We start from the raw sequence: 144179 nt of genomic DNA, 5'->3' as shown, positions 1-144179 counted from the left end.
AAATAGAAAATCCTAATGCACGTGTATTGGCATGAGTATTGATTTTACTAATTTGTTGTGGTTTATTAGTATTTAAGGAATGACTGATTATCTCTAATATTGTGCAGTGGTAAGAATGTGCTTGAATGTGTTTTCTTAAGGGATAAAATGTAGTTACTGGTTTAAATGTGTTGAGTATATGTAATTACATTTCTGATGTGTTGCATCTTGTATACAGCACTCTTCGAGTGAATGGATTAGTCTCTAAACTCTGTTAGTCTCTAAAGTGGCGCTGGACTCCTGTTTTATTATACTCTTTGAAAAAACTACTTTTGTTCTGTTCTTCAGTGTGTTTAATGGTGGCCCATTATGTTGTATTGAAAAATACTGCTGCCAAACAGATAGCAAAACTTTTATCATTATTTGCTATTTACACATTGTCATTCATCTCTCTAATGTGGAATATTACTTTAATTTACAGACCTGGCCATTTGTGGTTTCAGGAAGACCAGAATGTGACACCAAAGAGGTTTCTACAGCCAACAGATTATGTGGAACTACAGCATAGTTAAAGAGAAAGCAGTACTTGTTGGGTATGGCTACAAACCACCTTGGTTTTTAATGGACCAAATCAAACTGGTACAGACTATACAGTAAATGTCTGGTAAAATCCACTACTTTTGTTCAGTTGGAAGAAAAGGTGCACTTAACTATACTAAAGAAAAGAAGATGGTTTACTGAACTTTCGGCTTTAGCAGAAGTAGTAAGTCTGGAAGGCCTTCATTTGCGTTGCCTGAACAGTGAACAGTGCCTGAAGAACTCATTCTGAAGTTTTTTGACTAACTAAAGAGGATATACAAGAGAAAGATAATGATATAATTAACAGCATGGACCAAAAATATAGATTGTACAAGCTAATCCTGAACAGTGTTATTTGTATGCCAAAGAAAAGTAGTAATCTAGAATAGCGTTTAAACTCAAATTTATAATATATTTGATTTTTGTGTTCTTGGCAGCTATGCAATAGTAAGACTACTGTTGTTTTAGCCGCATTCTCTTAAAAGCGGAAGATGAAAAGGTAGCTTCCACTTGCTCCTTCAAGGTCCTCTCCATAAATGCATTAAATCAAATTACTTGAATGCAAGCAGAGCACATGCATTCTCACAAAAGTGGGTGGAGCCACATTTGCTTGAATGGTTGCTGACTGGGCCCTAAATGGGTCATGGATGGCAACCATAGAAAACATCTGGTTGGAAATAGGTTAACTGACCATAGTCATAGGGTGTATTCAGGCAAATTGGAGCAATTGTCTAAACCATTGGAAGTCTATGAACTTGAGATGAAGGAGGTATGCTATAAGAGGTGAGAACTTTATTTTTTAACATAATGGTTTGGAAAAGATCAGGACATTTAAAAAAATTCAGACCTGTTGGCCCTATGAAATGTTATCTTTCATAGTGTTATTTTTGCAAACGGTATAATCAGTATTTCAAATGTAAGTAATTTTATTTTTATACATGATATTAAAAGCTTTGTTAAGGATCTTACTGTGATAGTGTGATTGAAACTGAGAAGTGTTCCTAGAATGGAACTTGATGCATTCCTTAGTAGAGCAGATCTTTCTTATACTGATGCAACAAGAGTCATAGTAGCTTGCGGATACAGAATGCTTATTCTTATATAAGCACAAAATGTAAGGTATCCATAAACACATTTACACATTAAGCCTGAATACATGATGCTGCATTATAATGAATCAGACCCTTGGTCTATCAAAGTCAGTGTTGTCTACTCTGTCTACTCTGATTGGCAGTGGCTGTCCAGGATGTCAAGTAGAGGTCTTTCACATCACTGCTTCTCTGATCCTTTTAACTGGAGACTTTGAGGATTGAGCTTGGAACCTTCTCTGTGCCAAACAGATGCTCTACCACTGAGCAACAACCCCTGTTCATATTTTAAGACCATAAATCTTGGGCTTGTATCTACAGATTTGTCCATGCATAGAATTTTTTTTCAGCTTCTCCCTTATGGTAGCAACCACTCCCTCAAAACCCTGCCCCAAAGTTTGGAGGGAGGGGGGGCTTTTGGAAAATCACCTAATGCAGCAAGAGAGGTTGCAACCACATGAAACGTGTGCATCCAGTTACACACAGGGTGGTGCTTCACATGATGCACAGACTTCACTGGATTTAACCCTAAAATGTTTTTATTTCTTTTTTTATATGCTGTTTCCTGTAAAAAGAAAGCTAATACAACAAGATCAGAAATTCTTTCTAGTAGTTGCTAAGTAACACACAGAAAGCTAAAGATCAAGGGAGTATACACTGAATTATATAGATTTGCCACCACCTTTGGTGCGTGTGGTTTTTTTCTTTTAAGATAATAAAAAATTGGGCACATGTTTACAATTTTAGCCAGAGAGAAGATTGTTCATCAGTTCCTTTTCAGTGTGATAAGCTTGTTTCTTGGTCCTGCTGTTTGCGGGACCTGAATTCAACTGTAACTTAGAGGTTTGAAAAAAAGAAAGAAAAGTTGAATAGCCTAAAATGTCTGCAGCTGAGTAACTGAGGTTTGAAGCACTTAATAACAGAGGGAGAAAGATATCCAGTGATGCAGTTTTCACTCTTAAATAGCATTCTTTGTGTGGAGAAATTGTTTGGCTGTTCATGTTTAATATAGTACTTTCGGTAAAACAATTTTTATAGTGCAAGATCAGTGTTACTCTTTTAGAGTCTTTGACTCTTTCTTGCTGTAGATGTGATTGGATTGCAAGATCTGTGAAAAAATCAGGGTGCCTTTGCACTTTCACCACGCCAAATGGAAGGCGTCTTCTCCAATTAACACCTGCATGTTTTTGGCAGCATGCACACAAATCTTATGCTGCTACAAAGAAGCTGTACTTTTAGTTGTCAGGGTATCCTTACACACATTATAGGATCTGGCCCGCTGAATGTGGTGGGAGTAAATAGGTTTAAGAGGAATCTAACCAGAGTTTGTATTAGGACATAAAAGTGAATCTTTATGCAAGCGCCTGTACCTTTTATAAAGTACAAAGTTGAGACTGATAGTGGGAGATTTTAGAGGGGTTGCATGAAGGGAATGCAGTACCATGTACAGCAGTAGAAATTTTTCAAAGCTTTGCTGTGGAGCAGAAAAATGTTTTTCGCACCTTCCTTTAAAAAAAAAAAGAAAAAACTTGTTGCTTTTAGCCCAGATATCTCTCAGCTCTTCACCCCCAAGGATCACAATACCTAGATTGTTGAATTAACCTTTATCTTCGGTTTTGAGTAACAAAAGTAATAACAGTTCTTTTGGTTTAGCTATGAAATTAAATTTTTAGCTTATTGCTCTTCCTTGCTTTCCCAATTAAAATTTTTCTTTGACTTGCAAGCCTGGGAGGTTTGTGTGGTTAAGGAGTGAGAAGCTGAAATGACCTCATTGGATTTGGGAGTGTTAGTGTAGCCTAGATACTGCATTTCATAATAATGATATGAGAAGGGCCAGGTTTGGTTGTATACTTTATGTGGCACAAGTTCCTCCAGACTAAATGGCTTAAGAGACATTAATTTCACTTTTTCTCTCTATATGAGATTTAAATTAATATTGAGTAAACTTAACTATAGGTGAAAATGAATTACATAATTTAAAGTTAATGTAGCACTACATATGGACAATTTTAAAAGTTCTGGAAGTAGAGATACCTATCATATTGGTGGATTTTATTAAATTGGTTTAGATGTTGGGTGCTGAAGGGAAAAAAATGAACTGACTGTAGAGATAAGAAAATTGCTTGGGGTTATTGTAATCCACAAAAGGAACCATATATGATGTCCGTCTCCCTGTTTTTGTTTTTTTAAGGAAACAGTGGAGAAAATATATTTTTTAGAAAACATTGCTGCTTCTGCTTTTTTCTCCTCAGCCATCTGTGTTGCTCTCTGAGAAAAAACAATCAATCCCTGAACTTCAGTCAGTTTCTGAATGTCATTGCACCTCCCCATTACAGTTCAAAACCAGCAATGCCATATGTGAGTATTCCTGTCTCATTTCTTCCCATATACCTTGAAGGGTTCCTGGATTGGAACTTGACTGTTTTCCGATACCCAGAAAAAGGTGAATGGAAGTTCACATGTGTTGGTTTGTGGGTCAGGGGCACCCCTTAGGCTGTCAAATAGTGTTTGGCAGCTTGCATTTTGAAAGGGCCAATGACGCAACCTTGAACCTCAGCTTAGACTCGGTATCTCAGTATTCATGAGACACTTATTAATTAGCTGACTGTTGAGGCTCCCACCCCCTTTGAAATTATACCAGTCCCTGTATTTGTGTTTCATGGGTACCTTCCATTTTTGATTGGAGAAATATGGGGGTGGAGGAGATAAACTCACCACTTCTACATCTGCTTTTTAAATCACAAAATTGAAGCATTACATGTAGTTTGGCTCTTTATTTCATCCTCCTGTTGTTAGTACAGTGTCCCAGGCCTCGTGAGACTGAACACATATGCAGAATTCACCAGACAGGAAAACCCCTTTACTACTGAATGATCTCAGCTGCTTCCCATACATCAAGGGTTGGGAAGATTTTTGAACAGGAAGATACTCCTTTTGGACTGGGTTGAGTGCCAAAAATATTTTGTACAGAATTGAAAGAGGAAGCTGAATCCTGGCATGTAGGAAAATGCATGATTAATCCCAAGAATAGATCTTGTGTTACATTCCCATTTTCCAGCAACCACTTACCTTCTTTTCTTATCCGTCCGCTTCTCTTGCCATGTTGGAAATATCCTCCTTCTCCTTATGTACATTGTGATAAAAATAAATCTCAATTGAACACACCTAGTTCTTTAATGTAATTGAAACTTGCATGAACTGGAAATTAACTATGTACCAGTACATGGAGGGAATGTATTCTCCTGAAATCTCTGTACTCTTGCTGACAATATTTTGGTTATACAAGGCAGGGTAGAGAGAGAAAAAGTTGACAGAAAATGGAAGTGACAGGTGCACTGACCAAACAGCTTCAATCTCGCCATCGACAAGGTTTGTGCCTTTCCCCCCTTTGCTCATAGTGCTTCTGCCAGTTATTACTTTGTCAGGGAGTACTTTTTGGATCCCATGCAAGCATGAGTGCCAGCATTTCACTGCCCTTATCTTCTCACTTGAAAGACAGGGCTAATGGGTTTTCTGTTGCACTGTTTGCATTACTATTGCTTTGCAATTGCTAAACTATATGAGAGATTTTTAGATTGGAGTAATCCTGCATAGCAGTACACACAGTTAGTGCTGCTTAACTTGAGGTGCCAAATGCTTTCCTGTGCCTGCTTGGTATGAGTTAATTGCCCCATTTCTTAAGCAATGTTACAATCCCTAAGAATTTTACCTCAATTGGGAAGAAAACAAATTTATAGCCAGAAGTGTTTCCTGTTAAAACAAATGGAATAGAGAAAACAAAGCAAAATGTATTCAAATAAAATAGGATCACATATTACTATAACCTTGTCAATGTAAAGGGCCTGCCATTATAATTCATTTATTTTATATCTAATTTATCAAGTATGATTTGCATTTGCATCAAAACATGAACTGTCTAGTCCTTAAATCTTATGGTTGGTGTTGCTCTGTTTTGAATATTGATCAATGGTCACCTATAAGTGTTGAGCGCAGCTCTGCAAACAGCATGAAGTTGAAAAGGTTTGTTAAAATATATGATGGTATCCAGTAAGGTGGCACCAAAAATGGATATGAACATCACTGCATAATATGGATAGAATATTTTTTGACTGTATCAAGATAATCACAGGCAATTAGTGAACATCTAGCGGCTTGCATCCTCAGTTTGGGGTTGCCTCAAGTCGCCTGCCTTGATGGAAGTCAGCTCAACTCTGGTAAGCCCATGGTCAATGGGACTGGGCTACATTGTCTATACTTGCACAGACACCAGGCTTGGGATATTTTCCTGCAAACTTGGGTGTCCTTTCCCAGTTTGTAGAAAGTCCCCCTTCTCTGTCTAAGGTTCTAATCTGTGGAACTATCAGTCCACCTCTAGGGCCATGTTCATAATTAGATACAAGATTTCAGGATTTGTCTGCAAAGTACATACAACAGCTTCAAATGGTTAGGTGGCAATGCGGACAGAGATCTTTAGTGACTTGAAAAAGTGCTGCCACCACAGAAAAGGTGCATACATATCTACCACCCACATGGAAGAGCTGGTTTGCACTGGATCTTCACATGAATTCAGGCTGGCTACAAGGCAGTAGCTTGGCTTGCTTCAAGATCATTTTATTGTGGCTGTTGGAATGCACTTGGGTTTTGACAGGATCTCCTTTTTCCAGTCTAAATTACACAGTTCAGCATACTGCACTCCCAGCATCCAGTTCTCACCAAAGTTTAGCATTTTCTCTCTTAGAAAGCTGGATGATATTATGAGGCAGATTTCATGCCCAGAATGCTGAGAGAGAACAGCAAGAGTTTTCAGACTTCTAATGTTTAATTATAAGCATGCAAGGCTGTTTTGGACATAGTGTTAACAACTGATTCTGCAGCAACGATTGAGCTAGAATACATGTATCTTAATGATTTCTGTCTTCAAAAGTGGTGATGAAAAATTTCAGCACAAATCGAGCCTAGAGCATGTAGACTTTTTTTTGCAATGTGAAGCAAGATTGCCCTCTGGTGTATAAAGCTCATAGTGTTGATGTTGCTTTTATATGTTGAAGAGATGACAAAAGTTTTATGGGCTACCTAACTTCAGTTTTAGTTAATTTTTTTTTCAATCAAGTACTGCTCAGCTGCATACACTGAATAATGAAAAGTTAGTGCCATCCTTTACAGTGGTAGTTGCTCCCTTCTAAGACCACTGACTTTAGTGGACTTAGGTGTAACTCTGCCTTGAATGGCATTGTTAATGGGATACATTTGGGGGTGGGGAGGGATAACCAGCCTGAGTTTGATCATTAATCCTGTTCAAAATCTTTCCAGCACTTCTAAACTGTGTTTTACACTAACATAAAATGTGAAGAAGAATGTATATTGTAAACACAGACTCTTAGCTAGATAATATTCCCCACTTCCTTCTAAACCAGTTTAGTCCATTTAATATCAGTGGAATTAAATCAGTTTATTCAACTGTGGATCACAGCTAGAAAGTGGAAACAAGTACTATTAGCAACGTCTCAGACTTCATGAAATTCTACTGTTCTAAATTTGCACTACTTTCTGAACCTCACCCCCACGTTTCCCTGAATGAGCTGTTCCACAGGTGAATGTACAAAAATGGTTGCACACAGTCATGCACGTACATCCTTCTTGTTTGGAAGGGTTTGCAGATTGGAGTAATAATCCCACAGTGGCACAGAAGTATACAACAGGATTCTTCTGACATCCTCCAAAGACAGGCAAAGAGAAATATTATATCATATTGGAATAATGGAACATAAAAGTTGGGTTACTATAACACATTCAATTCTACTCATTGGTTTGGAGCATTGTCCAATGGGATGACCCATTGGTTGTGTGGCTGGTGGGAGAAGCAGCACATGTTGACAATTTTTTAACAAGGTTAAGACTGAATTTGTTTTGGGGAAAAAAAGGTAAGACCAAAATTGTCTTTCAAAGTGCCCAAACCAGGTTACTTGTGTGCTACATTTTGGGCTAAATTTTTTATGACCATCTTTGGCCTGTGACATTCTCCACTTGAAGTTAGCATACTGTTCTTAGCAGGTCAGTACAGGCAGAATACAGGAACCAGATAGTGGGATGCTAAAACAAGAGCTAAAACATAATAAAATCACATTTTAAAAAACATGAAAACCAACAAAATCATCATTAAAACAAAACCTGAGCTACTTTGGAGAAGTGGTTAAGAGCGCGGGACTCTAATCTGGAGAACTGGGTTTGATTCCTCACCTCTCTTTGTAGCCAGTTGGGTGACCTTGGGTCAGTCACAGCTTCTAGGAGCTCTCTCAACCCCACCCACTCACACGGTGATTGTTGTTGTGGGGATAATGATAACATACTTTGTAAACCACTCTGAGTGGGTGTTAATTCATCCTGAAGGGCAGTATATAAATAGAATGTTGTTCTGGTTGTTGTTTGTTGTGGTGGTTGTTATTAAAATACAACATATAAAACCAACAAAACATTGGGTAGGAAGGAGGGATCATTGAAAGAGCATCAAATGAAACAAAAAAGTCTTTGCCCACTGGTGGAAGGATTGCAAGGGAAGGGGACAGGCAAATCTCCTTGGGGACGGAGTTCCAGAGTTTTGGTACCACAACCAAGAAGGCCCTCTCCTGGTTTGCCAACTGTAATTTCAGAATATGGGCACCTGAAGCTGGACCTTGTATTACCTGAATGTCTACCTGTGTCTGCACACATTCCCTTAACAACAGTACTTTGAGCATGTCTAGGGTGCAGGATGGCAATCAAAGGATTATGTCAAGCAGGGCTCTCCTCCTATATATATATATATATATATATATATATATATATATATATATATATATATATATATATATATATGTGTGTGTGTGTGTGTGTGTGTGTGTGTGTGTGTGTGTGTGTGTGTGTGTGTGTGTGTGTGTGTGTGTGTGTGTGTGTGTGTGTGTGTGTGTGTGTGTGTGTGTGTGTGTGTGTAAAAAAACAGGGTCCCTTGGAGGGCAGTATTCTCACTACTGGAAAATGACAGTGGGGTGCGCTGGAAGGAAATTAACCAAACTAAAGTTTTATGATAAGGAACTAACCTGACAGGACACTTAAAGATCATAAAGAGGCTTCACTACTGTCAAATAGATGTCCAGAGGTAGAGCAATAAAAAAACATGCCAGAAAATACACTACAAATGTTATAGAACACCACCCTACTTAGCTAGCCTTCCCATATCCCATACCCTAAGCGCCAACAAAACAAAAAGGAACTGGGCTGTGGTTTTACTACAGGCAAGTCTCTGAACAGCAGAATGGAAATGAGAGCACAAGCCATGAAGAAAACAACAAAAAACACATAGGCAAACAGTGGAATTCACTTGCACACAGTCCATAACAGAAGCACAGGTAAATATAAGCCTGTTATACAAAGTATGAAGGAGGCTGTGATGTGTGAACTCCGTAATACATGTTAAAGTGAGAGTGTGGTAAGGAAAAACCATACAAACTGTCCTGAAGAGGATTGCAGCTGAGATTATCTCCATTGGACCTTCAAAGGAACAGATAGGATTTCTCCCAGGAAAAAAACAAAAGAGATCCTGGGGAAGAGTAAAGAGTAGTGGTCACAGAAAGAGCCAGCAGTCATAGTGGCTGCAGCTACAGTTAGATGAAATGGAGCCCATGAAGGAGAAAGGAAAGGGGGAGGGTGGAGAAGATTGACCCAACAGATAGCAAATAAAACCTGTTCTTGAGGTTTCCTATATAATAGAATTACCTATACAAAATAGAAATAAGGGTAAAGCAGATGCTTGGTTCAAGCAAATCTTCAGATTGGTTCATGGCCTTAAATTCTACCCATGATTGTGGGGGTTTGGTACTTGGCTGTGCAGCAATGAATGTGATTGATTACTTCCTGCTGTGCAAATGAAAATGGGACTCTTTATTACTGGGGTTCAAGAGTTCCTTGCAAATTACTTTACCTGCTCTTATTGTGGTTAATATATCCAGGATCAGGTAAGAATGGTAAGGCAGCCTGTCCACCCAGATGGCGACAATAAGATATATAAACACAAGAATGGTGACCTTCCTGAGCAATAGCAGAGTTTACTGGTTTATTCATGGTCTGGCATAGGGAAATATCTCAAGACTTAAAATTATTATTCTTCCTATTACTAAAAGGCTCAGTCCTAGCTCCCATAACTGGAAAGGGGACAGAGATGCTGTTGAGTGGGGGAGGAAGCGGCCTGTTGTCCTTCACATATGCAAAGAGTCTTTCCCTTGCACATATGCAAGGGGAGGTGTAGACCCTTGATCTTTCCTCTAAAACATTGAATTCCCCCATGGATGCCCTGGATCCATTCTTGGAGTTTACCAAACTGGAGTTTGTGAGCCAGTGGGTAGAGAGGACACCATTTGTATATGCTATAAACCTATATCCTTGTGGCTTCATGGTGGACAGAACTATCCTGGGAATATCTGCTTCCTATGTCCCAACCAGGTGGCTTCAGGTTAGGCTTTAGCAAATATGGATGCCTTGCCATCACACTCGGACAATGACCACAGTGGTCAAGTAGGCAGTCCTTCAGGTATCTTGGTCCCAAACCATGTAGGGCTTTAAAGGTCAACACTAGCACAAATTGTGCCCAGAAACAGATCAAGAGCCAGTGTAGATGGGCCAAGACTGGGGCTGTATGATCCCTACAACCCACACTAGTCGACATTATTGCTGCAGCATTCTGCACCAACTGAAGTTTTCAAACACTTTTCAGTGGCAGCCCCAAGTAGAGCAAATTGTTGTAATCTAATCTAGATGTAATGAAACCGTGCAGTGGCCAGATCATTTCTGCACAGGTAAGGCTTTAGGTGGCTAACCAGAAAGCTAGTAAAAGGCTCTCCTGGCCACAGCTGCCACCTGTTTATGCAGCACTAGACCTGGGTCGAAGAGCACCCCCAGACTATGCAACCTGTTCCTTCAAGAAGGGAGTACATCCCCATCCAGAATGAGTGACACCTTGAATCGCCACACCTCAAATGTGTGACCTTATGTGCTCGTCAACATACATGGCTGTCTTAATTCACATACAATCCCCAGCACTCCTGAATCTCACCAGCAAGAAGTAACTCCCACACTGCCAGAGCTTTGTGTGAATGGGCCCTAAATGCCTACTAAATCAGGATCTGATTGCAGAGCTTTTGTGCATGCTTATTTTTAATTTATCAAAATGTTATGTATCCTCTGTTGTCAATGCAACAGAAGGTAATAGGATGTTTTTTTTCAAAATTGAATCAGTTGGGAGATGAAATCCATTCCACAGCTCCATCCCGAAACAGTTGTTAGGAACGATTACAACTTTTGTAAAAAGGGCTGTTTGCAACCCTAGCTGTTGGATCGAAGAAAGGAAATGTGCACACAGCAACACAGTTCTGTAGGTGGCAAGGGTTGAGGCGAAAGAGTTAATGGGCATCCATCACGTTTCAACACAACTCTTTCCAAATCACATTTGCTACTACAGCCTTGTAGGTAAAACTAGCAGAATATTTTTACTTGCACCTGTGTTAAAGCAGGTAATTATTATTTACTGTGTAGTTTTTGGCAAACAGATTCAGGGCAACAGTTCAAATCAAACAAGAAATTTCCTGCTGTAGGTGAAAAAATCATAAACCCTTCAGGCCCTGATCTTTACTAGCCAAACCGTTCTACTTCTCAAATGCTTGATACTAAGAGAACCTGTTGATTGCAAGCAGTGCTGTGGTAGAGAAAACCCAGTCTGTAAATGGAAAATGAGGATCAACAGCAAGTGATACGCAAACACTCTCAATCAGACCACTTTATGTACAATTTTATCCTTTTGTACAATTAAGTGAACCTCTTCCTGGGTCTTATTTTAGTTCCTGAGTTCTTTAAAGTCAATAAACTCTGTGTTTGTGCTTTGTACAATAAGGGGAAATGATTCATTTTTTTAAAAAGCTACCTGGGGCACTGGGCAGGAAAGAGCAACAGTGATGTGTCTTTGTAATATTTAGAGAGGCAAGTCATGGGCTCCATTTACACATTAGGATTACAAAGTCCTCGTATTTGTTGGGGAACAGCGTAAGTACTTTGTATCGAATGTTTAAACGTTATTGTGCTGTTCCCTGACAAAGATGAAGACGTTTGAATGTGTAGATGGAGCCTGGAACATTTGAATATTGCAATGCCAAATCATTTCCTCAGATTCATACCTCAGTTGGGAAAAGCGTATTTGGAAGCGTCATGGGGCTGTTTTAAGAAAGCTACATTCAGTCACGTCCAAGGCTAGAGAAACAACAATTATTTTTCCCTTTCTTGTCTTCAGTCCCGTCCTCCCTTGAGAATACCAGACGCAAGAGGGATGGTGGAGGCGCATTCTCCTTGGACTCTCTGTAGGTAGTTGACCCCTCTAGTGTAAATGGCTTCCAATAGAAATTGTCTGCATAGTTTATGGAATGTCATAGTAAACTGTTGTCTTCTATTTTTGTAATTCTAGTTCCACTGCATTGTTCATTCGATGTCTCATGCTGCCTGACTGCATTGTCTTTGTATTTTGTAATCCGTCTTGAGTGTCAGCAAACAAGGTGGGCTATACTTGAAGTAAGTAAATAAATAAATATGGTATCTTTTTTGTCCCAGGTATTGATTAAAAAGTGTGTTTAAATGTACACTTTCACCAAGTTTCCCTCCTGCCCTGACAATTACAGCATCCTCTTGTATCTCTGTACTTGTAACTAGAATCATAGAATCATAGAGTTGGAAGGGGCCATACAGACCATCTAGTTCAACCCCCCTGCCCAGTGCAGGATCAGCCTAAAGCATCTCTGACAAGTATTCATCCAGCCTCTTCTTGAAAACTGCCAGTGAGGGGGAGCTCACCACTTCCCTAGGCAGCTGATTCCACTTTTGAACTACTCTGACCGTGAAAAAGTTTTTCCTAATATCCAGTCGGTACCTTTGTGCATGTAGTTTTAGCCCACTGCTTCGCGTCCTACCCTCTGCTGCCAACTGGAACAGCTCCCAGCCCTCCTCCAAATGACAGCCTTTCAGATATTTAAAGAGAGCAATCATGTCCCCCCTCAACCTCCTCTTCTCCAAACTATACATTCCCAAGGCCCTCAGCCTTTCCTCGTAGGGCTCAGTCTCCAGACCCCTGATCATCCTCGTCGCTCTCCTCTGCACCCTCTCGATTTTGTCCACATCCTTTTGGAAGTGAGGCCTCCAGAACTGCACACAATACTCCAGGTGTGGCCTGACCAAGGCAGTATAGAGAGGGGCTATGACCTCCTGCGATTTTAATGCTATGGCCCCTTTGATACAACCCAAGATTGAATTAGCCTTTCTTGCCACCGCATCACACTGACTGCTCATATTCAGTTTACAGTCCACTCTTACTCCAAGATCCCTTTCACATATACTACTGCCCAGAAGTGTATCCCCCATCCAGTATTTGTGCTTCTCATTTTTGTGGCCCAGGTGTAATACTGTGCACTTGTCTTTGTTGAATTGCATCCTATTCACAGCTGCCCACTTCTCCAGAGTATTCAGGTCTTGTTGAATTTTAATTCTATCTTCTTGGGTGTTTGCTACTCCTCCCAATTTGGTATCATCAGCAAATTTAATGAGCAGCCCTTCCACTCCTTCATCCAGATCATTGATAAAAATATTGAAAAGTACCGGGCCCAAAACCGAGCCCTGCGGCACCCCACTGGACACCTCCCTCCAATCTGATGAAACGCCGTTGACCACCACTCTTTGAGTGCGGTCCTCTAACCAACCAGTTCCCTATCCACCGAACTGTCCTATAGTCTACTTCACAGTCTTCCAGTTTGCCCATCAGAATGTCATGGGGGACCTTATCAAAAGCTTTACTGAAATCCAGATAAATCACGTCAACAGAGTTCCCCCGATCCAGTAAGCTGGTCACTCGATCAAAGAAGGAAACCAGGTTGGTCTGGCAGGATCTGTTAGGAACAAAACCATACTGACTTCCCCGGATCACTGAGCGGTCCTTCAGATGCTTACAGATTGATCCCTTTAAAATCTGTTCTAATATCTTCCCAGCAACAGAAGTCAGACTGACCGGCCTGTAGTTTCCCGGGTCATCCTTCCTCCCTTTCTTAAAGATTGGGATAACATTCGCTCTTCTCCAATCTTGTGGTACATCCCCAGTCCTCCAGGAGGCCTTGAAGATGATGGACAGGGGTTCTGCAAGTTCTCTGGAAAGTTCTTTCAGCACTCTTGGGTGCACCCCATCCGGCCCAGGGGATTTGTATTCATCCAGTGCAGCCAGATGCCTCTCCACAACCTCTCTGTCAATGTCAACTAGCCACCCAGGTGTCCTGCCAAAGTGAACATATCTGTAACCAGATGAAATAATTAAAGTCCACAGACACTGACCCTATCAGAGAAAGACAATGAAATTGTACATAGTTGTGAGCTGGTTAAAAGAATGATGTTGAACCATATGAAATAATGAATTATAGGCTTAATTTGACCTTCATAACGTTTTACTCATTGTCTGCTTGTTGCGCTAAATCTTTATCCCATTACAGATATTTGGACTTTTAAGTTAAAACAGGAAGAGCTGTAAGGTGTACTATTAGTTAATAAGCTTAATTTTAAAGTGAGCAGAACAATAGTTTGTGACTAGTTATAGAAATGGCTGGAGAAAAGAACAATATTAAAATGGGTAAATGAAATTCAGCATCTGTTGTCACGAACTTTCCTGCACACTGTTTGTTGGCATTTTGGTTGGTCCTGATAAAAAGTATATAGCTTGTTCTTATAGATGGATAGTTCTATTTTGCAGTTTTTATTTATTTATATCCTGCTTTTAACTCCAATAGGAACCCAGAACTGCTTATAACATTTTCTCCTCCTGCATTTTGTCCTCACAAAAACCCAGATGAAGGAGGTTAGGCTCAAGGCCACCCGGCATGCTTCCGTGGCACAGTGGCGATCTGATTCTGGGTCTCCCACATCCTACACTACTCTACGCCACAGTGGCTATATATGTTTTGGTTGAGTGGTGGTGAGGGCAAGTGCTGTCAAGTCATAGCTGACTTATGATGACCCTTGCTCGGGTTTTCAAGGCAAGACACTAACAGAGGTGATTTACCATTGCCTGCCTCTGTATAGTGACCCTAGTTGTTTTTGAAGGTCTCCCGTCCAATTACTAATCAAGGCGCCTGAATCTTTTTATCAGGATTAAGTGGTTTTAATTTATTGAAATATTCTTGGAAGCCTCCCTGAGCCCTCTTGCAGGAAGAGCAGGGTATAAGTCAAATAAATAAATAAAATAAATAAATAAAGCTGACCCTGCTTGGTGTCTAAAAGCTTATGAGATCAGGCTTGTCTGGGCTATCTAGATCAGGGCTGTTGGTTGAATGGAGTAGTTATTTTTTATCTACCTTTAAAGGATCTTACAAAATAAAATATCAGAATAATTTTTCTTGACCTAAGTTTTATGATCTGGTAATTTTTGCTGGGGAATTTCGTGTATAAAAAGACTATGAGCCCAAAGGAGGATAGATGTATAATGACCAACACTTCATTTCTGACTCCCTGGGACAGCATTAACCAGCAGGTAGTAAGATTCTGGAATAAGATGTGCTGTTCTTTGTTATTGAGCATAGATCAACCTTTTGCATGAGTGCATGCTATGCAATGTCTGCTCTATGCTTGGAAGAATACTAATATTAAGAATGTTGTCTCTTTGTATAAATTAAATATCAATACAATACCAGTTGCATATATGGTGTGGCAGATTCTTCTGATAGACACCCACCTAAGTGTCCAAAGCAGTCTACGACTGATACAACTATGACAATGTGTTAAGCCACTATAAGGGGCAACCATGCCAATGCAGCTGCTAAAATCAGTAGTGGAGTAGAACATGGTCCCTTCCCTTCCTGGCAATTAGATTTTGCTTCAGCTACAAAAGTCTATGTCAAAGCTGGCTCTGTTTCTCTTGGAGCTGATCCATATAAACAGGCTGTTACTAAATCAGACATCCATCACTTTCTGGCTAGTTAGAAGTGCCCAGACTTACACCGCTATCCTAAACTGCATTACAGTTTAATCCATTGAAGTCAACGTACTTAGATTGGTATCATTCTGTAGAAATGACAGGTGTGCAAATCCATCCTGAAAGAATCCCAGCCCCTCCCAGTGGTTATATGCATGGCTTTGTTGTGGCCCTTAATGTGGTACTTACTAAAGTTCCATAGCCACAGGTTCCCAGGGATTCTTAAGGCAGATAAGATTATAGGTTGAAAATCACTTGAGTCTTACGGAGAAAAATGTACTATAGAAGCTGTAAATAATAAACCAGAAAATGTTCATCATCATCAACAATTTTTCTCAATGGTCCTTAGCAGGCTCCCTAAGGACCTACTTAAAGAAGTCCCCTTATTGTGAATTTATCCACTTCCATACAATGTTTTGAGGTCCCTACATATGATCCCTGTTTGTGTTTACTGAATACACAGGAAAAGACTGTGGGCACGAGTGCACTGGCCCCCACTTCTGTGTGATTGCTGGACAAATGTGCAGAGGAAACGTCCATGAGTATGCTGCCTCCCTATGATTGGGGACAATGTTTTCCAAACACAGCTGTTCATGGGGAAGGAGCACACATACAGACACTTCTTCTGTGCAGAGACACTGTGTCTCACAATCCAGTGACCACGCAGAGGTGAGACTAGCTTGCTCATGCTTGCTTTCCCTCTCCATTCAGTTAACACATGGAAGGGACTGTGTTTATGGAGAGACCAGTCAAGATGTACATAATTGGCATCCTGAAGCTATAGCATGTTACAAATGAAAACAGGGATTCTCTGGTACATTTGTATAATCCTAAGAATGCTTACTTGCAAGTAAGCACTGTTGAATAAGACAGAACTTACTTCTGAGTAAATATGCACAGGATTCTTACACTAAGTATCACTATTGAAATGCCTCTCCTACCACTATTATTATAAATTACTGATGGCATTTATTTTGCTGGCTGTATGGCATATTGGTATAGTCTGCACTACCTTGCTATGCACCAGTTTAAAAGTGATTGTTTCTTATTTTGGTGAAAAATATACTAGTAAAGGTGCCCTAGGTGAGGTTCCCCAGAATAGCCATGAAACAGCATCTTGTGTACCACATGCATATGTAGTAGAAGTACATAGAATCACTTAACTCCTAAAGAGGCGTCTGAAACCAACTCCCACTGGTTCCTAGCAACTTCTCAACATGTGATTGAGGGACAGAATAGGGAGAATCCTTTATACATAGGTATCTATGGTGGCATTGTGCATGGAAGTGACCGTTGACTAGTTAGCTGATCGCACTAGAAGATTATGCATGTCATACGATTTACAAAATACAACTTTTTATCAATGTTTTGGTCAAAATTTCCAATTCAAGATTTTATCAAATCTTCAAGAACAGAAGGTGCCATCTATGGGAAACACTATATGATAATTTACACAGACTGTTTCTAAATGTAAGAGCTTGGAAAAGATGTACTTCAAATGTTAGCCCAAATTGCGCATTTCAAAATGAAACCTGGATTGGCTAGAGAAATAATTTAATTATTAGTATTAAGAAAAGCATCTCATTTCTTGTTTAAGCAAGAATTTTTTAGTACTAGAGATTTTCCTCATTAACACTGTCTTGTTACTTATCTTCATCTAAAGCATCTAAAGCATGAGGATGCAGTTCCTCTTTTGTGCAGGAGGGGGCAGTATTTATCCACGTAATGTATAATTTGACAATGCACATAAGGAAAAAATGTTAAATTATCTTGTTATGCCTGCCTGTAAAAATTATGGCATACATTGAAAATTGACCTTATTCTTTTTATAAGAAAAGAGGGAATACTCTGAAATTTCTAATGTTAGAAGAAATGTGTTTTTAATAAAAATATTAGAAAAACATTTTCATGGGAAAACAATTCCAATTGTGGGGTTTTAGAATGGAAAAAATACGTTACACAGACCCCTGTTTGGTTTCCAAACTGAGGACTTCTCCATAAACAAATTTTAGTACCTTTGATACAGGTATTCTTATGAATGGAAATTATACAGGATCTCATATAAATTGGCCTGATATGGAAACCGGCCATGGGTCCATTTAGCTGATCTCTGCTCTGAATGGTGGCACCTCTCCAGGGTCTCAGGCAGAGAGGGGTCATTAACAACGTGGCTACCAGAGGTCCTGAAAGATGGAAAGCAAAGAAAAGTTACCCCCACAATGAGGGTGCTTTTGAAGGCTGTATCCATACTTAGTTGAATGCTGTGCTAATGATGCAATACAGCGGTCACTCACAACTGGATTTTCTTGCGAGGACAAGACAATCTAGGAGAGGAGTGCTAGACTGCAAGGACAGCAGAGTGTTCAATAATGTGTGGATGCAACCAAAGAATCAGGGAAATCTGTCTTTGAAAGCAGATTCATACAACCTATATTGCACGTATTCCATCCATGCCCAGTTTTCTGAGCTGTGTCCATCAAATCCAAACATACTTGGAGAGGGGGCAAACCATTGCACACACCATCTAATTAAATCTGGTTAATTAATTAATCTGGTCTCTACCTATGGCCATCTGCTTTAAAGTACATTTTTTGGAGAAGCCAAGGACAGTATATGTAGGCTCTTAGTGACATGGTTATCAGACTTGCACCCCAAAGGATTTAACTCTGCTTAGGATTGCACTGTTAAGTTAAAGATGGGAATAGATTTCCACTGCTGTGCTACCAAAGTCTGAGTTTTGCTATGCCCTATGACACAGGGCATAGCAAAACTTAATGTACCACTCCAATTCTTAACACTATCTTCAATGCTCATAAAACTAAATCAGCAAAACGTATTGAAGATTAAAAGTACATGCAATAACTATAGGCTCATTTTCTCTCTGCTGTTTCACTTGATTATCAGTTTTTAAAAAGAGCCTATTAAATGAGCACTATTAAATGAACGTCTTTGCAATTCCTTTTTTTAAATTCACAGTGCTCTTTATCTTAAAGGACCGAGTCTTTGTGTTCTGTGCTGCTGACACTCTCACAAGGAGAAAAACATTTGCTCGATCATGTAATAAGAAAATAGATCGCATCTACATTTTCCTGCATAGAATGTTGACAGCTTGGACACTTTCTAATAAGTTCATGACAGTATTTATATGATTTACGTTGTCACAGGGGAGTCTAAATTACAGCTTTGGATGCACTCCTAAACTTCAAGGGGGATGCACTGATGGAAAGCAAAGATCTGGTTTTGGTGCATTCATTTCAAACCCGCAGAGTTCAATGGGTTCAAAACCAACTTGCACACATTCTCACATTCCTTGTATTTTACAGACAAGGGGTAATGACCCTAACAGTTACTGCCCTGCAGCTTCAGTGAAGTGAAAAATTGAAGAGTTGTTTTCCCAAGAAATTTGACTCTGTGCAGCTGGATCAATAGTCAATATTGCCAGGATTTCACGGCAAGACAAACATCACCTCCACTTTATTTTAATTGCTGGCGGTTTCATTGAGATTCTGGTACAGAAAGGAAAAGTGCTACAATGAAGTTGCTTCTTCCTTATGGAGCTTTTAGAAAACATGATCACAGTTCAAGCACTGCAGCAACCTATACCGCATAAATGGACCAATGGCCATCACAATCTCACTGAGCTGGTACCTTAATCGCTACATTATCGTGCCACACCTTGTTCAGGCAGCAAGGATGTATGGAGAAGCATTTTTAGTGGATGCCCCCACAATGGTAGGATTTCCCCCTCCCTGGAAACTCTAAACTTCCAGCCTAAATATCTTTCAGAAGCTTTGCAAGACTTTTATTTAATGGATAACTTATGGAGTTGATTTAAAAAAACTCTTGGGTTATGCTTTTAGCTGTTCTAGTTGAATTCAAGCATGATTATATATTTTTTAAAAAATCTGCTGTTATCTACCTTGAATCCAACACTGATGTTTTCAGATTAAATAGATGGGAATAAATTTGACAGGTTTCAGTCTGTGAGCACCGACGTTGTAGCACTTTTGCTCCATTTTCTCCGTTTCCTGTTGGCTGAATAGCTATAACTAGTGGGGGGGGGGAGTGTTCTTGAGTCCAATGTAAAGGGGGATTTTGATTGCCTCAGTAGCTGAGCAAAGGCCAGATGGGGTGGCGAGACAGGCGTTTGCAAAGCCAGTGAGTTTCTTCCCTTGAATAACAGAAAGATTGTGATCAGCTGCATATTAATATTAAAGTAGCTCCTGACTACTCAAACAATCTAACATATTGGGCTTTTGAGCATTATAGATAAACAGTTGGGAGTTTAGGAACTTGTCTTAGCACTCTGCTCTACTGCCACATGGCATTTGTTCTTTGGAACATTACTTTTACAATATCAGAACTGGCAGCAGTTTGTTTTTCTATTGTTACTTGAGATAAGTGGTGTGTGGGAGGATTTCTAGCTCAGGGCATGGCTCTGGCAACCTATATTAAAAGCAGGAATGCAGAGAGCTTTGATGAGAACACCAGTTGAAATTAGTATGATCAAACTCCTCCTGAGCTGAGCCCCTTCGCTGGCTCACCTCAATAGTTTTGCTTAAAAGTTGAATGGAATGCCATGCCAGCCAGCTTTGCACCAGCACGACAGTTTCTTGCGCTACAGGGTCCTGCCTTCATGAATAATCTCTGCTGGCCGTTGCCTATGCAGTTGCAGCTTCACACTAAACCTTAATCACCAGCACATATTCCTCCGGGGTCATAGTGGGGTCAATAAAGTGACCTACTTGTTGAATACAGAATTACTCAGAGTTACCCTTTTTGCACCTGCACCATCAGATGCATGTTTTCAATGTTCTACAGTGAATATATTGTCTGTATTTTGCTCCCCTGAAGCCATATGAGAACATGCATGAATGAAATTTTTCTTGGTCAGAACGAAGGGTGTGCATAATATAAAAAAAGAGCCAAAATTACACACACAACTCGCTGGTTCAGCTCGTTAAAGCAGATTCTGGAACTCTGAACCAAATCTGGGAAACGAGGCCATAATGAGTCTTTCCCTCCAAAAAGTTTGTGTGTTTCATTTTGGTTCATACCTTCCAGCAGCAGGGAGGCACTGGCTCACTTGTTTTTCTGAACAGCACCAATCAGATCTCAAAGGGAGAGAGACCTTACATTATTAATTAACTCTATTGGCTGGAAGGGGGAATGAGACAAATGCATGCAGTATGAGTGCATCTTTCCACCCCTACCCCGTAGCTACCCAGGAAATGGGTTCCCCTCCTTGCCAATCCAGTTCTTACAAGGGGAGACCTCGCCACTCCTATTAGTTTCGGAAACATTTGGAAGGAAGACTTCAATCATAGGCTGCAATTTTAAAGACACTTCTCTGGGAGTAAGCACTATGGAATAATATGGGACTTACATCTGAGTAGACCTGCTGAGTTTCATTTTGGTTTGCATAGATACCCAGGCACTGGTCTCCCCTCTCCCAGTCAGGGCAGTTGGAATCACTGTGAGGAAAAGTGCCATGGGGGAGTCATGGTCCAGCCAATCAATCCATAAAAGCCCTGGAAGAATTCAATCATCTGCTGCAATTCGAAAGAGACTTCCCTGGGAGTAAGCACTATTGAATAACATGGGACTTACATCTGAGAAGACCCAAGGTCACTCAGCTGGCTTCAAGCAGAGGAGTGGGGAATCAAACCTGGTTCTCCAGATTAGAATCCTACTGCTCTTGATTCTACACCCAACTGCTGAGCATCAAAAGGAGGGATTTGGATTCATCCCTCGTTGTGGGGGCAAAGCACAAGGAAACATGAAACCAGCAGGTAATAATGAAGATGAAGTTGGTTCCCAGTTCCTTATTTGCAGTTTATTTTTTTAATTTTATGTATGTCATTTATAGTCCACATTTCTCACTGAGACTCAAGGTGGATTACAGAGTGTGAGATTAGTATAGTCAATATCAGGAACATTTCAATAAACAATGCCGTAGGGTAAATAGATACAAGTTCACAAAGATACAGCATTGGTAGGAATCCAATACAACATAGTTTTGAAGTCTATGGTTCCTAACTCATTAATAGATCATCTGAGATCCCCTCCCTACAATACATCCCTCCTATCAGTGTAAAAAGCCTTTTTGAATAATTCGGTCTTGCATCATTTGTGGAAAGCCAGGAGAGTCAGGGCTCTCCTGACCTCCTCAGGCAGGCCATTCCACAAGGTGGGGGCCACCACAGAGAAAGCCCATGTATGGGTTGCTGTTGATTTCGCCAATGTGCAGGGTGGCACCTGCAGGAGACCCTGTTTGGAAGAGCAAAGCTGCCATGGAGGAACATAGGGAGAGATGTGGTCCTGTAAATATGCTGGACCAAGGCCGTGAAGAGCTTTGTAAGTGATAACCAATACTTTGAACTGAGCAAAGTAACTAATGGGTAGCCAATGAAGTGACTGCAGGATGGGAGTGATGTTCATGCTCCTGCTCGCTCCTGATAATAACCAAGCCATAGTGTTTTGCACGTAGTCAGTCTCCTAGTTAGTTTAGATGGGAGATTTTGATGTATAGTGCATTACAATAGTCAAGTCCTGATGTTACCATAGCATGGATCCAGGTGGCCAAGTTGGCCATGTCCCTAGTTCCTTATTTGCAAATCCAAGCACAAATATAGGGGATAATTGAAAAGCTCTGCACCCCAAAATAAAGTTTGGAGGAGCATATATCATACATTTCCATGTTTATGCGACTCTACCCTCCATGTGGACCTATGCTGGGTCCTGCTACTAAGCCCAGTTCTTGAGTTAACTGCTTCAAAGTAGGGTGCCTCCAGAACAAAAGAACAAGCAGAAAGGGGGGAAAGCTGCATCCCAAAATATTCTCTGGATCATGCTAAATCACACAACCCTGTACTCCAGAGACTGTCTCCTAACAGAAGAATCTGATTCAAAGACTGGTTCTGGAATGAAGAGCTCCTATTTGGGCTGCCTCCCAGAAGCTTGCATTGGGAAGAGATGTGAACAGGGAACTGAAACAGGTAAATGCCATTTGCACCCCAAAATGAGGCCAAAGTCAAGGGGATGTGCCTTCCAGATGAACTTATGATACTTTTGGTACCAAAGCCCAGTTACTGTGCTAGCTGATTCAAACTATGCTGCCCCCAGGAGTAATTCAGGTGGAAAGGGGGGAAGCTGCACCCCTCAAAATATTTGGATCTCCCTTGCAACTCCAGGGACTGTTTCCTACAAGAAGACATGGACTGTTCCCCTATACAAACATTGGTTTTGTCACCCCAAAATAACTTTTGAGGCACCCACATTCAGACATCCTACTGCTCTGTATCTAAACTGGATCTAAACACCATCTCACTAAGCAGAATACTAACATTATTTATTGCTCTCTTCAAAACTCTTATCTTGAATTCTCTATTTCAAACTCTTGAACGTTGTAAAGTTTATTTCATTTTCTAAAACCTTTAATATTATGTTGTCATTACTACTGTACTTATATAGGTTTTTTAAATATGGAAGTATCTGGTTCTTGGTGTAGTGCTCTTCTACCTCAGAATGCCCCATAAAATGTTTTATTGTGCTTGAGTTAAAACTCAATGGTTTTAAATCAATGATCAATGGTTTAGACTAGGAGGAGGACTAATGGCTGATGCTGGTTTTGGTTAAGCATAAAAACAGCTACCCCAGAGCATTGTTTCCTAACCTGTAAGGATGTTGCCAGTTAAAGTCAGGTTTTCACCCAGAATGGCTGGACTTCAGTTCAGTGGTAGAAATTTTTGCAGGCCTTGTTCTGACCTAGCTCAAAAATCTTCTGACTTGGCTGACTCTCACACCTGCAGGCCAGGCTCAATTCCCTAGCGATTCAACCTTGGGAGACTGGCTCTTACAGCTGCTATTTTCACACCCTCCCCTCCCTTTTCACATAGCTGGAAATGCTAATTAGACAGTTGGGCTCTGATTGGCTATGGGTTGATAGGGTAATGGTTGAAGTCCTGAAAAGATGGCTCCTTCCTTCCCTTCCCTAACTACTATTCCTTCACCATCATGTGAAAGAGAAACTACAAGTTCCTCAGCACTTCAGCAGGCCCCATACAACATGGCCTGGGAGAAGGCACGCCTGCTAAAGAAACCCATGAGAAACAACCAGCTAAGAAGCTAAGCAGAGATGCATAGCTTTATAACTTTTAGATAGACAGACTTTAGCTAGTCACAGAGAGGTTGTTTTTGTTGTAAGAACGGACTGGTGATGTCTCTAGCTCAGGCCTTTAGGACTGCCAGCAGAGAAGAAGGAAGGCAACAACCATAGAGTCAGTTAGATAGATAGGCTGCAATCAGTCTCCTTCCTGCCTGAGGAACTTCCTTCCTTCCCTTCTTTCCTCCTCCTTTCCCCTCTCTTCTTCCCTGCATGCACCAGGAGAGGCAGCATGGTGTCTCCTCCTGAGAGAGATGGCCTACTTTCAATCTAAAGCCATCCTAGCTAGTTAAATCAGTGACTAGTTCTTTCTCTCCACTAAACTTATGTAAATATATTTCTCTAGATAAATACAGTGATTGGCTCTCTAACTTGGATGAGAGCTTTCTGCATGCCATTTGTTTAGTTAACGTGCCTTAACTAAAACCCAATAGTTTTGTTTCTATTGCCTGAATTTGAGTGCTTTATGCTCAGCAGCATTCTGTTAATCCATAAATGGATGTTTCATTTAAGCCTCTGTCTGGATTCCTGAGTTGCAAGTGGGTTCAACCTCAGAGAGAACCCAGAGACTGAAAAGTCTCACAAAACAAAAGAACAGGAACCTTCTTTTTGCCTAAGGTTTGGAGTGGCTGTGATCAGGGCCCAAAATAGGAGTTGGGGTCCCTGGTTCATACAGATACGTGCATACATACAAGCTTGTAATTTTCTTTCTCTGCCTTGGGACACTGAGTTGAATTGAAAGGTAGCTTTAAAATATTTTAAATAAAAATAAATACAGAAATTTGTGTTGCTATTTCCATTTACTTATTACAGAAATATATTAAACAAGTTGCTGTTATGCCCTTGTTTAAACTCTTGATTTCCTCTGTTACCTACAGCTTTGTGACATGTTGACCATGAGTCACAGCATTTTACTTTTGCTGTTCAAAGAGTTATAGGAGCCCATTCGGGAGACTGAAGGCTTTTGTTCTTTATGCCTATTCCATTGTGGCTTGGTATTTCTAGGAACCAAAAAGATTTTAAATGACATTACTGTTTAATATATAAAAATTATGAATAAATTCAACCTAACTATTCTAAGTCTGGAATGTTGTCAGAAACAATTGTATAACATAACATATAGAAACAACAGTATAATATAATACATATGTATAGAAAAAAGTTATATTTAGATCAGTGATTCCCAACCTGGGAAATTTTATTTCTCAGTTCATTAGAAAGCTATTTATGAAGCCACCATGGCTTCTTTAAGCTCCTCCCATTTTTCCTTCTCATAGGAATCGTTTGTGATTGTGCTTTCAATATTTCGCTTTTAAGAAACTCCCACCCCTCTTGAACTTCCTTCTCCTTAAGTATTTCTGGTCATGGGATTTTACCCAACATAACTTTCAGTTTGTTAAAATTTGATTTCCTGAAGTCCAACCTATATGTCTAACTACATCGAGCTTTTCCCTTCCCCAAGACTGTAAATTCCAGAATTACATGGTCACTGCTAACCAGTAGGGTGCAAGCTACTTTCACCTCGTCAACCAGTTCTTCCCTGTTGGTGAGTATCAAGTTCAAGATAGCAGAACCCCTTGTTTCCCTCTCTACTTTCTGAAAAATGAAGTTGTCAGCAAGACAAGTCAGGAATTTATTTGACCTTTCATTTTTGGCAGAGTTTGACTTCCAACAGATATCCAGGTAATTGAACTCTCCCATTACTACTGTGTCCTGTCTCTTTGTGAATTGTGTAATTTGTTCTAGGAGTTTCTTATCCAAGTCCTCTGCTTGGCTTGGTGGTCTATAGCAGATCCCCACAATAATATCACTATTATTTCTTACTCCTTTTATTTTCACCCAGAGACTCTCAACTGAACTTCCATGCTCAGATACATGTATTTCCTCACAAGTATATATCTCCTTTACATATAAAGATACTCCTTCCTATTCCATATTTGTCTATCCTTTTTGAACAAGTTGTACCCCTCAATCCTAGTTTTCCAATCGTGTCATTCCACCAAGTTTCAATAATGCCTATTTTGTCACAGTCCCCATCCTGTATTAGGACGTCAAGTTCCTCCTGCTTGTTTCCCATACTCTGTGCATTTGGGTAGAGAGATCAGAATCCATGAGTTATATGCCCTGCAGTTTTTCTTTCTGTGCTTACCTGTGAGTTAATGTTTCCTAGCATGTGTTTCTCTCCCTGCACATCTTCAGTATTCTCATCTCCAGTTATAGGCTTTGAATGTTTGTCTCTCCTCCCCATAGGATTTAATGTAAAGCTCTCCTTATCAGGTTTGCAAGGCTCTTACCAAACACATTTTTTATGCTAAAAGGGTCTTTCATACTCAGAAAGGTTAGTAACCTCTAAGTTAGATGAGTAATGTTTGAGTCCAGTGGGACCTTAAAGTGGACTCAGACCTTGCTCATCTCTACTGCAGACCAACACAGCTACCCATCTGAAACTGACGTTATTAACATCCAAAAAGAGAAGAAAAGGAAAGTTCATGATAATTCCAATTCAGTCTGAAGTTAATACAGGTTAAGATATATTTCTTCTAGCTTCTTCGATTTCAGAGGTCTAAGTGGAAGAATATGTCACAAGCACATCACAAGGGACAGGAAGACTGAAATTCAGACATAAATGCCTGCATGGCCACCTATCAAACTCTTGGCTAGCTTAGGTCTTCTGACCTGAGAAGAGGTCTTAATTTTTGTGGAAATAAAGAGTGTGTCTGGCCCAAACTAGATGTTACTTGAAGTAGCCTGGCAGTCAGTTTACGTGAGGAAAACTTGGCTGTTTCTGTACAGCCTGTTGTTCCTGCCTTTTTCCCGCTTTAGGTCTGTGTTTTGCTGAGTCACCCTGACAATTCATCCTCTGCATGCAATACCCACAAACGCTTACTTTTAGTTGTGAGGTTGCAGGAAAACCGCCAAATGGTACCCAAAAAAGCGGTTTGGGAGGGGGGGGGCACTTCCATCATCATAGCTAAAATAACCTACACTCCTTTTAATATTTTTTTTTTACTTTGCATATGCGCGATTGCCTGCAGCTACTCTTGCAAGCAGGCTTCCACAGCTGAATTGAAATATGAAGAAGGGAAAGAGCTTCAGGGAAAGAACTGGGCGGAGACTGAGAGAAGTAGAAGGTTTCTTCAGAAGCACTTTAAATATTCATATGCCAGAAAATGGGAAAAAAAACCCTGCACCATAAACACACAACAAAACATTGGAGCAAATGTGGTCCTGGTAAGTTTGCAGAAGACCTGGTAAACAAATAATATGCACACAGATTGCCATTAACATGTGCAAGCTTGGGAAAAAGCTGCCACAGTTCCAAGGGTGAACCATACCTCTAAGGAGTCAAGGGCATGCGGAAACGGCCCTTGTTTCTAGTGAGGGCAATAAGAAGCAGGAACCCAAGTACCTTGTTTTTCAGTGCCTGTTTTCACTACATCACCTATTCCATCTTCTTGCCATCTGGACATTTTTCAGATTTCAGCTGGGTGTATAATCCAGTACATATGCTGATTTAAGAGATGCTGCATTCAGGAAGGAGTAACTAATTGTATGTGCTTTGAAGTAAGCAGGTATGTCTCAGGAAGATCCAGACAGAAGATCTGGCATTGCAGAATTCTGTCTGGTTTTCTCGCCCATTTTTATGTGGGGTTGCTCAATCACCCACCTGTTCAGTTATCAGCCTGCTCACACAAGTTGCAGTCACTGGAGTCCAAACAGTACCAACATATCCAGTTTGTTTTAAAGATTACACCTACGTGATTACATACTGCTTTGTTGCTGTTGCCACCTCCTCAGCTTTCCCAGCATTGCATCCACTGGTTCCATTGCATTCAATAGTACTGTAAAATCTAAACGAAATTACATTTTAAAATGAGACTTACTAGTTTTGTGTCTCTTATGGAGGCTTCACCCAGTGTTTGTTAATGGCTGCCAAGATGCCTGACCCAAAAATACCTTTGCGTATACATTCTTGTACTGTTTCATAACAGCTGTATTTCTTTACCACTCCTACCTAATCTGAAAAAGTCATTTTTCAAACTTTCAACCTACAAAAACCAAAGTCCAGCCATTCTGGGTAAAAACCTGGCTTTAACTGGAAACTTCCTTACAATATCACAATATAAAACAATTAACCAAAACACACTGACAGTGAAAGCACATTTGTGAAATTAAACATTGTGATAGTACTTTGGGAGACACAGAGTGGAAAGAAGGTTAAAATCTTTCACATCATTTTGTAAAGCCTGTTTAGCTAAAGCCAGTGGTTTAAATCTGCTTACTCCAGTCAAAATGTGGAGGCATTGGTAATGTGACTGAATATAAAGTTTCTTTGTGTGCTTTTGCCTTTCCCTAATAGGTTTCCATTCCAAGAGATCCTAAGCATAGCAAATGAAACAGGTTATGCGGAGGATGGATTAGCTGTGCTACACACACACACAGCTGTGCATCTGCCAACATGCACCCCCAAATGGAATTTACCTTGAGTTATTACAGGTGAAATATATTAGATCCACCAGCCCAGGAATCATGTGGAACAGAACATTTTGTTAATTCAATTCACCTGGAAGGGCTCCCTCTAATGCCTACCCAGGGGGTTCATTCATTACTGCTATTATTACCAGACACACTAAAGTATTGCAGGAATGATAGTTTGCCAGCCCTGTGCAGCTAAAGCTTGATTTAGATTATATATAATGCTTGACTGAACGGTAACTCCACAGCCAAAGGTACGTGGTGCCTTTTTGACAGAACCAAAGCAGTCCACTGGTTAATACTGTAGGTTATATGGTAGTTTTGACAGTCGAAGGGCACATCCAAATACACACTGTGTCATGGAATCACTCAGTGGCCTGGAAAAGCTCACAATCTCTCAGCCTCTATTCCATTGGTAAAATGGGAATAATAAGGGCAAACTTCCTAGGGTTTCAGTGAGCAACTATTTCAAGTAATTTCATTTTATGAAATGTATATAACTCAAAATATCAATGAGCCCACTTGTTCCTTTGTAACTTGTGGGTATTTTTTATTTTGTTGGCTTCATTTATACTCCGCTTTTCTCCCCAATGAGTCCCCAAAGCAGCTTATATCATTCTCCAATCTCCTCTTTTCCATTTTATATTAGGATGAGTGTGTGTGAGTGGCCCAAGTTCACCCAGTGAGCTTCCAGGACGACATTCTAACCCCTGCACCATGTTGGGTGGGTGTTTAAGGGGAGGAAAAAGGCAAAACGTTCATTTGTACCCACCCTCCCAGTACAACACAGCTGTAGGATACGTAGTGCTGGCTCAGTCTAGCCCTCTTTCTCACTACCACAGTCACAAACCATGAAAGGAAGACACTTTCACTTTTTGTTGTCCAGGACTCAGGAGAGGTCTCTGGTGAGGTGGGAAAGTATTACTAAGCTGTTTGAGTCTTCTGTGCTGTATCTGTCTTCAGGAAACCCCACCTAAGAAGGTCTGATGAGCTTTCCTTTGAGTAGATACAATTCACTGCTAACTCCCACCAGTCATCCAGGATTCCAGCTGCTGTTACCATGAGATAACTGAAATGGATATTTTTGTTTGCCTTGATAGATTGAATAGAAATCTGAGTAAAGAGTTCATGATCTAGTAATGACCTAAACCAAACTACTGTTCACTGTGCTCAGCCTTGAACTCACCTGGAGGGCTTTCCTCACTTGGAATTAGTTGCCCTTTAACAACTTGGTCAAACTCACAATAGGTATGCTGGGGGAAAACGCGATATTTCGCGTTTTCCACACGACGACACGCAATGTTTCGGGATGGGGAGGGCCGTCTGGAATCGGCCTTGGTAAGATTACATTTCTGAAATATTCCAAGGTAAAAGTGAATGAAAGTGGGGAGAAGCAAATAAAATATCAGGTCAGAGAACAATTTTTAAATCTCTGTGTTGCATACAAGACAAAATGAAGGTACCAACCTACTTATGGAATGTTACCATTCTACTGGTTTAGATAAACTGCATATGCTTCGCAGACCTTAACCATCTTCATACATTTTCCTACATTATCTGTATTATTAAATAAACTTCATGCATAAGGGTAATAACAATAAAAACAACAATAACAACATTTAATTTATATACCATCCTTCAGGACAACTTAACACCCACTCAGAGAGGTTTATAAGGTATGTTATTATTATCCCCACAACAAACACCTTGTGAGGTGGGTGGGGCTGAGATAGCTCCAGAGAGCTGTGACTAGCCCAAGGTCACCTAGCTGGCTTCAAGTGGAGGAGTGGGGAATCAAGCCCAGCTCTCCAGATTAGAGTCCTGTGCTCTTAACTCCTCCTCCTAATAATAATTTCGATTTATATACCACACTTCAGGATGACTTAACACCCATTCCAGAGCGGTATACAAAATATGTCATTATTATCCCTACAACAAAACACCCTGTGAGGTGGGTGGGGCTGAGAGAGCTCCTAGAAGCTATGACTGACCCAAGGTCACCCAGCAGGCTTCAAGAGGAGGAATGGGGAATCAAACCCCGCTCTCCAGATTAGAGTCCTGCACTCTTAACCACTACACCAAACTTGCTCTCTGTTACCCACAGTCACAATCTCCCTGTCCAAAGGAAAATGTTTCAATGCCCCCCTTTTTAAACTCAGACTCACACCGCCTCCAAACCAGGGAAGCTCCGGGGGCTCTGACTCCCTAATCAGTCTCTAGGCCTTGCAGAATCCCCAGGGTAGGATCAGAGCTCTGGATGGTGGAACTGGGGTATTTTCACGTGTTTCATTATGACAAGTTCCTTATTAGCTGGTTCTAGAAACTTTAGAATCTCTAGGTAACATGGTATGGGCACCTGATGCAATTATTTTTCCATGCCAGCATTAACTTTGCATCCCAGAAGGGAGATGGAAAGAAATCATATTGACAGTTTCTCCTATGGGTCCTTGAGCATCCAACATTTCCCCAGGGACATGCGGGAAAAAAATTCTATACTGTGACTTTCCAGGTTGCTAAGAGCACTAGAAGAGGTCCAAGTATATACTTGTCAGGAAGCTACTGCTAATCACAATCTCCTGAGTTTGTCTAACATCCATATCTTACATTTTACATTGTAAAACATTTTTAAATGTACACCTCTAAAATGCAATGTGTGAAGAAATGCAAATTATTGAGGCTAGGACCAGATTTTCTCCATTTGCCGCATTTTTGGAATCAAGGAAAAAATTAAAAAGAGAACTTTCCTTTGCCCAAGATTAGTTCTTTTAATCTATTGGGAAAAAGAATTGGGTGAACCGATTGAAAACCCTTTCTCAGTTGGCTTAGGTTTTGTTTTCTCTGGCAGAAAGGAATAAACTTTCATGTGTGAAGAATTACAGTTTCATATCTCTGTACACAATTAATTTTTCCCAAACCTTGGCTTCTGTCCAAAGCTTTCAAAAAGGCTATTTTCTCCACTTCACTCTTCATTCCTTTGCTGAATTTCATATTAAAAGATCTCTGGAAGTGTTTTTAAAATTTCTTTATTATAAAATTCAATACATTGAACTATGCGACCAAGTCACAAAATATCATTTTTCATTAATTTTTGTTTTTTGAAGGATGTTTTTTTCTTTTTTTCATACTTGTTTTTCTTCCTGGGCTGTAAACAGAATTCATGTTTGACTTTACTTTTCAGGAACTTTCTGTTTACATTTTAGTATCTGGCACATAGTTGTCCTTTATAATAGCCTTTGAATTAGGCTAGTATTTTGAACACCACTTGGGGCATTAGTAAAGTAGTTAAAGAGTTGGAACTTTGTAACTACTGATCCTTGATTTACCTGAGATCTTGTTTTATCTATGCAACCCAACATCTGGCTTTACTTTGAGATGTTACAAATGGTGCTTGTGTACTTGCCCAATGCATAATACCATGGAACATGACAGAAAGGAAATTCAAGGAAGTTCTGTTGCCAGGAAGACGCCTTTAGTGGAGTCTCTACCTTTTTCACATTTAAAATACCACAGAATTCTATGTCTATACTGCCTTATTCTGGAGCAAATCCACTGAACTGAATGTACTTGGAAGCAAGGATTTGATCCTTAGCAAGCTGTAGTTGTGAAAGATTTGATAGTATACATTTTGCTTTCATGTGGTGGGTGCAGTTACTAGGGAAACTCACTCTTATATGCGGCATTCAGCCTCTCTGACTCACGTACCTGGCCCTTCTTAAAATAATATCACATTATAGTATGGTTTGAAGTAGAGAAAAAAAAAACATGGAAAGTAAATAGCATAGGATATGCATAACCACTTCCAAGCAGAATGAGCAAAACGCCCAACATTCAAAAAGGGATTGCTTTATGGCAACTTAATTTGGTTAGTAGTCCCAAAGCCTTGTGTGCATTTGGAATATATTTCTGAATGGAATATTAAATCCTCACAGCTTCTTGGGGACACACCAAAGCATCAAATTAAATTTCATGGCAAGTTAACCATGCATGGGGAACTAGCAGAGCAGCATTTAAAGCGCTGTCGAATGTCAAAGGGCCCACCATGGGGAATAGTGCCATTATAGGGTTTTTTTAAGGGCATGATTGAATGCATTTATTTCAATCTGTATTCCTTCCCAAGCCAATTTTAAAATTACACATAAGACATGTCCAAATAAAAGCACCCTATAAATATGGGGCCCTTACAGGAGAGTCTTAAAAACTTACTCCTTGTTAGGGTTAATGTTTTATGTTTCCTTGATTTTTGGCACCGTATGCAACATTTACAAAATGCTTCAAATGCTGAGATACAGACTTCAGTTTCCTCAATTGATGATCGTCGGTAGCACATTCATTTTCTGGGGACTTCTCAGTACGTATATCCTTCCCAGTTTGACACACACAATGATCATGTTATTCTTGATAAACTTGAGAAATCAAATTCATTGACACAGGGAATGTTATTATGACTTACAGTATCTTGGACATCATTAGACACAAGATATTTGAGCACCACTGGAGCAGAAGTATAGGACTTTAGTGTCAACAGGCCTGGAGGGGGGAAAATGTTCTACTGAGGTTGAACCAGCATGGTGTAGTACTTAAGAGTGTTGGACTAGGATCTGGGGAACTCAGGCTTGAATCTCTGTTGTGCCATAAAAGCTTGGATCAGTTATTCTCTTTCTCAGCGTAACCCGCTTCATAGTGTTGTTATTGTGACGATTAAACAGAGAAGTGTAGAATGCAAGCTGTTTCAGGGGAGAAAAGCAGTGTATAACTTTCTAAATAAGTTAATAAATACAGGTCCTGCCTCCAGCCAAGAACATGAACAATATGTAGACTTACAGCTGCTCATCAAAATGATGGGCATTTCACCAATATATGATAGACAGCAGCAGCAGCAGACCATTTATAAGTCCCTGTTTCCAATTGGTTTGAAAGGGCGTTCCATCTCTGTAATTTATGAACATGTATTCACGTCAGAGGTACGGGAAAAACAAAATCCTTGCTTGTCCTGCTCTTGTATCGGAAACACGGATCAGCCACCAGCATACAACGGCTACTAAGCCTGTCAAGTAGAGAAAATCCTTACTTTCAAGACTGGTCTCAGCATGTCTTGGGATAAGAAATATTCCACAGTTTCTAACTGACAATGTTTGATCCGTTCCTCAAGGTCAGCATGGAAATGTTGCTGTGTTTTGATCAGGTGAGTTTTAAAGACTTCCTGATATGCCTCAAATGTGACAGAGACGTCATTCATGAAGATGATATAGTTACCTGCTCCAAGGAGCAGAGGCAAAGCTGACAATCTGCCCTTTGTTACAGCTGACGTTAAGAGAAGATCAGGCTGAGGGATTGCCAACAGGCATGTCAACTTTCAGCCTGGGGGTGGGGTGGGGGCAGTGTTTGCCAAAGATGCTTCCTTTCATTCAAACTGGAATCCAACAAGTTGTAAATGTGCTGATATTTTCTCTCCTACTACTGGCTGTTTGCTCAGATTGGTAAAAGAGCTGCCTTTGTTTGAACATTGAGCGTGGTGAGAAGATGTCTAATTGTTTATATGCAATCATTCAAGTTCCAGTTTTTATCATAAAAGCTGTTAATAAAGAGCCTGGGGACTATGCCGAGTGAATGCTTCAGAAAACACACCCATCACAAAGAAGTTAGGAGAGCAGCTAATGTTATGAAAACGAAACTAAAATCCAGCAGCACCTTAACAACATTCATTTGAATATTGAGCTTTCATGAGACACAGCTCACTTCTTCAGATACAGTAAGAAGAAAAATTCATCTACCTCTTTGTATAGAAAATTACAGAAGGGGAAAGAGGGAGGAGTTGACCAGAGAGAGGCCTAGCATAATAAATCTGGTGAGAATCTTAATGTGGGGACTTGGGTAATTTAATGCATGATGGTAGAGGTCAGAGGTTCTGGACTCTCTCACATGTGATGAACAAAAGTGCAATAAAGTAGGGTAAATAATTAAGGAGAGGCAATTTGAAGCAGGAGAAAATTGAATAACATCACTAAAATACAACAAGTTGAGAAGAGTCTATTTAAGTTATTAAAGAGGGTCCTCTTGGGTTGTTAGAAATTAATTCTAATGAGTGAAGAATCTCAAGTCTCAGTTTAAATCAAGTTGACAGAAGGTGTTTAGTTTCTTCTTGATTTAGCACATTCATATTCCATGTTAAAATGTTTTCCCACTGGTTTTAGAGTATTGCAGTTCATATATCGGATCTGTGATCATTTATTCTATCATGTAGGGACTGACATGATTGTCCAATGTAGATAGTAGAAGGCCACTTTTGGCATATGTTGGCAAATATTACATTGGATGATGTGCCAGTAGATACACCTGAGCTGATGCTATTATTTGGTGCCATTAGCTGATGCCATTAGGTCCTGTAATGGTATTACCTGACTGTATGTGGGGACAAAGTTGGCATCCATTCATCCGTCCGTCCAGCCACTCTGTCTGTCTCCCACCTTTCCTTGAAGTTCAAGGCAGTTTACAATAGTAAATTAAAAACATTTACAGCATCTAGGTTTGGTGCAGGATTTGATTCCTGGGTTTGTCTCTCTGTTGGGTGGTCCATGGTTATTGGTAAGAAGCTGTTTTAAGTTGGAGGGCTGTCTGTAAGCGAGGAAAGATCTGCCCTCCAAAGCCCACGAAGGAGAAATATCCTTATCCAGGAGAGACTGTATGTCACTGATGATGTGTTGGAGCAGTTTAAGTAGTAAGCTGTGACAGCCAATAGTGTTCTGGTTCTGACTCCCTTGGGTCTGTTTTGCAGGAAGCTGTGTCTGGGTACCACTGGTTGTTTCTTACCACTCACAACTTAACCAACCTCTGACCTCTCCCATCATCCATTAAACTACTCAAGTGATTCAAGTCCCTGCATAGAGAATCACCACTCTGCTGGTTCAAATCCCACCACTGCTACTAACATGGCTACCTTACTGTAATCTAATGTCATCCAGTCTCATGAATGAGCTTTGCATTTTCAAAACCGTGGGTGGAAGAAAGTGGTACCAAAATAGTAACAACAACAACAACAGTGTGCTTATATACCACCCTTCTGGACAGATTAGTGCCACACTCAAAGCAGTGAACAAAGTCAGTGTTACTATCCCCACAATACAGCTGGGGAGCTAGGTTGAGGAGTGGCTTACCCAAAGCCACCTACTGAGCTCATGGCAGTAGTGGGAGTCAGACTAGCAGGGTGCTGATTCCTGGCAATTTAACTATGCTACAGCAGATTGGTACTACAGAGTGTTATAAATCAGGAAAGGATTTCCTTTGTGACTCTGAGCCATTTATGTTAGGGGTTGAATTTCCACAGTGAAACTGCCAGCTGCCAACACAAAAAGAAAAGAAACATTCTTTGTCGATGCAGCTAATTAAGTTGGCATTGTATTGATTGATGCTATGCAGCGTGGGTATGCTTTACATGTATGAATGACAGTACGCATTTTAAAAGCCAAAGCATCATTTATATGTTATTGGGATTCATAAAAGGTATGGATGTGTGGATTTATAAATGATGTTGTTTTACACTTAGACTGGTCAGACTTTCTCTACCATGATCCCAATAACACATCTACTGCCTCTTGCAGCTTAATTTACCACATTTATTTATAATAGGATTCACAGCATCACTTAAAAACTTGATCTTAATTTTTCCAATACAAATTTGTAGATTAAAAAAATGTTACTATGCTGGCCAATGGTTTCTTTTTCAGCATCTTGGTGGTAAATAGGCCTATCAGCAGATATTCCATAAAAGGGAACTAATGAGAATGTGTTTCAAAATTTAAGAGGATCTCTCTATATTTTTGAAGGTGGTACACATTAGAACTATGTGAGGTGGCAACCATCAACTGAAGTGAGAGGTCAGATGTGCATATTTATAAGGTTCAAACTAGATGTAACAAGAAGATACATGCATATGTGCTGATGTGTACTCCTTTTGGGTGCAAACCAGGGGCTCAGTGCAGAGTTCCTGAAACCTTTCCCAGTCTCTGCCCCACCTAATTGTTATCAGTTGTGTTAAGCATTTTTTCCAAGCCTTCGTTATCTCCAGTATATGAGCCATAATCAAAGAGGGGAAAGTTATAATATTAGGAAAAGGGTCACAATTTAGCTCCTCTTAACCAAAGTTGCATTTTCCTTAGAGAATGTATTAATAAACATGTAGAATCTCTTGTCACATCTCTTGTCACCCTCAGAAAAAGACAGTTTGAACTGGCACAGAGGCAAAGAGAGACAGCGTGCTGCAACTTCTAGCTGGACTTTGCTGAAACAAGGCATGTAGCTGAGTGGGGTTGCCCAAGTTACTCTCTAAGGAACATACTGCCTCTTTGCCTCTGTTTATGCTCTGCTTCTAATATTGGTAACTCATATATTACAAAGACTCATATATTACAAAGTCTCCAGTGATCTGTCAGCCAAATGAGATGAACTCTTTTCTAGTTGTTCAGGAAATTAGTGAACACTATGCAAAGCAAATGCAAACTCTGAAATGTCAGATTTCTAATTTGAGTAGCAGTTTATTACATCTCCGTTATAAAGCTGCCTTGCAGTAGTCCTCACCAAGGCTATAATACATATGCTTTATATTCAATATTTTTAACCTGTTTAAGGCTTACCTCAATCTCTTCCCCTGTCTCAATACCTTGCCCCTCCACCAAAATCTTTGCCCCTCCACCAAAATACTTCTGTTGGCTCAGTGTGTCCAATGACCATTTGCACAGAATAAATAGCTCAGGATTTGGCCCACAGAAGCTAAGCTTCATTGGTAAAATCTTTTTTTTCTCACAAGGAAAAATAGCAAGAACTATATACATTTGGCTTTGTGACAACTTCTAATTCCAAGTAGGTCTGTTTTCTTGATGTAATTCAAGATTATATAACTGTCAACCAAAGAGGCACTGTTAGAATACATTGTAAACATTTGATAATCTTACAAAATTGCCATCTATGTATACCTAACTAGAACATATGCTTATCAATGTCCTGGTTCTCATATAGGGACCTTTGTAGACTCAGACATGGGGCAGGGTGTGGGGGGATGTCATCATGTCTGCTCCTACATCTCTTTTCAAGAAAACCTGGAAGTGATGTAGTGTAGCTCTAGGAATCCCCAGAAATTCTATAGTAAAAGCATAACATCTTGGGCAATTCATAGAACTGTCCTACTTCACTTCCAGATTTTGCCCCCCCCCCCATTCGGAATGAAGAGACAGAAACAAGGCTTGGGTATAAATTTGGGCCATTTATTGACCAACATTAAACTTAATAACGGCAAGGGTATAACTAGCGGTACTACAGGTCAAGACAAGGGGTCAACTGGACCAACTCCTTGACCTGCTTGGGCGAGCACCCCCTGCCCCAGGTGCGAGCCATCCATGTGAATGGCTGTAACCCGGCCGGCCAGGCGAATGGTTCCCCCCTTAAAGCTCCATACACCCCACCCGTGAAGCCCGAGGGAAGGACTTGTACAGGGGGTCCCACAGGCAGTCTGCCCTCTCAGTACAGCCCGCCAGCCAATCCCTGACAGATCCCTATTCCCCACCAATGGGGAGGTGCCACTGGGTGCTCACCGGCCCGCTCTGTCTACCCAAATCTAACCTGCCACAGCTAGGGCCAAGCCTCTGCTTAGGCCCTTGCGCCCCACAGTTAGCCTAGTGCCAACCTTCACCCTTGCCGTCAGTTACCACAGAATATTGTGTTGCCCTTCACCAATAGGTGAACACCGACACCTCTGTAGAGGTTGACAACTTCGGCCCTAATGCCAGGAAAGGGCAAATAAATACCCCTCCTGCTCCCAAAGCCTTTTAAAGGGCCATTTTGGCCTTATGCCATGACCCCGGATAACCTCTGTAGAGGTCAGCAAATTCAGCCTTTATGCAGGGGCTTGGCAAATAGATGCTCAGTCCCTCCCGACAGCTTTCTCTTGGGCTCTGTTGGCCATATGCCTAGCCCCAACCTAGTGGGTCTCAATCTTCCCGCCACAATGACGCGGAAGCATTGCAGACCAAGGTCATCACCACCCAGGTGAATGACCCTTTCCGCCACCATGACGGGGAAGCACAGTAGACCAAGGTCACTACCATCCAGGTAATAACCAGAACGTAAGGCGGAGGCACACCTCCCCTCCAGCCATCAGGCCACTACTTGCCTGGGCGCGCAAGCCTGTGTGAGCCTGTAAGGAAAGGGCCATGCCCTGCGAGACAAGGTCAACACCACGCGGCGAATGACCAACATGTGAGGCGGAGGTCCGCACCTCCCCTCCAGCCATCAGGCCACTACTTGCCTGGGCGCTGCAAGCCTGTGTGAGCCTGTAAGGAAAGGGCCATGCCCTGCGAGACAAGGTCAACACCACGCGGCGAATGACCAACATGTGAGGCGGAGGTCCGCACCTCCCCTCCAGCCATCAGGCCACTACTTGCCTGGGCGCTGCAAGCCTGTGTGAGCCTGTAAGGGAAGGGCCATGCCCGGCGAGACAAGGTCAACACCACGCGGCGAATGACCAACATGTGAGGGGGAGGTCCGCACCTCCCCTCCAGCCATCAGGCCACTACTTGCCTGGGCGCTGCAAGCCTGTGTGAGCCTGTAAGGAAAGGGGCATGCCCTGGAGAGACTAGGTCAACACCATGCGGCGAATGATCAGAACGTGAGGTGGAGGTCCGCACCTCCCCTCTACAATCAGGCCACTACTTGCCTGGGTGCTGCAAGCCTGTGTGAGCCTGAAACGAAGAGGCCATGACCTGTATGCCAAGGTCAACACCACGCGGCGAATGACCAAAATGTGAGGCAGAGGATTGCACGCAGAGGCCCTGTCACTACCCGATTGGCATCCTCTTGGCCTGATGAGCCACCCAGAAAATCATGCTGTGTCCACATATGAGGCTTCAACACCTCCTGCAGTGAATCACAGCACCTAAAAAGAAAAAGAAACAATTAGACACAACTCTTTAAAGCGTCAGCGGGGGTGCACGTATGCCCAATACACTGCCTACTATCACCGACCTACTCTTTGGTCCCAGATAGCCCAGTGCAGTTGCACTGCTCAGACTCATCACAAGGGCCCACCTGAACAATTGTGCCCCCGCTGTCACTGATCCATCTTGGACCACCTAATATGAAGGGTCACTGAATCAGTCTCAAACTTCAGGTCCTGTGCCCTCAGTGCACACCCAGACAGATCTGTGAGGGGTTGGGCCACCAGCTCACTCCTCTCAGAGTTCCGCAGAAGGCCATCAGTGACGTTACATGAAATAGTGCAGACTCAAATCCTGATAGGCACACCTTTTTCCAAACAGAGCCTAAACCCAGGCTGCAAGTCTGTGTGAGCATGTAAGGAAAGGTCCAGACCCTATGAACCAAGGTCATACCACCCAGGTGAACAAACTTGAATGTGAAATGGAGGCCGCTCCACCCTCCAGCTCACAAGGCCACCCAGCCTATGCATGCAAGGGCCATGCCCCACAGCCCAGGTTATTACTGCACGTGAATAACAATATGTGAGGCAGAGGACAGCTCCTCCCCTCAAGCACACTGGGCCACCCAGCCTATACATGCACGTCTGTGGGGCCTGTAATAGAAGGGCTGTGCCCTTGGAAATTTCAACTCATTACCCCCTGGTGAATGACCAGGAGTGAGGGAAAGATCCTCATGTCCCATCAAACGGAAATAACAGCTGGCCATCATGTTCCTTGTGGCTAAGTGCAGTGTCAACCAGACCCTTCCTTAAGGGCTTGGGTCATCACTGTGCAAATTCTCAAGAATGTAACTTTCACACCAACCATTAACATCATGTAGCCCCAGAAAATGCCCAGGCCAACATCAAACGGGGAGGTTTACTGGTGAACCTAAAGGTGCATAAGCTGCCTGATGGCTGCTACTGGATGCAAGGCGAGCCCCTTAATTTCACACACACACCCCCCATAACTGTGGGATATATCCACTAGCCATAACTCCTACAGACCAACCTATGCCCCAGCCTAGAGACCGCCATCTGCTTAGACATAGGTGCACCGTGTGCTGGGGCTATATCATCTGGTTGCCAAACAACCACAGCCATCCCTGAAGGCCTAGCTCAGAGGAAATCTGAGGGACAAGCTGCCCTGTTGCATCTGCAGTTGAGACTGGGTGTTGCTTTGAAACATAAATGCCAGGACCAGTCTCCGGAACCCATCTCAAAATCCTATATGATTTGGATGAAAGGGTTAGGTATGGGCATCACTGCCTAATTGTCCACGTGAAGTGTGCTGAGGGGTTATCTAGTTCCCTCCCCCACACCAACTGCCAGGAGGATTGGAAAATTCCAAGCATATACGGTGTGTAGTAAGACCCCCATTCTGACTGGTCAATGGGCCACTGCTCAGCCCACCAGCGCCCCTGAACTAAACCCAGAGCTGTTAAGCCCCAAGGCAGCAGAAACTCCAAGGAAACTCCACCTCTAGGTATCAACACCCTGGAGACAAGGCTCAAAGCCCAGCCAGCTGTTGAAGCTCCCATAAAGGAGGCCGGCTGGCAGCTGCCTGGTCCATGTACAGTAAACCACCTTAAATCTAATTCACTGTCTCCCTCCTCAGGTCTACCTCATCCTTCTCCTCCACTTCCTGAAGAGGAGGGTTAACCCCCAAACTGCTGCTCCCTTTATGACTGTCCCTTTAGAACTGAATGAAGAAATAACTCAAGACGCCAGACTATAAAACTCAAAGGCAATACCCAAGAGGATACAACCCAGGAGTCTAAACATGGGTGCCTGGAGACTGTTGCCTGACCCCAGGAGCCCCCACAGTCATGCACTAGGAGCCAGTGGACTTACCTATCTGCCAGTCAGGTTCACTGTCACCCTCACATGACTAGGTTGCAGCAGCCTAGGCCAGTTCTGCTACCAACGTCAATTGTGCTAAGGCTGCAAAATTGAGCAGGGGTAGGGGTTTACAAGCTACCACCCTGAGCATATAAACCCTTGCTAAGCCAATAGCAGTAATATGTGAAGCAATCTGCCTTTCAGATGACTACAAGCCACCCCCTACCCAGCCTCAGCCAGGCCTTCACAGCTGTAGCTGTAAGTGCTTTCTCCAATAGAGTGAAAACGTTGGGGAGGAGGGGGGCTAGATAAACTAGAGGCCTGCAGGGACTGAGCCTAACCATGTTTCAGCCCTCCTGACTGATGGACACTGATAGCCCAGTATTTCCTTACTCCCTGTGGCCACTTCATCATCCTCAAAGGTTAACTGTGCAGGTAGGGCTGCTTTGCAGGATACATATTCAGTGGCTGTTTGCCCTTAGCAGGGCTGCTAGCCTTTTTATTTTTTAAATTTATAGTGGCATGATGAAATGTACAGTAACGCAATGTACTGCAGTAACACATACCCCCAAAATGGAAGCCCAAACACTGTGTAAACTGCAGAGGCCTCTATAAAATGGCTGCCAGTGCTAGGCTAAGCAGGCCACAGGATGACACACTCAAAATGGCCACCCCAGCACAGCAGAAGCTGTAAAAGCCTCACCAAAATGGCCTCCACTGCCAGTAAGCAGGAGGCAAATCAGACCATATAAAACCCACACTCAAAATGGCCACTGCTGGAGCTGTGCATATTGTAGATGCCTTCACAATAAGGCTGTACTGCCAGGAGGCCAATGTTACTGAGCAGCCCCCCTCCCTCCAGAGGCCAGCCATGAACTGGGTCTGAGCTCTACACCAAAAGACTGCCGTGCCTGTGTTCCTCTAATACACGTGTCAGTTTCATATCTGATGCTGCAACAGACTGACAGTTCCTGGACAATTGCTCTCAGAACTCTTACATGGCACTGCCCTGCTCAAGCTTATATCTGGACTCTCCTGTGTGATGCTGCCCTCTTGCCAACCATGGACTGTGTCTTAAACGCTGCTCCCTTGCCTGCCATGAGAGCTTGCCTCACTCTGGGCTCCAGCTACGCTGCCAGCAGCCAGATGCCAGCCAGGGGAAACCTTCTGCGAGGGTGGCCAGGCGCTCCCTGGCCAGCTCCTGCCGGGAGCCTCCCGTGGGCTGATTGTCCTCACTGCCAGACAATCTGCTGGTAAGTCCTAGCCAACAGCCAAGAAGCCGAGGGGAACAGCCTGCTTTGGGAAGCCATTTCGAAGAAGCGAGCGGACCACGTACGCTGCAAGAGAATCCCACTCTCCTCCGCATTTCTTAACACCTATCCAGAATGGAGATTGATCATCAGTCAGCCAGGGCAATCAACAAGCGCACATCAAAGCAACCTTTGCACTCCGGACTTGAAGGCACTGGGATGAGCCTGGGAACGAGCAAACGGCCCGGTTCCCCTTCCTCCTCCCCTCCCCTCTCCCCAAAAGTGTCATTTATAAATTAATCAGACTTCAAACATGGTCCAATCAAGGCTGTCCCGATGGGCTCAAACCCTTTGATTTAAGTCCTGAGAACCACGGACAGGGGCGCCAGCCCCTGGGTGCTTTGAAAGTATATAAACTAGCCCCTCAAACCTGAGGGTGCGCGCGCGCCAGCCCCATCCCACTTCCTTGCTGTCTCTCCGTGATTCCAGTGCGGGCGCTGGATCATGTCATGTCCATATCTCTGACATGCCTACTGCTCGTGAGTATGCCCTTTGTCATCGTGGGGTTCCTGCTCAGGTCTCTAATTTTCATACTCTGTATTTCTTAGATCTTGTATGTAACCTTGGATGTGTGTGTAATTTCAGGCATACATCACACTATTAGAAAATACACTTATTGATTGAACATCTGTAGTCTGCCTCTTTGTCACGGGGATTTCTGAAAATGGACCTTGGTATAGCTGGCTAGATCCGCGCTGTTTTAGTTCTGGACTGCTAAGCTAACTCCCCATCCTATTAATAGAGCAGTTCCAGTAACAGATTAATGGTGGAGAATGCGTGGGCAGCCCGGTTTGTCTGAATCCAGATGAGTCGACACATTTGTTTTCGGCAAACTGACGTAGAGGAAAACTTTTCGGAACTCCGTGCAAAGAGAGCAACCTAGCTTAGGGAATTAAATGTGTGAATGCGTTTGGCTCTAGCGAGCATCTATATGCGTGGGTTGGCTTGTCCCCTTTTCCTCCTTCAGCCAGTTACGGACAGATTGCCTTATTTTAACTGTGGGCAAGAAACTCTGTGCTGGTGAAGTTCCCTGGCCACTTCCCGGGCCACCTAAACGCGTCTATGTGGGTGGGATTACAGAAGTAGGCTCCAGTTTTCATAAGCAACACATATAAAACTCTCTCCCGTCCCCCTTCCCTCCTCAGCCCGTCCAAATCCCCGCTCCCCCCCAGCACTTAGACTTCAACCTCCTCTCCGGAGGAAACGTGAAGAGGTTGATAGTTCGTTTGTTTAACTTGCTTTGGGAATCTGCAGCTAGGTTCCTGAAGCACTGTGCCTGAGTTTTAAGTAAGACTCTCGGGCGTTTGTTGCTTGGGAGTAAAGCAGTTTTGCTCCTGAGCGCTCCGGTCTTTTGGTCTTGGCTTGGAGACAGCTTTAACAGTCTGTCTCTGGGCAGTAGGCCTGGGGATCTTTTGAGTTCTTGGGTTTAGAGAACCTGGGAGCGCCTTTTTCCTGGTCTCGTGGCTTGTAACCGAGCCTACACGAGAATAGGAGTTGAAAGCAAGGAAACCCTCACCCCCTTTGGAAACCCTTTTAAAAGTCCTTGAGGACTAAGAGGAGAGGAGCTCCGAAAAAAAATAAGTCCCTGGAGAGGACGGTGTAATCCTGTGTATGCCCCTTTAAGAATCCTTGAGGACTTGTAAAAGCCCCTGGAGAGGACTGGCTTAAAGGACCCCCCCCCCCCCATGGACATTGCATCAGTGTGCAAAATAAAAATAAAAATAAAATAATAATAATAAAAATGTACCATACTAACACCAGAGTACCCCACTTGGAGAAGTGGGTGGTAAAGAAAGGAAAACACCCTTGGGAATCCTGTCCAAATAGCTAGAGATGCTTTCCAGGATTTTTGTGGAAAGGAGAAACCCAATTCGGATGATGAGGAGGACAGGCTCTTCAAAGCCGGGAGAAATGCTAACCTCCCCAGATCAGCCCTCAAAGTAAGCATCCCTTGCCAGCCAGCAGACACCCCCCCCCCACTCCGCTGCTGAGCTTGGACAGAAAACAGTTTCCCCTCTAGAGCTGAACATCTAATGGATTGTAGAATTCCTTGAAGAAACTCAGACACCCTAGATTTTATAATATCTAGTGCAAAAGGTAAAAGAAAGGAAGAATTTTGTGTAAGGAAGCTTGTATTTGTGTGCATGAGGAATGGTAGGAAGTGACTTCTTGCCATCCGGCAGGGATAGCAGCTGCAATCTGTTCCCCCTGTTTATGTGTGGGTGTGCAAATTGTGTGTAAGAAGGGCCCCTTGCTTCTCAAGGGACCCTGAGCATCTTCAGGAGGATTGTATTTTGTGGGCATTTCCAGGCTGGGTGGTGGTCTGGCAGACAGCCCAGGACAGTCTGTAACCTGGTGTTAACCCTTGGTACCGGGGAGACAGCAGGAGCAGATATGGCTGGGTTCTGTGTGCGAGACATACACCATATTTGATTTATGGTCCAATTTACTCCCTCCACTCTCAACTTCTGACTAGTTCAGGGGCCGGGGAAGTTGCTCGGTGTGTTAGTGGTTGAATTTGTAGGTTGAATTTGATTGCGGATAGGTGAAACAGTCCTTCTGCTAAGAATTCATCCTGGCCCCCTCTTTCGCTAGGTCCCCCAGCAAGGGAACTCAGACCTAGTGGATGCAGGCAAAAGGCTTATTTGTTGTGTTGTCTAGGACTGATTTTTCTGGTAAAACTCTGATTTGGAATGTTAAAATGACACCTGAGATAGGATAAATGTGTTGTGGATATTGAGTAAAAAGGATGATAGTTTAAGTTAGAGAAAAGTGATTTAGTTTTGGAGAAAGGAAATCTAGCCTCCAAACGAGAAATGGCCCGTGCTACCACGAAGGCCGTCCATGATAGAGTATCTTCCCTAAAACAACAATTAAGGGAAGACAGGTAGCTGAATTTCTGGCTGCTCAGATTAAGGCCAACCACCAGGCTTGTTGTGTTAGGATGAGAGCTCTGGGGAGTCAACTTGGTTTGCTTAGAGAGTTGATCGCCTCTACTCATTCCAGTGACTTGCCGAGACGCTCCCTCCTGACCTGCTTGCCTCTTGATGCCTTGGCCAAATACTGCCAAAAGAGAGCCAGAAACTCAGCAGAAGTAGAACAGAGTCTTTTGACCAGGACCCTAAGAGATTTTTATGGGCAGAACTTAGGAGACGTGGCTCACTTCTGTCCTCCTCAAGACCTCCTTAAGAGAGGCATAATCTGTCATCCGCAGACCTCCTTAAGAGAGTCAAAATCTGCCATCCCACCTTAAAGCGGGAGGCCTGTGTTAACCCTCTCTGCGCCTATTTGTCTCAACCACCCGACCTGGGTCTCCATGGTCCGGGAAGCTAAATTTACCCAAACCTGAAAGGAGAAGAGATAGAAATTCTTAATAAGGGAAGAAGGAACTGACAGAAAACTTAGAAAATCCCTCAAGAAATAGAAAGCTTTGTAAATGGCCAGTTTGAAGAAAAAAAAACACTCACTGGCATGATGTGTAATAAAACTCCTGGTGTATAGTACTATGTGTAATAATACTCCAGAGGATAGGATAGGACTTTTGAAGCCCCTCCAGTCTAATGCTGAGAGCAGCAGAAGAGACTGTGCTTCCCCACCATGGAACTAGAAATTTGGCCCAGCCTCTGAGCATGTGCAGAGCTTAAAAAAAAAAGCCATTCCCCAAGCAATTGCCTTGGCTCCCATAGAACGCACCCAGCCAAGCTATGCAGAACCCACCGTGACTGGGCCCTGCAAACCAGTCAAATGGGAGCGCAAATGCAGCCCCCTTAGGAGACCCAAAACGGCGTTAAAAATCACTGAGGTCAGCTAGCTTGGTCTCAGCTTTCCCGAACCAGCAACTCTGAAGAAAAGATTGTGTGGTGCATCTGTGGTTTAATAGTATTTGTACTGATTCAGAGACATTTGTGCATCGGTCTCCCCATTTTAAAATACTTAAGCCCAAAGTTTAGTGAAAAGGTGGAACCTCCAGTGCCAGGAGCAGTCATGAATGTAGTAATGCTCCCAGGCTGAGATCAGTCTAAATAAAAGTGTTCATTGGTTTCCTCTTAGAACTTGGAATAGAAAGGACCCAAGAGTAGTAGAACGTCTCCAGGATGGAATGTAAATTCGGGTCCCCACAACCCCATCCTTTTTTTAATTGTAAGGCTCTCTCTCTCTCTCTCTCTCTCTCTCTCTCTCTCTCTAAATATGTTTATGAACCTCTGCTTTCAGAGGCACTTTGTGGAAGTCACTGGCCTTCTGAAAACAAGGGGGGGAGAAATAGCCTCTCCCACAACCCAATCCATTGTTTTCAGAAGCCCAGACAATCTTGGTTAAAGGCATAAACCCAAAATTATTACATCATCATTGCATTATTGTTGATTACATGCTGCAAGACAAAAATTTTCCTGTAGGACGGATCTTTCTTTAATAAACTGCCATATGCCCGGTTGAATTAACCAATAGCCTACCTTGCAGGAAGGGTGGTGCCTTTGAATAGCTGACAGCTGCACCCACCCCATTCTTTTGTTTGCTTAAGCCAACTCAGTACTGGCATATATATATATATGTATCCCCTTTTGTTATATGTCTAATAAATGGACTGGATTGTTGGGTGAAATGTTAATATTGGATGTTAAGTAGGAGCTAGATGGTGTGTGTAAAGAATAATTATTAAGACAGAAGGAAAGATGAAGGCAAGCTGTATATTTCAGTTGGTCTAATAGGAAGTAATATGTAGAGGTAGGATCATTTGGTATGTGCAAAGAGGTTTAGAGATATTTCTGAGAACTGTTTGGAATAAAGATATAGAGAATTAACGCTTTGAAACACCCGGCAGCCAGTGTCCTCTTTACTACTGTACAATTTACCTTGATGCTGACCTGCTCAGCAGCAAGAAGTTCTTCCCCTCCCCCTTCCCCCTTTTTTTGCTATGTTTTCCTTTTCCAAATGCTGTTAGTGTTCTTGTGATTCTTGAGGAAGCAGACATGAGACCCTCCAGCAACCCCTTTTGGAAACCTACCTACGGAGCAGCCAAAGGAGCAGAATTTGAGACTCCTTTGCTGGCCAGAGGCTGCCTCCGTTTTTCTGGCTGATTTGATTCAAAGGCCAGCACCAGCTCCATGGAAGGGCAGCCCTCTCTTCCAAGGGGACCCCTCATTTTTTTTCTCTTTTTGCTAAAGGACATGCGTGTCATTCCATTTTTGTTTTTGGGGACATTGCCGCTTATTCTGTCCAATGCCCTTTCTGATACAAGGGGGGGTGTAAACACTTTCCTTCCTACCTTGTGTACCTAGTTGCATTTCTTTTGCCCCTCATTCGGTTACTTATTTGATTGAATGTATTCCTGAACTGAGTTCATCGATCTATGCTTACTGTTCAAATTGATTTTGATCTGCTTTTTACATTAAGTTCATTGGGTGTTAAGCTAATTTTTATCTTTGGTTTTTCCTTACATTATTGAATTGTTATTTGCCTTCTTAATTTTGACCTGCTTTTTGCAGTAAGTTCATGAAGTGTTAAGCTAATTTTATCTTTGGTTTTCCCTTACATTATTGAATTGGTGTTATTTACCTTTTCATTTGTTCTATTCTGACTCACTAGTTATGATGATGCTTGTATGTTTACATAGGGCACTGCCATTTGATTGGATTCCTTGCCCTTCACCAACCATATCTGGTTCCTATGCCTTTAATGCCTAGGGTTAATTCATAGTATCCCATTCACTTAGTGCTTTTGGTTTTTGTGCATCATATTGTTGCATTTTCTTTGCTTTAACTATTTGCATCCATGCTCATGGTCAATGCTTTGCTGTTACATTGCTTTAAGGGTTGCCTAGAAATCTTTGTGTATTTCTCTGTCACCTTCATTGCTATGCCTCTCACCTGTCAACTCTCAGGCAGGGGAAGCCACTATACTGGTTGAATTAATTTTGATATGCTTTATTTTTATCAGTTGCTTTTTATGTGCTATTTTGACATAATGCCCTCATTTATTCTATGCTTGTATGTTTTTGTGGAGCACTGCCATTCATTCTGATTGTTTGCTTTTCACTGACACTATTGGATTTCCATTGGACTCTCGCATTGATTATGCTGCCTTAATGCCTGTGTTACCTCACTGCATTTCACCCTGTATGTGTATACATATTGTTATGGCTTACTAGTACTATGTGTATAAAAGCATGCATGATTTACATGAATGTAAGATGCCTGTGATGATGCTCAATGAGGCTGTCTGCCCACCCAACAGCTCCTACCTTAAGCCGCTCTGATGTATAGCCCCCTTGGGCACTAGGGGTGGTGGTCTCTTTTGTTAGGGCATCTCACCCCTACCAGCCTAGCTACTGCATGCTCAGACCACAGGGAATGGAAATGACTCCATCCACCTCCAAGCTCCACCAAGTGAAGACCCAGCCAATTGACCAGAAGCTGTGTGCCTAGAACTCCTCCTTGATCCCCACCGACCCTGCACTGCGAAGTGACAGCGGAGTGGAAGTGTGTTCTTGTTTCACCTATTCATAGGCTGAATGAGCTTGTTTCTGTATGTGTAACCCCGTTTGACAGCTATACTGTAAACTGTGCCTCTGTGAATACTGTATGCTTGCATCTACCCGTTATTATTGATTGCATGTTGACTATGGCCTACTGATGGTGTATACTATGCCTGCTGATTCCTACTGGTCGCTCATTGCTTATTGACCCGCTATAATTGATTACTGCTTATTGGTTACTACCTTTAATTATTAATGTAATACTGAATATTACGGTTTAGCCCTCCTCTGCTGGAGCCCCACCGCTATGGGAATATCCAATCTGACCATGCACCCAATTGTTGTTATGTTGGTCTTCCAGGTCTTGGTGCTCTCCGTCCATCCCTTGCTTGTTTTATTACCCTTGTTGTTATGAACCATGATAGTTGTGTGTACATTTATGCGTACGGACTGAACCGGTCCCATGGACACTTTGCCTGCCGGACACCGCTCTGAGGCCCTCTTGTGGACTAGGGGGGGGAGCGTTCCTCTCTACCTCTCGACCCACGATCTGCCTCCAGACGGCCACCTGTGGCTCCACCTCCATGAGGACTAGAAACTGTGTGCCTGACGCCTTATCTACCAGCCCACGCTCCAGCGCTGCAGTTCAACGCAGATGTCTAGGGGAGTGCACAGACACATGGACTAAGTTTGCTTGTCTCTTGTATATATGCAACCCAGTCTCATAGCTGTGCTGTGGACTGCGCCATCTGTGATCTTTTTCCTCCCCCGGTCCCTATGGACTTATTCCAATGACTTGCCTTCTAGGAAGTGTAGTCCTATGAATTTAGTTCCCCAAGTTGTATGCCTTATGAACTGTTCCCTCAATTCTGTTTTCCTCAACTATAGTGCTTTTAAGGTATTATGGTCATTATCCTTGTGTTTGTTTGTACTGTGAACCACATTATGTTTTGAGTCTATGCATATTTTATCTCGGTATAAAATGTCCTCAGCTCAGCCTATGGCCATACCACCAGTACTCATGTCTCTACTTTGCTTTTGATTTTGGCCATATATGAAATAACCATGGTTCTTATGTATGCATCTGTACCACCGTAAGCCACCTCTGAGTCTAGCCACATGGGAATGATGTCTGTTCATGAATTGTGATGCGATGTCTAGCCTTGTATAATTACTTCCACCCTCTATGAGTGGATAGGTCTATGAATGAATTGTTTTGTGTTTATGAATTGCTCTTTTATGAATTGCTCTGTACCCATGAATTACTATGCATTCATGAATTGCTTTACACCTGTGTCTGGGCTTATGAGTTGCTATGTACCCCTCACCCGGAAATGAGAGATGAATTGTTTCAAACCATGTATGTGCTGCTTCCCGCTTTTACCTGAATGAATTACCTTGTGGTTGTACAGTCACTGATCATTCTGTGAAGTATCTCTGCCCTTAAGTATGTGCATATGAGTTATCTTGCATATTATGAAATTGTGTATTCCTGCTTGTGCTAACGGGTGCATCTTGGAAATATGTGTGTATGTGTTTATGTACATGTGTTTATGCATACCTATATGGGTAGTTTTCCTGAGGTGGACACAGAGATGTGCAGCCCATTGGCTGATCTAAATTTTGTAATCTGGCTGTGTGGTTCTCCATACCAAATTTGCAAATGACACCTCCCCTTCCTCCCCCTTCCCTCTCCCACCCCCTGGATGCTCGACCACCAGACGTGCCACTCTTGTTCAACAGTGAAGACATGTTCGGGGACCGACCCTCCTGAGTCGGCTGGTCCCCGAGGGGGGGAATTGTTACTGAGCAGCCCCCCTCCCTCCAGAGGCCAGCCATGAACTGGGTCTGAGCTCTACACCAAAAGACTGCCGTGCCTGTGTTCCTCTAATACACGTGTCAGTTTCATATCTGATGCTGCAACAGACTGACAGTTCCTGGACAATTGCTCTCAGAACTCTTACATGGCACTGCCCTGCTCAAGCTTATATCTGGACTCTCCTGTGTGATGCTGCCCTCTTGCCAACCATGGACTGTGTCTTAAACGCTGCTCCCTTGCCTGCCATGAGAGCTTGCCTCACTCTGGGCTCCAGCTACGCTGCCAGCAGCCAGATGCCAGCCAGGGGAAACCTTCTGCGAGGGTGGCCAGGCGCTCCCTGGCCAGCTCCTGCCGGGAGCCTCCCGTGGGCTGATTGTCCTCACTGCCAGACAATCTGCTGGTAAGTCCTAGCCAACAGCCAAGAAGCCGAGGGGAACAGCCTGCTTTGGGAAGCCATTTCGAAGAAGCGAGCGGACCACGTACGCTGCAAGAGAATCCCACTCTCCTCCGCATTTCTTAACACCTATCCAGAATGGAGATTGATAATCAGTCAGCCAGGGCAATCAACAAGCGCACATCAAAGCAACCTTTGCACTCCGGACTTGAAGGCACTGGGATGAGCCTGGGAACGAGCAAACGGCCCGGTTCCCCTTCCTCCTCCCCTCCCCTCTCCCCAAAAGTGTCATTTATAAATTAATCAGACTTCAAACATGGTCCAATCAAGGCTGTCCCGATGGGCTCAAACCCTTTGATTTAAGTCCTGAGAACCACGGACAGGGGCGCCAGCCCCTGGGTGCTTTGAAAGTATATAAGCTAGCCCCTCAAACCTGAGGGTGCGCGCGCGCCAGCCCCATCCCACTTCCTTGCTGTCTCTCCGTGATTCCAGTGCGGGCGCTGGATCATGTCACGTCCATATCTCTGACATGCCTACTGCTCGTGAGTATGCCCTTTGTCATCGTGGGGTTCCTGCTCAGGTCTCTAATTTTCATACTCTGTATTTCTTAGATCTTGTATGTAACCTTGGATGTGTGTGTAATTTCAGGCATACATCACACTATTAGAAAATACACTTATTGATTGAACATCTGTAGTCTGCCTCTTTGTCACGGGGATTTCTGAAAATGGACCTTGGTATAGCTGGCTAGATCCGCGCTGTTTTAGTTCTGGACTGCTAAGCTAACTCCCCATCCTATTAATAGAGCAGTTCCAGTAACACCAAGGCCACTGATGCCACACTCAAAATGGCTGCATCCAACTGAATAAACTGCCAAGCCTTTCACAAAATGCACCCCCTGCTGCCTGAAGGCCATAAGCCAAGCTATTGCTGCTAGAAATACTCCCTCCCAAGTAAGTATAAACGGGGGGGGGGGGGGGAAAGCCTAGACAGAGAGGAGGCCTACCAGCATCCACCCTGCTAAGCCAGGAGCAGTAATGTAATCCACCCCTCAGATGGCTGCAATTCACTCCTGCGGCCTACAGAAAATCCTATTGCTGTTTCTGCTGAAAGTACACCCTCCCAACAAAATAAGGGGAAGCAGAGCCTAATTAGGCTAGAGGCCTGCAAGAACTGGATATAACCCTGCTTTAGCCCTGACTGATAACCAACAGTCCCCAAGTGTAAATAAGAAGAGGATAATAATCCTCATCATCATCATAAAAAACTCTGCCAAACCACTGAGCCTGACGCTGGGCCCTGGCTCTCCTCCTGTTGTTTGAAGATATCAAGCAGGGGACCATCACAGCTTTCCCCAAGAAGGTAGCTATAGCCACCTAGCCCTGAGGGCCTGCAGTAAAACTGGCCTCAGAGGAGCTCAGCTGAGAGAGCTTGATATATGCTCTGCGCAGGCCAAGCTTTCAAAACTGACTGAGCCCTACGGAGGCGGAGCCGCCCTTTACAGGGCCAGGCCCCACCTCCCAAAGCCTGGATGCCCAGGAATGTAAGGCTGGTCTCTCCATCCGTGCAGTGAGGCAAAAGTGGCACGCAGCCTAAGCATGTTTCACATGCAGCTGGGTGTGCCATCTTCCCAGAAGTGATGTAATGGCAGACACAACACCAACTCCGCCCCCCCGCCCCCTGCCATCACGCAGAGTGGTGATGAGCAATGAGGGCTTGCAGCAAGAGCTATATTCTCATAATTCTGAATGCGGGCTCTCTTATGGTGGAGTGTGCCTAAGTGAGGGAGCATGGAGTCCCCTGATCTAAGCTGAAGTACATTTTGAGAGGATTGGAAGCAGAAAAAGCCTCTCTCTTCACATGTCACAGGGACACAGAACAGAACCTTAGGAGCAGGTTACATCTTGTGTTTCACTTCAGTCTTCTATGACAAAATATATATATTTGCTTTCTTCTATGCTTTTTTCCTTCCCAAGTGGACATGGCACATTAAAGTGGGTTGGATCAAAATTTTCCATTTTATTTACAGTGAAGCCATCCCTGATACAAGGCTTCTTGCATAAGTAGAGGAAATCTAACAAGTAACTCTTCACCATTAGCGGAACAGAAATTTGGTTCCAATCCACTGAGTTTTTTGAGATCTGAAGTGGAGTTAGGGAGAGCTATAGCTGGTGTTTGTGCCTTGTGACTATGTTGCTTCTGGGTCACTTGATGGTATAATCTGCACCAACTTTTATTTATAATATCTATATCCTGTCTTACCATTGGAAAACAAGTCCAGGGTATCTAATAAAGTATAAAAGAGTATGAGAATACAAAATATCAAAATGCCACACTAACTGAAACGAAAATCAACAGGCAAGCAGCAATTAGGCAGGAGGACATTCTAAAGCTGTGGCACCACAACTAAAAAGGCCCTGCCATATTCCAAGCTATCACACCTCAGATATTGAGCAGGTGTCAGATGTGACATGAGAGTCCAGGTAGGTACATTTGTAAGGGGGGGGGGTTACACTGACTTTGGGCCAGTGTAATTCTCTCTCACTTTCATACACACACACAGAGAGCCTAGCCTACTTCACAGGGTTGTCATGAGGATTAATCAGAGGAGAGAAGAACTGGGTAAACCACTTTGGGTTCTTCCTGGAGAAAAAAGTAGAATATAAATGAAATAAAATTAAAATGAAATTAAAATGGTCCCAAGTAAAATTGGTACCATATAAAATTTACTAACTCTGTTTGACAGACTCCATTTATGTGTGGGATATATCCTAAAATATACAACAAATACCTGATACCATCAGTTCTTCATTTAAAGAACTATCCTTTCTGCAATTTCTCCATATAATCCAGCAGGCATGATAGAAAACCTTCCACCCCAGCCTTGTCCCACCACTACCACATGATAAGAGTATTTTTTATATTTTCTCAGCCCCGTTTGTGCACATTGTGGACAGAAGAACATTGATGCAGAAAAGACATGAAGAATAAATGCCAATAAACGTAGGGAGCATTGATGGGAATAGACACTAACGAGCTTTAAAAAGCACAAAGTAATTATTCAAATATAAGCAGAAATGTCAACCTAATCAATTAAAAATAAGTATATTAGAGATTAATTATGCCTCATAATAACTAGCTAACAGGTCTAGTCTATATAAAGTCCCCAGTCTCAGTACTTAGTTTTAGTCAGGGAAGAATCTCTCCCATTGATCATTCATTGTATGTCCCTGATACAAGGAGTCCACTTAAAATTATTAATACGATCTTCATGAAAAGGCTGATTAATGTTCTCTGAAGAAACACCGTCTTCATTAGAGGTTAACAAAAGATTTCCTTTCTGCACACTGTCAGGGTCAAAGCTGTGATGAAGATGTGCCCAGAAGGGTTGCTCAAGGTGCCAGCTGTCAAACAGACCTTGGAGATTATGTGTGTAGGTAATAGCAGCAACATTGTTTCCCCAGGCCCTAATAAATCAGGAAGTCGTCCTCTGTTTTGGACTTTGGTGTGAACCTTCATGATCTGAAACACCTGCAAACCCTCCATGTTAGAGGAGAGGAAGCTTTTAGCATTTGGGTTGTGCTAACGACTACCAATAGATCATTTAGCATTGTGGTTGAGAGCTCCAGTTTCCCTTGACATTGATCATTACTCCTTGGAATGAATTGTAGCCATTCATAAAGAAGTATGCTGCTTCTCTGTTATGTGCTAAGCATAGCAAAATGTCTAACACATTTTACTAAAAAAAAATGTAGTACCTACCACTGAAATGCATGGAAATGATAGTTTCAGTTTTAAATACAGTTCTTTATAACATCCAAGCATATAAGTAGGATAAACAATGATTTCCTTCTAGGTTTTAGTGCCAAAGGGTGTTGTGAAAATTGCAGCTTTCATATTGTGGCTTGCAACTTCAACAACAGACACATGATATTGGAAAAAGTGTGATGCAGGATAGGGTAAAGGACACAGACTGGTGTTCTGTGTTGATTTTCACTTTCCTATTCAGCTACAAGATCCTCTGGATGGCTTTGGACAAGCGATCATCTCTCAGCCTAACCCGTCTTAAAGGATTGTTAAAAAGATAACCCAGGATAACCCAATGCATGCTGCTGCACATCATAGGAACCAGGGTAAAAATGGTTTGCTGCCTTTCCAAATTCAGTTTCCTTTGAACTTAAGGGTGCGTTCACATTTACCCTGATTTATTCATTGTTTTTAAAAGGTTTTTTTTCTTTGCATCCATATTGGCTAATTGTGAGGCTGGTACCCAGGCAAAGAATACAAAACACACCATCTTTGATGAAAGCAGGCCACAGGCCTACATGTCACCCATCAACAAAGAAGCAGTTCACAGCAGCACAAGGCCCATCCCATGCTCCCCACCCCTGGAAGGTGCAGTGGTGAGCGCTGGGCCAGTGTCACAGCAGCACAAGGCCCATCCCATGCTCCCCACCCCTGGAAGGTGCAGTGGTGAGCGCTGGGCCAGTGTCACAGCAGCACAAGGCCCATCCCATGCTCCCCATCCCTGGAAGGTGCAGTGGTAAGCGCTGGGCCAGTGTCACAGCAGCACAAGGCCCATCCCATACTCCCCACCCCTGGAAGGTGCAGTGGTGAGCGCTGGGCCAGTGTCACAGCAGCACAAGGCCCATCCCATGCTCCTCACCCCTGGAAGGTGAAGTGGTGAGCGCTGGGCCAGTGTCCAAGCTATTGGGTCAGGAAGCATTGGTGACCATGAAGTAGACCACATGGCCCACATCGCCTCCACTCTGACTGAGTGGGGGAAGGGGGAGACAATGCTGGGCAAACAAGCCCCAGGAGAATTGCAGGCTTGTCCCCACTATCTCTGGAGCAATGACATCCTCGCCATCCTGGAACAAAGGCAGGGCAGTGAGAAGTGGGAGGAGGCTGGAAAAATCCCCCACCCAGCATTTGTCCCTTGTGTTCGGGCAGCAAATGTTCCCCTAATCTGTTTTCTCTGTAGTTTTGGGCTGCCAGGAACACTTACCAGACTGTCAGTTTCCCACTGCCCAAACTTGAATGGTGGCACAGATCATGAGGGGCTGTTGGAGAGGAGCCAAGCCCCTCATTCCTTCTCCTGTCGTTCCAGTGTAGGGCTGTCAATCCCCCGCCTGGGATGAGGGATCCTCTGTTCCCATCTCCCCCCTGACCCCACTTACCTGGCCAGTGGGGGGGCATACCCCCGGGGCACAGCACACCCCTGGGTGGCATGGCACACCCCCAGGCCTGCAGGGGGACAATTCAGCCCTTTGGCGAGCATGGGAGTGCACACCGGGCCACCCTTTGACCCATATGATAATGTCACTTCCTGGAAGTGATGTCATCATGCACGTCGGGAGCACATGCATGAGAAGGGACGCCGATCACCATGGAGGGTGAGTGCCAGGTTCCCAGTCTCCCACCGGGGGACTAAAGGGACCTTGCAATTCTGTTCCAGCGTGTCCACCATGCTGTAGGCCAGGAGCTTGCCCTCTGCCCCAGACTCGCCTCCTGGCTGCAGTGTTGCCCGCTGTTGAGTCTGAGAGTCTTAAAAAACCTCTTAACACAGGTTAAGAAAAAAACACGAGATTCAAAGCACTATTTAAAAATCCTTACCAAAAAAATTCCTTTATTTTAGCTAAAACAAAACACAAGAAATACCTGGATTTGATCGAGTGGCACCTTGGAGATGGTTGTAAGCTTTTGAGAGTCAGAACTCCCTTCTTCAGATACAAGGAGGAGTGGAGGAGCCAAAGCTGATTCCCAGTCTCCAGTTCCTTATTCAAAGTTCCTAGTTCCTTATTTGCAAATCCAAATCCAAATATTAGGAAAAATCGCTAAGCTCAGCATTCCAAAATAAAGTTTGGAGGAACAAAGATCACACACTTCTATGTTCATGCTACTCTGCCCTCCAAGTGGACCTATTGTGGATCCAAAGATAATTTTGGGGTGCAGTTTCCCCCCTTTCTGCCTGTGTATTTCTCCTGGGGGCACCCTACTTGGAATCAGTTAACAGAAGAACTGGACTTTAGGGAAATACCCAGCATAGATCCACTTGTAGATAGCAAAGAACACTTTCCATTCCTTTCCTTTCCTTTCTGCCTTAGAAGCTCCTTGATACATAGATCGTAAGCATCACAATTGTTTAAATTATTGCTAAAGGGACATACGGACTGAAATAAATTTTGCAACTGCCAGTGTGACTTTAGAATCCCTATTGCTTAATTACTTCAGACAAAGATAACTGAGGCCAATCAATTAAAAGAGAAATAATATAATGCAACAAAGAGTCTCATAAAAAGGGGTATCATTGTAATATAAAGATGTTTGTAACATAAAGGATCAGGGATTTCCACTCCACCCATCCCTGCATTTGACTCTTGAAAGCTTATACCCTGAAAATCTTGTTGGTTTCTAAGATAGGACTGCCAATCCCCTGGTGGGGGCAGGGGACCCCCATTCCCAGTCTCTGCCCTCCACCACCACTCACCTGGCCAATGGGAGGCAAACAACCTCCCAGACCAGTGTGACGTGATCACAGTCCTGCCGGGCATGATGATATCACTTATGGAAGTGCACACACTCAGAAAGATCACCCAACGTAAGTGGAAGGTTGCCCCCTCCCACCTACTCTAAGGTGCCACTGGACTCATACCCTGCTGTTCTACTGCAGCCCAACACAACCTGAAAGAAATATCTGGCATACTTCACACCTTATATTCCAGTCCTTCAGTTCAGCAGAAGGAGAGGGCGCCAGAGTGAGGTTCCTCCCATCGCCTCTCCCCTCTGTTATCCATTCTCACATCTGTGGCAAGACACAGGCCATTTCCTCATGTCCTTAGAAGTTTGGTTCACCCTCGGAACTGTGGCTGCTTTTCCCCAAGAACGCACACGTGATCATTTGCCAGTTGTGTGCATATTGGTTTTTTACTAGGTTTTCTGCATATTTACTGAGACCGCACTTGCTCCAATGTTTTCTTTTGTTGTGGTAGGTTTCCAGGTTGTTGGGTTTTTTTTTTTTTGCATTTTCTGGTGTTTGAATGTGAAGCATTTCTGAAGGAACTGACTCCTCTCAATCTTTGCCTAGTTCTTCCCCCAAAGCTCCTGTTCTTCCTTCTTTACATTTCTGTTCAGCTGCAGAAGGCTGCTTGCAACAGCAGCTGCATGCAATCGTGCATGTGCAAAAAAATAAAATAAAAGGTGGACGGGTGTTTTTAGTCTATGATGGCGAAAATGCCCAACCATTTTTTAGGGGGACCGTATGGAGGTTTTCCTGTGATCTCACAACCAAAGGTTGTGTTTACTACATGTGGAGGATGCATTACTGGGGTGACTTAGCAAAACACAGACCTAAAGCGGGATAAAAGGTGGGAACAATGAGCTGTGTGGAAATGGCCCTTGTGCAAGTGCAGGGGGGAGAAGCAAAAAGGCCTCTTTCATTTGCCTTCTTTCAGGTATCTGTATTTCACATTTCTTTCGTTAGTTACATTGAGTTTTGCTTTTGAAAAAAATGTTTACTATAAATATAATAAATACTATTTTGAATCCCACCCCCTTCCCCAGCAGCACTATTGACATCAGTAGTCAGGGAAAACTTTAAAAAGATCTTCACTAGTTGCTGGAAGAAAAACTGGGACATAGCAAAGCAGATCTCTCTAGTAAAGGCATTCCTAAGGACTGGGTGAAATTTCTCCTCAGGAACACTGAGATACTTTTTTTGGTCTTTCAGTCAGATTTGGACGCACCTGTTAATATCCACTTTCTACACAAATATAACTACCACAATATCTGAAAAACGCATCTATGCCATATGTGGAGTTTTTAAGAAGCCTCAGTGTGCAAGCTACTGTGCTTGGTTCACCCAAATAGGGCTATTGTTTTTTCTAAAAAAAAAAATCCCATCAGTTTTAAAAGACTCTCCTTGCAATCTACAGTTGTCTCGCTGAAAAGAAATTGGCTGTAAAAAAGCATCTGCTATATTGTCCTGTAAGGGCCATGAGTCTGCACTAGCAAAATGTATCAGGTTATCCACTCATTTGATAGACAATCAGTATACCTGAGAGCTGGCCTTTTCTGACAAGGCTATTTCATCTGATAGAGTATCAAATGGCTTGTTGATTATTCTGACTTCAAAGGCCACTGGTGCTGATATCTTCAAGGTGGTCTGTAATGCTCGGAGTGATGAGGCCACCTGTCAATGTGGCTGCAAAATTAAAGAGAATCTTTTGGGAAATGAAGGGTAAACTTCCTCTCTTTCAGATTAGCTTGATTAGCCTTAAACAATTTAACTTTTACAATTCGGATTTGCTATTATGGGAAAAGTAGTCGGACCATCTTTCGGTCCAAAAAAATGGCCCATAGAAATGCACAATACAATTTTTATTTGAAAGAAAGAACCCAACATATGCATAGTGTTGTGTGGAAATCTCTTGACAAATTATGACTTCAAATTTTAAACAATATATGGAATGATTTCAAATGAGAAGAGGTACAATTCAATATTGTTGCGAAACTGAGAAGCATACATTTAAATTTGCTAATTCTTTATGTACTGCATTTGATTTATGTTCTAGAAAAAAGGCAATGAACACAAATGTTTACTGTGCAAATCTTGCTGAAATCATAGGTATTTTCATAACACATAGAGGCACAATTTGATGAATCATGTTAACAAGTCTCTATTTATAATTTCTCTCTTCTTGGAAGCCCAAGGATACCTTGTAGCTCTAGGACGGCAACGACAGTGATGCAAGCAACACTGATGCGTATATATTAATGTACAAGGTGTGTGCATTTTATTATTCTATATGCCCTGTACCAACAACAGATGGTAACAGATGTCATTGTTTATTTGACATCGCTTCCCTATTCTTTTCTTTCAGCACCTGTGTGTAGATGAACAGCCTACTAGGTCCAGAAGATGCATCTGGCAGGGAAGAGTGAGAGTTTGAAGGTAGCATGCCAGAAATGCCTATGTCTGGGATCCAACCATGTGCCAAAAGCACCACTGGTACCCTAGGTCCTTCAGAGTTCTAAGAGCAGAAGGACCCCATGGTGATAAGATCCACCCTCAAGCTATTAATAGGGAAAAGATCACAAGAATATCATGACCAACTACAGCTGACAATACTTGCTATTACAAGCTTAGCACACACAATGGAAAAAATAGTGGGGATCATGGAACTATGAATCTCTGCTGGCCAGGGTCTGGCAGCATGTAGCCCATGAGAGTCTTACCCAGCCAGGGGACAGTTGGGAAAGCAGCTCACAGCCAGCATGAGAAGCAGCTCACAGCCAGCGTGAGTCTTACCCAGGATTGGGATGGGAGCTCCTGGGTAGGACAAGAGAGGCACAGTGCCAGCACAGCTGTGGAGCTTGCTGGCTCCTTTTCCTTCCCCCTTTTTTTATGGGGAGGGCTCTTTTCCAGGACCAATTTTTTCCCTTCTAGTTTGCATGCCTGCAAGTAAGATGGCTGAGGGCACTTTGTTCAGGGGATTGTAGAATCAGACCCCTTGATCTAATTCATTTGAAACTTGGTGGTCTATAGTGGACAGGCAGCACTAGCTCCCTGGAACAGGAAATTGAGCTACTATGCTGTAAGAAATTGAGCTGTAGAAATATGTTTGACTTCATGGAAGAATTAAATTAATGTGGCAGTGAACAAGAGTTCTCGAAACGAGCATTAACACATGCTAGCGGGCTTGTTGCCAACGAACAGGAGCATCTGATGATTGTGGACACAGCACTCTGCGCGCACTCTCCTGAAATGAAAAAAGAATAAAGTTTTGACAGTATGAACTGTACTTTGGACCTCTTTGGGCTTTGAGTTAATACAGACTCTTGGATATAAATAGAAAAACTTGTGTATAAAGATATAACTTTGGTGTAATGACACGTGAATTTGGCTTTTGAATATTCGGTTGCTCACAAAGAATATTATTGCTTGTAAGGAATTTATTGCACACTGTGTAGTGTATCTGGCCTCCCTGCAGTCCTTGGTTGACTGCTCATATCTTGCAATTTCATTGGAGACCTCCCTTTTGTGTTTACCACTAGTTCCCCTACAATTTTGGTGACATTTGGTTAAAAAACAGCCACTTCAGGACCCCCCCCATCCCCATAGGGAATAATGAAACCCAAATAATCCCCCAGTCCCAGAAATACCCCATACCCAATCCCAGCATAGAACTGAGGAACCTGAATACCATCAAATTCCAGTATTTAAGATCTTCCCAAAATATCGATGTGAAAATACCTGTTGTTTTCAGGTGCACATCTCTAACAACCAGTGATATTGTTGCATTAGATAAAATAGTAGAGTCTCCAAGCACACCTCCACCAGTTATGGGAAGGGGATGGTGCAATACTCAACCATGAGAAAGAATTACACAAACACCATTATACTGTGCAGGGGAAGACACCTTCCTTTTGGACAGTTCTGTAGGTAGATGTAAACCAGTACTCAAGATAAACATAAGTGTTTTTTGCATGGCGATTGTTATTTCATTCTGCTTCTCTTGATCTCCAGAGTTCCTCATGAGTTCCTCCCCGCAAAATATGAAATAAGTTTGCTTTCAGAGATCTTCAATATATTCCAGTAGGAATCCTATAAACATTAACATATATTTTGTGATAATATATCACTGGAACATGATCTTAAAATTTTTTTTAGATAGCCATCATAATAATTTTGCAGAATTCTCTATGTATTCCAGGAGAGGTCTATAGAAAATAAAGCTGTTAAAACATCTCCTGTTCAGCTATTGTCTGTTTGCCAGTCATGAGCAGGGAGCCAATTCTTTGTTGATCAAGTTGGCTGCTTGTGAAGAGTTTGGCCATTTTCTTTCAGTTACTTTTCATGTATTCAGACAGTATGGTGCAGTACAACACAATCAGCGGTGTTTCATACATGTTTATTTGCAGAATGCTCAGTGGGAAGTTCAATTAAGCAGTATAATAGAAAGAAAAAAAGAAGTAAAATAAAAAAGAAATAGTAATGAGAAATGTAGTAATGATGTTTTGAGATTCTGTCATGTTGGTTTCTACAAGTTTACACAGATCCTTACCTGGATCTAGACATTTTGATGTGTTTTGGAACAGTTTGCTTAAATTCTATTGACTTCTTTACATAGGATTCCATCTAAATAATTTACCAAAATTCCTTCTTCCACCAGAAGATATTCCCTCATGCATATTTGCATTTGAAGAACTGTAGCTAACTAATCATAACCAGAGTACACTGTAAGAGTAATTATTCGAGATAATACATGACTAAATTATATACTCTGAGGAAGACAGAGGGCACAAAATAGTAGAAGAAAACATGAGAGAGAAGCAAATTAGGTGCTGCTGCAACGGTGCAATAACATCACTGCCAGGAAGTGACGTCATTGCTCAGGGCGCGGCCACCTTCCTGGGAGCGCTCCCATGATTTAGGCCACTCACCTCCCTGGCAGCCGTCCTTGGCAGCTGCCCGCGCCACCACTGCCAGCTTGGTGCACTCCTTGGCCAGCAGCTGCTGCCCCTAAAAATTATGCACCTGTGGTGACCGCCCCTCTGTCCCCTTCATGCTATGCCACTGTAAAGAAGGTGTCAGGAGAGCAGCAATTAAGAACAGTCTTAAAGTAATCTGTAGAAACTTAAATAGGAACTAATGAATAGTTTTAATATGAGTGCAAGCACAGATTTCTTGAGGAGAAAAAAGTTTTTGTCAGCAGAGAAAATATTCCACAGAATATGCAACCAACAATTTAGAAAGCTAATGGAATACTTTTTCAATGAAAGAATAATATAGTGAAAATGGGAGTAATGCATATAAGTCAACAACATTTTGTGCATAATTAAAAGCTGGCAGTAATGCCAGTTTTCAGAAAATTAACAGCAATTTAGAAAGTTAATAAAATAAAATACTATTCAGTGATTCTCTCTCTGACCGTAATTACGTGGTGGAGTCCAGCTTGGACTGTATGCACCTTGTGTTGGGTACTAGGGACAGTTTAGGCATCCTGCTAGTTTACTATCTGCCTAGCTTGCAAGTGGGTTCTCTAGCTGAGCTGATAGGTCTCAGATTTGGAGATAAAGATCCCAAGGATGATTGTCCTTGGCCACCATGACAACTAGGGGTGGGCACTGGAAAAACAATTGATTCAATTCTATATCATAATTTAAGAAAGGGAAGATGTATTGGTTGTAAGGATTCTTAGACATGTTGTTGTTGTATCAGACTCATTGGGTTCCACTCATTAAAATAGTATCAGATGAAAATCATGTGCACATGAAAATCTGCCATTTTCATGTGCAGAAAATGGCAGATTTTCCTGAGCAGACATTTTTTGCCAAATGATATCAAAATAACTGGGAACATAGTTCACTGTCTTTCCTTAAAAATCCCCAAGTTTCAAGTGAATTGGAGGAAAAAAGGCCACGTTTTACAGCCCCTTGAATAAGGTGCCTCCAGCCATCCTCTCTGTATAGTGGATACAGATGCAAAAAATGGTTGCCAGTTTTCTGGGCATTTATATATTTTAAAACCAAACTTAGTAACTGCAAGTAAAAGTAGTTCTGTGAGACTAGGGTTGCCAGCCCCCTGGTCAGGGATCCCCTGCCCCAGCTCCTCTTTCCTGCCACTGTTCTGAATGGTCTAGTGAAAAAAAGAGAAACACACTGTAACAATCTAACTGCTTGCACTTTTTACTCTCAGTTCAACTTTTTAAACAACCAATAGACTATAGAACCACTTGTCAATGCCTGTTCATATGCAAGTCAGGTAACAACACTTTTCCAGACACATAGTCATAAGAGGATCACCTGTATTATAATCCTCAAGTACATATAATTCTATTAATCCAGTAATTTATTTTTTACAGGAGAAATGCATCATTCCAGACACCGTCTGATGAGGAACCTGGCTTCTTGTTGCCTCATTTCCCACTGCTTTCTCAAGAATGTGTCTGCAATTCCTTTCATATGCTGTAAACATAACCACAAAAAATCACCTAAATTGAGAAAATGAGTATCTTGGGCTAGATATTTAGGCAATCTGATTTTGAGACCACAGAACCTGAAGACACGGAAACTTCAAGAGAGGAAGGCTCCTCCAGTAGAAGCTTGGGAACAAAAAATATCCCCTTTAAGAGCCATGGACAGCATTTGTTGATGGAGGGGCTCACAGAGGAGAGGTAGGAAGAAAGTTTAATCTTTAATCTCTCCAGAGATTGGTTAATAGAATTATATGTATTTAGGATTATAGTACGAGTGATCTTCTTATGACTATGGCCAAATCCACACGCACTCACCATCCGCTTATCTTGCGCAGTCATGGCAGTTGGGTTCATTCCGCTACCATGCTGTGCATCATCTCATTCACCCTCACAGTGCATCTTTGTGGCACAATCAGTTCTCCACATGCCACTGAGTAAAGCATTATAGTGGGCGGTTCCCTCCTCCTTCATCAGCATTGATGGCGCACATCACTTCCCTTTTTTTTTAAAAAAAGTTAGTTTTGCGTTATACGGGTATTCTGACTTTTAAGAAATGGCAAGGTTCCCTCCCCCTCAACTTTGATTGGCCCATTGTTTGCTCGTCACAGACCACTTTCTAACAATTGGCTGGTGACATGCGCATTCTCCAGGGACCGTTTCTTTTCCCACGCAAACTGCTGCTCACTAAAGTAGGTTTTGCGGTATACTGACCTTTCTTTATTGTGCAAATGTGCTATGAAAGCCCTTTTAAAAAAAAAAAGGCCGGGCAAAAACAGATTTCCGCCATTATCACGTGGTACGGAAAGGAGGCGCAATTGTGGCGCAGTGATGGCGGGGACCACGTGGAATGGGAAAGCGTGTGAGTATCTGCTTGAACAGCGCCACGGTTGTGAAAAAGGCATGGAAACAAAAAGGAAGTGTCGATTCGGCCTATGTATCTGGAAGAGTGTTGTTACCTGACTTGCATGTGAACAGGCATTAACAAGTGGGTATATATTCTATTGGTCGTTTAAAAAGTTGAACTGAGTAAAGAGTGCAAGCAGATTGTTACAGTGGTGTTTTTCTTTTTTTCGCTGGAGCATTTTGGCCGTAACTCTCCCTCTTTGTTGTGATTGTTCTGAATGGAGGCAGGAGAACAATAAAATTTAAAAATGGCCATTGCTCTGACAGCATATCACTTCTGGGGAAACCGGAAGTGATATCACACTTCTCTAGGAATTACTGGAAATTCTATGGTCAAACTGTAGAGTTTCCAGCAATTCCTATAGAGGCATGATGTCACTTCTGATTGTCCCTGTAAGTGACATCATGCTGTCCCTGATGGCCACCTCAGTATCTGAGGTATCAGAAGCACCTCTTCATTCTTTTTCTATGAATAAATTCAGATTGATCTTGCTGATGAGTGCTGACATTGTCCTTGGGGGTGCCAGAGTCACCACTTGTGCTCTTAATCCATGCTCATTCTAGTTTGTAAAATCACAAGGAGGGAACCTCTGGTTAAAATTATTGAGTTGTTTTATTGCCTCTTGTTTTTATGGTCCCTGGCCTGCAGCAACCTGAAACCTGATTCTTCTTTGCCTGTCAGCAAATCCACCATACATCAGACTGAGATCTTCTTAACACAATGATCTAAAATTTGCTTAAGATCTACTTTTTCATCTGACATACTGAAGAATTCTGGGGAACTTGAAAGCTTGCATGCTGTTATGTGTTATTGGGTTGACCCAATGACTTTTGAAAATTATTGATGACATGTTAACCAAGGAGTTTTCTCTAGTTCTTTGAAAGAAGTAGGTGTTAAAGCTCTGCTTAAAAATCTTTGTCTAGGAAGTGACTTAGGTTTTTATCTTCACTTTAATATGTATTGTAAAATGCCACAGGGAATTGTAGAATAAAAAAATCAGTTCTCCTAAAAGAAATGGAAGCTGTGGATACTCTGTGGCGTTTTACCCCTGCTGACTTCTTTTCTTTTCCCAAGCTCCACCTTCCAGGTACCACCTCTAAATCTTCAGGAATTTCTCATGCCAGAGTAGGCAATCCTACACAAGAGCCAATTACTGTTAGGCTTTTGGACAGTCAGGTTTCTCCCCTGCTGTGCCTGACTAGTTTCCTGAAATGCTCACTGATCCATAATAGCATTGCTTCTATGATGACAGGAAACTGGTTCAATGGTGTCACATTTCTATGCTTGGTGTGGCTGATGGTGCTGCAGAGATGTGGCATTGAAGTGGCTACTACCCATAATTTTCAAGATGGTGTCTGTGCCACATGACTAATCAGTACCAGAACAACTAGACAGAACATGCAAATCAGCTACTGTGCTATTTGGTGGTTGCTGTGATGGATGTGGCCTTCAGCATAAATTAGGTCAATGGGGCCATCAACATGCTGCTGGGAGTGGTGTGGACTTACCAGCTTCCTGGGCCCAAAGGGAATTCCCTGCCCTCAAACCCAAACTCCTACCCTCAAGAAACTGAGAAGCATGGATGAGTAGGTAAGTGGGTAGGGAGCCTCTATAGCAGCGGTTTAGGAATTTCCCCTAATCTCTGTGGTCTACCATAAGGATTAGAGGAAATTCCTAAGGAATCATCTGGAAGTGACATTGCAATGATTGCATCCTCCTCAAATCCCACCTTTCCCACGCACCAACCCTGCCCCCCAAATATCCTGGCATTTGCCTAGGCAGTATTGGGCACCCTAGAATGGTTGGCAAATATAGAATACAAAATAATCCTCACTGAATCCATTTAAGGCAACTCACTTTTATTATTACCCTGATTTGCTTCTTTATTTACAAAATTTATATGCTGCGTCTCCAAATCTACCCCAGTAAAATATGATAAAAATATAAAAAAAACATTAAAAACATTAGAAATTAACAAACTATTAAAAACCCAGCATTATTGATCTTGCTGAGACAAGGAAGGATTGAGAAAATAATAAGTATCAAAAATCTTGATGACATTCAATGTCATGGGTTAGAAGTGTTATAAGATGGAGTTCGGAGAATAAGCACCGGCTATCTTTGCTGAAGCTCCACAAAGGATAAAGTATTACTGTACCACTTTCCTATAGCTAATCTAATCTATTCCCCTCCCTCATTTAATGTAGACTTCATTGACTTTTAGCTCTTAGTTAATCTGTTGGTGGGCACAGAGAAATTTGATACACTCCCCCCCCCCCCGTGTTTATAGATGATATGTATGTATATGAATATTAAGTTCTGAACAGATATAAAGCAATAAACTCCCTTAGGCAAATATGTAATACATCTTAAAACAGATGGACACATTAATTACTGTTAAATCCAGGCCTTTATTTTCCTGCTTTTGTCCTTTGGCTTCATAGTAAATTAAAAAGGCCATTTGAAGTGAGAGGGAGCAGAGAAAGAGCAGGTAGGCCTCTGACCCTTAGACAGACCACAGAGATCAAAGACAGTTCCCATGTGTGTTAGATATTATCTTTTTGAAGCAAGTGGCCATGATGTTTTGTGATGCAGCAGTGTGGAAACACACAAATAACCAGGTTAGTGAGTGCTGAGAGAAGAATGATTGACACTGTGGCTCAGAAGCAACAAGAAATGGGCCAGAAGAAAAGATTTGGTTTTAGTTTACATGAGAGTAATCTACTGTCTGGAGTGATCAGGCATTTTTTTAAAAGCAAGCAAATTAGCAGGATCAAGTAAACATTATGAATGCAATCCAGAGAAAGTTGATTGTGCTGGGTCCTGGACACCAAGTAATTTGTCACAGCAACTTTCCATATTTTAAGTCAACAGTGCCTAATCCATACTGTAAACATGGTCTCTGCACTTAGTCAAGGGTGCATTTAGTTTTTATCAACACGTTATTACAAGAGATTTAAGACTTTGGCTCAAATTAAGTCCAGTTGTGTGGGACAGAAGAATGTGTATGCATGGTTGTGTATGTGTATGCATGGTTGAACATAGACTTTGCACTTGACTCCATCAGACGTCTTTCTGCATAAATTTAACAGCGCTCTTACGGAACAGGGCAGAGCTGTATTAATAACCTTCCCGCTTGTATTGCCATTTATGAAAAAACAGAGGTGGCTTTTAGGGTACCTCTGCCTGCTTTCTTTCCATCTTACCCAAAAGCTTCATCAAATGGAAAAATCAAAGCCAGCAACACCTGAAAGTAACTAGGCAATGAAAGAACTATAATACTTTTCCTCCTACCATGTTATGTGTCCCATCATTTTCAGAAGTGAGAGCTATGGCAACATAGGATAGGATTTCCACAATAAGCAGGCAACCCCATTACAGAATTCCTTACACAGATTCCTCAACAGGCTATAACTGTGCAACTACTGATAAAATTTCAAATGCTTTCCTTCAGAATGCAGGGACCCAAAATCTCGGCTGTAGTTTTTAAAATATATAGTTTTATAATATTTTACAGTTTTAAATTTTAGTTTTTAATAGCTTCTAAAAATTTAGTTTTTAATAGCTGCTCATGTATTTGGGAAATAGAAAAGCAATTGATGGATTTAAGTTCAACAATATGCATTTCTCTTCAGGACTAAATAGGATACAGACATACACCAAAATATCACTGATTCACTGAGCTTTGGGCTCGTCCACAGGTACCTGGTCTATTTAACCTGGAGAAAGGAAAGAGGCTGTTGGAGAGCTACCTGCTCTTTACCACCTGGCCCTCTAAGGTGGCAGAACTTGCTGACTCATTGCAGCTCTGGGCTCTTCCACAGCTATCTAGCCTATTTAAATTCGCACCAGGGCTGAGGTGGGAGTCTCTGGTGAGAGCTAAGAGGCTCTTGGCTTCTGGATCACAGCCTGGGGACTGGATGAGCTACAAAACCCTGGATGCAGCAGTCTTTGCGTTGTCCAGTACCAGATGACAGTTGGTTTCCAGAATTGTTTGTCTCACCCAGATGCCAGTGAGAGCTGGAATCTGGATTGTGGTATTTGTTTGATTGTCTCTGTGTCATCTGCTGGCTGGGGGTGTGTTTGGGAAGCAAGGGGGGAGGGGGGGTGCCATAATCAGTAGAGAGATATGGTGGTGGGAGAAGAACAGGCAAGGTGAGGGAAAGGGACAGCAGATGTCTGTGTGCTCTTGCCTCTTCTGGTTCTTCATCCAACCAGGGTGATGCTGTTGACCATGACAACATCCTGCTGAGCTATAATATCTTGCTTTTAAATACCAGGTCAGTTACAAGCAAAACAGCAGCCAGCCAGGATCTAATTCTGGATGTGAGTGCTGATCTAGCATATTTCACTGAGATCTGGCTGGAGGAGGGGGGTATTAACCTTTCCCAACTATGCCACCGGGGTTACTCAGAGCTGCGTTGTTGGGCAAGGAGGTGCTGCTGCTGCTGTCTATTGGGATTTTATCCCCTGGCTTGATTACCTGTCCAGGGCTGTGGCAGTTTTGAGAGTGTGTATCTAGTGTTGGGAGGGCAAGACTGGGATTCTGTTGATGTATTGCCCACCTCTCTGCCCAACAGTCTCCCTGCCTGGGCTGTGGCGGTGAATCCTAGGCTAGTTGTTTCAGCATCCATGCTAAGGCTACCTTGTCTGGAATGGCTCAGGATTTCATGGTCTCCATGACAACGGCTTGTCTCTGGTAATACCCCCCCACACACACACACACTGTACACTCTTGATCTGGTATACTTCTCTGGCAAGAAGAAAATTATCTGAAGCTGGAGGGGATTAAGATGGTCCCCTTGTCATAGACAGATCACGACTTGCTGTCAGATCATGGCATTCCAGACACGAGAGTCTGTCTTACTCCCTTCTGCAAGAAGACAAGGTCTTTTGATTTCAAAAGGTTTTATTTTGAAAAACAGCATTGAGGCTCAGACGTCCATATTCCAGGATTAGAGATCCTGGCTGAACAAAGCATTGTTAGGAATGAGACACAGAACAAAAGTTGTTACATTTCACACTCTCAGAGCCCAGCCTCCCCCCAGAGTTCACAAAGCAGGAGAGTTCTCTGTGGGAACACCAGCCAAGGTTGAATCAGCTCGAAGAATAGATAAGACAGTATCCTCTCCCATGGAATCGGCTCCTCGCAGGTGGTGGGGCCTAGAGGGAAAAGAAGACTAAACAACTACAGAATTAAACACGGCGTTACTCAGGTTGCTTCCTTTCAGGTACTATACAAACAGACTCTGACATTCTGCCTCCCTTAAGACCCCTCTCCCCCCGGCTTGTTGGGATATTGATGATGGAATCGTTTGAGTAGACGGGGGGCTCTGACGTGAACTGACTCCACCCACTCTCTATACCCCTCCTCAAAGTCTTTCCAACGGACTAAATAGTAAAGTTTATGGCATCTGATTTTAGAGTCCAGAATTTCGTCAATTTCATAATGTACTTGGTCATCAATCATGGTGGGAATAGGGGTTGCTGGTGATGGATGCCATTTGTCTGGTGCAGGAGCTTTTTTTAACAAACTGATATGAAATGTAGGGTGGACATGGCATAGGTTCTTTGGAAGAGTAATTTCTGCCATCACTCGGTTTATTACTTTCTTGACAGGAAATGGACCTAAATATTTTAAAGCCAGCTTTTTGCTGGTTTGCTCCACTTTGAGTTTTTTTTGTAGAGATATATACAGGCTGGCTGGTACATACAAACGATCGTCTTTAACCCAGTCTCCATCCGCCGTTTGAGACATTTTGGCTTTGGGTGCTCCCTCCCCTTCTTTTTCCACCTCGCTTTTCAATTTTGCTCTCCACCCCTTTTCCTCTGCTTGGGTTTGTGCAGTTTGGCTACGAGTGGTAACCACACCTCCTAGTTGACGGGGGGTGAATACTGTGTCAATGGTCTCCTCCCTCTTGCTCTGATGTTGGGGCATGCGCAAGAGAGCGTTGGCCAAGAAGTTAGTTTTCCCTGGTAAAAAGTTGAGGGTGAAGTTAAATTTAGAGAAGAATTCCGCCCACCTGAGTCGTTTGGCATTAAGACGTCTAGGGCTTTTTAGGGCTTCTAAGTTTTTGTGATCTGTCCAAACTTCGAACGGGTGCCGTGCCCCTTCAAGCCAATGGCGCCATACTGTGAGAGCTACTTTAATGGCAAAGGCTTCCTTCTCCCAGACGTTCCAATGTCGTTCTGTTTCAGAAAACTTTCTAGATAGATATGCACATGGTTTGGCTTTCCCGTCTCCCCCCTTCTGCAGGAGCACTCCCCCTATGGCCGTATCGCTGGCATCGACTTGTACTATGAAAGGGCAATTTTCATCGGGGTGTTGTAAAACAGGTTCAGACGTACATTTAGTTTTGAGTTCATCGAAAACCAGTTGGCATTCTCAGTTCCACTCCAATTTGGATGTGGGTCTCTTTGCCTGCTCCCCATTCCCTTTCGTTTTTAGAAGCTCAGTCAGAGGTAGGGCGATTTGGGCAAATCCCTCTATGAAATCTCTGTAGAAGTTGGCAAATCCCAGAAAGGATTGCAATTGTTTACGAGTGGAGGGAGTTTGCCAGTCCTGTACCGCTTTGACTTTGGCAGGATCCATTTTTAGCCCTTGCCCAGGTATGCGATAGCCTAAGTAATCCAGTTCCTTTTTATGGAATTCACATTTGGAGAGTTTAATAGGGAGTTTGTGGCACATTAACGTGGTTAATACTTCCCGTACTAGCTTTATGTGTTCCGCTTTTGTTTTTGAATAAATTAACACGTCATCTAGGTAAACAACCACTCCCTTATATAAGTATTTATGCAGTACTTCATTGATCATAGACATATATACTGATGGAGCTCCAGATAAGCCAAAAGGCATAACAAGGTATTCATATTGACCTAATGGCGTATTGAACGCGGTTTTCTATTCATCTCCTTCCCTGATTCTGACATGGAAGTAGGCATCTTTTAAATCCAATTTGGAAAAGATCTTACCTTGAGCCACGACGTTGAGATCTTGGATGAGTGGGATGGGGTAGGCATTGGTTGTTGACACTGCATTGATTCCTCTGAAATCTGTGCATAATCTCAAGCCGCCATCCTTTTTTTTGACGAAAAGTACTGGAGCTGCTTGAGGACTGTTAGCAGGGCGTATGAATTCTCTTTCTAAATTTTTATCAATGAACTTTCGTAGTTCTTCCCTTTCCAAGGGGCTCATGGAATATAACTTGCCCTTGGGTAGACTTTCCCCTGGAATTATTTCGATTGCGCAATCTGTGGCACGATTGGGGGGAAGACTGTCAGCTTCCTCTTCACTGAAAGCTTGTTTCAGGCTTCTATATTCTTTAGGAGTGCGATTGATTTCTTCTTGGGTTAGAAGAGCTACATCCAACTGGGGCGGTTTGGCTCTCCCCCATTCTGTCAGCCAGCAATGATGATTACAATAGTCTTTGTTGAACATAACTATTCCCTTAGTCCAGTCTATGTAAGGGTTATGATCCCATAACCAACGGCTACCTAGGATAAGGGGGTATTTTGCTGCTTGGCTGACGACAAAGCATCTGCTCTCCCAGTGCTTCCCCATACCTGTGGGTATCGGTTTGGTTTCCAAAGTCACTGGGTTCAAGTTGGAGCCATCCATTTGCTCAAAGATGATAGGATTTTCTAATTCTTTGGTTTCCAATCCCAAGCCGTTTACTAAGGCTGGGGCTATAATGTCTCTGGAACATCCAGAATCAATCAAGGCTTCTACACATATATGAGTTCCTCTTTTCGGATTTAGTAGTATCACAGGAAGAAATAATACAGCCCCTTTTTCTCTCACCTCCTTTTGGGTGATTCTTTTCTCGATCTGCCATTCGAGTCCCTTTACGACAGATCCATCTCGTTTCCCGACTGGGGGCTGGGAGCTTCTTCTTCACTCTCTGCGGGTTGTATGTCCAACTCCATTAAAACTTCTTCCGCTTCTAAGCCTTTTTCTGGTTGGCTGCGTTTCGGTATTCCCCGCCCCCGGCTGGCCCTTGGGGCTGGGATGGGACGAGCAGGAGTAGGGGCAGCGGTCGCCGGTATGCGTGATGAGCATTGAGCCACAAAGTGTCCACTCCTGCCGCATTGGAGACATAGTCCTTGTCACCAACAAGAGTCTCTTGCTGCACGACTTGGGGGACCTGCTCGCCCCCCTTTGGGTATTACAGGTGTTCTCCTCACCCCTAAGGCTTGTTGTTATTCCACTAATTTTACTTGTTGTATGCGGTTTTCGACTTCGCAGGCTAGTTGTATCCAACCCAACAGCGTTGGTGGGTCATCTTGCATTAGGGCTCTATCTAGCAGCCTGGGATTCATACCTCCTTTAAACATTACAATCTTGGTCCCTTCTTCGCAATGGGGACATTTGGCCGCTAGTTGCCGAAATTTGGCCGCATAATCTCTAATTGGTTGCGTACCTTGCCGTAAAGTTTGTAGTTCTGTGCGGGAACGATCTTCTTCCAGTGGATCCTCATATTGGGCTCGCAATGCTGACACAAAACTTTGTAGTGTGTCTAATTCAGGAGTGCCAGAATCATATAAAGTCACATACCATTTGGCTTTCTTGCCTTCCAGTCTAGACCCCAGGTAATCGATTCTACTTTCCTCATCCGGGAAAAGGTGTCCCCAACGGTTGAAGAACTGAAGCGCTTGTACTACGAAGAATCCCAACTTTTGCGTATCACCATCAAATGTAGCTTCTAGTTTAATCCACCCCCACGGTAGCTCAGGCTCCCTTCGTCTGTCCGGCTGCATCGGCCATGGGGCTGGCGGGGGTCCGGGTGGCACCAGCCCCTACATTAGTCCTCTGGGCCGGTCTTGCGGGCCTCGGGGAAGTGGTATATGCCCTACAATCCCTTGTGGCCGGGGTCTGGGTGTGCTTCCGGGTGGTGGGGCTCATGGTACTTGCCCCGAGGGGCCCGGCGGGAGAGTTCCTGGACGTGGCTGAGGTGCCGGTGGGAATTGCACAGGATGCGGCGGCCTCAGCGGTGTTGGTTGCTGAGGTACCACCTGTCTAGGAGGTACTTGAGGAGGAGGTGGCGGAGGCACCTGTCTGGGAGGAGGAGGCGGCAGCCGCGGGTACTGGCTGTGGAAGAGGTAATGGTTGCTGTATGGTCTGAAGAGGAGGTGGTGGGACCTGCTGTGGGGCCGTTTGATCTGGTGAGCTGGGAGCTGTAGCAGTTGCGGAGGGGTTGGTATTATTTGTGGGACTAATGGTGGTGGAGCGGGCGCCACCGGCGTAGCTTGAGTCGGTGGTGGCGGCGGTTGAACTGGTGACGGACCTGCACTCGACCCCGGAGTGGATTGGGTACCCACCGATATTGGGCCCCTCTGTGGTACTTGTCCCTGCGCCATGGGTGGCACAAGCGGGGCTATTGTTTGGCTAGCTGCCACTCTCGCCTCCCTCTGCTCTCTCACCAACATGCCAATGAAGTAGATGGCTTGGGCTAGGTCCTCCTCCATCGCTCCCATTCTGTCTTCCATCCGGCAGTAATGTTCTTGAATTTTGCGGTTCACTTCATCCTCCCCTCGTTCACTGAATTCGGAGGGTTCCCATGACCTCAGAGGAACATAGTCTGTGGGCCAAGGCCTTATCGGTCCTTCTGCATCCCCGACCGACCCCCAATCATGGGCAGTGTCATAAGGCCGTATCGGACCTTCTTCTCCACCGCCTTGCAACAGTTCCTCGTCCTCCATAGTCATGCTGGCTAAAATCCCTTTTGTTAAGCCGGTAATGGCCGAGATTCCAGTATCCACTACCTGGGCTTGATATTCCAATTGATGTGTGCACCCTCACTCCCATGCTCTGGCCGAGTTCACGTCCGTATAATCCCAGCTCATGAGCTCATGTCGGGTAGTTTCCCAATCCTGGATATCTTCGGTCCCTCCTCGGGAGTCCCACTCTTCCAGGCGGCCCGCGTCTGCATCCCACCTATACCATGGTCGGGTGCTCGCCCGCGTTTCATCTGGAGTGAGGGCTGCCCTCGTTAGATCCCACACGATGCTGGGGCCCTCCTGCTCCGTCGACCCAATGGTGCGCCTCACATCGATCATCAACTGGGAAAACATGGTGCCCGCTCGCCTCTCCCTCACCTCTCGAGGCCGGGAGCCCCACTGCCGCGGTGTTGGCAGCGAAATTAAGTGGTTCCCCCCAGTAGCTCCGCGCACCTTTGGCCGTGTGCCGGCTATAGCCGGGTCGGCCTGTTCCACCCCTCTGCCGGGCATGGGTTCCATCCGGCTGTCGGGAACAGGCGCCGCTCCTCCAATAGGAACGGTGAAGACTACGTCGGTAGGTACAACTCTTGGATCAGGGACCATCTCAGATCCATTGTCGGGTACCAACGGTGTCGAATCAGGAAGTCCCCCATCCTCCGTTCCAGGGTCAGTTAGATCAATCAAGGCGTCTTTGGTATCCATCCTCCCTGGGTGAGGTGTTGGAGATTTCAAAGAAGATTCCTAACAAAATGTCATATCATGGCATTCCAGACACGAGAGTCTGTCTTACTCCCTTCTGCAAGAAGACAAGGTCTTTTGATTTCAAAAGGTTTTATTTTGAAAGACAGCATTCAGGCCCAGACGTCCATATTCCAGGATTAGAGATCCTGGCTGAACAAAGCATTGTTAGGAATGAGACACAGAACAAAAGTTGTTACATTTCACACTCTCAGAGCCCAGCCTCCCCCCAGAGTTCACATAGCAGGAGAGTTCTCTGTGGGAACACCAGCCAAGGTCGAATCAGCTCGAAGAATAGATAAGACAGTATCCTCTCCCATGGAATCGGCTCCTCGCAGGTGGTGGGGCCTAGAGGGAAAAGAAGACTAAACAACTACAGAATTAAACATGGCGTTACTCAGGTTGCTTCCTTTCAGGTACTATACAAACAGACCCTGACACTTGCTAGGGTTTAGAGATACCGAGACACTGCAGGGGTGGGGGATCGATTAAGATGATCTGGGCTTGTAGCCTGATGGATATGACTAGTTTCAGATGGCACTAAGAGATTTTCTTGCTGATAATGTCCGTTCTCCTCTCAATGCCCTGGTTGGCCTCTGGAATGAGGAAATGACCTGGGCAATTGATACAAAGGCATCTAGGTACCTTATCTCAAATTTATGGATCCAGGCAGCCCTTTGGTAAACCAAGGGGCTGCGGATGAAAAAAATCCAAGGGAGATGGCTAGAGCAACAATGGAGAAAGTCTTGGGATGAATCCTGACAAGGCATGGGCTACAGCACATTTTAAAGCCTATTCTGTGGCTGTGATGGTGGCAAAGAAACAATATTTCTCCCTCCCTATTGCATCCATACAGTGTAGACTTGCGAAACTCTTCTGGTTGGTCAGGGGACTATTGGGTTCTGGTCTACAGAAGGAGATGGACTGCTCTGCAGCCCGCTGAAATCATATTGCTAAGCACTTTATGGATGAAATCTCTCACATCCATTCTTAATTGCCTTCCACATTAGCAACGACAGGATCAGATGGTCTCAGGTTGCTGATTTGTCCAGCTGTATGGATACCTTGCAGCTTGTCCAGTCTGTGGACAAGATTCTTGGAAGTTTGAAATCTACCACCATCTTATATATTCCTTGCCTCTCTTGTCTGTTTATATTTCCAGAAGGGGGCAGAATGGGTCTGGGAGACAGTAAATGAGAGAGGAGGTGTTTGCCCCTTCTTGGGCAATGGTGGATCCACTCCTAAAGAAACTTACTCTGGACCCAAGAGAGTTGAATAACTACCATCCAGTCTCAAATGTACTATTTTTCAGCAAAGAGATTGAAAATGTGGTAGCTGGGAAACTTCAGGGATTCCTGAATGAAGTAGATTTTTTTGATCCATTCCAATCTTTTTTCAGGTCAGGTTATGGGACTGAAACAGCCTTGGTCACCCTGGTGGATGACATACACTGGGAGATGGACAGGAGGAGTGTGACCCTGTTAACTCTCCTGGACTTCTCAGTGGCTTTTGATACCATTGATCATGGTATCCTTCTGGAGTGCCTTTCGGGATTGGGATTGGGAGGCACTGCTTTGCAGTGGTTCCAGTTCTACTTTGAGGGTAGGTTTCAGAGTGTGGTGCTGAGGAACAAAGTAGGTTTTAGAATGTGGTGATGAGGAACAAGGCATGGGCTACAGCACATTTTAAAGCCTACTCTGTGGCTGTGTGTGGCTTGTTCTTCATGCTTTCTAACAACTATGTAAAGCCGCTGGGATAGGTCATCCAGAGATTTGGGCTAAGTTGCCACCACTATGTGGATGACACTCAGCTCTATCTTGCACTACCAGCAGATATCAGGGAGGCTGTGGAAACTGTGAACTGGTATCTTCAGGCAGTTTTGAGGATGGATGAGGACTAACAAGCTGAAACTTAACCACTACAAAACAGAAATGCTAATGGTGTGGGGGGAGGTCTGACCCAGTAAAGGGGTAATCTGTTCTAGATAAGGTTGCACTCCCCCTAAAGGAGCAGGTTCATAGCTTAGGGTGCTCCTGGACCTAGGCCTCTTGTTGGATAAACAGGTGGTAGCAATTGCCAGGGGTGCCTTTCACCCACTTTGACTGGTCAGCCAGCAGGAGCTCTTCCTGGGCATGAAAGATCTTGCCATTGTAGTAAACACCCTGATGACATCTAGATTGAACTTCTGCAATGCACTCTATGTGGGGCTGCCCTTGAAGATTGCCTGAAAACTACAGTTGGTACAGAATGCTGAGTGGAGTGGATTGTAGGGACTCCAGTTTTGTTCCATCTGCAGTGGTTCCTAATTTGCTTCCAGGTTCAATTCAGGAAGTCTTTAAAGCACTATACTGCTTGGGACCAGCATAGCTTAAGAACTGGCTTCTCCCTTATGAACCTACCCTTTGACTCTAGCCATTTTCAGAGGCCCCTTTTCAAGTGCTCCTCTCATATGAGCTAGATGGGTGGCAACTGGAGATGGGAATGAACCGAAATATGAACCATCATGAACCGGGCCAGTTTGTGGTTCGCTAACTGGTGGTTTGTCAGAGCCTGTTTCTGACGAATTGCAACGAAATTTAGGCCAGTTTGTTTGGTTTGTTTTTCAGTTTGGCACTGCAGACAGCCTGGTGCCAATCAATCAGTTCCCTAGGCAACCAGGGATAGGCTTTCTGCAGTAGAGGTGTGCACCCAGCTGCTTTTCAGCTGATGGGAGGGGGATCCCCCATCAGCTGAAAAAGCTGTAGGCGTTTGAAAGCAACAACACTTTTCTTATAAGAAGCCTCGGTGCAGTTTCAGGTTTTCAGGGCTTTGCAATTCACATCACACTTTAAAAAAAAAAACTCTGAGCAGGCATAGTGATGTTGCGATGTTGGTTCGGATTTTTCCCAGTTTGTGCCCATCACTAGTGGCAACTTAAGTAAGTCCATATCAATCGTGGCATGAAAACTTTGGAACTCTCTCCCCAGAAAGATTTGTCTATCCTCTTCTATTGCTGTCTTCCACCAGTGGGTGAAGTCTTTTTTGTTTTATCTGGCATACCTTCAATAACTGTTATTGGCTCTCCTCCATGTTCTTTGTGTTGTATGGTTGTGTGTGTATTTATTGAATTGTTGCTGTAGAGGAATTTATGGAAGACCTTTGTTATTTTGAGGAGTCTAATTGGTGTACCACAAGTCCTTCCACCTTGCCCTGTTCGTGACAGAGTCTGAATATGCTTTCTTCCTATGCCTTGCTATGCTACACTGTTTTTCTGTTGATGTAAGCTTTAACTTTGCTGTGTGTGTTAAGTACAAGGATATGTAAATTAACACTTGACAAAGGGGGTCAGGCAATCATTTTGTGAACTGGCAGCAGGCATCTCCTTTATCATCTGGCCTTGGATACTGAAAGCATCCCTGGCCGTTTTCACACTACTAACCTGCTTCATAACGTTGCGAAGCATCGCGCAAAAAACATGGAAGATAGCGTCTTCTCGTGAGAGTTTTGTGTTGTGTCGCGCAAAACTCTCGCAAGAAGATGCTATCTTCTGCATTTTTTGCACGACTTTTCGCAATGTTACAGAAGCAGGTTAGTAGTATGAAAAGGCCCCCTTGGTCTTGAACCTCCCCTTTCTGACAATCCATCAACTTTCCTTTAATCATCTCCCTTTTGAGGAGGATTAAGTAGCCAGGTGGGCAACCTATATAAAGTCCCAGGGAGCCCCTCTCTAGCAAGACCTTAGTACGAACTGACAGTCAGCAGTGCCATGCAGAACCGGGCTGAAGGAGTCCACTTGTTGCTGTCAGAAGGGGACCCCAGCAACTGACATTCCTCCTTTCTTTTGTATGTCTAGCTTGTAGCTGTGTATGTTGGATTTGTGCACTTATTTCTTTAATGTATGTCACTTGTTGTTTATTATTGAATAAATTCTTTTCCCTTCTGTACTTGTGTGTTCATTGCATCCAAATCACAAAAGAACCATTTGCCCATTGGCAAAACAGTTGTTCAATGCTATTTGAAATAATGTTTTAAATTTAAATAGTTTTTAAATGTTTTAAATTGCCAGTGTTTTAATGTTCAGTGCCTTAGGGACCCTAATTTGGATATAAAAGTGGCATAAAAATATTTTAAATATTTTTTTAAAAAAAATAATTCAACCAGGGAAAAGCCATCTGTAAGTAGAAAAACTGTATAATTTTGAGAGTGAATGTAGTGTAGTGGCCAGAGTGATGGACTAGAATTCTGGCAACCTACTTTCAATTTCCAACTCTGCAACGAAAGCTCGCTAGATGACCTCAGGCCAGTTACTCTCAGCCTAACCTACCTCACTGGGTTTGTTGCGAGGAAAAAATGGAGGAGAGGAGAATGTTGTGAGCTGCTTTGGGACCCCACTGGGGAAAAAAGTGATGTTTAGAGATGGGCAGAAAACGAACCACGGAACATAATTCCGTTCGGAATGCCTGGTTCATTTTTAAAGAAATGCGTTCTGAACAGCCACATTTTAAGGGAACAAACAAACTTTCCTACCGTTCCTTTTTCCTGGTTTTAGCAGCAGCAAACATTCATTCCATCACCCAGGCAACGGTGGCAGTCTTCAGGTTGCCCCCAATCAGGCCTCCACGTTTGATTGGCAGCTGTCCTTGGCAAGTAGAGAGCTCCTATGTCTGGCCAATCCAGCCAGGGAAGAGGGGGGAGGGTTAGGATCTCTAAGGCAACTGAGGAGATGGGTCTTCAGCAGCCACGGTAACACCAATCTCTTCCTCCAAAACCATGTTCGGCACCCTTTTCTCCCAACCAGAGTGCTCCTGTGTTGTTCTTATCTTGGCTTTTTCTGTAAATATGGAAAGCCATGTGACCTGGTTTCATTTTTCTCCTGAGTGGGTTGTAGAGAGCTTGCTGGCTGCCTGGCTGGCTGTTTTGCTAGGAGAGGATCTGTGGCCACTTCTTGCTTCTTGGGAAGGCACTAAAAATCCTCTTTTCTCTTTCTTCCTTTTCTTACTGGGGACTGGGGGAGGTTCTTGGAAAAGGGTGCTTTTTTTCCTTTCTTCCCCCACCCCATTCCAATGCTAGCTTTTCACGTGCACCCTCCCCAGCCTAGTCCTAGGCCTTTGAGTGGAACTGGGCTCTTGCTTTTCTAAGGGAGTTTTATTTGCTTTTTCTGTTTCTCCCGCTCTGCTTTTTTGAGCTCCAATCTTCTGGTATGGTATCTGGGGGTTTGTGGGCCCCCTTCCCCAAGGAGCCCTTCTTTTATTTGCTTTTCTTTCTTCCTCTGCTTTTTGGAGGGTCTGTCTTCTGTTTTGTGTGCCCCCCCTCCAAGGACCCTCACTTTTCTGTAGGCTGGCTCCATGTGTGTGTGCACTTGCGTAGTGTAGTGCAGTTTTCCTCTTTTCTCCACACTCCTCCAGTGCCCTTTACTTTTATTTGGAGTGCCTCTACAGCCTGCACCACTGACTGGGTGGTGTTTTGTGGGGCTTGTGCCTCTGGTGAGCTAATTCACACTCGCACAGGGCTGTTTGCTCTCTGTGTGGACTTGTGTGGTGCAGTGAAGTCTGCCCTTTTCTGCACACTCCTCCAGTGCCCTTCACTTTTATTTGGAGCGCCTCTCCAGCCAGTGCCACTGGGCTCGTGCCTCTGGTTTGCAGATTAACATATTCACAGGGTTGCTCAAACGTCTGCTGCACACACCATCAGCACGTGCACTATTTTATTTTGAGCCCCTTTCCAGCTGGGGACAGTGTCTGAGTGGAATTGGTTTGGGGGGGCTGCCCGCTGACTCAACTGCATGGGTAGATTTTCTGTCTTTTGGTGGAGTTGGTTTTGGGGGCTGCCTGCTGACTCACAACTGCACGGGTAGCTTTCCTGTCTGCAGGCTCCCCACTTGCATGCTTAAGCTCGCCTTTGTGTGCACGCACCCATATGGTTGTGAGGGTGGGCACAAGGGATGACGCCGCACAGCAGCCGGACCCCCCGTCCCAAGTTGGGAGGTGGCTGGCTGCTTCTCAACACCCGCTTCCAAGGAGGGGGCGGTTGCCTACATGACCCACACATCAGGTGTGCGGTCGCCGATAGGGCCATGCAGGTGGGCACAGGGGGTGCTGCCAGGCGGTAGAACCCCGAACTCGAACTGGTTTGGGAATAGGGTGCGGTTTGGAAGTTTGCGGTTCGTGTTCTGGCAAAATGAGTGAACTGCGAACCAAGCGGTTTGGTTTTTTTCTGTTCTGTGCCCATCTCTAGTGGTGTTTAAATGAAATAAAATAAAGTAATATCCCATTATCTTCCATTTTAAGGCTGTCCACAGAAGAGAACCAGAGGTGAGGGAGGTTTCCTTCCTTGCAACTGAAGCTATATTTCAATTTGATTTGGGGTAAAAAATTTCTCCTTTAGTCACAATAAGAAACCATATTATTCAACTAGGATTTCTCTATAAAATTTGCCAAAGATTGTTTTTATAAACCCATTCACATTAAATTATACAAAGATGAAAGGTAAGGAGTCTTTTTGTTGTCAGAGAGGATGGGAAGAAACCTGGGAAGAAGGCAAGAAGCAGCCAAAATTGCTAAACATTGTTCCACCAGTGAACAAGTGATGAGAAAACACAGTTCAGCATCATAACATGTTTGACTGAAGTCTTTGTCTTCCTTTGGTCTCTTTCATGTGTCTTGCAATGATCCCAGCCTGAGAGTTATTGAAAGCAACCTCCTGAATCTGCTACATAATTATCAATTAACACAAGGAAAGTACACGGAGAATGTTTTCAACAGGTGCTCTGCAATGGTGGAACTCCTCTCTACTAGGAGATGTGCCAAAACCCAGACTCTGGAAATGCTACAAAACTTTTTTACTTTGGCTAGGTTTTCCACATTGCACCTGGAATTAAGCTGACAAGGAAATGGGGCATTAGCAGTAATACTTTACTTGCTCTAATCTGCTTTTAATTGGGCATTTTATGTACCTGTTTTAAAGTCACTGGAACTTGTTTTGTGCTTTCCATAAGAGAAAATACCTATACGTTTAAATATATCCTAAATGATATTGCTATATAACGTTAACTTATTATATCACCCGTTTTTAACTTAAGCGGCTTGCATTTATCCATTTGCCCTTATCAAATGAGTTCTGCAGTGCCCTGTTTACTACGATTTTATGAGACAACAAGAACGAATTACTTTCAGATGCTCTAAAAATTGGCCTTCTCCTAATTTCTCTCAGGCTGGTTTCTTCCTCTTGGGAAGAATTTGCTATATGATTAAACATGAAGCAGCTACTTGAATTGCTTTATTTTCTGGAACAACAATCTGGGACCAAATTTTCATTGTTCATATGCAGGCATGCGTTGTTTCCAATGGTACTCTACCAGTTCAGCTCTATCTTTAGCAGTGGGGAAACTCATCTAACATCTGGAAGTAGATGTTGCTCTATAAAAAGATGGTTTTCTAGAGATGATGCTTATTTAGAAATTGTTGGTACAATTTTATAGTATGTGCCTGTACATGTACTACATTTTTATCCTTCCCAGACTCCAAGGAGCTCAGGGCAAACTACATGGTTCTGCTCTGCTGATCTTCATTTTATTCTCACAAAAACCATGGAGGGCTAGGCTGAGAGAGGATGACTAGTCCAAACATGAATACTCAAAACCTTGGATGGGCCCTGGCCCAGATCATCTCAAGGCCTTAGACCGTGAAGCTAGGGTTGTTAACCTCCAGGTGGTGACTGGAGATCTCTTCTAGAAATACAAGTGATCTCCAGGCCATAGAGATCAATTTCCCTGGCAAAAATGGCTTCTTTGGAAGGCAGGTTTTATGGCATTGTACACTGTTGAGTTCTCTCTCCTCCCCTCTGCAGGAATTTCCCAACCTGGAATTGGCAACCTTAATGTGAGCCAAGAGCCCTTTGGCTTGTGCCAGAGGCTGATGATTCTGGCCACACATACTAAATACCTGCAAACAGAAGGAGAAACATCCTCACTCTGGATCTTAACCAGCTGCTGCTAGCACAATGTTCCCAACATTAATAAATACTGCATTGGCTTTTGAAATACATTTGTTATCAATGGTTGAATTTGACCTGTTTGTATTTTACTATGCAGGAGTGCATTTATTTGAATCAATAACATGGAAGAATCAGAGGAAATTTGTTCTGTGAACCAGACCTTAGCAGGCATACAACACAGAGGAAACAGATTGGGAGGGGGAGGCTTGAAACTGCTAGGAGGGGAGGCATAACTGTTGTCTTGTAGCCAACATTTCCCTCAATAGACTGACTTCATAGTTTCAGCAATAGCTACTAATGATTTTCTGCCTAAGCAGCATAATACCCCATATAAAGTTCCAGAACTTTCCGAAAGAGTGCACATGCCATGTGCCATGTCAATATAATTAATGTATGAACAACTGGAAAGCAGCTCAAACAACAGTTCCTAGATGCTACCTTTGCCATAGAATCTAAAACAACCAGATTTCCTTTCCAGCATGCCAGAATTTGCAGAACCAAGCAAAGTTCACTGATAGAAAAGGAGATTTTTTTAAAAAAAATTCCAAGGCAAGTTTGTGCTATCAGTCACACTGTTAAAAAAAATACAATCATTTTAGAAATGGCTTAAAGCAAGGAAAAATAAAACAGAGCTGAGTCAAATTGCTCTAGGTTTTGATTTCCTTTTCAGAATGTGCATGATCAAGAGGGAAGGGGAAAAATAAAAATTATCTGCTTTTGTATGCTCTGAATAGTATTCAGAGCTGCCCAAAATCTTTTTAAAGATTCCCATTAACTGTACTGTGCAATCCTTGATCTTGGGAAACAAAGATAGATTTAGAATGTGTAAAAAACTTGGAATTCTACAAGAATTTCATCTGAAGAAGTGATCTCTGATTCATGAAAGCTCGTGCTGGAATAAATATTATTAAGTCTTTGGTATGCTAGTGGACTCCTGTTCTGTTTTACTATAATAGACTAACATGGTTATCCCTCTGGAATTCTTGTAGAAGCTTTGGTTAATTTTCTCTAATAAAATAAAAGGCGGAGTACAATACATTTCAAAGTGAAATCTGCTCACACTTCAGCAATATGTGGATGCTCAGTAAAATAGACTTGGGCAGTTTCCTCACAGTCTATAAATAGTGCGAGACTCACGGAAGGCTGCCGGCTTCCTCCCGCAATTTTTAACACCATCTGTTTACAAAACGCCACAAATCACGTTTGTGGCGTTTTGTAAACTGATGGCATCAAAAATCGCGTGAGGAAGCCAGCAGTCGTCCATGAGTCTTGCGCTATTTATAGACTGTGAAGAAACGGCCTTGCTTTAGATGGCCAAGAGACTTTTATATTTAAAAGATTCAGCTTCATGGGACAAATTTTAGTCCAACTGTAATGTAGCAACTTTAATTTTCTCTTGTGGAAGGCCTTTCATAGATATGGTGTATTTGTAACTCAATACACAACACCACCGCGTCTGGTGTTTCCTGAACTAACAACCCATTTAGCATTCTCTTTCGTTTCCCCTTGGAATGCTAACAGATGGGTCTGTTGCTCATCTTGTCACATAACAAGGCATTGCCACTTCAATTTTTAACAGACTTCCCCATTTAATCTCTTTAGGTCCCAGACTTTCAACAGTTGCCCCAAGCTACTAAAATGTGATTTATCATTGTCAGAAAAACATGCAGAGATGCTCAATTGTGATACAGTTTTAGCATTGTTCCAACCAACGTATAAAATTCACACAGGCAGCAATTTTAAATACATGCAGATAGGTGCCATGTGAGTCCTATAGTTTCAAAGCATTAATCTAAATAATAAGTTGGGAAACAATGGCCTTTATATAGAATGTTTAACAATTCAGAGTTGAGCCATACATTCTAGGACTTGAATATAGTAGAGGAGAAACTAGAAGAGAGAAAAACATTCATAAAGTGGTATAGAGGAGAGAGAATAGTGGGGGTGGGGGTTGAAGGGCATGTGGAAAGATTAGGTGAGTTAACGAGGAAAATAACTTGGGAAAGACACAAGCAAAGGAGAATTCTAAGATGCATGGAGGGACCGCAATTTCAACACCAAACACAATACAAAAATGAAGTCTCTCTAAGCTTGTAGTGGGGAAACAAACTCTTCTAGTCTCAGGTTATCACAGAACAGAAAAAAAAGATGTTTCTAGGCTTACAATAATTCTTCAGAGGGCTTCTGCTGGATCTGCATAGCTCCAAGCTTGTTGCTGTATATTCTGAATGCCTTTTCTCTTTTGTTCTGCAGCATTACAGCAATTTAGTAGTCCTCCATCATCTACTTTTGTACCCCAAAACAATACAAAAGTGAAATCCCTCCCATAAAAGGTGGGGGATAAGTAGACATTGTCTTAATTTTCTTCTAATTTTCTTAAATAGTGTTCTATCCCACCCCCCAAAAAGTTTCGCTTGATAGGAGGTTTACAATATTCCATCCTTTCTGTTTAATGCAATGTTTTAAGCCCAGAAACTCCTGTGCTGGTGGTTTTGTAAGGAGAGCAGGTGATTTTTGGAACATTGTGGTATTCCATGAGGCATGGTGAGTAACAAAAGAGTTTATCCTCATGCATACCTGACAATGGGCAAAGTCATCCAACTCTACCCAAGGCATCCATATGGAGGAAGATGGTAGTGTAGAGGCAGCAGCACCAGATCAGGGCTCTCTGCTTTATACTGAAACTATTGAAGAGCTGCGGACTTTTATCACCTCTGCCCTTGACAAGTAAGCAAGATAAGCAAGACAAGACTGGCTGAAAACTTGGGAAATTATAATAAACCCTTACTTATTTAGTCTATTCTTTCCACTTAGTCTGGCATAGTATAATCAGCCCAGAAAAGGAGGTGCTGTTGAAGGGGAATCAAAGCAAGAAGTGAGAGTTAAGTGAGTTAAGAAATAAGAGCTTTCTTTCACTAATTATGAAGAAAAAAGGTAACAAGAACAAGAAGCATCCTAGGAGACACCCCCAGGATTCCCCAGGTACTTCTGAACCAAAGAAGCAATTGAAAATAGGTGATATACTCTTGATTGAGGTGGTGAGTGACACTCCTTTGCCATTCTGATATAAAAGTTTGGGGCCCTTAGAAACAGCAGAAAATTACTGTATTCATATCTCTCCTTTTGCGCCCCCCCTCTCTCCACATATTGCTGCTGGGGGAGAGTTAGCCCAATCCTTGGAGACTGATCTAACTATAACTAACTTGTGCTCTGATACTGAAGATCCAAGCAAGGGGGTGCTTACTAGGGGTGTGCAATTCGGTACTCTGATTAGGTTAAAAATACCGAATCAGGGCCGTTTTGGATTTTTTCAGTATTACCGAAACTTTTTCTGAATACCAAAAAATTTCAGTAATACTGAAACAGAGATTGCCGAAACACTTCGGCCATTGTTTTCAATGAGAAAACCTTCTCCCGGCTTTGTGGGAGTCTGAGGGGACCATTTTTTGTCCAAATCACACCAAACTTGGTGGAGTCCTTCTCCTAACTCTCCTCTAACTACCCCCCAAGTTTCAGAAATATTGGACTTTGAGGGGCCATGTTATGACCCCCCAAACAAGGTGCCCCATCCTCCTACACTCTCCATGGTTCTCTATGGGGAAAAACAAGTCATCTTTCTAGGTGGCTTGGGGTGGCATTTTGCAAGCAAAATGCAACCAACTTTCAGGGGACTTGCTCCACCAAGTTTCAGGCAGATTCCACTTTGGAGGGCCAGTTTACGGTCTCCCAAAGAAGGTGCCCCTATCCACCTCCACTCCACTATTCCCTATGGGGGAAATAAGAGAGGCTTGTCTGGCTAGGGGTGGAATTTTGCAGGCAAAATGCCCCCAAACTTAAGGGAACCTCCTCCTACCTGTCCTCCCTCCCTCCACCAAGGCTCAACCAGATCTCACTTTGGGGGGCCATTTTATGGCCTCCCAAAGATGCTGCTCTTAGCCCCCCCCCTTTCTCCATTATTTCCTATGGGGGAAATAAGACAGACTTGTCTGGCTAGGGGTGGCATTTTGCATGCAAAATGCCCCCAAACTTCAGGGGCCCATCTCCCACCTGTCCTCCCACCCTCTACCATAGCCCAAGCTGATCCCACTTTGGGGGGCCATTTTATGGCCTCCCTAAGATGCTGCTCTTAGCCTCCCCCCTTTCTCCATTATTTCCTATGGGGGAAATAAGACAGACTTGTCTGGCTAGGGGTGGCATTTTGCATGCAAAATGCCCCCAACCTTCAGGGGCCCATCTCCTACCTGTCCTCCCACCCTCCACCAAGGCCCAAGCTGATCCCACTTTGGGGGGCCATTTTATGCCCCCCCAAAAGGTGGTTCTCCTGCCACACCACTTTGTCTTTCTACTGTTTTTGACAGGAATTGTGTTTTTGTGATTCTCTGATGTTAAGTGAGTTGTGTTATTTTTGTGAGGTGGAATGCTGGAATGCCCTTTGGTGTGCCTCCCTCCTTCAATGAGCCTGGGAAAACCCCAGAAATCAGGGAAAGATTAACGATGTCACATAATGCATCAACCATGCTGGACAGGTCCCAGTGGGGTGACAGGATCTTATCTGCAAAATAGTCTCCAAAAGCATCACAGCTTATCATCGAATTCACATTTTTTGTCCCATGTGTAAGGGATGTTAAAGCCCAAATCACTCTAGAAAGTTGTGCTGGGCGAGAACTAGCAGACGCAATGGAGGCTGCATAGTAATCTCTCTTTGCAGTGTTCACTGCCACCTCATAGGCCTTCATAAACATCCTATAAGATGTTCTTGTCACTTCATCATGGAGTCGCCGCCACACTCACTCTAGCCGTCGCAGCTCCTGTTTCATCTGTCGTAGCTCCTAAGTATACCAGGGAGCTATTCTAGTTCGGGGGCAGAGAGGGTGATGGGGAGCAATCTCATCGATGGCATCAGAGAGACGGGCATTCCAGTCCTCTATCAGCTCATCCAATGAGCTGCCAGGAGACATTGGATCCCGTTGAGCATTCTGGAATCCAAATGGATCCATTTGACTCCGCGGGCGAGCATAAATTAGCTTGTCACTAACTAACTAACTTCCTACCAGAGTAGGTTTAATTTAACAGTCCAGCAAAGGGCTATACCTAGTGCTGTCTGTCATTCAGACATGTAATACATGAGGAATTCCCCCTACCCAAACCACCCACCCCAATAATAACAACAACAATAGAGAAGGTAATACAACAACCAGGGTGAGATAGAGAAGATAAGATAGATCTCCCTCATGAATTGATCTATATTATAACAAGCTTAATTCTGGCTTCAATCTAACAGTTCAAGTCCTCAGGCTCTGCTGAGCAACAATTTTAGGGATAGCTAGCAATGTCCCAGCTATTCTAACATAGTTGGGTCCCTCCAGTGATCTTGTCCAGTCAGAAGCTGGCTTCGCTGACAACATTGCTGAGATTGCATTGGGTCATCTATTGCTCCAACTGCAGGCATTCCATCGATTTCTCTGGCTGCAGGCATTCAGCTGCTTCAGCTGCAGACACACTGGTCGAGCTGCTAGTTCCAGTTCTCCCGAACTAAGCCTGCCAATAGCAGGATGAAATGGCGTTCAACTTAAGAGCACCAGCAGCAGTAAACTCACAGTAAAAACAATGCTGCCCAGCTCAGAGTGATCACAGAAGAGGCTCCAATGGTTTAAGGACTTCTAGGCATGACAGGCAGGACCCTCCAGCTATCCCACAGGATGCCGGTAGCTGCCCCTTTCTCTGACACACCTCTCTGTCTGATGTAACCTGCTGAAATCCCTCCAGCGGCCGAAGACCTTGGGAAAACCAACAGTTGGCAAAGCAAAATTACAGGCAGTAAGCAAGCAGGGGGGTCAACAGCTGCAGCTGCTCCCACTGCTTCGCGAAGCAACACCCTGCGGCAAGTATTCAGCTCAGTCCCTCAGCATCTCAGCTTCCCAGTCTCTAATCATCCAGCTCCTTGGGGCTCAATAGTAAGCCGGTTTCTAAATAATCCGTTGAAGTTGTAGTAATAACTAGAGATGGGCACGATCCGCATTACGATCGAAAAAAACCCACAATAATGGCGATTGCGTGATCATGAACCAGCGGATCGTGATCGTCCACGGCCAACGATCCAGCAGTCGGGAGGTGCCAGGATCAGGGCGATCAGGCTCGGATCAGGAAGCCAGACACTCAGGCGCCAGCAATCTATTCCCCTGGCAACGGAGCCAGGGGAATGCCTGAGCTGTGTTTGCCCTCCTTCTGTCACCCTGGAAACCCGAATGGAAGCCCAGCTTTTCTTGATCAGCAGGGCTTCCTTCCAACCATGGAGCAGCAAAGCAGTCACCAGATGGGAGAAGACACCCAGGGGAGGGAGGGGGAGGGGGTGTTCTGTAGCCATGGGCACTCCAATCTCATCCATGCAAACCCTGATAGGCAGCTCTGACGGCCAAACACAGACAAGAGGCCAGACCCCCTGCCCCCTGAGGGGAGGCAGCTCATCGCCGTCCCCGTGCCCGCCGGGCCTGGCGGCCACCGCCACCACCCACCTTCCCACATAGCTGGGAATGGCAGCGCGCCCCCACGATCCACAATCCACGGATCGGGAATGGGAGATGATCGGTGTGGATCATTTATTTGAGATCGTCGCCGGCGCTGATCCACAATCAGCTGAATCGTTAATTTTTTTTTTATTGTGCCGACCTCTAGTAATAACCCCTAAATACCAACTCAGGTGGAACACAAAAACCTCAAAACTCCAAAATAGCCTGAATACTTAAACTTTAAAACTTAAAAAACCCTCCGGCAGCAGAAGCTTTTGATTAACTCTCCCACCGTGGCACCATGTCTTCCTTGACACGACAGAAAAAGAAAGAAGCCATAGCCCTTGCATGGGATCAACTTAGTCAAGCAATTGTAGATAAAAATCCCAGATTATTTTGACATATGGTCTCTAATTGTAACATTAGATCTCCTCCAGTGTGCCGTAATATAATTCTCCCTGAAACCTGGGAAAATTATTTTGAGCATTTTTATGAAGGTTAAGATGGGACTGTAATGGAGGATCTGGATATTGGTAACTTACCTTCTTGGCCCCCTGTGCATCCCCAAGAAATTAAGAACCTTATTCAGACTTGAAAGTTAATAAAGCTCCTGGTGCTGATCTTATACCTGCAGATCTGATTAAAAGGAACCTTGAATGGTGGATTCCGGTTCTTACTTCTTTATTTACAACTATAGATAGAACAGGTAGAATACCTAAAGATTGGGCGGGGGGAATAATTGTGCTTATTTACAAGAAAGATAACAAGGAGGATCCCACCAATTACAGGCCAATCAGTCTTTTAAATATAATTAGTAAGCTCTATTAGAAACATCTACAATGGAAGTTAAAAGATTGGATGGACCAGGAAGGTTTTTTGGGACAGAAGCAAGCAGATTTTAGAGAGGGACGATTGCGTTTAGATCAATGTGTCATTCTGGACCATTTAATCTCAAAATACTCCTCGAACTCCCAAACCTCTTTATATGCAGCTTTCATAGATTTTAAATCTGCGTTTGATTCTATTTCGAGAACTATTCTATGGGATAAGTTGAAATCTACTACAATAGATAGGCATCTGTTGTTCTTATTGAGAGCTCTGTATACAAATACTTCTATAAGGGTACGATGCAATCCAAGTGGTCACCTAACAAAGATGGTTAGAACAGATAGAGGAATAAAACAAGGATGCATTTTGGTGCCACTTTTAATTAATATTTATATTAATGATATGGCCCAGTGCTTGTATAAACTTGATTTTCACCCCCCAAAGCTTGCTGATAGACATATTCTGCTATTACTTTATGCAGATGACACAGTTTTGCTTTCTAGGACCCCCAACAACCTCAAGAGAGCTTTACATGCTCTCTTGCAGTACTGTAGTCAAAACTGCTTGGAGATAAATTATTCTAAGACTAAAATAATGGTATTTGCAAATAAGCTTAGGGTGTTTAATTGGTTTATTGACTCTCGTCCCATAGAACAGGTCCACTGCTATAGTTGTATTGGAGTTGGAGTAGTATTTCAGTCGTATGAAAGGACATGTTGATTACCTCACTGCTCACTGCTAATGCACAGAAAAGCACTGGTGCTATTCAGAAATTTTCTGGTCCAAAGGGGGTCATAGAAACTGCTATTAAGCTATATTCTATAAAAGTATTACCTCAGTTATTATATGGAGCACCATTGTTACTCCAGACTGAATTGACCTTACTTGAAAGAATGCAATCGAAATTTTTAAGAGCTATTTTCCAGGTTTCAACAAGTGTTTCAAATACTGCAATTTGTTTAGAGGCAGGTCTGCTCTCGGTCAAATTGAACTATTATGGTCTCTCTAAGCAGTATATACAGGCTTTGGTTTATGCTCAGGCTAGAACTATTTTAAAACAAAGAATATTGGATGTTGAATGGCAGATAGATGTGAGTAGGATTAGGAACCCTGTATTTGATGTAACTACACTTAATAAGATAACTTTGAAACCTTATATTAAATTTTTAGATAACAGTAACCATAGGAGAATTTTTACTCTTTTAAGGTATAATGCCCTACTTCAGCTATATTGGAGGCCAGATTTACTAGATCTTTGAAGAAAGGCTGCATGTGCGGGATGGGAACTGATGAAATGTTAGAACATGTTATTTTTGAATGCAGCCTGTATCAAAATATTAAGGAAACTCTGGTTATGCCTATTGTCAATTCCTACCCTGATTGCAGCAGAACAATACTTCTGTCAATTATGCTTGCAGGTAATAATCAAAAGCTGATTAGGATGGTCACCAAATTTGGATTCGGTTTCGTTTTCCCGGCCATGTCGGACGCTCCTCTCCGCAGGTCCGGGAGGAAACGTCCGAGCAGCCTGACCGGGCGGTTGACCCGTGAGGGTTAACCCCCAGGACTCCCAGTGAGGGAGACGGGGTCCGGAGCGCAGCGGGAAGAACCCCCTGAAAGCAATGTAGGGGGTAAATTGCCCGTTTGCTCCAACGGAGGCCGGCAGAATTGCGCAGCACTTCGTGTGCTGCCGGGCCATGGAGAACAGCAATAAGCAGATTTAAGGAGAAACCCTGTAAGTAAGCGAATCCCTTCTGATTTCTAAGTGTATGCGAAGGATTGGTGGGAGTTGAAGCTAAGAAGGCGCGGATTTCTTCCCCTTCACGGAGTTTCGGAACTTAGTTGGCACACACCCCCTAAGATGGCGACGAAAAAGCAGAGCCCAGCAATGAGTAAATCGGTGATGGCGACGTTACAGGGGAAGGGGGAAACTTTGGAAGAGATGGTGAGACAAGCAGTCTTTGATGCTGTGCAGCAGCCCTTTGTAGCGAAACTGAATGAAATGGGGCAAAAGGTTGATTCAGGGGAAAGCGAAGTGAAAACCATTAAAGAAACAGCGACTGGAGCAGAGCAGTCTGCACACGAGAACGCAGTACTCATGAAAGCAACAAGTAAGGAAGTGAAGCTTTTGGAGAATCAAATAAAAGGATTGCAAGTGGACCGTGCCCAACGGTACTGCGTCTTCAGAATGTAAAAGAGGAACAAAGTGAAAATTTAAAAGATCTGGTCTGGACTTTTGGCGCCATTCGCAAAGGCAACTAAAGAAGAGTTAAAAAGCGATATTTTGGAAGTCCGGCGGACATCTTCAAAGTATGTAATGAAGCGTCAGCTGCCTCGCGAGATTATTATTGACTTTTCATCTAAGAAGACTCGGGACACCATCTTATATAATTCGTACAATGTGGACTTGGATTATTTGGGCAACAAGGTTAAAATATTGAAGGATGTTCCATTTTTGGCTCGTAAAAGAAGATTTAAGTATAAAGGACTTGCGGCTTTCTTGAGAAAATGTGATGTAAAATATAAATGGTTGTTTCCAGAAGGCGTCTGGTTTAGATATAAGGATCAAACCTACAAGATTACATCGGAAGCGCAGCTGACAGACTTTTTGTTCAACCATCAGGAGTTCCAGCAAGAAGAAAGTCCAAAGTCTGAAGGGGAAAGTGGGGGGAGGAGAGAGCGGGCGCAGCTGCTCCAGCTGCGCAGAGAGAACTGAGACTGAGACGCAGGGGGGGGGGGGGGAAGAAAACCTGATCCTGAATATAGTCTGTATTGTATAAGATCTACCAATCTGATAGCATATTAGAAAGATAACTTTTAAGAAAAATTGCAGCATGAAGGGAATACAAGATATGTAGTGTAGCGTTTGTTGTTTGTATGTTGCTCCCCCCCTTTCCCCAGTCCCCCCCTTCCCTTTTTTTCTCTCCCCCTTATACTTTTGTAGTCTTTTGTAGTTTTTTATGTTAGATATTAAAAAAAAAAAGGATGGTCACCAAATTTGGTTGGTTAGCTTACCAAATTAGGGAAGAGACAAAGAAGCACAGATAGGGTCATTTGATCTTAACATAAACTTTTAGATTTTAGAATTTTAAACTCTTATGTAAAATTTTAGATGGTAGTCTATTTTATAATTGTATTGCTTTTATTATTTATTTATTATATTAGATTTGTAGTCCGCCCTCCCTGCCAGGTGGGCTCGATATTTTACTTGTTATTCAATACTTTTATTGTAGTGTTTGCTGGTCTTGGACAGTAACAATAAATCTATATGTTTACAAGGGCCCAAACAATTACTCACCTGATTTTGGGTTATCAAGACAGCTTGCAATTAAGCTAGATGTCAAGTGTGAAAGCCTTCTGAACATGATCAAGAATACTGTGCCTCCTATTCTGGTATTTGCCATCTTAGCAGGGCTTAGAAGATAATGACTCTGCTCAGGATTGCTCTGTTGACCTTCTCCAGTCTCACCTCAGCACACAAAAAGCAGCTGGAATACTACCAATTAACCTCTAGAATAACCCTTAAGAATTCTCTCTCTAAGAGCTGAACTAAATGTGATGAATTACTAGAGTTCAACACGTGTCTGCTTACCTCAAGGTTTGATGGGAAGTGTAGGATGTGTAGGTGTCCTTGCAGCTTTAAGTTTAATGTTTATAGAGCAGCAGGGAGGGAAGTGCAGGCATGGGGCTCTTGCCGGGTGCCCCCCTTCCCCTCCGCTGGGTGTGTGGGGGTTTCAGGGTCCCTCCCTTGCCCCCCTTGCCCCGCACAGCAGACAGGGCGCCTGGCTGCTGCTAGCTGCTAGTGCGGCTTTGGGCAGGGGCCATGTGAAGAAGTCAGCAGACAGGGCACCTGGAGCGTCACTGCATCTCCCCCCCCACACACACTCACATGGCCCCCATCCGAAACTGCGTAGCCTGGAGCTGCATAGCCCGGTGTCGCTCTGCCTTTCTCCCCGCTCTCTCAGAGAGTCGCTTCATCTCCTCCTCTGCTCACCTGGCCCCCGCAGAGCGACACCAGGCTATACAGCTCTGGGCCATGCAGCATGGCTTTGGGTGGGGGCCGGGTGAGTGGGAGGGAAATGTAGCGATGCTCTGGGCGAGTGGGGGGAAAGACGCCAGGAGCATCGCTGCATCTCCCCCCCCGCTCGCCTGGCCCCCACTTGAAGCAGCGCCACGCAGCCTGGACTTGCATAGCCTGGCGTCACTCTGCAGGGGCTGGGTGAGTGGGGGAAAGGCAGAGCAATGCATGGTTATGCAGCTCCGGGCTGCGTGGCTTTGGGCAGGGGCCGGGCAAGCAGGGGGAGATGCAGCCATGCTCTGGGTGCCCTGTCTGCTGACCTCTTCACCCGGCCCCCGCCCAAAGCCATGCTAGCAGCAGCCCAGTGCCGTGACTGCTCTGAGGGGAAGGGGGGCAGGAGAGGGGCCCTGAAACCCCCCCACATATCCAGTGGAGGGGAAGGGAGCACCCAGCAAGAGTTCCATGCCTGCACTTCCCTCCCTGCCACTCTGTAAACATTAAACTTAAAGCTGCAAAGATGCCTACACTTCCCATCAAACCTTGAGGTAAGCAGACATGTGTTGAACTCTAGTAACTCATCACATTTAGTTCGGCTCTAACACAGCAAAATTCACCAAAAGGCATTTTACACTCACTTCAAACAGATTTTATACAGTTCTGGGGGAAAACTAGATTCAATCTAAACATATTTATTTATTTATTTCATTATTTATAGTCCACCCTTCTCAGTGAGATTGAAAGCAGATTATTTATTTATTTATATTTATTTATATTTCAATTTCTATTTCAATTTATATACCGCCCATCCCCAGGGGCTCTGGGCAGTGAACAGTTAAAATCGATAAAAACAAGAACTAAAATCAATATACAAACAATAAAACAAATTAACCAAGTGCAGTGGTGGGGAGAACCCTCCCCCACCCCAAAGGTGGGGGATCCCAGGTCCCCCAGTGGGGGCAGGGGACCCATTCTCACACTCTGCCCCCCGCCTCCAGTAATCTGACTGGTAGGGGACGGGAAAGGAGGCACTGGAACAGGCTCCCAGGGTGGTGTGGCAACGTCACTCTCGAGAATGACATCATTGCACTGCCCCAAGAGTGCTCCTGCACTTCTTGGTGGGCTGATTTGGGGCCCCAAATCGGCCCACTGTGAAGTGCACACGCGCTCCTGCCCCTGCATGATAATATCACCTGGAAGTGACATCACCAGAAGTGGGTGATGAACAGTAGGTGAGTGGGACAGAAGAGGGATGAACAGGAAGGTAAGGGTGGGAGGGTGAGGAAACCTGGCAACTGTATTACATAGTGTAAATCCATATGAACTAGGGAGGGAACATCTCATAAACAATGCAATAGGTTACAGCATTAGGTTACACATTAGTACTAGTCTGCAGTCCCTATCCCCTTTCCAAAGTCTCTCTTTAAACTTTTTTGGTACAGTGCAGCCTTCCTACCTACGTTCAAAAGCCCTCCTGGATCATTCAGTAGTTTGTGGAAAGTCAGAACAGGAGAGCCTTTCTAATCTCATCAGGCAGGCCATTCCAGAAGGTGGAAGTACAACAGAGAATGTGTGTGTACAGGCAATTGTTGATGTTGACCATTTACAAGGTGGTACCTGCAGAAGGCCTTATTCAGGTGAGTGAAGCTTGCTGGTGAAAGTTTGCTGGTGGCCAAGGTCAGGTCACTCTTTCCTTTGCAAAGTAGGGATGAAACTAGGGGGCAGATTGGTGGATAGATTTCTCCACTGTAAGGGTTTGAGCCCAAGTGTTATAGCTAGACATTGAAAGGTCTGCAGGCCAGGTCAGCCAGCAAACGTTTGACTTTCCCCACTTTCTAGTAGAATGATTGACTGGAGGAATATTTGTTATGCAAATAAGGCTTGGGGCTGTGTGAGACAGATATTAGGCACAGTGCTGCATATGGCCCTCAAGACTGTTGGTTTGGAACATTTTGCTTGGCCATCTTAAGTCTGTAGGGTAGTAATAATTGTCAGAGTGTGAATACTACAGACACCTGGCAAGTCTATTTAGGCTGCTTTGGCTCACAATTGTGAATTCCCATGAACACAAACATTGATGACGGCGCATCAGGATGCTTTAAACCTCTCCCCTCCATAATTTTACTATATACCAATGAAGGAAATACCAGCCTACATTTTTAGTCCTGTTCTGCTTATCCAGCATGTCTTGGCTTTCCTGTTTAATACTTAATGTTGGTGTCCTGGAAGAAGTGAGAGTTGGCCATTTCCCGTCCCTTTTGGCTACCAATCTGTTTTCTTTAGGATAATAAAGTTCCTAAGAAGCTTCCTGTTTAAAAGACATTCCTGAGGGTTATTAGTGATATTAACTACAGAACAGCACAATTAGTTTCCTTGCTAAGAAAACATGCCTGCATCCCTCACTCAGCAATCTCAACATTCAGTGTATTCATTCATTATTGTAGAGAATCTAAAGTGATGGTGTTTAATTTCAGATGGTGCTACATGTTGTTGTGTTCATTTATTTGACACATTGATGCCACACAGTCTCAGTTTTTGCTTTCAAGGCGGCCTCCAGCAAGAAAGTCAAAACAATGAAAATGCATAAATGATAAAAATCCACCCTCTAGAAGACCAAATGCAATTATACTGGTCACAGATCAGTCAAAATCAGTTCTTTCAAGCTGGGGCTCTGTGTCAAGTAAATAAGACCTTCCTGGGGGAATCTGTTATCTAAAGTAAGGGGGTGGAATGATGGGAAAACCTTTCAGCTACTGACTTCAGTTTATGGCGCTCCCACTGCCACCATATGTGTAGTTGGTACAGTCCTTCCAGGTCTTCCAAAAAAGCTGAAGATATTTCTGTTTTTGGTTTTTAATTTGCAAAGTATTTTAGTTAGATCCTTCTACCAAGTTCTGAATCAGCCAGGCAAAATGGGCAACACTAGAACAGCAGACAAGCCGCACAGCTTCCCCCACCCCAGCAGAAGCAAAACACCCGTTTTTATTTTCATGAGTTCTTAAACATATAACAAAAATGACAATGAAGGGTGGAGACATGGGTATAAGAAAGCAAAAGCATAATGCATTTGCAATCCAATTTTAAATGTTTTCAAAAAGCTAACTTTTAAAAATATGTCAGGGTGCTGCTTGTAGGTAATGGCATTGTATTGGGGTACTGTTGCTAATTACAATAGCAGTTAGTGAGACTTGTTTATAATTCTACACTTTTGTTCCATTCTATAATTGTAATGGTAGTAGTTTTATCACTTATATTTTTATTGCCAGTATACATTAACAGTGCAATCCTAAGGAGAGTTACTCCAGTCTAAGCCCATTGAAATCAATGAGCTTAGACTGGAGTAACTCTCCTTAGGATTGCACTGTAAGTGATATTTTTTAAATGGGTATTGTGTTGTTTATTGCATTGTTAGCTGCCTTAAACATTTGTATGGAAAAGATAAGTATTTTGAAAATAGACAGTACCCAGTGAGAGACATTTGTAAGCGTGGGTTGCATTGTGGAATATTGGAACCTCTCATTTTACAGTTTAAGCACTGCTATTTCTTTTCAGCAAGATCTGTATACGCACCCCAAGTCCCCTAGCCTCCTTACGAGCCGCTCCTGCCTTTCAGATCATCTGAAATACTCCATTCTGTACTTCAGCAAGCATACCTTCATCATCTGCTGTTCACTTTTGCAGTAGCTATGATACCAGCTGCAAGGACACATGTCTATTACTATTATATTGGTCTATTACTAATATATTGATATTAATGTAACCATTAATATGGTTACATTATATGGTTACATTAATATGTAACCATTAATAATATTAATAATAATAATTAATAATATTAATAACATTAATAATATTAATAATATTAATGTAACCATTAATAATATTGTTTTCATATGAAGGCTCTTCAGACCAACTGTTTCTTGTCACACATCAAACCCTTCTTACTTTTCCCAAGATATGTTGGTTTTAAAAGGATAAAAGAAATAAGACAAGTCTTGCCAAAGCCGAACTTTTCTTCTCATTCCTTCCACTTAATTTCTTCGTAACATATTCAGTACTTTCACCTATGGATATGGCCATTCAATAATATATCGTGTTACAGATACTTTTTGGTCCCACAATCATATGTTTGGGGAGAATCTTCATTAAAATCACAAAATGTACATGTACTCTGTGTTCAGGAACCTTTGAAGCAGCCCTAAATGCTTAGAATTTTTTTGTGCCCTAAACCCTAAAAATAATTGTGAGGGGCCAGGAATAGATGTAGCAGTCTTCCTGGACTAGTTCAAAACAAACATGTTAGTGCTGCCATTGGTAACCTTGGCTGAAGGAAGTATAAATAAGCCTGTTTCCACGGCAGAAATGTCCCCAAAGTGAGAGACCAGCTACAACCAGTCTAGCTCTCTGGGAGCTGCCTAGGTACTTGGAAGGCTTAACTTTTGCGGTAAGGTGTTCTTGGGATCAGAAAGTTAGAAGCCATGAGAACTGACCCTCAAAAGGATAGTAGGAAAAGAGGAGCATGTCTTACATATGGACACTTTGGCCACTTCCAAAAGAATGTTCCTTTAATGTACTATGACCATACCTTCCCTCTTGATCTGCCCAGGATAGAACAAGGAAGAGATAACAAACCATTACTTGAGAAAATTGAGGTTTGCAGAAAGAGAGTATAGGATCTCCTTAAAACAGACAAGGTACATATCGTAGTGTGAGAGGATGTGGTTCTTTTGTCAGTCCCCTGAACTGCTTCCAACTCCATAAAATATATGCACGGCAGCTAAACAGCTTGGCCCACAGTATGGGAAAACATATTGCTAGACTTTTTCACAGAAACAGTCTGGTAACTCTCTTGACATTGCTCCCCATTTGTCACTGATGGGCACTAGTGATACAAAAAACAGAGGACGAAGACATAATAGTGGCAGCCTCTGAAGAAAAGTGCCTATACCAACTCAGGTTCATACTCCTGCTCATCCTCCAATGTGATTTACGCCATCACGTGTCAGCAATGCCCCTCCATATTGGACAAACTAGCCAGTCCCTTTAACGAGAATTAGTAGGCATAAGCCTGACATCAGAAACCAGAACATTCAAAAACCAATGAGGGAACATTTTAACCGTCCAGGACATTCAGTTGTTGACCTAAAAGTAGCAGTTATCCTGCAGAGGAATTTCAAAGGGAGATTAGAAAGAGAGACTCCTGAATTGCAACTGATAACGAAGCTCAAGACAATACATCCACCTGGACTGAATTGAGACATAGGCTTCCTGTCTCATAAACCAATGCTAATTTATCCACACCCACTACCCCACTGCATACACCACCCTATTCAATCACACCTGCCATTGTCATTCACCAGCTATTATCATTCGGCTTCTGCAATCACTCCACTCTCCAAGATGAACTCACATTCTAGCTGTATCTGAAGAAGTGAGCTGTGGCTCATGAAAGCTCACACCCTACCACAAATTTGTTAGTCTTATAGGTGCTACTGGACTCTTGCTTTTTTCTATTGCCTATAAAGGATACAGTGATGAAGGATGTGAGAACAGTCACAGGACTGTCAACCATGTTCTCTTTACAGAGTGGCTGAGGGGCATAAAAAAGAGAATTTAGTCACTCTGTACTCTGGAACCAGACCCAAGAAACAGTCCAGAGAGGAAGTCATGGTGACCACTTAGTGTCAGAAAAGACACTGGACTGAGTATTGCAGGATTGGGAGGGGCAATGTATATAAATACTGCAAGCCCCCCCCCCCCCCCAAGATGCCAAAAGGTCTAAAAATATATGCCCCTTCTGTACCATTAGAATTCCTATGGAGACTTTGAGAATCCTTTTTAAGAATAGGTAAGAAATTTGTGGGACTTCTCCAGTATACTCATAGTGTATTTGCTTGCAGTATTGTAATCTGCCTTGAGTTGCACTGAGAAAGGTGAACTATAAACAAACAGCAACAACAATAACAATAATAGTGACAATCGGTACCTCTTAGTATTTGTTGATTATACTACCTTTGCTGTTAGAAGGATGAAATCCACAGTGGTGAGTGACCAAGGCTCTATTTTCCTTCTTTGGGGGGGATGATAGGAAAAACTAACAGACTAAGGGAAGAGCTTCGCCACTTATATTATCCAGCAATTGTGTTAGTAAATGAAACTTAAGCATCTGTGTATCATCCCCAATGGGATGAATGGTTCAACCAGTTTTTTTTATTGTGATTATTTTATGCTGAAAACTTCCTTAAGAAACTTAATTCTACAGCTTGGAGTAGAAATGATTAAGAATACCTCCATCACCTCCATTTACAGAATCTTAGATATTATGAAATTCTTTTCTTTGTCTGAGACCCTGAAGAACTTTAGGTTGTCAGAGTAGACCATAATGATCTAGATGGCGCAATGGTCACTCAGCATAGGGCCGCTTTATATGTACATTACATGATATGAATCAACACTTTTGCTATTAAAGGAGCAGGATAACCGCATTTGCTCTCTTCTTAATAGCATGGTATTTCCTACCCTAGAAATCCAAGATCATGATGTATCTGTACAAAATGGTACCACCCGAATATGTCTAATATGACTTGGCATGATACCATTTATACAAATGTAGGATGTTAAAAGTACCTCTTGTGAATGTGAGCTATCATTCTTATTCAATACAGATCAATTAATTCTTAATACTGTTGGAAAAGGAGAGTTTGTTTTAAGGTGCCATTTGAGTTCTTCAGATTATATGGTTTTTAAAAACATAGTATTAGAATCAATATACCATTTTTGAGGTTTCTTATTCTTTATGGATGGCAAGGAGACAAAATCTACAGACAAAATGGCTCCAGTTTATAAAATGCTTATTTACCAGGGTTACTGAATGTGGCTGAACAGGATATAAAGATCTTAACCCTGAGTTTAGACACCTAAAAAAGTGTAACTATTCTTTTGTTTAGAGGGATCCTGAACCACAGGGAGTTCTTCCAGAACTGAGGCATGTATTATTTAGAATTGTTAAATTATAATCTGTTTTAGTTCATTTCAAATGTTTTACATTTCCTTTCATTAGTTATCAATATTTCACTCATCTGAAGGAAATGTCTTACTCAAGCCACCGAACAATACCTCTATGGTTTAAGAAAACATGAATATACATACCCCAGGATAATAGGAAGTTCAATTTAGTAACTTACTACCTTAATGTAATGACCTTTTTCCTCCGAGAGCTTTTTTTGAATCCAACCTGAAGTAAGGCAAAGGAAACTCATTTTGACTGTAATGGCTACCAGCATAATGAGATTAGGCTGACAGAATCCTGTTAGTTTTTTTTAAAAAGCCTAATATATCCAGTTTAAAAACCCATCCTCTACTTGGAGGGAAAAATAGTGATGTCATCTTGTACCTCATAAGTTTATAGTGTTTTATTTTTCTCATATGAAGGCTGGCTTTTATAGCACAAGGTACTGGGAATATCAATTCTGATTATAAATATTCAGGCAAAGTTATTTCCTAGCTTAGTAAGACTAAATAAGCACTTTAGCAAACCACACATTCTAAAGTGCTCTTATGTAGCTCATTTACCAGAGACCATCATCCTCTTCATTTCCTGACCTTGACATATGCTTAGTTAATTCATCCATTTTGTGTATATTTCACACTTTATAGAAAGCCAAGGAGGTTGGCAGGTGGCAAGTCTTCCAGTTGGTAAAAGTGCCAAGGTTCACAGTTTGCAAATGAAACATCCTAAGAATATTTTCTTGGGCTAAGCCCCATTGAATAAAACAGAAGTAACTTCTGAGTAGACTTACTTAGGATTGCAATCACACTACTAGTTTGGATTACCTTTACATTCTTCACCCTTACCCACTGTAAAAGCCACACAGCAAAACATGCTTTTCAGTGGAACTGGGTTACACCTTCAGCACCAAAGCATCTAATATAAAGTGAAATCTGAAATCAGGTAGCGTTCTTGCATGTATGTGTCAGACTTCAGTGACACTCCTTTCTGGAAAGAAGGAATATAGTGAGCAGCATTCACATTTGCAAGTATTAAAATTTTTGGTTGTGTGAACGTATTTAGGGACGCTGAATTTCACACTGAATGTGTGACAATCAGGCATGAGCTAATCACTGGGTCTGGCATTGAATGATTTAAACAACTGCTGAGCAGGTTTGCATTAGACTTATTCAAAACTGCATGCATCAAAATGCAGAATGATGGCCGTTAGCATTTCTAAAGACTACTTAGAAAAAGACTAGCCTGAAGGACTTTTTGAAAATTGATGGATTAATATTATTTGTGACTGATTTAACTGCCCATTTAAACAATTTCCTGATGAGTGGAGCAGGAGTGCAAGAAGGATATGAGGAATTCAATTAGGCTCTGTGAAAGTGCAGAGGGGTAGGTTTTTTTTTTTTTATAAATTTTTTTATTTTTCATAACTACAAAACACTACACAGCACTACACAAGACTAGCACAAGGAAAGGGGAGAGGGAAGGGACAAAGGGGGGTGGAAAAAGAGAAAAAAGAAAAAGGGGGGGAATGAACTACAAACACTAAACACTACACTTCAATGTTTCCCTTCATACTGTCATAATACAAAAATAGCTCCATAGGATAATGATGGAGTGGTTAATCATACAGAGAATAAACATTTCAAATTCTGATTAAACTTTCCTCCCCCTTCTAGGTCCCGGACGCAATTCTCTCTGTGCAACCGCTGTTGCGGTACTCTCCTCCTCCTCCCCCCCCTCCGGCTCCTCCTTTTCTTCGTTCTCGGTGCAGCAGAGTTCTGGGTTTTTATTCTCAAAATCCTTTAGTTGATCTTCTGATAATATCTTATAGGCCTGATCTTTATATCTGAACCATATTCCTTCCGGGAATAACCATTTGTACTTTATTCCATGGTCCCTCAGAAGAGCTGCAAACTTTTTATATTTAAAACGCCGTTTCCGGACTAGAAATGGAACGTCCTTCAAAATCTTGACTTTCAAACCCATAAAGTCCAAATCCGCATTGTATGAGTTATATAGGATGGTGTCCCGAATCTTTTTAGATGAAAAGTCAATAATGATCTCACGAGGCAGCTGTCGCTTTGTTGCATATTTTGAAGAAGCCCGACGGACCTCCAAAATGGCGCGTTTAACCTCTTCTTTAGTCGTCCTCGCGGGTATCGCCAATAGTTCCGAGACCACCTCCCACAGATCCTCTTTTTCCTCCTCTTTCACGTTTTGGAGACGCAAAATTGTCTGCGTTCGTTCCATCTGTAGCCCGATCAGCTGGTTCTCAACCAGCTTCAGCTCCTTTTTTGTAGCCTTCACAAGTGACGCACTTTCCAGAGCAGACTTTTCTGCCCCCCCCCGCTGCTGCCTTAATGGTTTTCACTTCGCTTTCAATTAAGCCCACCCTTTGATCAGTTTCGTTCAGCTTGTCAACAAAGGGTTTTATGGCTTCCACCACCGCCCTGCGCACCAACTCTTCGAGCGACTCCCCCTTCAAGGTGGCCGAGATTAACTTACCGAGAGCGGGACTTTGCTTCTTTGCTGCCATTTGGGGGGGGGGGGCGCCAACAAAATTCTGGAACTCAACGAAGGGGAAGAACGAGTCTTCTTCAGATCAACCTCTCCTTCACAAACGCTTGTAGAACAGAAGGGATTCGCTTGTTTACGGGCTTCCGCCTGTTTCTTTTATTTGCCGTTTCTCGTTGCCCGGCGGCACTCGAGGCGCCGCGCACGTCTGCTGGCCTCCATAGGGACAAACGGGCAATTCCCCCCCCCGCATTGGTTTCGGGGAGTTCTTCCCGCCACGTCCCGGACCCTGGCTCCCTCCCTGGGAGTCCTGGGGGCTAATCCTTGCGGATCAGCCACCCGGTCAGGGTGCCCGGTCGTTTCCCCTCGGACCAGCCGAGAGGAGCGTCCGGCATGGCTGAGAAAACGAAACCGAATCCTGCAGAGGGGTAGTTGTGTTAGTCTGTTGTAGCAAAAGTAAGTTCTATACATGTTGTATTGTCGAAGGCTTTCACGGCCAGAGAACGATGTGACACTGTGACACTGAGAGATCTCTGTCTTTTGGTGCTACACCTCTGAAGATGCCAGCCACAGCTGCTGGCGAAACGTCAGGAACTACAATGCCAAGATCATGGCAATACAGCCCGGAAAACCCACAACAACCATCTATACATGTTGTTAGTCATTAAGGTACCACTGGACTTCTGTGTGGGAACATGTGCATTGAAAAGGGAATTGCACTGTATTGCACTGTTAGGAAGGAAGAGAATGAAGCTATCTGTTTAACAGACCAGAAATAGCCAATGAACAGATGAACAGTCCATCAAAAAAACAGCTCCCTGGGTATGACTGGCAAACAGGACGTGAGCCAAAACAGCAGTTCCTTGCACATCCCTACACATATCATTCCTTTTCCCATTCAGATTTATTTATTTATTCAATTTTTATACTGCTTCTCTTCAATTAAGATCTTGAAGTAGTTCACAACAATTACAATGGTTCAAAACAAAAATACAATATTCAATAAAATAACAGTTACTGACAGGGTTTCCGAAACATCAACAGGTCCTGCTGAGCATGAGTGCTTTCCAAAAGTTCATTACAAAGAGAGGGTGCCCCAATCATAAAGGCCCTCTTCCTGGTGGAAGAAAGTTGTGCCACCTCAAAGCCAGGAACCACCAGCAAGCCCTGCGAAGATGAACAAAGCAGGTGTGTGTGTGTGTGTGGGGGGGGGTTCATAATAAAAGTGGTGGACCCAAAGGTATGGGTGTCCCAGACCATGAAGGGCTTTAAAAGTGAGGACCAACGCCTTGAATTGGATCTGGAAGCTAATTGGTAACCAGTGCAGCTGTTTCAAAATCGGTGTTATATGAGATGACCATGGTGACTTGGTCAGCAACCTAGCAGCTGCATTCTGTACCAGCTGAAGTCTCCAGAACATCTTCAAACATAACCCTATATCGAGTGAGTTGCACAAATCTAAATGAGAGGTGACCATTGCATAGATAATTGTGGCAAGGTTGTACTGAGAAAGATATGGAGAAAGTTGTCAGTCCTGGCAAAGATGGAAAAATGCTGTTCTAGCCACCATGGGCACCTGTTTGTCCATGGAAAGCTTAGAATCAAGCCAACCCCCACAACTCTTCATGGAGTTTGCAGCAGAAAGCTGGGCTCCATCAAATAATGGGAGTGACAAATTCCCCACAGCCAAAGTCCTTCCCAGTTTTCAAAGGATTTAACTTTAGCCAGCTACCCCTCAGCCACTCTACTATGGCATCCAGGCACGCACATATATGTGTGTGTGTGTGTGTGTGTGTGTGTACATATGGTTGACTAGGACCAAATGTTCAACTGTGTCAAACACTGCCAACAGATCTAATAAAATCAGCAGTGTACAACCGCCCTTGTCATCAACCAAAAATTAAGCACTATAATATAAACCTAGCTGGCCACTATGTCATATTCAGTGGTCCTGCTTCAGGTGTCTCTGGCATCTGAGGTTAAATAGGTGACAACCCAAGAAAGGGCCTTATTCGTTGTGTCACCAAATTACAGAACTCCCTCCTCTGGAGTTTCTTCTGTTCTCTTCTATAATTTATTTCTCCTGCTGGTGAGGGTTTTTGTTTTGTGTGGTATTCCTTCATTGATCCTCCTATTTGTTTATAGGTTGTGTGTGTTTGTGTTGTTTTGTTTTAAAGCTGATTTTAATATGTTCAATGGTTTACTACTTTGGGGACCATTGGTTGGGATGAAATACACCATAAAACTTTAAAAATAAATAATACAAATATTTTGGATTTGATATCAAGTGCTTACATATCTGGAAAGATATCACTGATTTTGTTCTTTGTAAATATGATATTTGGATTATTGTGGGGTTGAGAACACACCTCTAGTTATAAGACATCTTCAGAAGATATAAATATCAATATTCTTTTTTCTCCCAACCAGGATGACAGACTAATCCTGGAGGTTTAGGAGATTATTAAATTCTGCAGCTGATTGGAGGATAAATTTACTGTTGTGGATGGCTGATCTATCAAGAACAGTCAAGTGCTTTGATGCTGCTGTTTTGAGATTCCCTTCTGGTCTAGAGTCTGCAAATCTGTTGGATTAAGATGGAACTGAGCACTGATATGACATATAACAGCAGTGAAAAATCCAAATAGCATGCCAGGTGTGATAAAGAAATGGATTTTAAATAAAAATGTGGGCATCACAATGCCATTATATAAATATGGTACAGCTGCATTGTATACAGTTCTGGTCAACACCATTTCAAATTGGACATTATTTCATAACACTTTGAAAGGGGCAACAAAAATAGTTAAGAAGCTGGCATTCCTTGCCTATGGCTAAAGAATAGATATTTAGTTTAGAAAAAAAATGACTAAGAGGTGGGGTAGGACATTACAGAGTTTGTTCAATTATATGTTCTGAAGAAATGGGAGATTACTTTTTTCTCTTCTTTCATAACACTAGGATAGGGCCATCAGTGGAAATGATTGGAAGTAGATTCAACATTAAATTTTTTTGTATCAGCCAGCAGGACTTCTGCTGGTATTAGAGGCTCCAATGGCAAAACGGAGTTGGTAGTAATTGTACTCAATTCACCTTCCTCACTGAAGCTCCCAAGGCCTATGACATTTTGTCCAGCATCAGCTTTCTGAGACTGATGGGGGAAGAGTAGAGAGATCCACATCCATCTTCTGGTCATGGTGCCCGTGATAAACAACAAATTCTTCAGCTAATTTGCTAGGAAGGGGCTGGTTGGGTGATTTGTCTGCCTCAACCACTATAAGCCTGGTGGAACATCTCCATCTTACAGGCCCAGGAAAATGATAACAGATCTTGCTGAGACCGGGCCTCCACAGACAGAGAATTCCGCCAGGTAGGTGCCAGGAGGACCGAAAAAGCCCTGGCCCTGTTTGAGGCAAGGCGAACCTTCTTGGGGCCAGAGATCACCAGTAGCCGTCTCCTGACTGAAGCAGCTTCCAGGAAATATAGGGCAAGAGATGGTCCCACAGATATGTTGGTCCCAGTCTGCTAAGGGCCTTGAAGGTCAAAGCCAGTGCAGCTGGCGCAGAACAGGTGAAATATGTGACTGGAACAGAGCCATGGTCAAAACACACATTGCCACATTTTGGACCAGTTGTAACTTCCGGAGCAGGCACAAGGGCAGCCCGGCATAGACTGAGTTACAGTAATCTGGCCTGGAGGTGACTGTTGCATGGATCACTGCCGTTAGGTCACAGGTAGACAGGCATGGGGCGAGTTGGCTGGCCTTGCATGTCACATGGGAAGGATATGGATCCAGATGAGAGTTTGAGTTCTGAGTTGAACTGCCTATAAGGACTGTGAGCAGAGCAGTGTTAGCTATGGGCTATGGCAATGATTGTTCTCATATTGGCCTGTTCGCGCTATTTGCTGCCTTCTTATGCTCAAATACACTTTCTGTGGGGGGTCCCATCACCCCCCTGTGTACATACAAAGTTTCCCCAGTATGAGGCCAGAGAAATATCACTTTGTGTCATGTACCCTGTTATCTAAGAAACAGGTATCCTGGCTAGGGGATTGTATAGTGCTTGGGACAACTAATTGGCTGCAGATTTAGTTGCCCCATGCCCTGGAAACATGGTGGATTGGAACAGCTTCTTTTTCTGTGATGCTTTATGGGAGTATTCCCAATTATAGTAAGGTCTTTTCCATAAGGGGCTTTTTCATCAGTTCTGGCCCCATACTGCATCTATTTCTCTCCAGACATGCACTCACTGTCAAGATACCCTGATTCAGTCCCCAAACTGCTTCCCAGATTTGTTTACATTCCGCAAAGAGAAAGGCTGCATCTGCTACAGAATTGATCTTTCCCTGGCTTTTCTGCAACTGTGCATTGACCAGAATTGATCTTTCCCTGGCTTTTCTCCTTGCATACATAACCCCAATCCCCCCCGCCCCCCAGCAAAGTCGAACCCAGGCTTTTTTGAAGCGCATAATGCTTTCTTTGGTATGAGGCCTGGCCCTGGCCCAATCTTTCATCCTCCCCTTTATTCCCCTTCTTTCTAATTGGTTGAACAGCAACCAATCAACTTATTTTCCTGATTTAAAAAAAAAATGAATAGCAATGTTGCACCATTTGTGCCTTAAAAAAACCTTTGCAACTACCTGGTGTGTGTGTGCACGCACTGCATTATGGCTAACACAAAAACTCTGAAGACAGCCTGAATCCCACTTGATAGTGTTAACCTGTTTTTCCTGTACTTTTTAGTCCATTTTTATGGCATTTTTAAACAACAACATTGCAACCTTGCTACCATCAAAAAAAAAAACTATAAGTTTCCTCAGCAATTAACTGAGGAAACTGACCAGTCCTCAAAGCCTGCTGCAGAAATGGGGCATTTTTGTAGTGCCGAAGTTAAAAAAACAGACACCACTTTGGTTCTACTCCCTCAAAGTGTAGAATTAAAGAATCAAAGTAGTGTGGGCCGAGAACTGGTGAATAAAGCAGATCCAGTCCTCATGGGGTGAATATATAGAAAGCCTGTTGTAAAATTTACCATGTGGAAGAAGCCTAAGTCTATCAGCAATGTGATATGGCAGTACCGGGAAACTGACTGGAGAGCTTAGGATATCGTTCCCCTTTCACGCATCCTTCTTCTACACCAGTTCTGGGATTATACTGTCGCAGTGCAGGCATGGTGTTGGTGTGCTTCAGTGACAGACTATCTCTAAGGGTTCTGCTATATCTTTGAATTATTCCAATGCATTTTGTCATTTGCCAGCATAAGGCTTTGTCATAGTCTAAACCATTCTAAGGCACAGCATAGAACTGTGATGCAGAAGAATGAAATAAGGAATCTGAAATGTTCCTATTCACTGTTCTTCATTGCACAAGGGTCAATCTGTTCTGATTTATGGTGGTTCATCAAACATGGCACCGTCTTTGGGAATCACCTCTGTTGTAGAGACTATTTGTATAGGTACTTAAAACACTCTCAGTAAAATATAAAATAAACTCACAAACATCGAGGGAGTCTTTCCTTTAGGAAGCTTGTTTCATGTCTTTGCAGGAAGTATCTGAAGTAATTATTTGTCCAGGCTGTTGATCCATGACACAAACTGAGGGGGTTGCCCAGCTGAAAAAGCCTCCAGGAAAGATATAATGCTTATTATTTGCAGGTTTGGCTTGAACATGTCATGAATCTTTCCCACTTCCTACCATTCTCCTTTGTGAGCGTCTGTGATCAGTGCTGCATATTAACATGGCCTGTGGTGCACCACAGACACCCTTAACAATGCTGTTAAATCATTCACTGGGTGGCACCCAAGAGCCAGCTGAGAGATGTATTGAATTGCAGACACTCTCTAATACACACGTTTAAACAATTTCCTCCGTCTTCAGTGAAATTATGCTAATATTTTAGTTAGGTTTCCTTAAGTCTGGAACTCAAATTAAGTCTGTCTGTTTCATTTTTATGATAGTGCTTGAAATCACTTGCAGACAAGGGGCTGTTGGATCAAGAGATTTATGGTAGCCATGCTACAAAAGGTGAAACACATCCTGAGGAAGAGGAAAGCAATATGTAGAGCCAGTGTTTTCACTGCAGTAAACTTTATGGCAGTATTAAGGGAATAGTTACAAATCAGTTTGATGGTGTTGATTTCATTGAGAGTATTTACACTTGCAAGCTTTCTCTTAATAATACTGAGTGTATTTTAGACAACGGGGTTAGTGAAGGTAGATTCAAGGCATATTTCAGGGGTGACAAAATCTTTTATTTTTTCCCCTTGCCCATCCTTCTACTTAGTTTTCCCAAAATGGACTTCAAAATGTAGCCCCTCAGAGTCTGGGTCAAGGTTCAGTTACTTTACAGAGGTTTTTAAAAAGATGCTGCAGGATCTTTTTATTTCCTGAATACTTTGGTTAAGGGATCTGTAGAAAGAATCCTGCTCCAGACACATACAGGGTAACAACAATTTTAATTTTTTTTAAAGTAATAGTGTCCCTTTGCAAAGAAAAGTATTTCAAGTATAAAGCAGCACAAGGTCCATTCTGGTAAATTAAAGCTTTCTAAAATGTATCAGTTTTGCATCTGCAGAATTAGTTCACACAAAAATATTATGTTTTTGTACACCTTGAGAAGACAAGATTCACTGGAAAAGACAATAATGGCAGGGAAAGTTGAAGGCAGTAGGAAAAAAGGAAGACCCAACATGAGATTGTATTGGTTCAATAAAGGAAGCCACGGTCTTCAGTTAGCAGGTCCTGAGCAAGCTTGTTAATGACAGGATGTTTTGGAGACCATTAATTCATAGAGTTGCTATAAGTTGTAAGCAACCTGATGGTATATAACACACACACACACACACACCACCTTGCTACCAAGATGAGTGCATTTGGTTGTTTTTTCCCTCAACTTTATCTACAAAACGACATTCTGAGGTAGGTTAGGCTAATACATGATGTCTATCTCAAGATCATTCAGTGAGGGACATGGGCTAGCTTATCCTCCATCCTAGAGAACTTTCCAAAAGACTACATTCATTCCAAAGTATAGGATATCTATGAATCTTATAGTTGATAGGTAGTTGCTTTGCCATAAATCTCAATAAATGATCACATCACTACAGTAAAGTCAGAGATATTATTGTGAGACTACGAAGGAATTTCCATTTAAACTGCCTTGAGCTCCTCATAGGTATGAAAATGTGGCAGAGGACAATGTTTCTCACCAAGATGAGTAAGGCAAGGAGAGTTTGCAAGGTAAGATGTTTGAAAATCTATTAACTGGAGAACTTTGTTTAAATGTGTATATTTTAACAGTTTGACACATGTAGCTGGATGGGCACATTCAAAAGGAATTATTGCAATAAAAATAAATATTATACCTATATAGTTAAACTACAGTTCTCTATATCACAGGTTGTGTATAAGCCATTAAGTCAATACCCAAAAATAGCATATTAAGTTTTTAGTACATACACACAGCAAGACACATCAGTGAATGTTAATCAACTTCCTGAATTTTTCTACATAGTAGTGCCTTGAAATGCGATGAAGCTTTCTGTTGCTAGGAAAGAAGGGAAGGAATTATTCTGAGTGCTGAAAATTGCTTGGAAACCCTTCAAACAGAAAATAATATTCTGCATTAAATCCAAAGTCCGTGGACAGCTGAGAGAAATCTGCATTTGAAAGATTTATTTATACTCTCAGTTTCTCCTCATAAAGTCACGTTTGAATGCTCCTCTATTCATGATGGAAAATAAACTATTTTTTTTCACACTAGCTTTAGATATGAGGGTTTTCTTTCTAAACAAAGTGCTACACTTAGTTGATTTTTCTGGCAGAAAGAGTTACAAAAATGAAAATGTAACAAGATCTGTGTGATTTTTCTATTGGATCAACAGTTATTATCTGAACGATACTTATTATGAAGTACAGAGCAACACAGACAAAGACTGTTGAATGAAATGATTCCACATTATGTGTGAAGAAATAGCCCAGAGGGGACAATTGCTGCATTCAGAGAAGTCCTCATAATGTAAGAAAATATTTCCTTTTTCTAAGTTCCAAAGTACAAAATTAATTATTAAATTCATCAATATATGAATCAATTTGAAAATTAATAGTTATGACTACTTAGAACATACTTAATAGATGATAGAAACATGAAGTAGAAAGAGTGTCACAAAGAGAGGGAAAGGGGCTGTTTAACATCAACAGCTGTTTTGCTTATAACTAAGGGACCTGTAATTCTTTCTGACCCCACCTGCAGCTTATGAAGCCCTGAAGCCAGCATGTGCCAGAAAAAAAGATTGCATCAGTCCAGAGAGACGAGTGTGGTCAACCAGCATTTTTTATCAAAGCCTACCTAGCATGCATAGCTCCTGAAAATGAAATAGTCCTTGTAAACACAGGACCTATACTTCTATTGGCTTATAAAGCCCTCTTAAATCCAGTGGGATGATGCAATGATTAGCAGAAAGTGGAAGCACGATACACAGAAATGCCACTTGGAACAATCCTGTTTGATTGGACAATCAACCAGTTGTTCTGGTTGGACAATGTTTCTATCAGGCCTATATTTGCTGAGTCTCTTTCTGCCTTTGCTGTCCCTTCTTTCTCCAAGGAAAACAAAATCAGACAACAGAGGCACCAGAATGACTGTCAGATCAACTTCTCCCAAGTGTTGCAAATAATTCTGTTCTGATTCAAAGCATTTATTATATTTATGACCGTGATATGGTTTTGGGCTAGACATTTATTAACACATTGTGAAAACTTATTGTGGAGCATCTTCTCTGATATGTTCATCTACTAAATTCTGGATATGTTGAAGCTAATGGATGGTAACGAAGAAAGAAAAATATCATGCCTGATCCATCCTGTTGCAGGTTTTTTGGGGAAAGCACAAAGGAGGATTTTACACAGAAGAAATGTCTCTTAAAGTGCTCACAACTATCATCTAATGTTCTCACAATGACTATTCTAAGCACTACAATGAAATTATGGCATAATAATTATTTCATATACAATGTGAATATTATGCAATGTTTTTTGCTTCCATTCTTTTGCACTCCTGTCCCTGTGAGGAAAATCCTTGTGACAGATTCTATTCAGGTAAAAAAGTATCAATTTCCATTTGAGACTGATAAGCCTTAAATTCAACTGTTTGCTTCAGTTCCATGATCATCTTGCTTATTGTAATTAGATCACTTTGGAGTGAATTGCTTGAGGACTGCAACCCTGCATATACCTGATGCAAATAGGGTTAGCTGCCTGTTAGCGCCATGGATATTTTCTTGGGTGCTGCAGTAGAGAGGCTGTCTGGAAAACTGGAATTGTTGCAGCAATACCATTAAAATATTATCCACTTTAAGTCTACTTAAACCTGTCATATTCAGTAAACAGAAGAGAGAAAGAACAGCTAGGAAATGTAAACAGTTCTGCAGTACATTTACATTAGTCCAAATAGCTCTTCAGGATGAAGTCAGCAATAAGCAGTTTCTATTTAAGAGTCACCCAGACTTAACAGGAGATTCTAGCTGGGTGCAGGGATAATCTTCCCAGCGCAAGACATTTTAAACAAATACTCAATTGTCAACAAATCCTTTTAAACAAGAGATTTATTGCAAAGCTGAGGAACATGCTCAATTCCTACAATTTTATATATTCTAGTTGATATTAGTGGTTTCTTTTAAAAAGTCAAGCAACATTGAAATATACACTTTACAGTGTGTTGCTGTGCTTATCTTGGCTTTGTATCTGTCAGTTTTTAAGTAGGAAATATGGCACCACTTCAGTTTCATTGTGAATTGTGGGTGGTCAAATAAACATCTTGATGGCATGAATGTGCTTGAAATTAAATAGGGGATAACAATTGGGAACCTACTAGTTGAGCTTCATTTGGCATCAGTAGTTCCATAGATTTTAGTGCATTTATTCAACATTACTATCAGTGCAAATGAACAGATCATGGCTTAATTCATATAAATGAAGACACCTATTTTGTTTATTTAATTATCTCTATTATTTAATAATATTCTGCATAACCAGATCTTAAAATGCAACAGTGCCTCGTTTATACTGTGTAGGACACAGTAAAGGCAATTAAAATAGATATGTTTTTAAGTGAGCCAGCACCAGTGGGCACAACTCAAAAACTTGTAAATTCCCACTGACATACATGTGTATAGATGTGCATGCTTGCACAATTGCAGGAATGTATATAGAAACTCTCCAAAAACTACTTCCACTTCTATAACCATCCCTGATGTCTCTCACACTCTCACCCAGACACACTGGGTTGCATTAGTCAGTATCTCCTAATGGTTAAAACCTGGGAAGCTCGGGTTCCAATCTCCACTCTACCATGGAAGGTCACTGGGTGAAGGTTCTTCAATCTAACCTACCCCACAGGGTTGTTGGGAGGATAAAATAGAGAGGAGTGGAATGATGTGAGCTGTTTTGGGTCCCCGTGGAGAAAGGTGGGATATAAATAAAGTAAATAAAAATAAGAAATGTTCTGCCATAGCTATAAAAGAATCAAAGGGAAAAGATTCCTGTAGAGCTTCCCTTCTTTGTTCATCAAAGCAATAGCTTTGAATTTTCCAAAGCTGTGCAATAATTGCTTATATCAGTGATACTGCAAAAACAGAGCGTTCCTGAAAGCATATAAAATAAAAGCCATTTTGAATTTCAGAATGCTCATGCAAAATATAAAACAGCATCCACAAACTTTAGCTAACAACATTTAGCTGAAAATTATATTAAAAGCAATAGTCCAGATTTATCAGCATTTCAGTATGAATTATTTACATTTCAGCAATCTATATCCATGGATTCAGTTTGGATTTAATGGGAAACCAAGGGTCAGTTAAACACACTGCAGTTCATGTGATCATCTGAAAGCAAATCACTCCTATAAGCAGAACTGGAATCTGAAGCTGCAATTTGTTTAGTCATTTAGATATTTGTAAATGACTGTTCCTTATTATTCAAAATGCTTTCTAACAAAAACGCAATTCAAACTAAGCAACATTAAAAAAATAAATACTGGTGAGAGAATGGAACTGGAGAATGGCACCAAAAATGTCAACTCCAATTCTTCTCCAACTACTCTCTGTATTTATTCACTTGAGAAGGACTGGAAACATCACAAAGGCGAACCTGTTATAGCCATTCCAGGCGCTCCAATAAGATGGTATGATCAACAGTGTCACAGAGTCTGCAGGCAAGTCCAACAGGTATGATGCATTTCATCTGTTCATTTACTGTTTTCATCTACTGGAGCTACCAAAGCAGTTGCAGTCCTGAAGCCCATCCTGAAGCCACATTCAAAGGGTCCAAGGACATGTGAGTCATTCAGGAGTACCTGGAGTTGATTTACTAAAGCCTACTATGATTCACCTTGTCTAAAAAAGGCGATTCCAATATCAGTCTGCTAGCATGAACTAACACGCGGGCTTATTTATTGGCAAAGATGACTTTCCAAAAGGAGCTTTCTTTAAAGTTTTCAGCGGAAAAAACTGAATTAAAAGTTGTTACAAAATGCAAAGGTTCGAAAAATGGCAGAAAAAAGATAAATGACTTTGTATGAAAAGGGAAGAAACCAAGAATAAGATTTAAAATATTACTGGATGATAAAAGACGAGGAGGGTTGGCACTACTGAAAATCAACTATACCGTCAAGCAGCTACATTCATTTGGATATCAGACTGGATGATAAATCTGAATAGAAGACATATAAAGCTGGAGACAATAGATGCCAAGGAAGGAATTCACAATTATTTATGGATTAAGAAATCACTAAATACTATTTAAAAGCAAGATGGCACTCATATTTTGAGAGATGGACTACTTAAAATATGGTTTCAATGCAGAAATAGAATAAGCCCGTCAATTTTTCCGCTGACATCACCTATAGATGGCTGACCAAACCACAGTTTCGTGTGAACAACATCAAAACAGTATATCCATCCACTGAAAAGGGTCTTTTGTTTAAAGACTTTATTTATTTTCAACATTTCTTTGTATTATTTTTCTTACTTTCATCCAATAGGCCTAATCCACATTTTGGCAAGGTGCATTACAATTATCAATTTATTTCATTGTAGTTACTCCTGGTCTATTCATCACTAGAAAGGAATGATTTAAGGCTTCCAAGAATTATGATTAATATATTAAATAATCACACTTGTCAGTTAGTGGTGTCATTTTGCTTTTAAATCTGCCCCAGAAAAGTTTCCATCCACAAATCACAAGCACTAAAAACAGATCAGTGTTTACTGGCATCTATGAAAATCAACTGAATTCTGTAACCTGCCATACTTAAGGAAAGTTATTTACACCTGAGTAGCAAAAATGCCCCCGTTTGTGCCATTTGCTAACAAGGAAGGGGATGTTTCTTTTCAGTAATGTGCTCTGATTGTTTTTTCATAGTATATCTGAAGGATGTATGACTTCATGACAGTAGTAAAGGAGTAACAGCAGTAGGGTGAAGAGAGAGATGGGCCATTATGGCCCCAAGTCTATGAAATGCCCTATCCAAAAAGAGGCATAAATATTCTTCTTGGCTTTTAAAAGACAATGTGAGACTAGGAATAAGACCACATTTCAGAAGCTGACTGGTTAAATGTTAATATCCATACTCTGAGTTCATTTCTCCGTGGAGAAGTAAACCAGTCTCTTTCTTTACACTATATTGTTCTCATTAAAATCAATGCATTCTCAATATTTTTGCATCAATAGTGTAAAAATGCATAAAACCGGAGAAAGAAACAAAAAAATCATCAACAACTGTAACAAAAATTAAGTGAAGTGATGCCAATGACAACAAATGGAATCAAAAAGAAACTAAAATGACCAATGGCTTACTTACTTACTTACAAGCTATTCTTGTTCCAGACAGACTGATGTCTGTCTACTGCTGATGTTATATTACTGATCTATCTCAATATAAATGGAAGTAATTGTTCATGGAAGCAAGGTCCTGGATGTACAGACCAAACAGACCAAATCAGAGGATTAAAAGGTGAGTGCCAGGTCCTTCCCCCCCATCAAGAGGGTAAGGAGACTGGCAACCCTAGCCACATGGAATTGGATGGCCCAACTAGTAATGTCTCGTGCCCCATTTGTGTTGATATGGTCCAGGGCAAACTGAATCTACAATGTGAATGCCATGAATCTCTCTTAATAAAACAAGGCCTCTGTACATGGACAGATGATATTCTCTTACTAATACCCCTGGAACTGAAAGGGAGACCTTTTTTAGAAATGAAGGTCTGGATGCTGCTAAGTGGGCTACCACCTCACCTTCCAGCCAACATTGCTCTGCTGCTCATCCTGATCCAGCGCTTGATGCAGCGAAACCTACATTGATCACCATCTTGAACGTCTCCTGCAAACTATCCCAGCAAAGAGTCCAGATGTAAAGTAGAGTAGAAAAACCAGTGTGTTGTTGCCTGTTCAGGCTTTTAGCTTAATTCCTATTCTGCTAGAGAAAAGGCTCCATTTTAAAAAAGACATTTTTTTTCCCTGAGAAAGGGGGGGGACAGTCTATGGTTTCTTCTCTGTTAATTCATCCTGGCAAAGATACTTGTTGTCAGTTCAGATGAAAACTGACTACATGTTACATCAGTTTAAAGTGAAGTCATGGTGTAGTTAAGATTTATTATATAGCAGCTGTTCAGGGTTTTTTTTTTTAGTGTGACATGGATTATGGGGTGTGTCTTGGAATCTACACTGTCTGACTGCATCTGAGTTAGAATGCTGGATTTTTGTCATAACAGATGGTAGATATTCTACTGTTTTCCATGAAGAATCAAAACGTTTTTAAAGGACACAGTTGTTTGTGTCTACAAAACTGTTTGTTTTCAAGGCTTGGGCCTTATGTGCCCAAGCCATTACTTTCTCCCCAACATCTTACTTACAGTCATTTGCAGGAATGCCTCTTAACAAGGTCATTCATCAATGCTTGGTACACAGGACACGTAGAATGGGTGTGGTTTACTTAATTTATCCCTACCATGTCTTTCTTCTATGGCACTCAGGCCAGCATACATGGAAGTACTGCAGCCACACAGAATCCTGTGTTATACGGCATAATGCCATCATGATGGGGCATGTATGAATCATTTTGTATCATCATCTCCTTTCCCAATTTAATACCACACAAATTTGTGTAAAATATGTATTATGGTGCCTCTGCAGTGTTGATTATTCATGGTCTTTAGCCTTTCCAGAACAAGAACTTTGTGAGATGATAAGAAATCATAGGACAGGCAGGAGAAGCAGGAGATGGAGTTACAATGACCTGATATCTAGGCTAGGGTCATGACTCAGCAGACCAAGAGGGACAGGGACAAAAAAACAAAAACTAGGCACCAGTAGGTGTACCTCACTGAGGAACAAACCAAAGTTAGAGCCGTAGAGAAATGCTCACAACCATTGAGTGGCCTCAACTTATTGTCTGATGCTCTTCTCAACATACATGCAAAGAGATTCAGGAGATATTCCAAACATTTTCAATCTATAATATTAAACTTTTAAAAATATTGTAGACTGAAAAAATCAGAAGAAGATTGAGACTTGGAAGAGCAGCTGTGAGGGAGCTAGATAAGATCCTTAAAGATAAAGATGTCTCTCTGGGAACCAAGATCAAGATAATCCAAACCATGGTATTCCGCATTGCCATGTATGGATGTGAAAGTTGGATGGTGAAGAAAGCTGACAGGAAGAAAATTGATTCATTTGAAATGTGGTGCTGGAGGAGAGTTTTGCAGATACCATGGACAGCCAAAAAGACAAATAAGTGGGTACTAGATCAAAGCAAGCTGGAATTCTCCTTAGAAGCTAAAATGACAAGACTAAAGCTATCGTACTTTGGTCACATAATGAGAAGACAAGATTCTCTGGAAAAGTCAATAATGCTAGGAAAAGTGGAAGGCAGCAGGAAAAGAGGAAGACCTAAAACGAGGTGGCTTGACTCAATAAAAGAAGCCACATCCTCCAGTTTGCAGGATCTGAGTAGGTCTGTTAGAGATAGAACGTTTTGGAGGTCTTTCATTCATAGGGTCGCCATAGGTTGGAGGCGATTTGATGGCACATAACACACACAGAGACTGAAAATATTAGAAACTATTAAAATGAAAGTTCAGCCAAAAACAATCCATCCAAGGTCTCTTAATCTATAGTTTCTTTATGGCTGACACTTTTATTAAGATAACGGGTAGGATCCTAACTTCAATTTATACTGACAGAAGGGTGCTTCCACCTGTGGAAGCAGAGAGTGATTTTTTTTGCCAGTGCCTCTACTCAACATAGATCTCCCAGAATGCCAGACACTGTTCCTGGGGTTTCCTGGCCCCAGAGGAAACGTTTTGGTGTGCACAGCAGACTGCAGCAGGAGTGGGAGGCAGGAAGTACCCCAAGCACTCTGTAGAGCTCTACTTATGGTACTGTGGATCCTCCAGCCCATTGTTTTTACTAATGGGAAAACTGTTAGTTTCAATACTGATGGGGATGGGAGATAAAAGAACAGAAGTCTTATTGTATTTTAATAAAAAAGTCAGTTTACAAAGAAGAAGCAAACTGCAGCACTGTTTGTTTCAGCTATATAAGGTGACATATTGTTACAGATATATCTGTGTCTGCTACTGTCTGATGTTAAAAGAAAGAAATGTAAAAGGGGAGATGGTCATGAGAAAAGTCTTCAATACACAGATTAAAAGGAATTTTTCCTAATAGTATTGTTAAGAGAAAAAGCATGTACTGTAACTTACTAGCACACTCAAAACTGGTTTTGCCCAGAAGTAGTTTGCAGACTGCAAATTGATAGCAGTATGGGGTCTTCAGCTATTTAACAAAGGTGTCAGGTATTGAGTTAATCTAAACTGAAATTGCTCGTTCATTCTTGAACACTGGCTGACTTTCCAAACAGTCGATGTGTGATGATTGCATCAATGTGTCTGACTTCAGGGACAGCTGAAATGTCTTTGTCTCCTTGCCCCCAAATACAGACACCAGAATGATGTATGAATGAAAACTAGGGTTCATCCATTCTGAAGTGTAGATTGTGCTTTTTATTACATTCATTCTCACGCACGTCCTGTTCACAGTAGTGTGGGCTCCCTTAAAGGCTGCATTATTAGGTTTGCCAGCATTTTGGTACTCATACCCTAGCTCAAAGCTCAACATGGCCACTGGCCACATCTAGCTTCTTCTTGCCTGCCCCAAACATGTGCAGAGAGATGCTGCTTATCCACCCCATCACCCTACATCATTCAGTGTAAATGTTTATGTCACTGGGGAGGGGGAACTATTTTATTTATTTGGACACTTTTTACTTGGCTTTTCTCCCCAGTGAACACTCAAAGCTTACAAATATACAATCTAAATAAATCAGCACAAAGTATAATAAAGTGTAAAAAGTACATAAAGACAAAGCTACATTAAATTACAACAGAGGACATCCTGGGCTGATCCTCAGAGCCATTGGCTGCAAGCTGTGTGAGCACAGTGAAGGCCCATGAGAACTTTTGCTTCTGTCTTGTCTTTCAGTTTGGGCCTAAAGGCTCAGACATGTGACTATGCTCAGGAAGAATGAAGACTTCTGAAGCCATCAAAAGGCCTTTGCTTTGCAAGCAAAGGAAGTAGGAGGGAGGAATGTAACTGCTGGCCAATTTCATACCAGTTATGAACAAAGTTCTATTTGTGAGTTTTGAATAGACTGTCAATTTTTAGGAAAGTGATGGTGTGATTTAGTCAGCTAGTTCATCTTTGAGTAGTTGTGCTTTAAGCTTTTGGGTTGTCAGCTCACTGATTTTAATGTGGATTTACTGCTCTGTATTTAGACGCATTTCCCCCTTTTTCAGATGCTTCACTCAATGCAGCTGTAGTTAGGAATGGTATTGTGCCAACTGCATTGGGGTTTTACTTGGCCTATCAGGATATCAATGTTTATTCCATTAATAAAGTTTGCCTAATGCTTATTATAATTATTTCCATGCTGGTAAAGCCCTGGTAAAAGAGTCTACTGTTCCACCAGTAAAACGCCAAGTTTTATCCTGTGTCACTTATATACTCTTTAGACCCACTGGAGCCTTGCAGCCCTGGATTCATCATGTGAACATCTAATTTACCATTTAACAGGTCTGGCTACCAGATTTTATTCTTATGATTTAACACATATTGTTTTATTCAGGATGGGGTCTTGAGGATATGTAACAAATGGGATTTCTTGTTCATCCAATGGTGAGCCTGACTGCTGTACTAGCTGATCCTCAAAGCAAAATCTCGTTTGTTCAACAAGACTCTTATTCTTGTTTGACATTTGTTCTCCAATGGGAATTTCACCACCCTTTGATTTAATTCTTCCAGATGTTTCATGCAAGCTATTATGAGCTTTTTCAAAGAAGAAGAAACCACTGGTCTAGAAGGCAGCTCCATTTTCATTATTCCAGGAAAGGACATTTATAATTTTTTTTATTTGCTAGGAAACTACAGCATGGGCAACAATTAAATATGTAGATACAAAGGATTGTGTGTGCAAAAAAAAATCTCTGTAAAGTAGACAATACATAAGTAAAATTTATATTATAACAGGATCAATGGTCAACTTAATGCTTTACTTCCATTAACAAATTGTTGTTGCTATAAAATAGAGTTTTGTAAGATACTTAAAAATCTTGCTTGTGTTAGAGATTTTAGCAAGAAGATGCTTCAAGATCATACAGAAATGGGAAAATAAATTACATTAATTGCATACAGAAGATAGAATTGAATCATTATTAAAGAACAGGAAAAACTAGAGTTTTTCTGAACACCTGTGACTAGAATAATTTAATGGTATGATCTATGGGCAGCTACACTGCAGCTCTACCATAGAAGAGAGGCATTCATGTGAGTTTTAGAGAAGATATGGTGCTGGAGAAGCCTTAGATGCCTTATGAAGGGGGCGGGCAAGTTCTTGTGGCAAATGAGTCAATGGTTGGCAGGACAGAAGATTATTATTTATTTAAATTTTACACCAGCTTGCAAGGTGATGTACAGATAATATTAATAATAACAATAATAACAACATTCAATTTATATACTATCCTTCAGGACAACTTAACACCCACTCACACCAGTTTACAACGTGTGTTATTGTTATCCTCATGACAATCACCCTGTGAGGTGGGTGGGGCTGAGAGAGCTCTGAAAAAGCTGTGACTGAACCAAGGTCACTCAGCTGGCTTCAAGTGGAAGAGTCAAACATGGTTCTCCAGATTAGAGTCCTGCCTAGAGATGGGCACGAATAGCAATATGAATTTTAAAAAGCCACGAACAGCCCAATCAGCTGTTCATGAACAAGCTGTTCATGAGGCCCCATTCTAAACGAACAGGTGGTTGTTGCAAACATCGTTCGTTGCTGTTCCTTGCTGTTCGTCAAGCCAGACAGTCTGGCACCTGCAATCAATTCCCTTGGCAACTGGAGGCAGGGACTGCCTGAACTCTGTTGAACTCCTGCTGTTGCCCTGGAAACCCCAATCTAAACCCAATTTAGCTTGATAGGCAGGTCTTCCTTTCAAGTGTGGAGCTCCAAATTTGTTACAAGGAAGCAAAGAGCAGGGGGGAGTGGGGCTCCCAGCTCTGGTTTTGCAGACAGTGAGGGAGAGACAGTTGCTGTTGGCATTTTGAGAGAGAGACGGGGAGAGTGCATTGGAGCTTGAATTTTCTTTGTGTGTGGTGGGATAGGGATCTACCTCTTCAAGTTCCAGGGCTGCTGCCAGGCTCTATTATTATTGGTACATTTCCTGCTGCCTGCTCAGGTAAGGTTTCTGGGAGTGGTGTGGTAGGGATCTTGATGGCTGGAGGAGAGCCTGCTGGCCCCCATGAACAATGAACATGTTCATGAATAGCTCATGTTCGTCAACGTTCGTTGTTCGTGGATGGCAACGAACACCATGTTTGGGTTTTTTTTTTTTATGTTTTTACCCATGGGTAGTCCTGCCTCTCTTAACCACTGCACCAGTATCCTACACCATAAAGTCATATAAAACATGCACAGTAATCTTAAAATCTATCCAAATTAGGAATTTCACAGCTTAGTGGGGATAGCTGAAGCCTAATTAAAAATCATTATGCTTCATGACATGGAGTTCCATGTCTGATGCTGCTAGCCTTAATCTGTATATTTTAAAAAGCAGAGTTGCTCATTTCAAGATAAACCTAATAAGGTATCATACCAATATTTTTCATGATGCACAAATACCCTGGAGTGTTGGATTTTCTTTTTGTCGATTATATAATGAACAATTGTGTTTTTACGTTACATCTCAGGCTTGATAGCTGAAAGGAAAGTATATTTTATTTCACAATGCATTTTTATCTTGCCTTTTCTCCAAGGAGACCAGGGCAGCATATGTGGTACATTCCCTCATAGCCTTCCTGATATTCTGTTCTCACAACCTCCCTCAGGCTGAGAAAGATTAGCCCAGGGGATTTGAACATGGGGATCTTTAGATGCTAATCCAAGAATCACTGTTTTAAACTGCCCTTGATCTTCATTTAGCGCCTCTGTTCTGTCAAAGCCTCTCAGGTTTGCTTCAGCCTTCTCTTGGCCTATGTTTCTTTTATTTAGGTCAAACTATTCTTCCTAGGCAAAAATCCTGACCTTCTCATCAATCTTCACCTCTAAGCTTAACAGGCCTCTTTGTTTAACTTTTGAGAGCTGCCGAGAGAATCTCAGAAACGGCATTCTTCTCCTCTTTAGAGCATCCTTTTCTTTCCCACACCACTAATTTCTGCAAAAGGCAGTTATAATTTCAGCTGCCACACCATGAACTAAGTCATCAGCTGGCATCCTGGTAACTCACTGATAATAGTATAAATTTGATGGAGTCTGGGAGCAGTCCCACGGCATCTTTGTCTACTTTGGTTCCGTAGCTATAGCAGGGCAAGGGTCAAATCAAATTGCTCTTGTACAAAGCAAGCTAATTAATGGCAAGGCACAAAATGCCTTTGCAGTTTCACCAGCATAAAATTGTCACATAGCACCAAAAGGACACACTTCAACATAGTATTTGATTGTATCCTTTGCCCAGAGTTTCAATCAAAATTAAGAATAATTTTAATGCAATTTTTACACATAATGGAGAGGTTCTACCTGTGAAGTCTAACCTGATGAACACAACATCTCTCTTCTCGTAAGACAGATGGGAAGCTATCCATGTTATTCTGAGTCCCCTTTACTTTGCAGTTATGAGACATACTTTAAAGTTGTATCTAAAAGGTACACACAGGCAACAATGCAAACAAAAATTGGCCCATTCACTTCAGTATCTGGAACTGCAACTGTAGAACATTCTCTGAAACTGAACTCAGCCCAATCTTGCACCCTGTTGTGCACAGTCCCAAGCACTTACAATTGGGAGTAACTGTCACTGACATCCATGAAAATGTATAGGACTGGGTGGCACATCTCATTGAAATGAATTGGCTTAAAGTTGGAAATCTGGAAAATGGGTACATGTAAGTGGTGCATTGAGGCAATTTGGAACCATTCAAAGGCAATGCTCAGCTCCTAACTTCTTCAGTGATAATCCTTGAGGAAAGTAGTGGTGCACAGTCCCAACTCTACCTTTAGTTTTATTCATGATTTGTCTTAACAAACTTCGCCATCTCAAATCTTAACACAATTCAAATTATTCTGAGCAATTATAAAATAAATCAGGCCCCAACATCCCCCTAATAATATTACTATAAATATTTTTATTTTTATTATTTTATTTTACAAAATTTATACCCCACCTTTCTGCCCTCATAAGAGCCACCTCAGTGATTAGCAAATTAAAACATATATTATAATATGACAGTGGACTCCTAAATTCTTTTTTTATCTCCCTTACCTCGGGGTGAAAGAAGTGAGACAGTGTGAGGTATTTCATTTAGGAGGAGGGGACAATACAAAAACTCTAATACTCTCATTTTATTAATGCACTATTGACAAACATAGGCATATCTGAGACCCCACGAAATGCTCCACATACTTGAGAACAGGTATTATGAAACCCACTCATCTTGTAACTTACTACAAGCTCTTTCTATTCATATTCCGCTTCTGTGACAGCTCTGGAAATCAACAAATACCTCAATGTTGGGGGTCTCTTAATATTTGGGAATTGAACTGACTGCAAAGAATATAGATCTATTCAAGAACAATTATGAGAAATTGTGGACTCAAATAGAGCGAGACTTGACTAAATGGAATAGATTGAATTTGTCATGGTTGGGAAGAATTGAAGCAGTCAAGATGAATGTGCTGCCAAGAGTGATGTTTTTGTTACAGACAATACCAGTTATTCGGGATTCCAAGCAGTTTGAGAAATGGCAGAGAAAGATATCGGACTTTGTTTGGGCAGGCAAAAAGCCTCGAGTGAAAATGAAAGTGTTACAGGACGCAAAAGAGAGAGGCGGAATGCAACTGCCCAACCTAAGACTTTACTATGAGGCAATCTGCTTGGTATGGCTGAAGGACTGGATGATGCTTAAAAATCGCAAATTGCTGGCCTTAGAGGGATACAAAAAAATATTTGGATGGCATGCATACTTATGGTATGATAAAGTAAAAGCGGACTCTTATGTTTTTACACCATTACATTCGGAGAAGCCTCTTCACAATATGGAAAAAGTACAGAGATTACCTACAAGAAGGAATTCCCTCCTGGGTGGTTCCTTATGAAGCGATAGATCCGAGAACTGTTGATAATGAACAACAGTGTTTAACGTATAAGGAGATAACACGAATAGAATTTTCTAAATTAAGAATAAAGACGCAAGAAGAGTTGTCTCCAAATTATGACTGGTTTCAATATAGACAGCTCAGAGACCTTTATAAATCGGATTGTGCCAAGGGAGGGATAAGAATGGAGAACTCGGACTTGGAGGAAGTAATTTTACAAGAAGACAAAAAGGAAATTTCAAAGGTCTATAAAGTGTTGTTAAAATGGTATACTGAAGAAGAGGTAGTTAAGGTGCAAATGGTGGATTCAGTTTCGTTTTCTCAGCCATGTCGGATGCTCCTCTTCGCAGGTCCGAGAGGAAGCGCCCGAGCACCCTGTCCAGGCGGCTGATCTGCGAAGATTAGCCCCCAAAACTCCCAGTGAGGGAGGCTGGGTCCGGGACGCTGCGGGAAGAGCCCCCCGGAATCAATGCGGGGGGTTAATTGCCCGTTTGTCCCTACGGAGGCCGGCAGACGTGCGCGGTGCCTCGAGTGCTGCCGGGCCATGGAAAACGGCAAAGAGCAGAATTAGGCGAAAGCCTGCAAGTAAGCGAATCCCTTCTGTTATTACAAGCGTACGCGAAGGAGTGGTGGGATCTGAAGCTAAGAAGGCTCGTTCTTCCCCTTTGCTGAGTTTCAGAATCTGGTTGGCGGTTTCCCCCCTCCAAAAAATGGCAACAAAAAAACAAAGTCCCGCTTTGGGCAAGTCAGTTTCGGCTGCCCTGAAGGGAGAGTCGTTGGAGGAAGTAGTGCGGAGGGCGGTTGGTGAAGCCATAAAACCCTTTGTTGACAAGCTGAACGAAACAGATCAAAGGGTGGGCTTAATTGAGAGCGAAGTGAAAACCATTAAGGAAGCAGCGGGGGGGCAGAGAAGTCTGCTCGGGAAAGTGCGTCACTCGTGAAGGCTACGAATAAAGAGCTTAAGCTGCTGGAGAACCAACTGATCGGGCTACAAGTGGAACGAACACAGACAATTTTGCGCCTCCAGAATGTGAAAGAGGAGGAAAATGAGGATTTACGGGGTCTGGTCTCGGAACTACTGGCGACACCCGCGAGGGCAACTAAAGAAGAAGTAAAAAGCGCCATTTTGGAAGTCCGTCGGGCTACTTCAAAATATGCAAAGAAGCGTCAGCTGCCTCGCGAGATCATCATTGATTTTTCATCTAAGAGGATCCGGGACACTATCCTATATAATTCATACAATGCAGATTTGGACTTTCTGGGTAATAAAGTTAAGATATTGAAAGACGTCCCATTTCTAGTTCGGAAAAGACGTTTTAAGTATAAAAAGTTCGCAGCTCTTCTGAGAGAACGTGGAATAAAGTACAAATGGTTATTTCCGGAAGGAATCTGGTTCAGTCACAAAGATCAAGCTTTCAAGATATTATCAGAAGATCAACTAAGGGATTTTGAGGATAAAAATCCGGAATTTCAGTGCACCAAGCAAGACGAAAAGGAGAAGTCTGAGGGGGGGGGGGAGGAAACGAGCACTGCGGCTGCAGTTGCTCAGAGAGAATTGCGTCCGGGACCCAGGAGGGGAAGGAAAATTTAATTTGAATTTAAATTGTAATTTGCATTTAGTAAGGTCAACCACTCCATCAATATAACATAAAGCTTTAACTTTTGAATAATGGCAGTATGAAGGGAAAACATTTTGTGTAGCATAGTGGTTACATGTTGTAGTTGTTGTGTTTTTTTTTCCTTCCTCCCCTTGTTCCCTTTCTTCCCTTTGTATTGTTAGTTAATGTAGTTAATAAAATTAAAAAAAATAAAAAAGTGCAAATGGTGAAGTGGGCTATAAATTTTAATAAAGAAATAACAATGGAGGCGTGGGAATATTTGTGGAAAAATACTTTGAAGATTACGACATGCACTAACATTAAAGAGAATGTCTATAAAATGATCTATCGTTGGTACCTGACACCAAAGAAAATTGCGCTAGGGAATGTGAACACGTCTAATAAATGCTGGAAATGTAAAAAGCATGAAGGATCTTTGTACCATATGTGGTGGACTTGTGAGGTAGTCAGGCAGTACTGGGGGGAAATAATAAGAGTAATAAGTGAGATTTTACAGTTTCAAGTTAATAAGAACCCAGAACTCCTGCTACTGAACTTGGGAATGGAAGATATTCCAGCACAACATAGGACATTGCTTTTTTATATGACAGCAGCGGCTAGACTTTTGTATGCGCAAAAGTGGAAAGTACAAGAAGTGCCAACTATCGAGGACTGGATTCACAAATTGCTGTACATGGCGGAGATGGATAAACTGACAAGAAAACTAAGAGACCTTGATCCAGGACAGTTTAACACAGATTGGGAGAAGCTGAAACAATATTTGGTGAAAAAATGGGAGGTGGGAGGAGAACTGTGGCAGTTTGAAAATTATTGAAGAAAAACAAAAGAAGAGAGAAGTGACTATACCGGGGGGAGGAGAGTTAAAGAAGAATTACTAAGCAATTATTCTATTTGATTATTCTATACAGTATTAAGTAATAGTTATTATGTGATATATAAGAATAGAAATTAATTAATTAATTATGTTGCTGGCAGATAGGGGTGTAATTGAGAATTAACAGAATTAAAATTCATGAATATAAGAAGGGGGGGAATGAGAAGTAGCATATAGAATATAGGTTAAATTGATTGACTTATGCTGAAGGTATTTTTGGTTATAGCGATATTTAGAAATGTGCAGAACATGGGTCAAATTGATTGACTTATGTCGAATGTATATTGTGTTTATAGGTATATTTAGAAATGTGTAGAATACGAGTCAAATTGATTGACAAAGATAAGAGATATAAGAGGAAGTAAAGAGTAACATATAGAGTATAAGTTAAATTGGTTGACTTATAAATGTATTCATCACTTATGAGTACTCAAGTTATGTATAGGGAGGGATAAATTGTTTGTCCCATACTGATGACATTAGAATGAATAAGTTAGAGTACAGGATATTGAGAATATTACCAGTATTATTACTATTGAATAACATGCCAGGAATGTATTAGTTAGTTGAAAAGTGAAGGGAAATTGACTTAGCTCTGTGTTATAATAGACTAGCTTAGAAGAGTGTGAAAGTATATGTTTAATTGACAAAATAAGTTGAAATGAGTAGGGGAAGAATAGACAAAGGGTTGGAAAACTGTTGGAAGTCAACAAATGGGGGTGGAAAGGGAGGGGGTTAGAACTGGAATATTAAAGTAATTTGATTGTTATAAATGACAAAATATTTCTAATTCCAATAAAAAAATTTTTTAAAAAAATGTTGGGGGTCTCTTGTTGGTAGGGGGCCATAATGTCATCTTGGCCTCTATATAAACAAATTGTCCCTCTCCCCTCCTTTCCCCTCCCCCTTGTGTATTATAGGCAAGGGGATAGTTTGTCGGTGAAGACTGCCATCTTGGGGACCGAAATTTGTAATTTTATGACTGTATAGTCTTAATGTGATTTTAACCTGTATTTTATGCCTGATGTAACCCACTCTGAGCCCGCTTGCGGGGAGGGTGGGATATAAGATGATGATGATGATGATGATGATGATGATGATGATGATGATGATGATGATGATATCTGGCTTTTTATAATAAATGCTTAGTGGCAAGTAATGTTGAGTGCTTGAGCAATAGTTGTGTGGTATCTAAAATGTATACTAAACAGCAAATCCCTTTTTAAGGAGTTATAAATTTGCTGCAGTCAGGCAAATACACTCATGCAAAACTCTTGGCAAAGACATTTTAGTATATTTGTTGATATTTTGCCAGAAAAAAAATAAAATAAACAGGAAAAATAGTTTGGCCAAATGGTCTATAGAAATAATAAAGGTGTTCTTTGTAGATATTGACAGCACTAATAGCAACTATCCTCCAAAATCTGGGTCAGTTATATGTTTCTCATACATTTTATTATGCATGCAGCACTGTTATTCTAAGGGCTGTATAGTAATGATTGTACAGAAGGGGAGCAACACTTTATCAAATTTTACTGCATTCTGCAATATCATGCTGGGAGTTCCACATTGTTTTCTTCACTGGTTTATATACATTAATGTATAATAATAGAAAACACAGCTATTTTGATCCAACTTATTATCCTGATTGTAATACTGCATTGGAGTCAGTAACAATTATAGTGTAGGCTTGCAGACTATAGAAACTTTAGTATAAAAATATGAAGAGATTTCTGCTCCCCCCAGCTTGAGTACTACTGTAACGGACAGCCAGGAAACTGAGTAGATCTTACCTGAGATATCATCCCTGATTAGAACAATAATGCTACAGGTAGAGAATGCTGAAGGATTCTCCCTTTCTCTGCAGCTCTTCAGAAAGGTGGCTAAATGCTGGGTAATTTGTCTATGTAATTAGGGGGAAGGTTAGCATGCATGTTAGGAATAAGAAATTGAAGAATACCTTGGCTTACCTAGACCCAAATTCATTTAAAAGGACCTTTCAACTTCTACTTTTTGATATGAACAATGGGATTCTATATAGTGGAAACAAGGTATTTTGCCCAAGTACTGTCAAATAAGGTGATGATATTTTTCTAAAATGTTATCAATACAAAAAGGATGTGGACAAAATTGAGAGGGCGCAGAAGAGAGCGACAAGAATGATCAGGGGTCTGGAGACTGAGCCCTACGAGGAAGGGCTGAGGGCCTTGGGAATGTTTAGTTTGGAGAAAAGGAGATTGAGGGAGGACATGATTGCTCTCTTTAAGTATTTGAAAGGCTGTCATTTGGAGGAGGGCAAGGAGCTGTTCCAGTTGGCAGGAGAGGATAGGACTCAAAGCAATGGGCTTAAATTACATGCAGAAAGATACCGGCTGGATATTAGGAAAAACTTTTTCACAGTCAGAGTAGTTCAAAGGTGGAATCAGCTGCCTAGGGAGGTGGTGAGCTCCCCTTCACTGGCAGTTTTCAAGAAGAGGCCGGATTAATATTTGTCAGTGATGCTTTAGGCTCATCCTGCATTGGGCAGGGGGTTGGACTAGAAGGTCTGTATGGCCCCTTCTAACTCTGTGATTCTATTCAAGAAGTAGATTAGTATGAGCCATTCTTCTATTGGATTGGTGTGTTCATTAGTGAGGTATGATCAGTGGCTCAAAAATGCAAGTGCAGATGAAAAAAAAACTCGTTCTGTTTTGGGATTTTTCTGCAAACTTGGCTGTACCTGGCTCCATTGTGTAGTTTTTTGGATCACACACTGTGAATCAGGTTCAGAATTAAAGATGAGATAAAATGTCTAAATGGAAGCACTTTATCAGTAGAAATAACAACACAAATTGCCGAGCTTGTAGCTGCATAATTTTTAAAAAGTCCTTCAAGTAGCCTTAGTCCTCCAAATAAGAACTGAAATCAATGGGCTTAGACCAAAATATCTCTGCTTAGGATCGCACTGTAGTTTTTGGAACAGCTACTAGAAATCAAAGTATATTAGGTAAGCATCCTCAGACATATCATGCTTTGAAGAGATGGCTCTTTTTTCTGATAAATGGCAGTTATATGTATTTTTTTAACAAAAAAATTAAAAGACATTTCTAAAAGGTGGTTTGAAAAGTCATGGAGAAGAAGCTTTGTGGCTACTTGGAAAAATATCACAATATTGTAAAGCAGAAATTAAATATATTCATGTGGATACTGATTTGATTTCAAGGATTCACTTTATTTACAAATGTTCTTTATTTAGCCTCTATGAAAGATGAAGAAAATTTGGATTTTTCTACCAGTAAGTAAATTTATTGTCTATAGCAATAGGCCATCACAAATTTACAAAACCTTACATCCTGTCAGCTAAAAACAGTTAAATCTAGTGTCATAGTTAAAATAAATTAAACAGTACAATAGACCAAGCTATCCCAGAAATCATGAGACCACTAGTCATTTCAGACTGAGCCATTGTGGTCTGGTCAAATGCATCTCTATATTTTGCTGAATAGACACACATGGACACCAATCACATTTTAACTCCATTGAAATAAACAGGGCTTACTTCTTGGTTAAATGACTAGAATTAGGGTAAAATCAAAAAGGTATTTTTTTTGCAAATTATGAGGATCAGGATTTGGAAATTAAGATTGTGAAGAGGTGGGTAGTGATGATGCCAAAATATTACACTGTTGTTTCAGGGAGATGTGCCAATACAAACAAATAAGTCAGGATTCTTATATGTAAGCTGTTGTAATTACATTTTTTGCATTGTTGTCTGATTACCTTTTCCTTTCTGCATTGTTTTGCTAACTTTTGTAATCCAGGTCCTATTGGGTGTTTTATACTGTCTAATTTTATTGTTTTTCATTACATGATCCACCTTGAGTCTCAGCAAGAAAGGTAAGCTATAAAGTTTTAAAAAATAAACAAACTGTGGTCCTTTAAAACAACATTTAAGGGTCAAACAATACATTTTAGCTTCTGAAAACAGTTCCTCTCTTTGTGTTTTCCCCTCTATTCCCATCAACTACAGGTTTCCTTATTACCTGTTTGTCTACCAGCAGCAACCAGCACAAGAACAGAGAAATGTCTAAGAATGCGTTCACTGAGCAAACCAATATTTTCATCTCCCCACCCCTGCCATTGACTTTCCTCTTAAATTCAGATACCTTATCTTTGATTTTGCGTTATCTTAGTCTGTATATATGTGTGTACTGTGTAAATTGCTATAAATGGAATCAACCCCCAAATAATTAGGAACACTGTTGATGCAAATGAGCAAAATTAAAAGGCTCATCATAACAGCAATGTAAAGAAACAAAAAGGGGCATTTTTCATATTTAGTTATCCCTAGAAATGACAAAGGTAACCTAGGACAGAGGAGAAAATATGGCAGAGGGAAGCTATTTTTGGCAGCCACCCAATTTACCATAACATATAAGAGCCCTAAAATTAAGTGCATAATATAAGAGAAAAATCCACTCATGAGAGAAATGTTTAGGAGATGTGCAATAATATATTTGGAATATGGATAAAGATGTAATTATTTAGTAACCTCCTATTCTAAGGCTGACTTGAATTTTATATTATCAGTATTGGATAGTATTTTTTCTAGTTCTCTTTTCTCTTTGGTTTTGCAGTAAGGTAAAGTGAGGGGGGCTGAATGAAATTAACTGTTCTGCAGAAAGGTTATGGTCTGTTAAAGCCTCTGCTTAACTATTTATGAGACAGCAAGATGACCAATGGGACTTTTGCTCATCCTGCTGAGACCATTACAGTCAATTTAACACCATGATAAACAATATCTGCAGGTGACCTTTCAGAATCATTGCCAGGTTGGATTTATAGGTATCTTCTTCTCAAGTAAAAAAATATCAAAGCACCACTGGCCATAAGAAAGACTCTTCATCTAGATACAGTGTTTCTGGATCTGGAAATCATCATAAATAAAGTTCCTGCCTTAAAAGTGAATAAATGGACTCTCACGGGTTTTATTTAGTTATCTTTGCTTTATGAGTGCTTTGATTCTACTTTGCAATATGATCAATTGAGATAGGATTGAAACTGCTTAGTAAATTAGACTTTATTTGAAAAAGTTAAACCTTTGTGTCATTTCTCTGTGCACAAATCACCACACAAAGATTTACTAGAGAAATGAAAGATTCTTGCCTCCCATCCCACTACAGCCCATGCCCATAAAACATGGCTTCTGCTGTTGAGGTGGGTAGAGGGGAAGGGTCCTATATTCCCTACCTCCACATGATGCAAAGTGCAGTGAGATAGGGTAACTGGAGAAAACACTCACCTCTCCTCTGCCAGGCAAAGTACCCTGCCACCAGTGTAAAATGAGGTCTGGATACTACCCTACATCTTTGTACAAAGCCCACTACACAAATATATTCTAAAAAGAGAAAACACTTTTTAGAACCATGCTGTTATTGAGTATTGTGTGTGAGTGCGTGTATGTATATATATCTAAGTCCACGTTGTTTCCGTTCTGAGCATGGAAACAAAAAGCCAAAGAAATTGATTAGATTACATCAGAAAAGCTCACAGAAGAAATTGCTAACATGAGTCTTCCCTGCTGAGCTTTTGACTGCACACAAAATTCTATGCAGAGCATCAGGAGGACCCAACTGAACAAATATGTAGCACAGAAGCTGAAGGGAGGAGAGAGATCAGTTATAATTTCCCAGCTCTCTTTCTCCCTTTGACTGTGGACTAAGCTATCAATCAGCAGAAGGCAGAGAAAGTGGTATCAGTGATATCACTTGATTCCCCATCTCCATTTCAGCTCACTGCACTTCTATGTAATTTGTGTCAGAGGGTCTCCTGACTTTGAGTGGTAGCTTTGGGGGCAAGAAGTTGACTGCTGCTGAGAGTTGCCAAGAGCAGGGGGACCTGTACCACTCCTTTTATGACTCTTCTGTAGGCTCCAACCCAATGTACTTCAATGTTGTAATGGCATCCAGCCAAACAAAATGCTTATGTATTTAATATGATATCACATATTTCCAGCACATGGAAAAGACTGGATAAGCATCGTACCCCAGCAATTGCTAATGGTGCCAGTAATCAAACACATGCAGAATATTCTGGCCACAAGAGTTTCCATCTTCTATCAGTTGAACAGAGCTGAAGTATACGCATTCCTTGCTGATCACAATTCTTCTGTCTATATGAAAAGTCATGACAATCTGTACAAAAGTTTTAGAATGCATGTGGAATTATGGATAGCTCAAGAGCTTACTGTAAAAATATTTCAGTTCCAGCTACCAGCTGCATATTTTAGGTGGAAGCTGTATGCATTTAGGATCTGGCAAATAATGCAGTAGCCCAACACTGAGAAATCAGCATATGGGGCAGTTTCCTAAATGGTCCTGGGATGAGAATGCAGACTTCCTTCAACAATCACAAAAGTATAGTAGAGGAGAAAATATCCTTCTCCAGAAGTAACATTCTATATTCCCCCAAAGGATAAACACCAAGGACTCACCCCAGCCCCCACATATGAGATTGCATTTTGTCTAAAGGAAGATTCAAAAAGACTTTGGAAGGTCCTGGCCAGATACATTTTCATAATTTTAATATTAATTTTGAGAACTTGAAAAATATTTTAGGCAATGTATAGAAACAAAATAAAATACATAAATCCCTTCCAGCAGGTGTATCATATATATTTCTCAGGGACTAGGAATTCATATTTCTAAGGATTGACACAGAATTTTATTTAAATTAAAGTAAATGTAGGAGCAGTTACAAGTATTTCAACTAGGATTAATTACAATTTATTAAGCAGTTTCATACATCACATATTCACTTATCACCAATTCCAAATTATATCCAAAAGTTGCTTGATATAAAACCAATAAGCAACAGGTTCTGTCCAGAGAAGTTTTGCATAGTAAATGCCCAAGTACTGAAATGAAATTTTTCTGATTTAAAATCTGAAGACTAAGATTATATTTTTCTTTAAAAGTCAACTTGTTTAAAGATCAGTAAATATGTTGTCCTTTGCAGTTCAGAATTACTGCAATGTAGTAGTCTCATTGTGTCAAGTGTAGCCAGCGGAAAATGTAAACTTTCTGCTGGAAGGAAGAACAGGAAAACCATATTCTTTGTTACATGCAGATATCAAATGAGCTGAGCCCAGTATTAGATCTAAAAAGCCAGCTGTCCAGACCCAGCTGCTACAGTTATACCTCGATTCTGTCACCTAGGTTGTCAGAAAAATGCAGATTTATCTTCCATTCACTTTTCATTTTGTATCCACCTGCTGTCAGTGATCATCGTTAACTATTTTTTCTTGTTGACATTTGTTCCTATAATGATATACATTTTTCATATCTATCCATCTCTGTAACTTATTCTTGAATTTGGGCTCACTGGAAGTTTCTCTCACACTCATCGTTCTCAGGGGTATGCATTTTGAAAAGAAGTAGTCAAAATCTGCACTGAACACAAGGGTCATTAACCTCAGAGAGGAACTAATTCAAATGAAAGTATATTGTGTTGTGTGTGATCTGAATAACAACAACATTTGATTTATATACTGCCCTTCAGGACAATGCCCACTCAGAGCAGTTGACAAAGTATGGTATTATTATCCCCACAACAATCACCCTGTGAGATGGATGGGGCTGAGAGAGCTCTAAGAGAGCTTTGACTGATCCAAAGTCACCCAGCTGGCTTCAAGTGGAGAAGTGAGGAATCAAACCCAGTTCTCCAGATTAGCGTCCCACACTCTTAACCACTACACCAAACTGGCTTTAGTTTTTAGTAGGCGTGTGCAAAGGCACACTGTTTCGGGATTCTCGTTTCGGCTATACCTGAAACGAGAATCTGTTTCGGCAACCACTAAATCCGAAACGGCAAGCCATTTCGGGTTTAGCGGTTCGGGTATAGTTTCGGGTTGTTTCAGGTTGTTTTGGGTTTCTTTTCAATGGGACGCCTGGGGGAGGCATTTTCCCACTGAATCAAGCCAAAATTGGTGGGGACCTTCCTCTAACTCCTCTCTAACAACCTCCCATGTTTCAGATCGATTGGACTTTGGGGGGCTATGTTATGCCCCCCCAAACCAGGTCCCCCTATCCTCGCCTAAAAAAGGGAAACGTGAACATATTTTTAGCTTGCTGCTGCTAATCTTCTTCATTATTTCCTATGGGGAAAAAATGAAGAGGCAGGCTTGTCTTGCCAGGGGTGGCATTTTGCATGCAAAATGCCCCCCAACCCCCTGGGGCCCTTCTCCCACCTCTACTCCCACTCCCCACCAAGGCTTAGCCTGCTGCCACTTGGGGGGGCATTTCATGTCCTCCCCAAGTAGGTGCTCTCAGCCCCCAAAGTCCACCCCCACAGCCCCACACAAACCCAATTCCCTCCCAGCAGCCACACACAGACTCAAATCCCGATTCCCCACATTAGCCCCTCACAGACCCAAATCCACTCCCAGCAGCCCCACACCCATAACCCCAGGAACAGGCTGGCAAAGGCCAGCCCTTCCCCCTTTGTTCCCTATGCTGGAAACTTCTAAACTCTCTTTCCCAGGGCAATTCCGCACAGCCCAGGGGTGCCACAATGGTGGGCAAAGGTCTGAGTGCCAACTTGTCCCTGGGAAAGAGCACCTGACCTGACACACAGACAACCACCCCCTGACACCCCCACCACCTACAGAGAAGCCTGGCCAGCCTGCCACACTATTTCCTATGATGGGAACCAACTGCACATCAAAGAATAAAACACAAACAACACAAAATAATTTTTTTAAAAAATTATTTTATCACTTTCAAAGTACAAGTAGGCAAAGCATTATGACACATTACACCAGTAGTCCCCCACACAGAAAAATAACACGACTCACTTAACGTCAGAGAATCACAAAAACACAATTCCTGTCAAAAACACTTTATTTCTTGAACAGCTTTAGGTTACACAGCAGGGGGGCACACCAAAGGGTATGCCAGAAGTATCTTACACAAAAATAACACAACTCACTTCACATTAAAGAATCACCCAAAACCACAATTGCTTTCAAAAACACTTTATTTCTTTAACTGTTTTAGGTTACACAGTAGGGGGGCACAACAGGGAATGAAAGCAGTGTACTACACAAAACAATACAGCCCACTTCACCTTTTTTGACAGCAATTGTGTTTGAGTGATTCTCTGATGTGAAGTAAGTTGTGTTATTTTTGTGTAGTAAACTGCTTTTATGCCCTGTTGTGCCTTCCTACTGTGTAACCTAAAGCAGTTAAAGAAATAAAGTGCTTTTGACAGCAATTTTTTGAGGTGATTCTTTAATGCGAAGTGAGTTGTGTTATTTTTGTGTGAGATACTGCTGCCATGCCCTTTGGTGTGGCCCCCCTGCTGTGTAACCTAAAGCTGTTCAAGAAATAAAGTGTTTTTGACAGGAATTGTGTTTTTGTGGTTCTCTGATGTTAAGTGAGTTGTGTTATTTTTGTGAGGTGGAAAGCTGGAATACCCTTTGGTGTGCCCCCCCTGCTGCGTAACGTAAAGCTGTTCAAGAAATAAAGTGTTTTTGACAGAAATTGTGTTTTTGTGATTCTTTGATCTTAAGTGAGTCGTGTTATTTTTCTGTGTGGGGGACTGCTGGTGTAATGTGTCATAATGCTTTGCCTACTTGTACTTTGAAAGTGAGAAATGTTTTTTAAAAAAAGTTGTGTTGTTCGTGTTTTATTCTTTGTTGTCCAGTTGGTTCCCATCATAGAGAACAATGGGGCTGGCTGGCCAGCCATCTCTGTAGGTGGTGGGGGAATTTGAGGGAGGGTGTCTGTGGTTCAGATGCTCTTTCACAGGGACAAGCTGGCACTCAAAAGTGTGTCCACCATTGTGGAATCCCTGGGCTGTGCACATTTGCTCTGGAAAACAAAGTGTTATAGTTCACAGCATAGGAAACAAAGGGAGAAGGCTGGCCAGCCTGTTCCTGGGATTGTGTGTGGCAGCTGGGGCTGGATTTGGGCCTGTGAGGAGCTACTGTGGGGATTTGGATCTGTGTGTGGCAGCTGGGGGAGAATTGGGTATGTGTGGGGCTGTAGGGGGTGGACTTTGGGGGCTGAGAGCACCTACTTTGGGAGGACATGAAATGCCCCCCCCCAAGTGGGAGCAGGCTGAGCCTTGGGGCTGAGCCTTGGTGGGGGGTGGGAGGAAAGGTAGGAGAAGGGCCCCTGAGGGTTGGAAGCATTTTGCATGCAAAATGCCACCCCTGGCAAGACAAGCCTCTGTTATTTCCCAGCTGGAAATAGTGGAGAAAGGGGGGGAAGAGCACCTAATTTGGGAGGCCATGAAATGCCCCCCCCCAAGTGGGAGCAGGCTGAGCCTTGGTGGGGGGTGGGAGGAAAGGTGGGAGAAGGGGCCCTGAGGGTTGGAAGCATTTTGCATGCAAAATGCCACCCCTGGCAAGACAAGCCTCTGTTATTTCCCAGCTGGAAATAGTGGAGAAAGGGGGGGGAAGAGCACCTAATTTGGGAGGCCATGAAATGCCCCCCCAAGTGGGAGCAGGCTGAGCTTTGGTGGGGGATGGGAGGAAAGGTAGGAGAAGGGCCCCTGCAAAATGCCCCCCCTAGAAAGACAAGCCTGCCTCTTCATTTTCCCCCCATAGGAAACATGGAGATCAGCAGCAGCATCCACAACGTAAGAGATCAGCAGCAGCAAGCAAAAACCTTTCCCTTTTAGGCGAGGATAGGGGGACCTGTTTTGGGGGGCCATAACTTGGCCTGCCAAAATCCAATCTTTCTGAACCTTGGGGGGTTGTTAGAGGGGAGTTAGAGGAAGGTCTCCACCAAGTTTGGCTTGATTTGGTGGGAAAATGCCTCCCCCAGGCTTCCGGGAAGCCTGGGGGAGGCTTTTTCCCATTGAAATGCATTACTAAAACAAGCTGAAATACCGAAACGTTTCGGAAATCGCTGTTTCGGATTACCCGAAACGTTTCGGGTTTTCTGAAACGTTTCGGGAAAACCCAACACAACCTGAAACAGGTTGTTTCGGGGGGTTTTCGGGTATCATATACCCGAATTGCACACCCCTAGTTTTTAGTACAGAACCAAATAGGCTACATACATATTATTTCTGATTACACTGCGCAGTATAGTTGCACTCTGCTTTCAGTTTCTATTTTAAATTAAGAATGTATTGGCAACTAATTTGGTTTGAGCTACTTGTAACTTGCAAGATATTGTTCTTTTTAATTATTTTTAAGGTGTTCCACAGCTAACATGGAAACAAGATTGAATGCAACTGGTAATTTTTTATTTATTTAGGATTTTTTTGTGCTGCCTCTTCAGAGTTCTACTTGAGATGGCCTACAAGTAAAAATATCATAAAATATCAATATCAAAAAAAGCTTTTTTTAAATAAAAAAACTTTTTAAAATATTCAGGGGCATAACTGCATAAAGAATAGAAAGAAATGTTTTGTCCTGGTGCTTAAAAGACATTGTAGTAGGTGCCAGGAGAGCCTCAAAGGGGAGGGCATTCTAAAAGTGAGATGCAGCTATTGAAAATTACCTCTGTTACCTGCCTAACCTCTGAAGGTGGTGTCACAGAGAGCAGGTGAAATCTCAGGTTCCAGGTGAAACAGAGATTTCCCTGTCCCTGCCTGGGGCAAAAAACAAAGAAGCTCTATTGGTGGGAACATGGGAGACGGCATTTTTGGTGGCAGTCCCATGACTGTGAAACAATCTCCCACTCTCTAGCTATAAGAGGCAGCTGAAGACTGTTTTATTTATGACACTATTTAAAATGTAACTGTTTTTTTAATGTTTTTAACTGCCATTTTTGACTTTATGTTGTAAGCCTATGTTGTAAGCCACCTTAAGCGCCTTTGGAAGAAAGGTGGCTAAAAAATATTTTAAATAAATAAATAATGTCTGCACACTGACTAGAGTATAACCAAATGGGCCAAACAGTACATACCAAAGAAATAAACCTGTTTGGTTTTTAAAAAGAACTTCCTTGATCTGTTTTGATTGCAGCAAGTTTTTTGTGAAATAACAAAAATAAATTACAACAAATACTCTTAAAATACATGGCTTTTATACATTTACAGTTTTAAATTATCTAAAATGAACCTTTGGACTTTGAAATCAGTAACTCTTCTTAGGATTGCACTGTAAAAGAAGAAAACTTGGGGAGTGCAATGGCTGAACATTTCAGTCTAGTCACATGGGGTCCAAAATTATATTCCTTCTTTGCTCTAATAGCATTTGCACTAATAGCCTATATAATTTCAAACCTATTCTGCCTATAAGAAGTAATTAAAAAACTCTTTAGGAGAGTGGCTAGTGTTGCCAGCTCTGGCCTGGGAAATTCCTAGAGATTTGGAGATGGTGCCTGTGGATGGGAAAATTAGGGGAGGGATTTCACCATACAGTCTGCCCTCTGAACTTGTCGTTTTCTCCAAGGGAACTGATCTCTGTATTCTGGGAATTGGTGGTAATTATGGGAGAACTCCAGGGCTGACAATCCTAGAGAGGGTCAGTATATACTGCAACAATATACTGTTTTAACACCATAGTAATAGTACAATGGCTCACCCCTCTTATGATAATGAAAGCAGCAAAACTAGAGTTGCCAGGGGCTGACAACTGATGGGAGTTGGGGTGGGGAGGGGAGGGACATGGGGGGAACCATCAATATAATGTTGTTACCTCATTCCCAAGGAAAACCTGGAAGTGACATCATGCCTCTCTAGAAATCTCTGGAAACTGTGATAAAACAATATAGAAGTGACATAGCACTGGATTTATTTTTTCCCACCAGCTGACAAAGCAGTGGTGGGCAGCAGGGTGGGAGATCTTCCACCATAGCAAGAGACTTGCCAACCCTAAAAACACTCAAAGTACAGTTTTCCCCATACTGAGGGATTCCCTCGGGGATACAGAAAAATATGACTTTAAATATTAACCAAAAAGGGAAAGAATCTTCAGAACTTGGTCTGATAAGAACTGAAAATCATCTAAGGAAAAATAAGGAAAAGGTCCAAATGAGATTTCCAGTTTGTTTTCCACCTTCCCGCAGTTCCTTGCATGGCCTCAATTTGTATACAAGTATTTATTGCCCAACCAAGTAATAAGGCCATAAATTAAATCATAATGCTGTTATTTACGCTGGCTCCTTTTAAACTTGGCCATGTCCATTATGCTCTGAGGGAAGGGCGGATGTCTGTGTGCTGACTACAGACCTTTCTTGATATTTTTGCTTCTATCATCATCTAAGGGCCCAAGTACTTACTATACAAGAAAGTTGTATCCAGATAAGTTCAGAGCTGAGCAGTATTCCAAGCCACATGTTTACAAGAAGACAGTAAGTGCTTTGAGAAGCCCAGACCCCAGCTAATCCCAAAATGAAACTAGAAATGTTGAGTAATGTCTCTGCTTACAAATGTTTTTCTGCCAATTCAGGCAACTATTCTGCTCATCTATAATGGTGTAAATGCTGGGAAAACACGCACTGGCAATTAATGCTGTTACCTCTTCTTAAAAGCCAGCTCTGAACTCTTTGATTTGCAATTTTTCTATACAAAATGGAAAATATCAGAAACTGATGAAAATGTGTGTCACACAGATACACTGCAATAGTACACCCAACAATGTTTTCCATTTGTTCAATCCAAATGTTTTCCTTATTTCTGCTTTTGCTTTCTCTCTTGAGTTTATTCCACTTAAAACAAACTGGTATGTGGCTTGTGTTTAAACAGCACATGAAAGTTCTGCTTTCATGCTAGCCAGTGGACTTATTTAGATTTGCATACATTTAATGACTATACAAAATGAGCAGCAATTTTTTCCCTAGGAAAAATAGCAACTCAGCTGAGAAGGTACATTGCTGTCTAATACTCTATTCAATTTTACAGGATTCCGGGCAGTTTATGGAAGAAGAAAACAATGAAATTTCATAACATAAACATGTTGGATCCAGCTATATTTTGCAGGCAAGACTCTATTGAGGTAGAGTTTTCAGAACTTATAACTAGACTTTAAGTCTTAAAAAAAATGTTCCATGTATGTGTCTGGAGCGGCTACTGCATGCCCCAGACTCAAGGTGGATGCCCCCCCAGCCGGAGAAGTGTTGATGACCACGCCCCGCCCCACCCCAGGGAGCTTGTCGAGCCTGGAGGTACCCCAGCCCCTTCAGGCTCACTTACCGAGAGGAGGAGTCTGGATATGAGCTGCAGCTTCCAGCAGTGCTGAAGAAGCCACCACAGGAATGGGCCAGAGAGGCAGAGCTCCAGGCTAGGAGCAGGGCCACACTATGGCAGCTGAGGCTAGAGTATTTGCCCACCAGGGGCAAGATACAAAAGGGCAGGGTCCATGCGCCAATGGAGTGCTGTCCTGGAGGGATAGACGTGTGCCCACCAACTAGGAGAAACCACCCCAGCCCTCTGCTGTCATTGCAGCAACCAAAGCATGGCCACACCCAACGTAGCTAGGCTGAGCATTCCTGGACTGGAGTGCAGTCCCCTGGGGGTAAAAGGAGGGTAGAGCCCAGCACACTCCGATGAGGGCCTGGTGGGCTCCATGCTGAAAGAAGAGCCTGAGAAAGACTAGACAACAGGCTTTCCAGCTTGTTGCGTCCCTCATTCCCTGGGTGGCTGGACAGGGAGGGGCTAGGTACCTCAGGGGATTGGCTGCCCCCGGAGAGGGGGAGGGAATGGGGTACTTTAAAAAGGGAACCTCCCCATGAGGCCAGGGAGGAAAGAGCTGACGTGACCTGGCTGGAGTTGTGTCACTATTCAGTAGGTAGGAGGAGGAACCAGGAACCCCTCCCCAAATCTGAGGCTTAGGAAATACCTCCCTACACACCCCGCAGGACGGCAGAGAGGCAGGCAACCCAGAAGGGTGGTCAGAGTGGTGGGCAAACATATTTTAAGAATCACCTTGCTCTTCAATGAATCAGTCTAACAATCTTGTAAAAAAGGAATACTTGAATGTTAATCCGTTTATTAGTATCACACCAGTTAGTGTGGCCTAAATTATGAATTAATTAGGGCTTGACTGGAAATAATTTTTGTATATATTTGCATAATTAACATTATTACATTGTGAAGATTTATATTGTTTTCACCTTTTACAAGGGTAAGACTTTTATTTTAGAAAATTGAAATTGACTTTAAGTTGCTACTTAGTTACTTTACTAGTGCCCCAGTCCCAAAGAACAATTCCTTCTAATTAATTTCCTCAGATTTCAAATGGGGCTTATTTCTTAGGTCAGTGCTGTTGCTTACATTGTGGTACTGTCTCTGCAGAGGTTTGCTTGAAGCTGGTTATATTCTTTTAGGAGCCAAGAAAAAGTATTTATATCGCCCCTAGTGATTTAGATCATATGTAGTTGGTTTTCATGTTTCTTGCCTGTTCTTATTTCTTATACCACTTTTATGAGTTTTAGATTTAATGCTTATTTTTTATTTTTATTGTTTTGTTGGCTAGCTCCTCTTTTAGGCTCTTTTTTTTATGAACATTGGCTTGATTTTACAGGTTGCTGTTTTAAGAATTTCTAATGGTTATTGTACAATTTTGCACAGAGTCGATATAATTTAAATAACTAAATAAATGCTTAGCATGCAGGCAAAACAAATAATCACACAGTTTGTAAGGTGTAAGTTCATGCCGAGTGACTTGTGATAAATAAAGGAAGTCTGAGCACAATAACCACTGGTTAAACTGTTGTGGTCTTCAGATGCTGAATCAGCAAAAATAGACTGATTTCCTCCAGTTGTCTAG

At 42.2% G+C, this 144179-nt stretch overlaps 1 protein-coding gene across 1 annotated transcript in view; it reads left to right on the top strand.

Annotated features, from left to right (window-relative positions):
• Positions 1-1526, top strand: part of MSC (musculin) — a 6209-nt gene extending 4683 nt beyond the window's left edge. The window contains 2 exon segments of the mRNA XM_054985502.1: positions 461-496; positions 498-1526. Of these exon segments, the coding sequence (XP_054841477.1) occupies positions 461-496; positions 498-551 (90 nt within the window). The 3' untranslated portion in view covers positions 552-1526.
• The last annotated feature ends 142653 nt before the right edge of the window (positions 1527-144179 follow it).

Source organism: Eublepharis macularius, chromosome 7, assembly GCF_028583425.1.
Source record: "Eublepharis macularius isolate TG4126 chromosome 7, MPM_Emac_v1.0, whole genome shotgun sequence".
Classification (NCBI taxonomy): Eukaryota; Metazoa; Chordata; class Lepidosauria; order Squamata; family Eublepharidae; genus Eublepharis; species Eublepharis macularius.
This window is presented reverse-complemented; position numbering and strand designations above follow the sequence as displayed.